The 118223-nt window shown below is 37.7% G+C and overlaps 1 protein-coding gene across 1 annotated transcript; it reads left to right on the top strand.

The window, feature by feature from the left end:
* Positions 1-17683: 17683 nt before the first annotated feature.
* RPGR (retinitis pigmentosa GTPase regulator) lies at positions 17684-111238 on the top strand. The gene is made up of 18 exons (XM_036744550.1): positions 17684-17874; positions 30447-30572; positions 31016-31108; positions 33219-33281; positions 43459-43617; positions 44896-45045; positions 47885-48043; positions 51108-51263; positions 64884-65008; positions 66443-66625; positions 70106-70277; positions 80295-80398; positions 87137-87202; positions 90118-91185; positions 97134-97322; positions 99612-99672; positions 103382-103470; positions 110709-111238. Exons 1-18 carry the CDS (start codon positions 17760-17762, stop codon positions 110922-110924), a joined length of 3294 nt encoding a protein of 1097 aa, XP_036600445.1. The 5' UTR covers positions 17684-17759; the 3' UTR covers positions 110925-111238.
* Positions 111239-118223: the final 6985 nt, after the last annotated feature.

The raw sequence follows: 118223 nt of genomic DNA, 5'->3' as shown, positions 1-118223 counted from the left end.
ACGATTATCTTGTATAACCTTTGCAATAAGCCTGTAATCACTACTTTACAGATGAGGAAACTGAGGCTGAGAGAGGCTAAGCAAGGTCTAGTACATAGCTCTAGTAAGTGTCTGAGGTGGAATTTGAATTTGTCTTCCTTGAATCTAATTTCATTGTTCTATTAACTGCCACCGCCGCACTGGTCAAAAGACTCAGAAGTGAGGTCTATTTTCATTAACTTATAAATAAAGCTATTCATGCTTTGTGATTATTATAAGACTTAGGTATCACACAAGATCACACAACAATCTCTGATGCCCAACCAATGTAATTGGGAAATATCGAGAAATTGGGAAAAAAAATTGGGTAAATTTGGAAAAATAAATTAAAATACAATAAAATATAATGTTAATATGTAGTTTTCTAGGTCAATATGTGGCGTGAAGGGTTCCTTGTGTATGATTCAGTAGCCCTATTTCTACATGACATTGATACCACTGTTATAAGGGGACTATCCTCGGGGAGTGCCAAATATCGAAGTTCCTAGATCACCTTCATGGGAGCAACAAGTCAAAGAAGTGGGAGGTGCCCCCAGTGTAACTGAGGTCTTTCACATCACAATGGAGCCTCTGACATAAGGATTACATGTAAAACAAGTGGTTTACATAATAAAATGATGTTTAAGCCCCTTCCAGTTTCAAGTCTTGTGACTCTTTTGTTTGCAAAGGGCAATGTTTTTAATCTGTATTTGAAGACTGATTTTCTTCCTGGCCCACACAATAGCTAAATGGTAGAAACTTTTTGTTCCAATCCCCAGTACTGTGATTATCTTTACTTCACGATTACTTAATTTTTGAATGTTTCAGTTTGTCTAGGTTTTTTTCTCCTCCTGACCCTGGGATGATAACAGATCTACTCCCCCAGGGACGGTACAATTAATGATTGCTAAGTGCTTGGAAAACACAAAAGACCACTGTAAATGCTAACTGCCATCGCTGCAACCTTTGGGTATAGCCCTATAGTAATAAAAAGGGATCATAAAACTTATCTGCTACAATAGCCTGACTTTTTTTTTAACTAGATAAAAATTACAGCCTGTTTGTTCAAGGCAACAAGAGACATTTAAAAAATCCAACCAGTCATTTTCTAGAGTAGATTTTCCTGATCACTTGAACATAAAATGATTGTATGGATGTTGGAAATATCCCCAGTGAAATTATAACTTCAGGACCATTTTGGGTTCTAATGATTGGTCCCTGCTTCTGCTTCCTATAACAAACATACTATCAAAACCTCTTCTGTCTGTGCATGTTGGTGGTGAATTTTTATGTAGTACCATATGTTTGCTCCCCTGCCTCATAGCAGTGTTAACACAAGATTAAGTAGACATACTGACCGAGTGACCCTGGGTTACATAAAGGCAAAGGTTGAATTGGCTAATAATCTTCAGTAAAACTGTTTGGTCAACCTAAGGTGAAATCAATGGGCGGTTTCTAATATCATTGCTCTAAGAAGACAATACCTCCAATTCCCCAGAACTGAAACTGTGTAAGGTTACCAGAAGGCCTGGCCACGCTGGGAGGCCTGGTCACTTTGCAAGCCACTGAGTAAGCCTGGAGCCTTTAGGGCTATTTTAGGACATGTCAAATACTTAAGTTCAGGGAGTGATTAAAGAAATTGGTCTTTTTAATGCGCTCTAAGACTTATTGGGGGTTCAGTGTTTTAGATTTTCTAGTTGAAGAAACCAGAGGAATATTATAGATCCATACTGAAGAAAAGATGCACTTCATGCATTTAGGTTTCAGAATCTGGACATGCATCTTTCAAAATGTTCTGTATTCCTTCCTTGCCTCTCTGCCCCTCAATTTGCCCTATGATTTGATAAAGTGATCTTGGCACCAGACATTATCCCTTAACTTTATTAAGTGAGTGCAATTAAAAGTTATTTATGTTTAATTATTTGCTTATCTGTGTCTTTGACTGTGCTTTCTCTTTCCATCAATATCGGTTATGTCTCCTTTTAATCAAGGTGGCTAAATGGTAGGGAGATAAGAGATTTAAAGGGAAACTGACACATCCACCTTGCTAAGAGCCCAAACCACTTTTGAGACATCAAACTCTGTCCTCCTTGTTCTTCCTGATATTCCAGGATTTCTGTTCTAGCATTATAGCAGTTTGGGATGGGGAACATGCTAAATACATACTAGGTACGGTTTAAGTTACAAATCAATATCACAAGGTATAAATACTGATGATTTTCTCTAATCATATTACCAAAAAGAAAATTCCTTTATAAGTGCTTTCAAAATGTACTGATGCCTACAGTTTTTACATCACATTTATTTCCAAATATAATTCTCCCCATTTCCCTAATAAGCGAGTCTTTCCTAGTTTGGCAGAGCTTTTCTCATCTGCTGATATTCTACCCTGACAACCCATAAGGTTAGAAAACTCTTGACCCTTCTTACTCTCCTGGACCCCTGTGATACTAAATCCCTGGGTGCTTAAGAGTAATCCATCCCCCTCATGATGTCATGGATTGGATACTAAGCTCGGACTTGGGAGGACTAGGGGGTAGTCCTGCCTCTTGGATACTTAATAGCTGAATGGTGTGTTAGTGAACAAAATGGGCTCTTAGCACTCAGTTCAACCAAGTGCCCTTGAAGAGTTTGGCCTTTGTTTCCTTGATTAGATTGGGAGTCCTTGGTGCCCTCCTTGCCTCAGGGGAGGGCCTAGTTGACACATGAGTTTGAGTGACATATTTGGGACATCAGAGGCTCTTAGACCACGTGGGTGACGATTTTAGGTCACGTGGGTGAGTCACATGTGTGACTCACCCGTGACCCTGAAAAAGATATAAAACCAGAGGTTGTTGTTCTCTTTTCCGGAGCTCTTACCCACAGCCGTGGTGGTGCACATGACTCTGGGCCAGCCCTTGTTATGAGCTCCTGGGCTGAACCTAGATGTTGGTAACTATGAATTGTATTGGGTCTGTCTGTTGATGTTTGTAATTTGTTTATATTTGCTCTGAAGTTCAGGGTGCTGGCTTTTTCCCCTGAACTAAATGAACTGTATTTGTATGCTGAATTAAAGTAAGCTTGTCAACCCCTTAACGTTGCTTTCCTTACTAAAGCAGATCAAAAGAACCTGGGCTTTTGCAGTGTGCTGGTAGCGTTCTTGTTGTTGAGCTGGTGTTGGTCTTTCACCCCCACAACAGCTGCTAGACGGATTGGTGAAACAAATGGCCCCTGGGTAAGACACTTAACCTCTTTGGGCCTCAATTTCCTCATCCATAAAAGAGGGGATTGGGCTCCCAAAGGTCATCCCTAACTCTAAGTCTAAGAGCCTATGACCTCTTGCCTCCCATTCTTTGATTCTCCATCCACCTCTGCCCCACCCCTCCAATGTCCCATTTCACTGTGCCTTTAGGACATACCATTTCATAATTAGCAAAACACTCCAGCATTTTTGACTTCTTTCTAAACTCTCAGGCCATTTCCATCTTCTGGAGTTCACAAGACTTGCCTCTTCCCAGATGGCTCTATATCCCCAACCATTATTTCCAATACTAGTTATGCTTTCTCTCATACTCCCTGACACCTGGTCCAGGAACTGGAGTCATAACACTGTTTGCTTCTCTCTCAAGTACAAATTCTCTCCCTGCCATCATTACTCATTAACTTCTCCCTGTATTTCCTGGGAAAGTTTCTATTTTTTGAGCCATTGCATATAATATCATACACACATGCATATATATATACATTATACAGACATATATGCACAGCATATATATATTTGGTTATATATCTATACACATATGTATTTATATGTGCACATCTATGTATACATATGTATATGTGCACACATACCATATATGTATATACACAAACGCATAAATATGTATGCTTTTTCTCATTTTAATGTATATTATCATAGTAAAATGAATGGCTTTTCTGTGCCTCTACTTTGGAGGGCTTTTAGAAAAAAATAACATCATACTTTGTCAAAGGCTTTTCTTGCATCTGTTGATAAACCATGCCATTTCTTTCCTTTTGTTTTAATGTGATGAATTGTTTTAATTGTTTACCTAATAATTGACCCTCTTTACATCTCTGGAATAAATCTGATTTGGTCAAAGTAAATCATTTTTTGTATACAATGCTGTAGTATTTTTGCTAAGTTTTTGTTTGATATTTTTGTATCAGTATTTATCAGTGATATCACTCTACAATTGTCTTTCTTTGTTTCATCTCTCACTGATTTAGCATTTTGACCATACCCATCTCATGAGAAGAGTTTGGTAGAATTTATTCTTTCATAATTTGTTATGATAATTGGTGTGACGTAAGTATTAATTATTCTTTAAACATTGTATAGAATTCACCTGTAAATCCATCTGGACCAGAAAGTGTTTTCCATTATAGCTTGTTCAATTTCATTTTTTAGGATTGCTTATTTAAAATCTCTATTTGGTTTTTTTAATTGATATATTTGTGTCTTGTAAATAATCATCGATTTCCTTTAAATCCTATTTTGCTATCATATGTATAGAGGGCACTGATCATTTCTTTAACTCCTCTATGTTTTGTGATTTAATTTTATTCATTTTTTGCTTTCCCCTCTTATTTTTCTTAGATTACTTATGGTTAATTACTTTTATTAGTTTTCAAATAAATTGCTTTCAATTTTTGTTGTCAATTGTGTCCCATTTTATCCAATTCTTGTCTCACTTTCAAGATTTCCTTTTTTGTACTTATCTTGGTTTATTTGGTGGTTTTCGACTTTTTAAAAAATACTATATTATGTTCATGAATCCCACTTTCTCTTTTGCTAACACAAAATTTTTCCTCTCAGGACTTTGTTAATTGCATCCCCAAAATTTCTTTTGGTTGCCTCATTGCTATTATTTGGTGTTGTTGTTCGGTCTTGTCTGACTCTTCATGACCCCATGGTCTTTACTGTCCATGGGGTTCTCTTGGCAAAGATACCATAGTGGTTTGCCATTTCCTTCACCAGTGGATTAAGGCAAACAGGGTTAAACTCAGGCTCCCACAGCTAGGGAGTATCTGAGGCTGGATTTGAACTCTGGTCGTCCTGACTCCACGCATAGCACTCTATCCACTGAGCCACTTTTTACTTTATTTTTATTAAATTTATTTTTTCTCAAGTTAATGGATATCCAAAAATAAAAAGAAAATATTTCTATATACAAAGTAGAACAGAAAAATAGTATTATTCAACATGGCACTTTCAAAGCTGTCTTGGTTATCAGTGTCTCTTTCTCCACTTCCTTCTGTTTTCTTCAGGGCATTTTAAAAAAAATGCCTCAAAAGTTTCCTTTCCCTCCCTCCCCTTCCCTCCCCTCCCCCCATCCTTCCCTCCTTAGCTACTTCTTTCTCCACCCCATCCCCTCCCCTCCCCTCCCCTCCCCTCCACTCTCCTCCTCTTCCCTCCCCTTCCCTTCTCTCCCCTTCCCTTCCCTTTCCAACTTAACTTTCCTTTCCTCTAAAGTGCTATCTTCTATTTTCCTTTTGGCCTCCTTTCTAACTCTAAAATTCACTCCTAACTCCTTTCCCTATTAAAGAAAGAAAAGCCTAATCCTTACAGCAAATAAACATACTCAGGCAAAGCAAATTCACATTTTAAGCGTCAGTATTTTTTTATCAGAGATGTATAACTCAAATATTCCCCCATTTCCATATATTTTCTTTTGATTTTAATTGCAATGATTTTCTGTGAAAGTTTTTTTTTAATTTATAAAATTAAGATGGTTTCATTTATCTTTTATCATCTTTGCATGAGGGACAGAATAGCATGATGGGTAGAAAGCTGTCCTCAGAGTCAGAAGGACCTACATTCAAATCCCGTCTCTGACTCTTACTTGCTGCTTCAGCTCAGAGAAGGACTTCAAGGTCCTAGTATCCCAGGCAACTTTCAAAGACTATACATTGGAGAATAGTTGTTGATTTGTATTGGTAGAGAGAGTTTGTTTACCAGAAGCTCCGTATACCTGTGGTCTCCAAAGGGGTTGTGCCCTTTGCACACGAGATTATTGGTGAAGGTGGTGATAGCACTAAAAGTAGTACAAAACCAACCCTCCAGGAGATGGGTGCATCTCATCCTTGATGCAATAGCCAACTGGAGGCACCTAGGTCACACAGTAGCTAGAGTGCTGGACCTGGAGTCAGGAAGACCTGAAATCAAATCCAGCCTCAGACACTAGCTATGTGACTGTGGGCAAGTCCCGTGACCTCTTTCTTAGTTTCCTTATCTGTAAAATGGGGATAATGGTGGCACCTGTCTGCCGGGGTTGTTGTAAGGATAAAGTATGATAATATTGGTAAAGTGCTTTGCAAACCTTAAAGTGCTATATAAGTGCTGGGTATTAGTCGTAGTTTTAATATTACTGCTACAAATAATAATCATCACAACAATTGCAGGGCTTGTCTCAAATATAAACTCACCAATCCCTTCACCCAGTATTGCCCAGCCCTATTACATTCTAGGTAGCAAGGTGACACAGTGGATAGAGGTCCAGGCATGAAGTCAGGAAGACTCATATCCCTAAATTCAAATCCAGCCTCAGACACTTACTAGCTGTGTGACCCTGGGCAAGTCACTTAACGCTGTTTGCCTCAGTTTCCTCATCTATAAAATGATCTGGAGAAGGAAAAGGCAAACCACTCCAGTATCTCTGCCAAAAAAACCCCAGATGGGGTCACGAAGAGTTGACCACAACTGAAGAATTCTTCTCTGCCCTCTCTTGTCTCTGGCACAAACCCCTGCACAAGTTCCCAACATCTCCTTTTCTTTGGCATGTAGTGTGTTTGACACAATAATAATCGTGAACCTAGGCACCACTAGCAGCTAAGCAGGCACCATTAGGAAAATTCCTCCCTCTCAAAATGCCAACATTTCTATACCCTGCCCCCTCCTCCTCACCCTATATCATCTCCCTAGTGTACAATTGGTTATGGCAATGGGTACCATTTGGCTGAGTCTGCATGCTGAAGCTACTGGCCAATGAATGAGAACCTGTACCTCCTGCATTAGTAGCTGAACTTACTAAATCATAATTCTCATCTTTCAATAGCATCCACCAATTAAGCAAAAGTTTTTGCTGAAATTCAGCTCAGAGATTTGTCTTCCCTGACATCAATCAGTTCCATGTTCTTGCTATTAAGAAGGCATCGATTTTTGTATTTTAACAAATGAGTTCAAAAGTCACTGACATTCTTTTATTTGGACAGTGTTTAAACGGGTTAAAGATCCTGTTTTCAAGTTTTTAAAGTGTGCAGATGAGAATTTCTTTTATGACCATATGTTGAATACTTTAAAAGCACTGTATTAAACTAAGATTTTTTTTTAAAATAACTAAGTGCTTTCAATCACCTTGGTCTCACTAAAAATATTGTAATTAACAATAATGAGTGACACTATCAGTCATATTTTAGTAACAGGAGGAAGGATTTTATACCATTAAATATAATCCAAGTTATTTTAAAATACTGTTTATTTCACCTTTTTCTTCTCCTTTTTAATATCAATTCCTCCCCCCTCCCCCATCCTGGAAGAGAAGCAGGACACAAGAGTACATGAGAACTCTTGGTGCATAGCTCATTCGAGATCAACTAGATGATTCCAGAGAAAAAGAAGAGAAAAAGGAGTAAGAATTTGTACAAACTATGCGGTCTGTGGGAAAGAAGAGTGTGAAATTATTGAGAGGTCATGACTGGCTTGTGGCTACTGCCGGAGCTCTGTGTGCCTCAGACACCCAAGACAATGGGGCAAGGAGAGGGTGTCTGAGCCTCTGATCTTTGCAGAATTTCTATATGGGAGAATAGGTACTAGGTGGTGAAGTTCCTACCTCCTTCTGCTGCTGTACAAGACAATATAGGTTAAATTCAAAGTGCTTCATGTTCTTTAAGGTTTTTTCCATCTCAGTTTTAACTAGTACTAATGCTGTCTCAGATTAACATTTGATCATAACTGCCCTGCCTCGTATGCTTCATTATTTGTGACCAGGAAGATGAGAAACAGGGAAGAACAGTGGCTAGCACATTATGTGGATGGGGAGGGACATAAGAAGCACACACCTTCCCTGTCTGACTTTGTTGGTGGTGGGAGAAATTTTTTTTTTCTCCATAGTTGAGGGCTCCAGAAGAGAATCTTATTGAAGATTTTTGTACTTAAAATAAATTAAATTAAAAATAAGAAGAGAAGGGGAATGGTTGGACCAGACAGATGAAGCCTATATTTTTAGGGTGAAGGCTAGAGTAGAGGGAGTAGGAACCTCTCTCCTCTTGTAGTAGCCCAGTAGGTAAACCTTTCCACCTTAAACAAATAACCTTCTCAGACTATACTTAAGAGGCTATACTTTTCTCTGACATGAGGAGTCACAATCCCTGAAGTCATCACCTTCCTCAGGCGACTGTTTGTACATGAAGTTGCTGATGCTTCCTCTCATCCTTGGCTACTCTAGCGTCCTTCCCAAGTGCTGGAGAAAGGGGAACATGCCATTTCTGGCCATGGGGCATCTGATGGCACCTCAGGACTTCCTGATAGCGCAGGATTGCCTGGCCACTCCCACCTCAGAATACTCATTCACCTAAGATTAGAGAAGAATAAATACAAAGGAAAAGGAAGCACCAGATGTCCTTGGACAAATGGAATCCAGGTCGAGGAATGCAGCTTGGATGCTGTTCATAGCTTACAACCTGGAAGGAAAAGAGGCTGGGACGAGGGCAGGTCCCCCCTTTTGCAGGCATTCTCAGTTTTGACTCAGCACCTCCTGAGTCATCAGTTCTTCTCGGTCCAGAGCCAGTTAGGTTTTTGCCATAGCACGATACCAGCCCTTCAGTCACATGTGATGAGGCACAAACTTTCATAGTCCTTCATTTGGATTGGAACCAGGAAGGGAATGTCTATGCATGCTCTATATAACAATATTAATAGCTAGCATTTAGATAGTATTTACTATGTGTCAGGCACTATGCTAAGCTCTTCCCGATGATGATCTCCTTTGATTCTTACAACAATCTTTGGAGGTAGGTACTTTTATTATCCCCATTTTACAGACAAGGAAACTGAGGCAAGCAGAAGTTAAGTGACTTGCCCAGGGTCACACAGCTAGTAAATGTCTGAGGCCAGTTTGTACTCAGATCTTCCTGGCTCTAGGCCTCTTGCTCCATCCATTGCATCACTTCACTGCTTTTCTTGTTGTTCATCCTTTCTTTTCAAGGAGACTGATGATATCACAGGGTGATGTCTTGATTTTGGAGTGAATTAGATTTCAGTGAGGCAGAAAAGCACAAAGTCGGCAGCCTCACTGTCTCTTCCAGGGTCATTAAAGTCCGATAGCAAGACAAAAGTCGGGTGACTTGGTGATGGTCTGGGACGCAGTGGATGGATGACCTTGGTGTCTTCAATGTCTGACCAAGCTCCAAGCCTCCACAGCTCCTGCTTCAGCCACCTTCAAGGCTATTGGAATAAACTGTTCTCATCTTCCCACTTTGCCAGGGGTAGTCTTCACATGGTTGGGGTGCATATCCTCCTAACTCACCGATGGGTTTTAGGCCCATCAGTTTCCCTCAACTTGGTTTAGCTCGTCTGCTGAGACAGTTTTACCAGGATGTGGCCACTGCTGCTTAGTCTACAGCTTCTTGGAGAGACAGGTGAAAGGTGGGTGATAGGTGGATACCAGAGGTAGAGGAGCAGCCCTGAAAAGGGCTCGGCAAGCCCTCACACAGAGGTGCTAGTCCTCGCTTAACACTCCGTACACCCTTGGCTGCCCTACTCCACCAGGAAAGCCAAATCCAAGCATACTTTAAGCACTGGCCCTCATCAGCCAGTTCCCCTATGACATATAAACTTGGATCTTTGTAGGGTGAAATTTCCCTACCCTGACACAATAAGCATTGGGATAAGCACCCCATTTTGTTAGCCCATAAGTACCCACATATTTGAAAAGCACTACAGATGGACAATAAGCTGGATCCAGAATGGATCTAGAGAAGAGCATGTAGGAAACTGTTCAGTATTTTCAATGAATCCATGATACTTTTTGTTGCAAAGCTCCATTTTTAAGGCCAGAATTCTCCCAATGATGTCAGATGGCTATGATCAGTAGAACACTATACTACTTTAGAAGAATAAAAATTGCAGGTAGAGGTGTACATTGAGAGTGAGCTGGGATATGCTCATATATCCTGAAGAATCATTCCCCTTGGCCTTTCACTTCCAGTTTGGGGAATTAGCTACATTTCTCTCAGGGGAACAGCTAATAAAATTGAAGTATGATGGAACTATAAATTTTTCTATAATTTTCTAATCATTTTGAGCCATTATTTTATCATGCCCTAATCTAAAATTTGAATTGTCTGGCCATTAGGTTTTTTTTTAATTTGCTGAGCCATGTGTCTTGACCAGAAAGAAAGCTGAACTACCAATGTAGCAAAAGTGAGGGGTATCCAATAGACAACCCACCTGATCCAACTGTGAGAAGATGATGGGAGAAGATCCCATTTCCTTTTGGTAGAGGAGAGGATCTCTTTGTGTACAGGTCTGAGAGACTGAATCTAGACAACTGGGCTGATGGCTTGATGGCTTGATGGCTGATGGCAAATTATATATGATACTTCCTCTTTGGGTACTTGACACCTTACCCTCCTAGCTTAGGAATATGGTAGGAGGAATATCTGTTAGAGTTTTCTACCACATGGGTAGGGCTAGTTCTTTTCCTTAAAATGTATTGAGACCATCCTCATGAAAGAAAAAGCCAGAGGGAGCACCAGCTTCTTCCCAATGCTTCACTATTGGATCACCATGGGCAATTCAAAGCAGGGAAGCCACACTCCACTGAATATCTTTTCCCTTCCATGGCTAAGTTACCCAGAATTTGTTAGTTATTAAATAGAACTTTGCTGTTAGGTCAGGTTTTAGTCATGTCTGACTTTGTGAACCCATTTGGGGTTTTCTTGACAAAGACACTGGAGCGGTTTGTCTTTTCCTTCTCTGGTTCATTTTACAGTTGAGGAAACTGAGGCAAACAGGGTGAAGTGACTTGCTCCAGGTCACACAACTAGTAAGTGTCTGAGGCTGAATTTGCATTCAGGAAAAGGAGTCTTCCTGACCCTAGTCCTAGGACTTTATCCACCGCACCACCTTGCTACCCATTAAATGAAACAGCATATCTTATTTCATCACAACTTGGAACCTAAACTACCAGGGGACTGGCTTAATTAAGACCTGACCTCCAACAGTAGCACCTGAGTTCCAGTGGCTTATTATTGCTACCGCAGTATGCCAAGTGTGACATGCAGCTTACATATGTGTTATGCCAATGTTCTTTTTCTTTGAGGGGGGAAGTCAGGGCAATTGGGGTTAAGGGACTTGCCCAAGGTCACACAGCTAGTAAGTGTGTCAAGTGTCTGAGGCTGGATTTGAACTCAGGTCCTCCTGACTCCAGGGCCAGTGCTCTACTCACTGTACCACTTAGCTGCCCCTATGCCAATATTCTAATACTCTGATGTATCTATGATCTCATTGATATAAGTATTCTCTCCAACAATGTATCTCATAATCTACCCGTTCCTGCCCATCTCGTGCTGGTCTCATCCATGTTTTCCCATGAATCTGCCATAGAGCAATGTGTTGGGGTCTTTTCTCCCATCATCTTGTCATTTTGTGGAGTTGGATTAGATAGGTTGTCCATTGGATAACTCATATTTTTAGAGAGCTGCCTAGGGGTGATGCAGATTTAAGTGTCTTGTACAAATTCATACAGACAGGATGTGTCAGAGTTAGGATTTGAACCCACGATTTCTTGACTCTGAGCCTGGCTCGCTATCATGTTGTCTCTTTCATGTTGTCTTTCTTGTCCATTAATAATCAATAAACAGTATGAGACAGTAATCTAATGGAAGCCATTTGATTAAGTAGAAACTTGGAAATTTTATTTCTAATTTTTAAAAAATCTATTAGATTAGACTTGGAAATTTTGTTAAAATACTTTCAGCAAAGTAAATATTTTGAAGCAGTCTCTAAAGCAAGTATCTTGTCCCCAGATTCATTTTTAGTTGTCTCCAGAAATAAAAGATAAACAGAATTACAGCAAATTACTGAGAACTCTACATTTTATCAGAAGTTATGATTTCTGTATTTTAAAGATAATTACTTGTATTACCCCTAGCCTGGGCACTCTACGGGTCCTGTCTTCACACAGAATGGGTTCAATTCTGGAAACTTGAACCAAAGGAAGTAATTTCCTTTCTTTGATTTACCGCCACTCTTTGCCCTCCCCCTACCTTAGCCAGAGGGGAAATATCCAAAATAAAGCGTAGATGTAGCACATGTCTAGATTTACCTAAAAGTGAGTAATAAAGCCCCAACATCTGCTCAGGCACTCGACATGCTAACAACATATCAGGTATGGGAGTGCCTTTATTTTACCTGCATAGAAAATTATTAAGATACAAAGGACTCACAGAAGCCCATGACCACATAGAGAAACACAAACAACATTCAAATAGCCCACTAGACTTCCCCCATAAGGTGAGTATACTTTGAGGGGACTCTTGGTCCTTTCTAGTGGGTCTGCGTTGCCTGAGGGACTCATAGCAACAGTGGTATTGGAAAGTTTGAGATCTCTTCACAGAATCACAGAATTTCACCGATGAAGGGGGCTTCAGCAGTCATCTAGTCCTCTCCACGCATGAAAATCATCCTGCTAGGGACATACCTGAGAACCGGTGATCCAGCCTCTGCTCAATGACCTCCAGAAAGGAGGAAATCATCACCTCTTTAAAGGTATCACCTTCTGCCTCTCGACAGTTAATTGTCTGATGACATCTGGGCTACATTTTCTCATTGCAGCTTCCCCCCTTAGTCTTGCTTCTGCCCTTTCAAACTAAACAGAAAAAAAGTCTCTTTTCCATGTGCCAGTCCTTCCTGTATTTGAAGATAGCACCTACACTCCCTGAGTCTTCTCTTCTTAGATTCCTTTAACCAGTCCTCATATTACATGGACTCAAGACCCTTTACCACCCTGACTGCTCTCCTCTGGACATACTCCAGTTTACCAATGTCCTTTCTAATGAAGCACCCAGAACAGAATATGATAGTGCAGATGGCAGAATACAGTGGGATCATCACCTCTATATTCCTAGAAGCTATGCTTTTTTTTTTTTAACACAGCTCAAAATTATGAGTTGCTTTGGTGGCCGCATTACCCTACTGATTCAGATTGCGTTTGAATTCCATTTGATGCCTCACCCCCAATCTTTTTTCAGGATGGCTTGTGTCTAACCATGCCTCCCTGATCTTATATTTGCGAAGCTGATTTTTTTTTTTGTAGCTAAATGCAAATCATTACATTTTTTCCAAATTAAATTCCGTATTCTTACGTCAGCCTGGTAAGATCTCTGTGGATCCTGACTCTATCATCCTGTGCGTTAGCTGTCTCTTTTACCCGCCTATCACTGCTAACCTGAGGATTGTAGTTGGTTTTGGTTGGGCCCTGATGCCAATAGCACTAAGACCTGAATGCCGTACAAAGTTCTAGAATGAAGAAGTACCCCAAAGGCTTTAACTAGGTGAGAGAAGGAAAACAAAGCTAAAGTGGAGGGAGGGAAGAATGGTACAAAAAAATCAGGTTATAAACTAGATGAAGCAGCCTCGGCAAGCCTCACATTCCAGATGGGATTTACAATGAACATTCTCAGAATTTTGTTGTTGTTTAGTTATTTCAGTTGAGTCTAGGGTTTTCTTGGAAGAGATACTGGAGTGCTTTGCCATTTTCTTCTCCAGCTCATTTTACAGATGGGAAAACTGAGGGAAACAGGGTTAAGCGAATTGTCTGGGGTAACACAGCTAGTAAGTATCTGAGGTCAAATTTGATCTTAGGTCTTTCTGACTTCAGACCTCTATCCACTGTGCCATCTACCTGCCCTTGTCCTCAGAATACTGCAGTGGTAATCGAACTTTTACTGAAACTCATCAAAAGATACAAGAATCAAAGATAAGCAGTACAAAATCAGAACCCAGTAACAGCCAGCAGACAGACCATTCGTCCCTTTCACTCTTCCCCCTGCTTTTTCTACTTCCTTCCTTCTCTTCTCTCCCTTTCGCCTCACAGACTGGTATATTTTGCGTCCCAATAGCATCAGCTGGTGGAAGGTCAGGGACTTGCTGGGTCAGTGGAGCAAAGATACCTTCTCCCTGTGATTACTTTTTATCCCCCCCCAAAGCTCGGTGCCCCATCAGTCCAAGGGTTGTATAGGCAATTGTCAAAACAGGACCTATGTGCCTTGGGGCTGTATGTCTCTGGACATCTGGACATTCCTTCTCCCTACTACAGTGGGTTTTGTTCAGACCCTGCTGCAAACACCGGTAAGACCTGATTGCTCCATACAGAAGTAGAATGAGGAAATAGTCCCAAGGCAACTGAAAGAAATGCCCAGAAAAGCCCAGAAAAACAGGATTATAAACTAGGGAAAGGAGACAGCCTAGAGATGTCTAGCTCAAAGTCATGTGGACTTTTCTTGACAACTTCCCACGCTACTCCTAGAGCTGACTTGGGATCCAGATTTTGGGGATAAAAGCAGTTGAGTGGAGGAGAGTGTCTTCGCTCCTCTGATTTGGTGAGACTCTCACCTTGTGCAGGCTGCTGCTGTTGAGAGCTGGGATGAGCTTCTTTGTGAGGGTGGTGGAAAAGAGAGAGAGAGAGAGAGAGAGAGAGAGAGACAGACAGAGACAGAGAGACACACAGAGACATAGAGACAGAGACAGATACAGAGACAATCACAGAGACAGAGACACAGAGACAAAGAGAGACACAGAGACAGAGAGAGACACAGAGATGGAGAGAGAGAGAGAGAGAGAGAGAGAGAGAGAGAGAGAGAGAGAGAGAGAAGGAAGGAAGGAAAGAAGGAAGGAAGGAAGGAATAGACAGAGGGAGCCAGAGAATAACAAAAAGACAGACAAAGAGACAATGACAGACACACACACACAGATGGACAAACAGACAAACAGACAGAGAGACAGAAAGATATAGAGACAGAGACAGAGAGAGTTAGGCCATCCAATCAGTTCTGAATCCATTTAATGGCATTATCTTCTAATTCACTTCTCTCCATTTTCTACAGGTATGATAGGAGATACTTTATTGAATGCTTTACTAAAGTCTCTGTCAACTATACAGCATCCTTCTGATTGTTAGAAATCCTGTCCCTAAAAATAAATAGGTAAATAAATTAATGAATAGGTAGATAAATCAGTGAATAAGGTTAGTTGACATGACCTGTTCTCGAGGAAGCCATGTTTATTCTTTGCAATCACTACTTCCCTTTCTACATGTTCACAAATATTCTCCTTAACTCTAGAATTTTCCCAAAGTCAAGTTTATTTGACGATAGTTTACAGACTCCACTTTCTTTCCTTTTATGAAAATTGGAACATTTTCACTTCTCCAATCTTTTGGTCTAGCTCAAACAACGGCATCTGCCATTTCTTTCAGGACCTGGGCAAGGTGACTTAAACTGATTTCAGGCGACTAAGTACTCTCTAAGTCTAATCTATCTTGAGTATCAGCTCCCTCTTAGTCATTTTCTGTCCTTTCTATGCCAAGGTCACCCTCTTTGGCAGAGGAAACAAGGGGAATAAGAGCAGAGCCGTTCTGTCTTCTCTGCATTTTCAGTTCTTGCCATCCCATTCACCCCATGCAAAGATCCTCTGCTTTCTTGGATCCTCCTTTTTCTCCCACTACAGCTAAAAACCAGACAAATCGAACCTACCCTTTTTTAGTTTGCTGCCCAAGCCTCAGCTCATTCCCAGATTCAGCACCTCCGACACTATTTTTATAGGACTCTTTGTTGCAGCTTCTGTTAACTATCCTTGTTTCCATTTTCTGTATTTTTCTTTTAAAGACTTAGGCTAATTAGTGACTTTCCTGTGCATCTACATCCGTCTCTTCAGACAAAGCACATTTTCCTACTAATTTCTTATCTTTTTGCCCTTTCCCCATGTTATTAATATTTCTTCATCCTTTGGTTGACAATTTTTTTTTTCTCTAAGAAGCATGCTGCTGAAGAAATCTCACTCTAGGATACCAAATCCCGAATTCTCCAATACAGAGATGAATTGGCAAGAGCTGGTGTTGTTGCCCAGGAAATTGCCCTTCTCTGGCTAAAAGGCTAGATTCCGGTATCTCCCTGACTAGGGAATTCAATTCAAAAATCCCCTCTTCTTTACAGAGACTGATTCAGTCCTTGAACTCTATGGCCACATGCAAGTTCATTGTCTAGCACTGCAGAATCTGAGTCTTCGCTATCCATCACACGCTCCTGGGGAGGGACAGAGGAAGAGACTCTTTCCCTGAAGCCTAAAAGGAAGGTCATTTAAGTGCCCTCAGCTGCGGAAGCTTAAGGAAGAGGAAGGGAAATGCCATCAGCTCATTTTTAGAGGAAGGGTGGCTCTTCTGAGAACATCTCTGCCCTATCCACTCAGCCGCCAATCACCTGGGAGGCCAGTCACCGGAACCAAGAAGAGGAGTTTTCTGTGTCGTCTCCACAAGGTGTCAAGCTTATGTCTACATCCATTGGGGGTGCCCTTTGAATAAAGGAGAACACCCTTTAATATCAACAAATTGCTTGGGGCTGTCTAATTAGGGACTCGCTTGACCACCTCTCCTTACTGAAATCACCCAAACTACAGAATTTAACATTGATTCGGCTACTCAGCCATCAAGCTCCAAAGCACCTTTGGAGAGGAAGTGCATTCTGAGTCACATATGCCAGGGCCGTGTCTTTGAGACACTTTCCTCTATCACAGTGGGCCTCTACAGCTTAAGGATGCCAAGAGTTTGCAGGGAACACCACAAATTTAACTTCGCAGCCACTGAGTCCTTGTCTTGTAGTTGTCTGGACCCATTCCAATGACTGCAGTAATTGATGTACATTGGAGTCAGGCTGTGCTTTTTTTTTTTTTAATTGGAAATCATTCCTGTTCATTTCAGTTCAACAAGCATTTATTAAGCACCTGCTGGGTGCTCTATGGCCACAACCTTCTTGCATATGGCCACGGAGTTTAAGGGTGGGATTGCTGAATCACAACCTCCTCTGCAGAAAAGAGGAGATTTTTAATTGAATTCTCCAGAGCAGTCTGGATGCAAAGTGGTGATAGAGAGGCAAAAACTGAAACAGCCCCAGACCTCCATACCAAGGGAAGACGACATGTATACCTACAAGAAAATGCAAAACATTGCGTGTCTCTAGTTGTGTGGCCTCAGCAGACAATACCAGAAACGGAAAAATCAGTTAAGTCTACGGGTATTTATTAATTGCCTACTATGTGCCCTTGCTGAGGGCTGGAAGCGCTTTAAACGTAAAATTGCGTGCACTTTGCAATAGAAGTTGCTCCTCGGTGCACGGTCTAGCGCCTCTATGCCAACGCTGTGTAATAATGCACTGGGATATATACAGGCAGAAAGAAAAAGTCAAGGGAGGTAGCCGACACTAGTGGTGCGCAGTGCGCATGTGCCTCGGCGCCTCCTCACAGTCCCGCATCGCCGCTCAGCACTCCTCCGGGCCGCGAGGGGGCGCTCGGCCCAGCCCCGTCCCGGGCCGGGTCTCCCCTCCCACTCCTCCGAACCCCCGGGCCTTTCTCTGCCCTCCTCCTTCCCCTCCCCCGTCCCTCCGCTTTCCGTTCGCCGCCTGCCCCGCCCCCGTTGCCCCTGGCGGCTCTTTGTTGACTTCCGGGAGCTGGGGCGCGCGCTCTCCCGCGGATGCCCGGAGCCGCGCCATGGGGACCGTGGGGGCCGCCGACGAGGAGGACGGGGCGCAGCCTTAGACCGTGCAGAGCCGCCCCCGACATGGGGGAGCCCGAGGAGCTGGTGCCCGGTGAGCGTCGCCAGGGGGCCGTGGCCGCGCCCCCCACTCCAATGTGCCCTTCCCCTCCCCCGGCTCTCCGTTCCGCTTCGAGGAGGGCCCGGGGGTGACGGTTGGCTTGGGACGGACGCGGGGAGGAGGGTCTGGTGTCGGGGATGGGGTAAAGGCCCCGAGGCTGGAGATGTGGACGAGGCCTAAGGGGGCAAAAGTAATAAGCCCCAAGCCACTTCCGTCCACAGCAAGGTATAAGGTCCTTTTGGGGAGCCCCCCAGGCCCACCTGTGGGAAGCGTGACATCCTTTTCGATCAGCCCAGAGAGGGTCGGGTGATGCCCAGAGTCACACAGCTGCTTAGCTGCCCCAGGGGCTCCTCTTTACCAGCCTCCCAGGGGTCCTTGAAGGATGGGTCCCTCGTGGTTTGGCCTCCAGTAGTAATAAGTGAGCGCTTAATGTTCTGGGTTGGAGTCAGGCTGTGCCTTTGTTGGTAAGCATCAGTTCTACCAGCATCTATTCGGCACCTGCTGGATGCAACGTGGGGATACAGACACAAAATACTGAAACCGCCTCCGACCTCGAGAAGTTTGTAGTCTGTCCTGGGGGAAGACAACACGAACACCGATGAGTCAGTCCTAAACACAGGTTAAAGAAATATCCTCTAATGTTGAGAATGGGAATTGGGGAGCGAGAACAGCCGGGGGAATCATTTATTTAGGATCTTATCCAAAGCCCTGCCAGTTTTTTGTGAATGTTATAAGCTATGTTTTTGTTTTGTCTTTATACATACACCATATATATATATATATATACGCACACACACGATATATATATATATATATACACGCCCATACACACTCATATGGTCCCAGTAATTGGGATTGTTTGGGCCAAACAGGTTTAAAAAGTATTTGTTAAGAGGGTGTAATATTCAGTCAGTGTTATAATTGATAATTTGTTCAATGGATTCTATCAGATGAAATATTGGGGTTTGGGTGGTAATGATAGCGAAGGCAGGGTTATGTGGATGAGAGAACCTGATCGTCACTGGCAAGAACCCGGGGTCACCTACTAAAGAAGGTATGTGTCTTCTGGAAGGGATCTTGGAGATCTATTCCAAATGCCCTCAGTTTACAGCTAGGACTCCGAAGTCCAGAAGGGTGAGTAGGGGGATCAAGGCTATAAGGCCTTAGTCACTTTCTTCTACACCATCTGCCTGCTCAGATTTTGGAACAGTAGTTGGGTTAGTAGATTGTCAAAACAGGAGTCTGTAATTCTGCATTTCTCTCTTTAAGACTCTCTGAATTTTCTTTTTTTTTTTTAATTTAGAAGAGTATTTTTTACATTTTATTTATTTAATATTTTAGTTTTCCACATGGATTTCCACAAGATTTTGAGTTACAAATTTTCTTCCTATTTCTCTCTGAACTTTCTGAGCCTCTTCAACCCCTCCTGTATCTTGAGCTTCCTATCTGTAAAGAGGACCTTACTGTTCTCACTGATCTCAAGACGATGGTAAATAAAACGATTTTTTGGCAAGCAAATTATTGAAAAATAGAGTATGACTTTCTAATCACAGTAGAGACACAGGGCAGCTAGGTGGCCAGATTGCCAGTCGAGGAGTAAGGAGGACTCATCTTCTTGAGTTCAAATCTGGCTTCAGATACTTACCAGTAGTGTGACTATGGGCAGTCACTTAACCCTGTTTGACTCAGTTTCCTCATCTGTAAAATGAGCTGGAGAAGGAAACGACAGACTACTCTATTATCTTTGCCAAGAAAACCCCAAGTGGAGTTATGAGGAGTCATACATGACTGAAACAACTAAAGATCAACAGAGAGGAATAAAAATTGAAACTGGAAGTCTGTGTTTGAAATTCCTGTTAAGTTATTGAAAATTCTTTAACTTCATGCAACAGCTTGTATGCTGTTCTGTCTTCACATTGATCTTTGCCCATTATCTTTGAAATGGAGAAATCTCTGACTTCCCTAATCTACTTTCCCTTCTATTTTTATTTCTTGTCTCCTGTGTATTGGTGTCTCTTTTCTCTCCTCAGCCTTGCACATGATTGGAAGGGTCCAGTCTTTTTATTCTGTTTAATTTTTGGCTTAAATAGTAATTCACAATTTTATATGTACTTAACACAAATGAACTGAAGATTTAAAAATAGGGTAATATAAGTTCAGATAGTGAAGAGGATTAGGGGAAAAACATATATAACCATCTATTTTATTATTTAGCCAACAAGCATTTATTAATTGTGTACTTACTTTGCATTTATTAAGTGCTTACTGTGGACATAAGGAAAGGTAAAACAAGTTCTTGCCCTTAAGCTCACATTCTAATTGGGGTTGGGGAGACAACTTGTGAAAAACTAGGTCAGTACAGCACAGAATATAGGGAAGATAATCTCAGAGGGAAGGCACTAGGACTTGGGGGGACTGAGAGAGTCTTCCTTGAAGCCTAAGGTAGGAGTTGAACTGTTAGTCAATAAGCATTTATTAAGTGCTTATTATATGCCAGACAATATGCTGAGTACTGAGGACACAAAGGCAAAAGACAGTCTGTTTTCAAGGAATTCAGAGTATAATAGGGAAGACAACAGGAAAACAACTCTGCACAAATAAGATTACACAGGATGAACTGGAGATAATCAGTAAAGGGAAGGTGCCGATATTAAAGGGTATCAGGAAAGGCTTCTCATAAGAGGTAGGATTTTAGCTTAGACTTGAAGAAAGCCAGAGAAGCCAGGAGGAGAGATGTGGAAGTGTCTGGTGCAAGGAACAGCAAAAACGCCAAAGTCATGTGATCGAAGGTGGTGGGGAGTAAGGTATAATAAGATTGGACAGGTTTGAGGAGGCCAGGTTGTGAAGAGCTTTGCATGTGAAACAGAGAATATTTTATTTGATCCTAGAGGGAGTAGGGAGCTACTGGAGTTTATTGATTAGTAGGTGACATGGTCAGACCTGTAACTTGGGAAGATCACTTTGACAGCTGAGTGGAGGATGGACTGGAGCAGGTAGAGACTTGTGGCAGCTCGACCAACCAGCAGGCTCTTGTAATAGTCCAGGCATGAGGATGTCAAGACCTGCGTGAGTTGGAGTTGGGGTGAAAGTCTCAGAGGAGAGAAGGGGGCATAAACAAGAAATGTTCTGAAAGTAAAATCTCCAGGCATTGGCAATAGATTATAATATGGTAGGTGAGAGGCAGCAGTGAGTCAAGGATGACATCTGTGTTGAGAGTCTGGACAATGGGGAGGATAGTGTTACCATTGACAATATTAGGGAAATCCAGAAGGGAGGAGTTTTTTTGGGAAACATTTTTGGACATGTTGAGTTTAATGTCAAAGGGACATCCAGTTGGAGATGTCTAATAGATTATTTTATACAAGTCTGGAGGTTAGGAGAGAGGTTAGGGCAGGATAAGCAGATCTGAGAATCATCAGCATAGAGGGAACCGAATCTGAGGGAGCTGTTGAGATAACCAAATAAAATAGTGTAGAGGGAGAAGGGAAGAAGAACCAGAACAGAGCCCTGGGAGACAGAAACCTGTCGTCAGTGGGCATGACAACAGATGAAGATCCAGCAAAGGAGACAGAAAAGAATCAAGTGGGAGGAGAACCAGGAGAGATCAGAGTGACAAAGACCCAGGGAAATGAGAACATCCAGAAGAGGATGATCAAATGTTCATTTGTCCAAGGTCAAGATCCTTCTTGACCTTTGAGGATTTGGGAAAAAAATTAGATTTAGCAATTAAGAGATCATTAGTAACTTTGGAGAGAGTAGTTTCAGTTGAGTGATAAGGTTAGAAGCCAGACTGTAGATAGTTAAGAGAGTGAGAGGAAAAAGAGTGGTGGAATTGATTATAGACTTCTCAAAGAGTTTAGCTACAAAAGGGAGAAGAGATCTTCGTCAATAATGAGTGCAGATTGACAGAACAAGTGAGCATTTTTTTTGAAATGGGGGAGACATGGACATTTTTGTAGTCAGTAGGGAAAGCAGCCATTAGACAAGGAAAAAAGGAAGATCAATGGGAAGGTGAGGTTGATGGAAGGGGCAATCTGCTGAAGAAGATGGGATGGAATGGGGTCATTTGCGCACAGGAAAGAATTTGCCTTGTCAAGAAGGGCCACCTCTTCGTATGAGACAGGGTAAACGGAGGTAGTCACAGAAGGTATCTGGGTGATGTGAGATGAGGAGAGGAAAAGAAGGAGTTCTTGGCAAATGACCTCAGTTTTTTTCTCAGCAAAATCTGAGGCAAGGTTTTTGGTGCTGGGAGTAGGGTAGGGAGAGGTAGATATGGGAAGTTTGAGGAGGGATGTCAAGGTTTGGAAGAGATGCTTTGGTTGTTGAGGGTGGAATGAAGTCCAGGAACCACAAGATTGGAGTTTCTAGACAGGGTCATTGAGGGAGAGGTACCTCTCAAGGACCAGAGTACTAGAGAGGGTTGAGCCATCTGGAATGAATTCATGGACTCAAGCATTCTTTAAGTCAAGGTGACAGGTCCAGAGGCAGAGCCAAGATGGTGGCTGGAAAGCAGGGACTAGCATGAGTTCCCCACCGAGTCCCTCCAAAAACCTATAAAAAATGGCTCTGAACCAATTCTAGAACTGCAGAACCCACAAAATAGCAGAGGGAAGCAGGGCTCCAGCCCAGGACAGCCTGGATGGTCTCTGGGTGAGGTCTATCCCGCACAGAGCGCGGAGCGCAGCAGAGCAGAGCCCAGCTTGGGCGGCTCGGACCAACCAGACCAAGAGCCAGGCGGAGCAGGCCCTAGTGCCCTGAATCAGTGAGCTGTGGCAGTTGCCAGACTTCTCAACCCACAAACACCAAAGACAACAGAGAAGGTTAGTGGGAAAAGCTGTGGGAGTGTAAGGAGTTTGAGGTCCAGCCACCGCCCCGGGGGCAGCAGAGGTGGGGCAGCTATAGAACTAGAGCTGCAGTTGCTTCTGGCCCCAGGCCCACCTGGTGGGAGGAATTAAGTGGCGGATCAGAGCAGGAGTGAAGAGCCTGTTGAAGATCTAAGTCTAGTCCAGGTTGGGAATTCTTGGGGAAGGAGGAGTGCTGGTGTGGCAGAGCTGGCGCATCCCCCCAAGCTTGGAACATAGTTCTCTTAACTCTACAAGCAGTCATACCCCGCTAAAAAAACTCAAGGGTCAAGTTAGTTGGCTGGGAATATGGCCAGGCAGCGAAAACACACCCAGATTCAGTCTCAGACTTTGGAAGCTTTCTTTGGTGACAAAGAAGACCAAAACATACAGCCAGAAGAAGTCAACAAAGTCAAAGAGCCTACAACAAAAGCCTCCAAGAAAAACATGAACTGGTCTCAGGCCATGGAAGAGCTCAAAAAGGATTTGGAAAAGCAAGTTAGAGAAGTAGAGGAAAAATTGGGAAAAGAAATGAGAAGGATGCAAGAAAACCATGAAAAACAAAAGGATACCCAAAAAAATACTAAAAAATATACTGAAGAAAACAACACCTTAAAAAATAGACTAACTCAAATGGCAAAAGAGCTCCAAAAAGCCAATGAGGAGAAGAATGCCTTGAAAGGTGGAACTAGCCAAATGGAAGAGGAGGGCCAAAAGACCACTTTAGAAAGTATCACCTTAAAAATTAGATTGGAGCAAGTGGAAGCTAGTGACTTGATGAGAAATCAAGATGTTCTAAAACAGAACGAAAGGAATGAAAAAATGGAAGACAGTGTGAAATGTCTCATTGGAAAAACCACTGACCTGGAAAATAGATCCAGGAGAGATAATTTAAAATTATTGGACTACCTGAAAGCCATGATCAAAAAAAGAGCCTAGATATCATCTTTCAAGAAATTATCAAGGAGAACTGCCCTGATATTCTAGAGCCAGAGGGTAAAATAGAAATTGAAAGAATCCACAGATCGCCTCCTCAAATAGATCCCAAAAAGAAAACTCCTAGGAATGTTGTCGCCAAATTACAGAGCTCTGAGATCAAGGAGAAAATATTGCAAGCATCCAGAAAGAAACAATTTGAGTATTGTGGAAACATAATCAGGATAATCCAAGATCTGGCAGCTTCTACATTAAGAGATTGAAGGACTTGGAATACGATATTCCGGAGGTCAATGGAGCTAGGATTAAAACCAAGAATCACCTACCCAGCAAAACTGAGTATCATGCTCCAAGGCAAAATATGGACTTTAAATAAAATAGAGGACTTTCAAGCTTTCTCAGTGAAAAGACCAGAGCTGAGTAGAAAATCTGACTTTCAAACACAAGAATAAAGAGAAGCATGAAAAGGTAAACAAGAAAGAGGAATCATAAGGGACTTACTAAAGTTGAACTGTTTTGTTTACATTCCTACATGGAAAGATGATGTGTATGATTCATGAGACCTCAATATTAGGGTAGCTGAAGGGAATATGCATATATATATATATATATGTTTATGTATACATATACGTATATGTGAGTGTGTATGTATGTATATATGTATGTGTGTATATATATATGTATAAAGAGAGAGAGAGAGAGAGAGAGAGAGAGAGAGAAAGCGCGAGAGCGAGAGAGAGAGCGTGCACAGGGTGAGTTGAAGATGAAGGGAAGATATCTAAAAGAAATAAAATCAAATTAAGGGATGAGAGAGGAATATATTGAGAGAGGGAGATAGGGAGAGATAGAATGGGGTAAATTATCTCGCATAAAAGTGGCAAGAAAAAGCAGAAGAGAAGAGAAGGCAGGTGAGGGGGAATGAGTGAATCTTGCTCTCATTAGATTTGACCTGAGGAGGGAATACCATACATACTGAATTGGGTATTTTACCCCACAAGAAAAAAGGAGGAAGAAGATAAAAAAGGGAGAGCAGAGGTGAGGGAGGAGGTAGTCAAAAACAATCACTTTCGGAAGGGGACAGGGTCAAGGGAGAAAATTCAATAAAGGGGGATAGGTTAGGAAGGAGCAAAATATAGTGAGTCTTTCACAACATGAGTATTGTGGAAGGGTTATACATAATGATACGAATGTGGCCTATGTTGAATTGCTTGACTTCTTAGGGAGGGTAGGTGGGAAGGGAAGAGGGGAGAGAATTTGGAACTCAAAGTTTTAAAAACAGATGTTCAGAAACAAAAACAAAAAGTTTTTGCATGCAACTAGAAAATAAGATACACAGGCAATGGGGCGTAGAAATTTATCTTGCTCTACAAGAAAGGAAGGGAAAACGGGATGGGAGGGGAATGGGGTGACAGATGGGAGGGCTGACTGGGGAAGAGGGCAACCAGAATATACACCATCTTGGAGTGGGGGGGTGGGTAGAAATGGGGAGAAAATTTGTAATTCAAACTCTTGTGAAAATGCTGAAAACTAAATATATTAAATTAAAAAAAATTCAAAAAAAAGTCAAGGTGACAAAGATTTATTATGCTTTTCAGTGGGCAAGAGATCTTAGGGAACCTGCAACCTTAGAGGGCTACAGTTAATTAGGTGATTCAGTGGGGAATTAGGGAGTGGTCAGTTCTTAAAGGAACATGCACTTTTTGTATCTATTGTGCAGATATTTTACCCAGAGCTCACTGGGAAATAGCCCAAAGCGGGGCTACATGAAGGTGTGGTTTTGGGCCTGAAAAGTCACTAAGTCAGCTGTCAGGGCTGACTGGGAAAGACCCGGACTGCTTCCATCAATGTCTTGTTAGACAAGATAAATTTAAGGGAGGATACATACGTCTAGGTCTAGCATGCATATGATAGGTCAGTGAGTAGTAAATATCTCTATGACCCAGTACACAGCCAGTTCAGCCAGTACACAGCTGGTTCAAACTAATAAATTCTATAGGTACAGCTGGCCACTGTATCAAGATGAGAGATAACCTTTTTCCAGGGCATGCTATCCTGTTTTGCTAGAGAGAAACTGCTAGGGACAGTGTTTTGAGGCTAGGGAGAGATGTGATTTTGGATCTGGAGTCCAAGCACAGGCACCCAAGCACCCCATCATGGTGAGTGGATAATGAGCTAATTAAAGAGGTATAAAAGGATTGCCTTGCCATAGCGAGGTCCCAGTTAAGTTTATGTAACAAAAAGTTGTAGTGGACCCAGTCAGAACAGTTCGATGTTTTTCTCCATCTTTGTTAGTAGCATGTATGTAGGAGTGAGGGCAGTGGATGGTAGGAGCCATCCAAGGTGGAGGATTTCAGGGAGAGATTGTTGACACTTTAAGGGGCAAGGGCAAAAGAAGAGAAAAACGTGGAGTTCAACTGGTTCACCAAAGTGCCATAGCTGGTGCAAGGATGATAGCTTTGGAAAGGACTGAGAGGTGAAGGCATTGGAGTTTGGAGTTGCAAGGCTTAGGGAAAGGTCAAATGACAATTTGTGATAGATAAGGGAATTACAGAGTTGATGAATATTGAAATGAGTGATGGGTGATGACAAAATCAAGAGTATGGCCATATTTGCATGTGGGTAAGGTGGAATGGAGGAGTGGATCATAGGAAATATAGTAAAGGTGAGGAATTGTAAAGTTGTGGTGTTTGAGGGAGCATCTGCATGTATGTTGAAGTCTCCTAGTATTAGGTAAAGAGTTGAGGAGGAGACAAAGACTGAAGGCACTGAACGAGTTGAGGAAAGAAGGAGAGCATCCTAGAGGTTGGTAGACAACAACTACCAGAATTTTCACTAGGTGGTAGATATGGACAGAGTGAATCTCAGAGGATGAGAGTTTACTGAGTGGTGATAGTAGGAGAAGAACCTGGAAGTGGTAATGGGGAGCAAGGACTATTCCAACTCCCCCATCTCAGCCAGTGAGTGGGCAGGTGGGAGCGAGGGAAAGTACAGTCAGTGAACAGGGATACTTATCAGGAGGGATGTTCGCTGTTGTTAGTGAGATGGAAGAAGTGGGAAAGGAAAAGATTAAAGGTGAAAGCAAGTTTGTTACCTATGGAGCATTCCAGAGAGTACAGTGGAAGGCATAAGTAGCTTTAGAGTGGGACATTGGAGGGAAGGGTTGTTTTATGACACTCTGAATGTTAACAATCAGGTCAGTGGTTACATTTACCAAAGAATCTTGTATGATCTTAATGTTTGCACAAGAGACTCCTTGTTGAAGAGGGAGCCTTTATGACCATTTTGTTCTACTGAAACAAATGCTTTCTTACTTATATGAAGAAAGATGTATGTTGTGCAGAATCCTTTGTGAAAGCTTGACTGTTTTCTTTTCATATTTTGATCAATGATACTTTCAGAATGCATGAATCATTCTCATAAAGATTCTATAAAGAGAGAAAGGCCTGTTGGTCAGTAGTTACTGACGTTTTCTAGAAAGCTTATCTTTTTTTGGATTTTAATATTATCCATATTTTCCTCCATTTTCTTGTTGTCTTTCCTCTCATTAGTGTCCTGTAAAGGAATCCTTTAGTGCTGTCAAGCCAAATGGAAAGATAGTATAACCACCAGCACAGATTTCTTCAGTGTATGCTTGGTTTAGTCCAGCTGTTTTTCTCAATTTTACTGTATTTAGAGCTTTCTTCTTAGTATAGTGTATCGGGTACTAAATTGTTAAAGTCTAGAATTATGCTGCTTCTATCACCAATGATGAAAATGGATCATTATAGAAATGTTGACAAACTTGTTCCATATTACTTCTATTTTGTTTCCTACTGCTAGCATCATCCGTGTATGCTTTTTGTTAATATGGCTGAATAGATCCTTACATCAAAGCTTTCTCTAGACCTGTTTTTCCTTTTGCTCCTTAGGATGATGTGTGGTGCAGGGTTCATATGGAAATAGGATTCCCCCTATAGATGATGAGTTTCTTGACATGCTCCATTCATGGATGATAATGTGCTGTCTTCATGAAGCCTAGAATATCACAGGGCTTCCAGGGGGTTGGCTTAGTAGCCCAAAGCTATTGGCTTAACAATCCGTGCAGAAAAAACTAAGTGGATGCATAATGCCTATTGTCCGGATTGCAACATGTAGTTGGATGGCCAGTCCTTTGAATTAGTACATGAATACATACATTTGGTCTAGGCATTACAGATGGACAGTGAGTTGGACCCAGAAATGAATATGAAGGAAAGAATGGAAGATTACATTTCAGGAATTATGTAATACTTTTATCTATTTCAAGCTGATCCTTAGTGCAAAAGTGCATCTTTTCAGCACCTACATCCTCCCTGCAACTCTATAGCTGAAGATCTCAGAACACACCAATTTCTGAGGAATGAAATTTTTGGTGACTCAAAGAGCAATAGAGAGATTCACGGTGGGTTCAAGCAGGCTAATAGTATGTTTCAAGTATTGAGACTATGGTCAGGAAATACAGTAATGGATATCACTGAAGAAATAAATGTACAGTCAGGAAAAGAGGCAGGCTGGTCATACGGCTAAGGGGAAAGCATGTAGCAGTTCTACTGTGAGAGCGCTCCACTTTCAACCATAAAATGTAAACAAACAAATAAAAAACTACAGAGGAAAGCTTCTAGCATTATTGGAAGGCCCGTAGAACACATAAAAATTGTATAAGAGAGAAGAAAGCATGGAGTTGATCTATATTGTGGAGGGAATACTCACTGATCCATTAAAGCACTGAAAAGCTGGAGTATTTTAGAGGAAGCAAACTATGTCTAGTATTGACATTTTCTTCTAGCCCTTTTGTTCATGTTATGCAGAACCAGGGTTTTGTGGAACATAGTTTGGGAAATGCTGGAATAGAAAACAGGTTACTCTTGCCTTTTGCAGGCTTTTTTTTTCTTTTTCGTGGTGGTTGTACTTTCTTTCCTGAAATGTGCAATCACATTGTGATCACTGCAAGGCTAGAGCCATTAAAGCTATATGGTTCCTTTACTTTTCATGTTCCTGACCTTTCCAGGTTCTCTATGTTAGAAAGTCTGTGGACATTTGTAAAATGTTACCTTGTCAGCTATTGATACCAGCTTTGGAAATTATGTCATCTCTGCTAATTAGGGTGTAAGGACAAGGCTTCCTCTGTCAAAGGGCTCCTGTTCCATGACCAAATCTTCAGGATTGAGGCTTCACTGGTACCATAGGATTAAAAATATGAGGCAATGGATATAAGAAAATATCAAGTAATAACTATTAAGTATCTTTTATATTCAGGCTCCTGTGTATTTGCTGGGAGTGGAGGTGGGGGAGAGATATAAAGATAGTAAGACATAATCCCATTTCTTGAGTTCTACAGTCTAGTTGCAGGGCTTGAAATGTATAAGTAACAAAATATTTTACGAGTTTGAAACAGTAATAGAAAGGGTGTCTTAGGGTAGCACATGCCTGTCAAAAGAATGACACAGATTATCATTGAAGCTCATGAAAGAGGGGTATCATTTCTGGCCAGAGAATTCAGGAGATGAAATGGGATGTGATTGTGGTGGAGAAGTCTTGGGTTAGTGATTTTGAAATCGTAGCTCAACAGAGACCCTTACTCTGTTAATAGGAAAATCAAACAAAATGACCCATTAGTGGGGATAAGTTCTAGAGCAGAGGTTCCTAATCTTTTCTTGTATGTCATGGAATCCTTTGACAGTGTGGTAAAACCTATGAACCCTTTCACAGAATGATATTTTTAAAGGCATAAAATAAAATACATGGAATTATAAATGAAACCAATTATATTGAAATAATTGACAAAAGTTATCTCTGTATGTATTTATACACACACATATAACAAGTACACACACACACATATATATGTATTTGTGTATGTGTATATACGTGCAGGCTAAGAATCCCTTACTGCTCACACATTGCATATTTATGGTAGATGGAGAAAACCCCACAATTGGTGCCTAAAAAACAATGTACTAATAAAAGATTGGTTTTTGTAGGTTACTGGCTCCCTTGGATTAGTATATTTCTTACATCCTCCCTGATTCAATAATAATGCGGTTCTAGGCTTTGTTTAGAGTTGTGGTTCTGAGGATTGTAGAGGTCGTGCTATTAAGTGTTGACATGGTTAGATCATACTAGAGTATTGTGCTGAGTGCTTGACACCACATTTTAGCAACAACTTTGATAAGCTGGAGAGAATAATCTGAAGAGTGCAACCAAGATGGTGAAGGACTGCCTCGTCCTATGAGGATCTTCTGAAAGCATGCTTATCCAGCAGAAGAGTCTGGTGTGGAGTCAAACATTTGAAGATTGTCTCACAAAAGATGGGATAGGCTTGTTCTGTTTGGCCTCATATGGTAGAATTAAGAGTATGGAGTGGAAGTTTCCAGGAGATAAACTTAAGCTGGTTTTTAGAAAGAGTTTCCTTAACCGTGGCAACCAGCTTCATGGGATAGTAGGATCTTTTGTGCTTGGAAGTCTTCAAGAAATCTGGATTAAACACTTAATATAGAAGGGATTCTTTTTGGGGGCCACTTTGGAGTAGATGGCCTCTAAGATCCCTTCCAGCTCTGAAATTCCCTGATTCTGTCAATATCAATAGATTTGTTCAAGAAAATAAATTTAAGTCATTATTAGAAGAATGAAGATATAAATAATATCTGAGCAGAAGAAACTAGGTGAGATAAAACCTGTGTGTGAGTGATTATTGAAGTATTTTTTGTTTGTTTTGATTTTGTTGAACAATGTAGTATAAATTCTAAAATAGAAATGTATACATATTTAAAGATTCAGGTGCTGTTTTCACTTTTGGCAAAAGCAAGTTTGCAGAAAATATTCCCAGCAGGTTCTGGTTAAGAAATGACATACCTGCATATCTGTCATGTGGAGATGAACATACTGCTCTTGTAACAGGTAAGTAAAACTTTGTATGGTGAGAATCAAATTTGGGAAACCTATTTTATTGTATTTATACTGTTGTAACCTGCTTTTAGCAATATGATGTATAAAAACCTAGAAAGAATAAGAGTGATGATTCACTTGACTGAAAGACTCCCCAAAGATTTACTTTAATCGTAAGTTCTGTTACTAAATTTAAAGTATGATTAATCTTACATACAGTTTTATAAGAGTAGATTTATTGGATTAGTAAGGTCATCTCTATAACATTAAAAAATGTTATTGTGTAGGAGTAGAAATTCTGTTGTGCCCCACGTAATTTAAACATAAGTAGGTATACAAAATAGCTTAAATACAGTGCTGTTTTTCCAAGTATGGCTTACTTAAAGGTAGGTGATCTTGTCTAACATTTTATGTTTAGGATGATCAGTTTTATTAATTTCCTCTTCTTTTTTCAGGAAATAATAAACTTTACATGTTTGGCAGCAACAACTGGGGTCAGTTAGGATTAGGATCAAAGACAACAATCAGCAAGCCAACTTGTGTTAAAGGTTTGTTTGCTTTTTTATTCTTTGCCCATTTAACAAGTAACTTACTAATAAACCATTAAAGTCCTGTTAGAGTCACTGTATTAGATGTTTACTTTTATTTTTTAAGTCTTATAAAATTATTACAAAATTAGTTTTTACTTTTTTCTTTAGTTGTGCAATATAACAAAAGTTTTAAGATCAACTTGAAAAAAAAAATTTTTTCCCTTTGTTGGGCCCTATGATTTCATCAGTGTGGGGAACACCTGGTGAGGAAACTTTTGAGCACCTTACAGCCTAGGAAAGTTGATTGAGGCACGGAGGTGTTTAATAACTTGAAATGGTTCCGAGGTCAAAATTGAGCCCACTTTTTCCTGTCTGTCCACTATACCATGTTGCCTCTCATGATTTTAATGTTAATTAATATTTAGAATTTTAATGTGTGTGACTTCAAGAAGTTATTATGTTTTAGTGCCTCAAATTCGGATTGACCTTGATGAGGCAGCTAGGTGGCATAGTGAGTGATGCTAGGACTGGAATCAGGAAGACCTGAGTTCAAATCCTGCATCAGACATTTCCTAGCAATGTGACCGTGGGCAAGTTACTCTGTCTACCTCAGTTGGGACTATTAATAGCACCTACCTCCCAGGATTGCTGTGAAGATTAAATGAGATATTTGTAACGTGCTTAGCACAGCACCCGGCATGTGATAGATGCTGTATCGATGCCATCATTATTATTCATTGTTGTCATCACCATCATCCTGACAATCACAGGAGCTGTACAGGTTTTTTTCCTTGTAGGATTCACTCCTTTTAAAAATTACTTATTTTGTAGAACTCCTTTCATCTGTTGCCTTACTCTAGAGCTTCAGCTCTTTCTTGCTAAAGGTTTGACATCAGATTCTATATAATTTTTAGTTATGCATATATATTATATAATTATATTACATGTTGCATATTATATATCGTATTATATATTGTATATTATATACTGTATATTATAAATTGATCTGACATGGTAAGACTTTAGTTAGATATCTGTCAACCAACAAGCGTTTATTAAGCACTTACTATGTTCTAGGCACTGTAATATATGGTCAGATATGTTAAACTAAGACAGCTTAAAAGACTAATGGTGATAGGGCTAGAAACAGGATTTTTTTAACGTGGAATTTCTTGTTTCAAATTGTAATTTTAATGTAAATTGTTTTTATGTCAATCCAAATTGAATTTTATATATTAGTCAAAAAAAGTAAACTCTTGAAAATACATAGTCAATAATAGACATTGTCTTTGTTATCGTATCTCTTATGGTGTGATAGGGGAGAAAATAGGCCAACATGAAATCAACTTAAGTAGTTATAGATTATAAAAGAATTAAAACAATCTAATGATTAGACAAAGGGAAACTGTTAATTGAGGAGAAAAGTAGATGATGGGTGGAAAATAGTCAGAAAAACAAACTTCGTTGAAGGATAAGGACTTCAGATTGAGGTTGAAAAGGGCAGTGAACTGATACACACACATATGTATAATGAGCCTTGGAAAAGGTCTTGGAAACAGAAGAGAGAAATATGAAGGACAGTTGTGTAGACTGACTTTTGGAACAAAGGCTACATATGTATAAACATACATACATATACACAAATATATATACACTCATACATATATGTGTGTGTATGTATATATTCTTGGCAATAATATGAAAAATAGGAGGATGATGGAAAGCTTTGAATGAATGAGAAGAAGAATGAAAACACATTCATTGGGGATCTGCTCTGTACTAAGCACTGGGCTAAATGCTAAAGCAACAAACAGAAAAAAGGTCAAACAGCCCTTGTTTTCAAAGAGCTTATTCTTGAATTTGAGGAGACAGTGCCTAAAAGCAAAGTAAGCTACAGGGGCAGAGAAAGTCCAGGAAGTCAGTTCTGAGGGTTTAACAGTGGGGTCAATGGTTAAGTTTTTTAGGCAGTTGAAGACAGTTCCCAGAAGTTTGTATTAGTGTAGAAGGTACTGAATTCATTGATAGACTATGAGTAGTATAATGACATTATTAAAGGAAAGTTATTTTTCTGTAAGCAAAAATGAATTTTCATTTGTCATAATCTGAATATTTTCATCATTTTTCTTAGCTTTAAAACCCGAAAAAGTAAAGTATGCTGCATGTGGAAGGAACCATACCTTGATATACACAGGTACAGTTATGTATATTATGCATAATTTCTTTTTTCTTTTTTCCTTATTTTTAAAATTTTATTTTAGACTCAAACACCAGAACACAAATACAGAATAGAGAAAAGAAACAAAAACAGATCGTAAACTTAAATATTAGAACTTTAATACAAAGTAAGAAAGGAAAAAAAAACATGTCATATACATAGCAGAACATGAGAGGATTCAAAATATGTAACAATAAATTTTCATTTCAAGAAAGTCTGCATGATAACTACTACATCGTGTGTTGAGAGTCATCCATCTTTTCTTTGCTTCCTTGTAAGTTTTCTTTTGTTCTCCTTTGCACACTGTTTTACTTTGTTCTTTTTTTTCCCTCCCCCCCCCCCCCCCGCCAGAAGCTACAATTAAGTGCGGATATATTTCTCTATAGATATATACATACACCTATACATGTATACATGCATATATAGACATATACTTTCCCAAACAAATTCTACTCCTGATCTTTGTTTTTATGTTTGTGCATATCTCGTTTCCTATCCCTGCTGCCACCCTTACTTTACTTTTACCTGGTACCTTGCCCTTCTATTATTTGCCTACCCCACTCCAAAGATCCCATAAATCTAAACACCCTTCTGTAGCCCCTCTATTCCCTCCCTCTCCCCCTAGAGATCCCACCCTTATCCTCCCATTCCCATTGATCTAAGTAAGCACTGTTCTATGCCCCCCTTTTATCTATTCCCTTACCCTCCCCTCTAAAGATCCCTCCCTTGTTCTCTCCTCCTCCCTATTCACTTACTGTTTTATTTCTTCTGAATTTAGAAGACTTTTATACTCTTCTAAATATATATGTATTGTTCCTTATTAAAACTCATTCCCAATGAAAGTAGTCACCAGAACTACCAGCCCTCCTCCCCCATCTAATTTTTCTGTATTGATTTTTCCCTTTGAACCTCATTTATATAAAATAATTATTTTTAGCTATTATTAAATTCATATCATACTCAGGTTTACCCCAATCTTTATTATGAGCTACCCAATTATTAATAAGAATCTTAGACATACATTTCGCATTTTACATATATGAAAAGTAAATGGTCTGTCCTTATTGAATCCCTTGTAATCAGTCTTTGGTATGTACCGTATGTTTCTCTTGGCTCTTGTATGTCAAATCTTTTATTAAGTTGAGGTGTTTTTTTGTAGCAAGGTCTTGAAAGTCTGACAGTTGATCAGATATGCTTTTTTTTTGTTCAGTTTTATGCTTAACTTTGCTGGGCATGATATTTTCAACCAGAGCCCCAATTCTTTTGCTCTTTGATATATGGTGTTCCAAGACCTGCGGTTCTTTAATGTCTCCACTGCTAGGTCTTGTGTGATTCTAAATGTGGCACCATCATATTTAAATTGTTTCATTTTTGTTGCTTTTAATATTTTATCCTTGAGCTGAGGGTTTAAGAGTTTGACTGTGATGTTCCTAGGAGTTTTCCTATAGGATCTCTTTTAAGTGGCAATCGTATTTTTTCTATTTCTACTCCCCCTACCTCCCCTCCCCCCGTTCTAATTCTTCAGGGCAATTTTCTTTAATTATTTCTTGTATTATTGTATCAAGATTCTTTTTTCATCATAGCTTTCACTTAGTTTGATTATTTTTATGTTTTTTCTCTTTGATCTCTTCTCCAGATCCTATTGTTTTTCTTTTAAGATGTTTCACTTTCTCTTCTGTTTTTTCATTATTCATGTTTTGTTTAATTTTTCTTGATCCCTTATAATTTCACTGGCTTTGCCTTGCCCAATTCTAATTTTCAAAGTGTCATTTTCTTTCTTAAGATTCTGGATTTCCCTTTCTAATTGCTTGGCTTTCCTTTCGTAATCTTCTTGTTTTTCTTAGATTATTCTTATTTTTTTTAAATTTTTCCTCCATCTCTGTCATTTGATTTTTAAAGTCTATTTTTAGATCTTCTGTGAATTCTTCTTGGGCCAGTGACTATTTGAAGTTACTCTTTGAGGTAAAGGGGGGTTTCTTTACTTCAGTATCCTCTGAGGATGAACCCTGGTTTTCTCTATTCCCATAATAGCTTTCTATGGTTGGGTTTTTTCTCCTTTGCCTCTGCATTTTTTTGTGATAATAGCTTAATTTCTATAATAATTTCTAGCCCTGGATCTGGGGGATGCTGGCTCTTGCCCCAGATCTTCAGTTCTCCACTCTAGCCTGGAACCAAATCCAAACCTTCAAACTCCTTTAAGTGCCCACATCCAGGAGCATCTGGCCCCACTGCTTCTGCACTTCCTGGGTGTGTGTGCTTTCCTTCTCACCCCGAAGCTCTTCACAGCACAGCTGGGTCTGGTGCTTCTTGTTAGCAGACGTTCACCTCCATCTTCCCAGGCTCTGACACTCAACTCCTCTGACTATCTGGGGGGCAAAAGTTCCTGTGGCTGGGGCTGAGACAGCCTCCCAACCCAGCTAACCCCAGGGCTTACTGCTTGTTGTTAAAAGGGGCCCTAGGCTTGAGGTATCTACTCTTCACTGGGACCAAACCTCATCCTGGGATTTTTCTTCTGATTTTCGCAAATTGTCCCTGGACGACCCTTGTCGTGACCTTATTCTTATTTATTTTTGCCCCCCCACACACTTTGTTTGCCCTAAGGTGCTATTTTATCTCTTTTGTTGGGGAAAATCTTGAAAGTTTGAAATTTTCTGACCTACTCCACCATTTTCCCAGAATCCTCTTATGCATAATTTCTTGGCACAATCTGAGAACTGAAAGTCCGTGTTTTTGTGGCTTTGTAAAGTTTATGGATTTTGCGTACTACCATAAGTTGGCATTATTTACTTCAGAAAATGTTTGACTGAACATTTATTCAACATTGGTTCTGTACAAGTCACTGCTTAAAAGTTTCTAAGTGAAAATGTTTGGTAGACTTGTCCTTTGGAAAAATTGGCAAAATGAATGTTTAGTAGCAGAGTTCAAATAATTTCTAGAATTATTATTTATAAAACATCCATTTAAAGAAATTCACTGGACTTGTTTGACACCTGGCTGCATACACTGGGGGCAGTCACTGCTGTGACATCTTCTTTCATGGTCCTGAGAACTGCCCAGGAATTGATCATCAACAGAAGCTCGACTGTCCCTGCCTTAGAAATCCGGGCTTGCCTCTGGAAGTGAAATACCATCTTCAGGAGGAATGAGATGGGTGGAAAGGGGAGTGAGACAGCACTGTGTATTAAAAAGACATTCTTAGGAAGTAATGCAGGAACCGTTGGGGGAAGGATGATGGAAAGCAAGTGTGTGAAGGTCAGCAAAAATGCAAGTAACTTTGTCATGAGCAGAGAGGACAGACTAGCTGGGCAAGAGAGGAAGAGATGTATGATACAGTAGTGATGAGGGACTTCACCTATCCATCCATTTGCTGGAGTCTTCTGCCAAAAACAGAGCTGATAATATTTTTTTTTACTTGGTGTAATGTTTATTTCATTCTTCAAAATGTGAAAGAACCAAGAAGGGGAAATTCTATTCTAGATCTGATTTTCACCAGCAAAGAACTAGTTGCGGGAGCATAAATGATGGGAACCTTGGGAGGAAGTACTGCTCCATTTTAGAATTTTGTAGAGAAAGAGGAAATCTGGGAATAGTCCAACATTCACTCTGTATTTTGATAAAGGAACTTTAAAGGGGTTTAGAGGAGTCCACTGGCTCCTACAGGAAAAGTCAGTTGAGGTGGGATAGTAAGTAATTGAGAATGAATTCTGGAGACCCAAAGAAAATGAAATCCAGTGAAGAGCCAAAGTATTCCATAGAGACTTGTATGAATGCATAGGTAATTCACCACAAACTTAGACATGTGCAGACAATTGAAGCAAGTGAAGATAATGGAAAATAAATACAAAAGCAAGATAGAGTCTTGCAAAAAACGTCAATAATACTGAAGCTCAAAATGATCTGGGGATGAAAAAAAAAAGAAGCTTAACTTGGATATCAACTTCCTCTTTATCATTTTTGTCCTATCCTTTCTAGTCCAAGGATCATTCTCCTTAGCAAAAAAAAGAAAAGATAAAAGCTTAGCATGTCTGCCTTCTTTTTGTCCATAGTTGTCATTATCCCATCTATTTAAGCAGTAGTCCTTTACTCCAGCTATATCATTTTTTACCATTACCACATCTTTTGCATATGTCTTTCTTTTCCACTCAGACAACAACCATCCTAGTTCCTGACCTCATTACTTCTCATTTGGACTATTGCAATGAGCTCCCATTAGGACTGCTAATTCAAGCTCTCCTCCCCACCTAATCAATCCTCCTCACAGCTACCAGTGTGATTTTACTAAAAGCACAGGTCTTATCACATCAATACACACACACACACACACACACACACACACACACACACACACACACACACACGACTGCCCTGTTAACCTTTAAAAACAAATCCGAATGCCTTTGTTAACATTTTAATCTTTTCACACCTTAGCTTCTTCCTGTCTTTCCAGTCTTCTTACACATTACCTCCCTTCTCACACTCTGATACATCCATACTGACCAGTTGCTCTTCTGTACACATTAACATTGCAATTCTGATCTTCAGAGAAGGTCATAATCAAGACCAGATCATGAGAGAAGCGCATTTCCATTTTTGACAGTTACTAAAGTGGTAGATATTTACCTAGAATTTAATAAAGCCTCTTGTTAAAGCCTCTTGTGTTCTCTTTTAAAATAGTATTTCATTTTTTCCCCAATTACATATCAAGGCAATTTTTAGCATTCATTTTTATAAGATTTTGAGTTCCAAATTTTTTTCCCTAACTCCCTTCCCTCGCCTCTTGTGAAAATGGTAGATAATTTGATGTAGGTTATACATGTGCTATCATGTAAAACACATTTCCATATTAGTCACAGTTGTGAAAGAAGATACAGATCAAAATGAAAAGAAAACATGAAAAAGAATAAAGCAAGTGAAAAAAATGTTTTGATGTGCACTTAGAGTCCGTCAGTTCTTTATCTGGGTGTGGATAGCGTTTTCCTTTCTGAGCCCTCTGTACTTGTCTTGGATTATTATTTTTGCTGAGAAGAGCTGAGTCATTCATAGCTGACCATCGCACAGTGTTGCTGATATTGTGTACAGTGTTTTCCTAGTTTATTCGTTTCACTTTGCATCATTTCATACAAGTCTTTCCAGGTTTTTTTGAAATCTGCCTGTTCATTATTTCTTATGGAACAATAGTATTCCATTACATTCATAAACCACAGCTTGTTTAGCCATTCCCCAATTGATAGGCATCTTCTCAGTTTCCAATATTTTACCACCACAAAAAGGGCTGCTATAAATATTTTTGCACATGTAGGTCCTTTCCCTTTTTTGTGATCTCTTTGGGATACAGACCTAGTGTTGGTATTGCTGGATCAAAGGGTATGCTCAGTTTGGTTGTTTTTTGAGCATAGTTCCAAATTGCTCTCCAGAATGGTTGGATCAGTTCACAACTCCACCAACAGTGCGTTAATGTGCCAGTTTTCCCACATTCTCTCCAGCAATTATCGTTTTCTTTTTCTGTCGTATTAGCCAATCTGATAGGTACAAGGTAGTACCTTGGAGTTGTTTTAATTTGCATTTCTCTAATCAAAAGTGATTTAGAACACTTTTTTATATACCTGTAGATAGCTTTGATTTCTTCATCTGAAAACTGCTTGTTTGTATCCTTGGGCTATTTATCAATTGGGAAATGTTTTATATTCTTACAAATTTGACTTAGTTATCTATATATTTGAGAAATGGGGCCTTTATCAGAGACACTTGCTATAAATATTGTTTCCTTGCTTTCTGCTTTCCTTCTAATCCTAGTTGCAATGGTTTTGTTTGTAAAAAAGCTTTTTATTTTAATATAATCAAAATTATCTATTTTACATTTTGTAACACTCTCTATCTCTTGTTTGGTCATGAATTTTTCCCTCCCCCATAGATCTGACAGATAAACTATTCCTTGCTCTTCTAGTTTGCTTATGGTGTCAACCTTTGTGTCTAAATCGTGCACCTATTTTGACCTTATCTTGGTATATGATGTGAGATGTTGGTCTCTACCTAGTTTGTGTTCTGTTGTTTTCCAATTTTCCCAGAAGTTTTTGTCATATAATGAGTTCTTATCCCAAAGGCTGGGTTTTTTTTGGTTTATCAAATACTAGGTTACTGTGGTCATTGACTACTGTGTCTTGTATATCTAATCCATCCCACTGATCCACCACTCTTTTTCTTAGCCAGTACCAGATAGTTTTGTTGATTACTGCTTTATAATATAATTTGGGATCTGGCATTGTTAGGGCACCTTCCTTTGTATTTTTTTCATTAATTACCTTGATATTCTTCACTTTTTGCCCTTTCAGATGAAATGTGTTATTGTTTCTAGCTCTATCAAATAATTTTTGGTAGTTTGATTGGTAAGGCACTAAGTAAGTAAATTAGTTTAGGCAGAATTGTAATTTTTATTATATTGGCTCACCTTCCCCATGAGTAATTAATGTTTTTCCAGTTATTTAGATTTGACTTTATTTGCGTAAAAAGTGTTTTCAAGTTGTGTTCTTATAGTTCCTGGGTTTGTTTTTGTTTTGGCAAGTAGACTCTCTCAACTGTTTCATATTCTTTACAGTTGTTTTGAATATAATTTCTCTTTCTGTCTCTTGTTGCTGGGCTTTGTTGGCCATATAAAGAAATGCTGATGATTTATTTGGGTTTATCTTATATCCTGCAAGTCTGCTAAAATTGTTAATTATTCCAAGTAGTTTTTTAGTTGATTCTCTAGGGTTCTCTAAGTATACCATCATATCATCTGCAAAGAGTGATAATTTTGTTTCTTCATTGCTTATTCTAATTCCTTTGGTTTCTTTTTCTTCTCTTATTGCTGTAGCTAACATTTCTAGTACTATATTGAATAATAGTGGTGATAATGGGCATCCTTGCTTTACCCGTGATCTTATTGGGGAGGCTTCTGCTTTATCCCCATTACAGATAATGCTTGCTGATGGTTTTAGATAGATACTGCTTATTATTTTAGGAACACTGCCTTTATTCTATGCTCTCTTGTTTTCTTCTTGTGGGAAAGCTGGATAGATGTGGGTCAGATGTATAACTGAGTAGATTCTGAAACTGCTCGATGTCATGAATGGTTCTATGTCAGGGTTGTGACCCAGGGAGTTGTGCAGGGCCCTGTGCTGTTTAGCATTTTTATCAGTTACTTAGATAAAGACATAAATGATAGGCTTATGAACTTTGTAGATGACTCAAAGCTGAGATGAGATAGCTAAACACTCTTTATGTTGTCTTCTGGATTCAAAAAGTTTTGGACTGTCTGCATTAGGCTCATTCTAATAAGATAAAATTTAGTAGACAAATGTAAAATCTTAGAATTACACTTTTGTACATCTTAAACTAGATGTCCAATAGTCATCTCAACCTCAACATATCCAAAACATATCCTTCCCACGCTCCAAAATTCCCACTTAACATTGGAATAATCTTTATCCTGCTTGTCGCTCAGGTTCATATCTAACCTGTTGCCAAGTCTTGTCATTTGTACTCCACAACGTCTCTTATGTACATCTCTTCCTCTCTATACACAAAGCCACCACCCTGGTTCAGGTCATCCCTCTCGCCTGACCTATTGCAATACTTTGGTCTCTCTAACTTATGACTGTCCCTACTGTAGTCCCTGAGGACAATAAGAGGCAATTCTCTTAAAGTACAGCTCTGATCATGTTGATCATGTCTCTTTAACAAACTTTACTAATTCGCTGTTACCTCGTGGATTAAATATAAACTCTTTTTGATATTTAAAGTTCTTCATAATTTGATCTTGTTTTTACTTTTTGAGTCTTCCTACATTATTTTCCTCCATGTACCCTGTGGTCCAGCCATGTTGACCTGCTTGCTATTCTGCACCAGGATACTCCTGTCTTCCATCTCAGCGTATTGCTCAGGCAGCTCCTTATATCTGGAAGTCCCTCCTCACCTCTGCTTACCTCAAGTGCCATCTTGTGCATGAAGCCTTTCCTAGGTCCCTAACTATCTCTCCTGCTCCATGAACCACCCCCCTCTTTTTCTCCCCCAGCAAGTTTACCTTTTGTCAGTTTTGTAAGTATAGTATATCTATATGTGCATGCATTTCTTCCGCCATTGACATGTAAGCTTCTTGAGGGCAAGGGTTTCACTTTGGCTTTTGTATTGCCAGCACCCAGGATAGCGCCGGGCCCATGAGACGTGTTCAACAAATGTTGTATGATGGATTGGTTCCCAGATATCTGTTTTACAAGTATAAGGTGGGCCAGGTTTGGTTAGACAGCAGTTTATATAAAAGAAGTTTGGGACTTTTAATGGATTATAGACTCAAGAGAAATTCACATTTGATATCACAACCAAGAAAGCAGGTATCTCAGGGTACATTGAGAGAGGCATAGTGTGAAGTGAGAGTGGTGAGAGCTTTGCTGTACTTTGCCCTGGTGAGATCACTTCTGGAGTATTGTGTTCATACATCTTAGGAAGGGCATTGATAAGCTGAGAAGTATCCAGAGGAGACCTACTAGGATGGTGAAGTTCGTGCTTATGAAGATCATTGGTAGAAGTAGGATTATTGAACTTACATAGACTTCCAGGGTACTTATGGCTTTCCATTGTTTGAAGGCCTGTCATGTGTAAGAGGGATTAGACTTACTCCAGTCAGTCCCAGAGAGTGGAAGTAGGAGTGTTAGATTTAGATAGAAGTTGCAAGCCTGCAGATTTTGTCTTGATGTCAGGAAATATTTCCAAAAAATTAGTTAACCAAGAGTAGAATGGTCCTGCTTTAGGAGCATTTGTGGTTTCTTCCTAACAAGAGGTTATCCCTTTCATACAGAATTATTTGGGGAATGGGTTGGCCCCTGAGGTTTCTAATCAGACTTTTTGAAACTCTAAGTTATCCAGTGACCAGTTCTTGCTTAGTACTCCTTGGATTCCCCCATGGGAAGTCAGCAACTGGCCACCAGTGGGTACACTAACGTGCCAAATGGGAAGGATACATAATATGTTCCTTTAAAAAGAATGACAAACCATTCCTATATGTGAAAGTGCTACAGTGAAAACTGAGATTTTGAATGGCTTTTTATTTGTATGTAATAGCTAATGAAATCTTGCAGGTAGGGATTGTTAGTTTTGTCTTTTGTTTCCTCAGTGCAGTGGCTCCTATATAGTTGATGCTTTATAAATGTTTGTTGAGTTGAATTAATTTTTTTCACTTAAGATTTCTGAACATACATCAAGGTAAACATATTCTCTTCATTCTTAGTGTTTTGTAGCATTTTGTTTGTATATTTCCTCATTACTTTTTGTCTATTATTTGGTACAAATTTGCATTCCCAAGTGTTACTGGATATACAGAGTAAAATAAAGCCCCATTAAGTTAGATGAAACTGCATTGGGATTTATTTGATAATTGGAACGTAACTGGGGTGACATTTGTGTATCATTATAAAAGAGGTTTTTAAGCAAAATAATAATGAACACACATAATAAAGGAATTGTAGCAGATTTTCCCAAAATTGTTTGCAGCATTCTAAAAAAACATAGATTTGTAGTACAAAGAACTAAATGATTTTTATTAACAATACAACACTTGGTTTCAAATTGACCCTATACAAACATATGAACATGAAACAATTTGTACATTTAAGACAATAGAATCATATCACCTTTAAATATTGAAGAATTAAATGACATCAGACTTTTTTGTGATTCACAATTTTTTCATGCCATTTATCTTATCTTTATTAACATTAATTTTTATTTCAGTTAAAATGTATATGGAACTAGAAAACAATAAAAATATATTTAAAATAGTCTACAGTTTGGACTTTTAATTCAGGCAGTATTTTTCATCCTTTGAATTCAAAATGCATGGAGTTCAGTTTTACTAAGAAAATACATGCCGTTCAAGTTACACATTCCAGCTGCTAGTTAACATAAGAATTTAAAAAATTAATCTCAGGTAAACATAACATTCCCTCAGTTGTATTTTGTTATTTCTATTATCAAAACAAATTGTTGAATAAATAAGTGTTTGTTTTTAACCTTGTTAGCTAAAGAAATTGCAGTTATAAGCCAAACTTTTTGTATCTTTTGATTTATTATTGCCATATTAAGGATGCACATACAGTACTTATATGTTCTTTTCTCTGTGCAGAAGAAGGGAAGGTATATGCAGCTGGAGGTAATAGTGAAGGGCAGTTGGGACTTGGTGACACTGAAGAAAGAACTACTTTTCACCTAGTCAGCTTTTTTACCTCCCAGTACAAGATTAAACAGCTCTCTGCTGGATCCAACACTTCAGCTGCACTAACTGGTAAGACTCATGGACCACTAAAGATAGGAAGCCTCACTGTCCCAGTGAAGCTCCTCAACATCTCTAGAAACAAATCCAAAACTCTTGTGGAGTTGTTTTCTGTTTCCTCAAAGGAAACACCCTATATATTTTTTTTAAATTATGGAAGACAATTTTATTACCTAGTATAACAGAATGGTGGCCTAATTTTTTTTAAACATTCCAGAAGGATTTGCAAAACAATGCACGAAACATCCCATATTTTGATTATAGCTTGAGTAGATCTTCTAAGATTTTTTTATTTTGCCATTTTGAAATCTTAGGATTTCTTTCTTTTTCTTTCAGCTAAGGCTCTCAAATACTAAATTGAAGAAATCGTTTCTATTCCCTTTATTTCATAGGCCACTTGTATTTTCCAAGTAGTCGAAAATACAGATTGTAGTGATAAAATTTGTTAGACTAACTCCATAGATAACTGTTTTGGAATTAGAAGAAGACATCATGCATTTAGATGTTGCTATTTAATTGTCTTTTGTTTGAAAAAAAATTTAAACTTTTAACATTTTCTGAAATATAGAAACTTCTTTTAAGGCTATAACTTAATCTTCTCTTCTAGGGAGCAACATTTTAACCATATGGCTTATGCAGATGTAATTGAATAGTCTTCTTTGAAACATACGTCTTTTGTTCAAAGTATCATATTTACCAGTACTTCTGTTTTTGTGTATATTTAGAATATGTATACCACTGAATGTGAATAATAAGTGATGTAATCAGATATACAGTAATTTCTTTTTTCCTTTCTTTAGGATGCACTTGTTTTGAAGGTTAAGAATATCACTTCCATAATGTACTTAAAGAGCAAGAATACCATAAACCCCTTTCAGCAGGGAACCCCTCCTGAAAGTATGTAGTTTTAGCTATTAGTTCAGTTGCAGGTATAATTTTATGAAGAGAAGAAAACATATTCTGCTTAAAGTCATTCATATAAGGAAAAGGCAGCTGTAAGGGCAAGAGCATCCATTCATCTTGTTACTAGGTTGAAAAATATGAATGTGACTGATGTCATGTATAGAAAAATTTTCTGTCATTAATCATTATGTAAGCACTTATTTATAGAAATTTAACTCCTAAATAACTTCTAAATATTAAGCTTAACTGTGTCCCAGTGACATTTTTTTCCTCTGGAAATTATTGATTATGCAGAGCACATAAATACAGTGTTAAAAATCTTCTGGAAATTTCTTAGTTGCTTATTGGCACACCGTTTTAAGCCTTTTTCTTGTCTTTGCATTTTAGAGGATGGGGACCTTTTTATGTGGGGTGACAATTCTGAAGGGCAAATTGGTCTAGCAGATGAATCTAACGTGTGTGTCCCTTGTCAAGTGGTCGTTGGAAAACCTATCTCCTGGATCTCTTGTGGATATTACCATTCAGCCTTTGTAACTAGTAAGATCGCTATTTTCCATTTTACTGATGTAAACCAACTAATTATAACTTGGGAAGATTTGTATATAGCATGGTAATAATGCTTGTAATGAAATATTTTAAAAAGCTTTCTGTTATTACATTTAGTTTGTAAATGAATGTGGCATGTATTTAGAAAATTAACACATTGTTATGGAGTAAACTTTTTATAACAGTCATTCTTTAACTTTGTGCACCATTTTAGACCAAAAAAAATACCTACAAACCTTACATCTTTCTCCATTTGTCATTCATTGTTATCTTTCATCCCTTTCCTCCCAAAAGAAACAATTTCAATCAACCCAGAGAACATTAATTACCCTTATCTCTTGTCTGCCTAACTTTTATCACCCAATTTGTTGTGAAAAGAAGTATATTATAATGAAAGAGGACAACAAACAACGAAACGTAGGTTTCATTGATGCTGGCCTGGAACACAGAAGAGGAAGATCCCTCTACCAATGCAGGCTGGTACCTTCTCTTTAAATAAGAGTCTTAGGGCATTACCTACAACATGGAAGCTAAATGACTTGCCCAGAGTCCCACGGCTATGATTTATTAGAGACAGGACCCAAGGATGCCTCACTTCAAGGTGAGCTCTTCAACAAAGCACAGCAGAAAATATTGTTAGCAGTATTTAGTTAGCAGAAATTTTATCTTTGTTTTTGATAAAATGGAAAATGCATGCTTGCGTGCATGTGTACATGCATATTTAATACACATGTGTTTACGAATCATATATATGTATTTAGCAGAAATAAGTGCTTTAATTTAGATTTTGAAAATTAATTTGCTCCTGTGAGTAATTAATTTATTTCTGTGAGTATTAGGTGGGAGTCAACTACTTATTGGAAATATTTGTTCTGGGCTAGAACCCATACAAACTTTGGCTACTCTGATATACAACCCCATTCAGCTTTCTGGACCACATACACAGGTAGTCTCCCTTGTTATTTTGTTTGATTCATTAATTTCTGAGTGGAGTAGGGCCCTTAAGAATAAGAATACTGGGTTTGCACATACAAAAATAGATTAGCAAGAGAAAGCAGCATAATCATCAATAAAAGGAAAGGGCAGCAGGATGAAGTAGAAAGAGCCCTGGATTTGGAGTCAAACAACGACCTGGGTACAGATTCTCCCTTTGTCAGCCTCAGGGTGTGTGACTTTGGGCAAGTCACTTCATCTCTCTGGGCCTGAGTATCTACAAAATAAGGAAGTTGGACTTGACATCTAAGGTCCAGTGACATTGTTCTTCTTGGGGAGGTTTCCACTTAACATTTTGAGTTCCTCTTTCATATGTCAAGGCTCACTAGCTTGGGTTATAATCTACACAAAGAAAGTGGTAAAAAACCTGATAATACTTAAAATACTAATTTTTTCAGGTTTTCTGCTCATGTTTTAATCTATGAAATTTTGTTCTAAATAACTATTATGCAATATAGCACCTACAAGTTTGTTTTTTTAACCTGTGTAAGAAAAAAATGTTAGAAAGATGATTTCAAAAAAGTATAAATTTGAGCTGAATCAAAAGTTTCCCAAATGTGGATCAGGATGCCACTAATATATGTTGTTACAATGAAAGGTGGGGAGGAAAATTTTTAAAAAGGTATCCCAGGTCCTGTATTACATCCAACTGAGTAACATGAACTTAACTTTCAACCTTGTAATGGACTTCTAAATAGTAACGTTGATCTTTGGCAGAAAGTTCTAAACTTTTAACTGTTTCCATTTTAAGTGCTCTTAGTCAAATAAGGAAAAACAGGGCAGTAAAAATTTGAGCTGCTATCTAGAGTATACAGTGTGTTTGATGTAAATCATGTTTTTGCTCGAAGCCCTCCATTGAACGTGCCCACAATCTCCTGAGACGACCTGTTCCAGTTAGGAATAGCTCTCATTGTTAGGAATGTTTTCCTTACATCAAGCCTAAATTTCCCTTTATAGTAGTTTCCCCTAGTTCTGCCCCCTGGGGTCAAGCAGAATAATTCTGTTCTTTCTGCCCTTGAGATACTTGAAGATGGCCACCATACCTGGCCCTCTCTTTTGCCCCTCACCATCCTTTAAGTCTTTGTTTCTCAAGGTTCTACAACCCTTATTCTAATTCATCGTCATCTGGCATGTTCTTGAGACCTTGGGGAAGCGCTCCAGTTTTTCATTGTTCTTCCTAACATGTGATATGCCTGAACTGAGGGCAAGACTCCAGATTTGAGCAGAATAAGCCAAAGCAGGATGAGACTGTTACCTCCTTGAACCTCGACACCCTCTTGATGAAGCCTAAGGTGGCATCATGCCACAATATGCTAGAGCTTTTTTTGTGTTTTTTGGTTTAAATCATCTGCCTTCATAGCCTTCCTGAAATTCTACTTCCAAAAAAGTTACAAGTGAATGAAATTTGAGGACTATATTCACCTAGAACAACCAAAAAACTATTTCCTCTAAACATCAGTAAGTTTTTAAAAAGAAATATACACAACAAGGAATGTTTGTTGTCTTTTTCTATTAAAGCTTCTTGAGAACAAATAGCATGTCATTTTTACTTGGTAAGTCACCTAATGTGACATATATTACATGTCTACTTAGGTGTATGTATACTCACATAGGAGGTAATGATTTTGTGGGTTATTGAAATAAAAATGTGTCAAGGAAAAATTAATTTCTTAATGCCTTCTAATTGCTCAATTATATTAAAAAAGTTCATATTTTGAGAATCATTGTTTAGCATATGAATATAGACCTAGTTTAGGACCCATACGTGAAAGAAAATGGTCCGATATATTAACTTTTTGATGAAGTATGATTAATTATTCTCCTTCATCTTCCACAGCAGAAGGTGAACTCTATACATTTGGAGAACCAGAGAATGGAAAGTTAGGTCTGTCACCTGAGCAACTGAAAAATCATAGAATTCCCCAGTTGGTTCTTGGAATTCCTGGGAAGGTGAATCAAGTGGCTTGTGGTGGAGGGCATACAGTAGCATTAACAGGTTGGTACCCAAAAGAATTTTGGATTGATTTCGCCTTTTTTTCTGTTTTGGTAAACAAGAAATTTGTACTATTGATAGGCTACAATAACTTTAGAGTTTCAGGTAATCTCTAATATGTGTTCTAGTCTGTTGTAATAAAAATCCTTTTGTATTATCTCTGGTTAAAATGGCTTTTGTTGCTTGTGTAAAATGACTAAAAGATAGAGGAACAAAGTAAAATACTGCCACTTTGAGTATCATTGTAACCATAACTGTATTTTAATGACTATAAATTTAATGTGGGCTGCTTTGTGGCCTAGTTTTTCAGACAAAATTGTTTAAAATGCTTTTTAAAAGATTCAGTGTGTCTCTATGCGTATCCGTATCTATGGATAGACCCAGATCTTTATTTTTTATCCCCACTTAATATATAATGATTATTATTTTTCTTTCTATAATTTCTTTCTTTGGAGAAGCTCTATGTCTGTACTGAAGTAATCTTAGATCTACTTAATATTTGACCTTGTTAAACTGCTTTGTAGTCTTCAGATGAAGGATGCTTTGGAACTAAGTAGTATCTTTCCTCTTATATTTAACATATAGGAAACATTCATTTAATCATTTTATGGAGCTTACACAAAAACATTTGAAGAAGGATCATGTCATGGCTGTATGTTTGGTTTTAAAAACATCAAAATGTTTAAAAAATTTCTTTGTGTTATCTGTTTCGATTTAGGAATTTACTTAGTAAGATTTTGTCACCTTTTTTTTTTTTTGCTTTATAATCAATACACCTTTTTTTTGTCTACCTTCTTACCCTTTGACAAAGGAATAGAATTCTTGAACCCTTTCAGAATTGGATTTGTTAATCCAAATTTTACTGGATGAAGTAAAATATTCCACTTTTTGAAGCTCATTAACTTTTAGTTGGTAGATTCATGTAATAAAGGTTACTTACATGTGTAGTAAGAGTTAATGCAACTTCTGAACTAAATTCTTACTCTTCTTGGGTTATTTACCAAACTGCATGTAGCCTATTATTTTAATTGGACTTAAAATTGAGCAGGAGAGGGGGTTGAATTTTGGAAAATTATAAAATTCTTTTCATGATACCACGCTTCTTTCTGAAATCAAAGCCCATTAAGAATTTTTTTTTTAAAAGTATCAATATCCTGGTTATGGAATAGTGTAACACCTTTAAAGAATTAAGGTGAGAATTACCTAGAAGGCGATGGAGAAGCACATGATGGACATGAACAGGCTACAGTACATTATAAGTGAAGAATTATGTGAGAGAAGCAATGTAAAGGTTGTCTTCCGAGAAATTTATGATCAAAAGTAAAAGAAAAGTTGTTCATTGCTGTCTATGCAGTGTTTCAAGAAGTCAAGAGCCCTTCCTAGCCTGGACAGCCCTCCTTTGAAGGATTTATAGAATGGTGTGCACAAGAGCAGCACAGGATGAGCAGACAAGGGTGGGTTGCTTTTTAAAGGAACATGAACAGGAAAGGAAATAATTGGGGTAAAGGGTGATTTTCCTTGCTTCTTGATATATCACATTCTAGTTTATTCTTTCATTTTTTTTGCCCTTGTTGAATAAGTGATTTGAATTGGTAGTACATTTTTAAAAAATAATTTTAAAAATTGAAATAAATTTTTTAAAAGTAGATTATCTCTTGTTTTAGTGTCACCTCCATTTCCCAGTACTGACCTCTGACCTCCTTTGTCTCTCTACCAGAAAGCCAACCCTTAGAACAAAAAAATAAAAGGGGGAAGAAAGGAAGCCAGAGAGGTGTCCTCTCATATTTCTTCTTTTGTGCTAACATTGGTCATTATAATTTCACAACATTTCAGTTTCAGTTGCTTTTTTTTTTTTTAGTTTATTCTTTCCTTTTTTGTTGTAGTTATTATGTATATGTTTTCTCGGTTCTGCTTACTTCACTTTGAATCTATTCAAAACTTCCCATGCTCCTCTGTATATATCATATTCATTGTATTGATCACAAAGCACGGTATTGTTACCTTTCATGTACCACAGTTTGTTTAGCCATCCTCCATTTGATGAGCATCTGTCTGCTTTGGTTGGTTGCAGTTCCTTACCGCTACCTATATTTATATGTATTGTCTCCCTCAATAAAAGGTAAGTCCCTAGGGGCTTAAATGTTAAATATATGTCACCTTTCAAATGAAAGTGACCACTTGAAAATAGGAATTACAGTCCTGAAAATGAAGTCCCTTGTGAGTCTTAGAGATTTTATGAAAAGAAGCTGTTTTTTTTTTCTGAATAGCTAGCCGAAAAGAAAGAGCCTGGACCCAGTGATCTTGGAGATCCTTCCTTGATTTTTTTCTGTATTTTTTTAAATTCCATAGTAACATTATTTTAAAATGTGCTTGTGTTTTTTATTAAGATAATTTAATATGTTAGGAGCAGCATGGTAGAGTGGAAGTCCTAGCTTTCTTGCTTCTGACATGTATTGACTGTGTGACCCTGGGAATGCCACTAGGTGCCAGCCTGTGTTGATAGAGGGAGTTTAATTAACTTGGAAGTTCCTGTGCTAGTGAAATTACAGGTCCAGTCCCTATCTGAATCCCATATTGTAATAATAATACTAAAACAACTATGGAGGTAGTTTTTATTTAAAATAAATATGATATATACATATGTGTGTGTATATGTATGTATATGTATATGAATATATATGAGAATGACATATCAGAGAAAAGTAGGCCTATAATAAAGGACTACATTTACAAGAATTTGTATCTTTATAGCTCCTCTTATTCTCAGATAAATACAAATTATTGTAGATATCCTGCTAAAATGTTAGACAAGGTCAGGCCCATGCCCTTGGTATCAAAAAACTTGGTACTTTTACTTGTTTTTTGCAGACTCCTTTGTCATTGAAAATTTTAGCTTGGGTATTAGGTAGTCTTTTGAATGCATTTCTAAAGAATAGTACTTAATATGTTTTACAAAATATTAAATGTTTATAATGGCCCATTTTTAAATTATAATATTGGTTATATTATTGTTCTTATTTAAAGCAATTTAAACTTTAAAAATTTCTTTCCTCCTTTCCACTTTCAGAGGAAGAAGTATATACGTTTGGCCTTGGACAGTTTGGTCAATTAGGTCTTGGCACTTTTATATTTGAAACCTCAGAACCAAAGGCTATTAAACATCTTCAGAATCAGAAAATACAGTATATTGCATGTGGGGAAAACCATACAGCTTTAATATCAGGTAAGAATTCAGTGTAACAATATATTTTTTACCTTAACACTGTAATAATAAACTGAAAAATACTGAAAAGTTTTAGTATAATTGTTCATAGGAATCGTGATTGAGACAAATATAATTTTCAGGAAACACTTTTATAGTATCTTGCTATTTAAATATTTTAGTTATAAGAGCAATTAACCTTTTTTCCTATTTTATTTAAAATAGGAATACATAAAGGGTTAGGATTAGGGTTATGTACTCTAAAAAAATCCAGATACATAGCATATACAAGAGGGAGGATGGTATACTAGAAATACAATTGGGCTTAGGAGTCAGAAGATCTGTGATCTAGGCTTGCCTCCAAGTGCTGCTTCCTTCATAAAGCTTTGTGTGTTCCTCTCTATTACTAATAACCTTTTGGTTCAAACCCCCAAACAGTACTTTATTTTGTATCTTTCTAATGTACCTATACCACATTGTATGTTGTAGTAATGTTTCTTGGTATCTTTCCCCCTTACTAGATTGTTGGCTTCATGAAGTCAGGGCTCATATCTTATCTAAACTCTGGATCTTTCACAGTTCCTATTGTGTGCTTGTTAAATTGAAATTCATTGAACTCCAAACAAACAATTAAAAAATCAATACACATGCACCATTTTGCAACTTCTGCTAAGACCTACTTTGATGACTCATCATGGTGCGACCCTGGGTTGTCAGTCTATACACTCTTAACCAACATTTTTTTTAATTTAAGATTTTTTATTTTTAGTTTACAACACTCAGTTCTGTATATTTTTGAGTTCTAGATTTTCTTCCCCTCCTTTCCCTCCCCTGTTCCCCCAAGACGGCGTGGAATCTGATATATATACCTTCGCATTAAACTTATTTACACGAGAGTCAAGTTGTAAAGAAGAATTATGACCTGTGGAATGAATCACGAGAAAGAAGAAACGAAACCAAAAAAAAGAGAACAAATAGTGTGCCTCAATCAGCATTCAGACTCCATAGTTCTTCCTATGGATGTAGATAGCTCTCTCCATCATGAGTCCTTTGGAGCTGTCTTTGAACCTTGTATTGCTGAGAAGAGCCAAGTCTATCAAAGTTAGTCATCACAGAATCAGTGTATCTGTGGTTGTGTACAACGTTCTCGTGGTTCTGCTCCTCTCAGCATCATATCATGTAGGTCTTTCCAGGTTATTATGAAGTCCATATCTTCCCCATTTCTTATAGCACAATAGTATTCCATTACATTTTGATATGCCACAACTTGTTCAGCCATTCCCCAATTGACGGGCTTAACCAATATTTTTTAAGCACCTTCTATGTGCATGGCAGTGTTCTAAGCTCTGGGATTCAAAGAACAGTCCCTACTCTCAAGCAGTTCACAAACTAAGATTGGAGACAGCATCCAGACAAGCTCTGTATAGGGTAAATTGGTGGTAATCTCAAAGGGAAAGCAGTACAATTAAGGAGAACTGGGAAAAGCTTCATGTAGAAGGTGAGTCTTTAGCTGAGACTTGAGCAAAGCGAGGAAGCAGACGTGAGGAGAGAGTTCCAGGTATGAGGAACTGTCAGCGAAAATGCTCAGTCAGGAGCTAGTCATGTGCAAGGAACTGCAAAGGGGCCAGTGTCACTGGATCACAAGGTATATGTTGGGGGGAAGAGGAGGGTATAAGGTGTAAAGAAGACTGGAAAGGTAAGAAGAAGACAGGTTATGGAAGACTTTAAAAACAGGATTTTATATTTGATCCTTGTGGCAATAGAGAGCCATTAATGGTCAATAGGAGGTCACATGATTAGATCTGTACATTAGGAAAATAGATTTGATAGCTGAGTGGACAATGTATGGGGTGGGGAGGGGATGGGGAGAGTCAGAATTTCAAGAAATGAAAAGAGAGGGAGAGGGAAGGAAGTAAACTCATGCATATGTTTGTTCATGAGTCATGAGTTCTGGTAGGTTCTACCAAGTGGAAAGGCTGGAAATAGAAGCTGGGAAGGTGGGATACTATATGTCTTGTTTAGGGACCAGCTTTACTAAGTTTGGAGAGGTTCATCACCAGGCTGGCCACAGAGATGGATATGTTGGCCGGAACAATTCTTTTTAAAAAATTTTACAATTTTGTTGATGACTTTTTTTCCACCTCGAATTGTTGCCATTCCTAATTTACTCCTCCTCCCAAAAGAACTCACCTTTTACACAAAGTACAGTTAAGCAAAACAAGCCAACACATCGGTGATGTCTGGGAGCCTATGTCTCATTCCACACCTTCAGTCCACTACCTTTGCTGAGTGGAAGCAGATGCATATATATGCTATCATCCTTCCTCTGGGGTCAAGATTGGTCAATATGCTGATATCAATTTAATGTCTTCCATTATTGTTTTCTTGTTTATTATTGTGGTCATCGTGTATTTTGTTCTTTTGGTTTTGCTTTCTTTGCTTTGCATCAGTTCATATACATTTATCCATATTTCTCTAAATGCTTCATTTGTGTTATCTCTTATGGCTCTTGCTGAGACTTAGCATGGTATCATGGATTGAGAACCGGCCTTGAGTCAGGAAGATGTGTGTGGGTTTAAGTCCTGCACATAAATTAACTATGTGACCTTGGCTATAAATTGATTCCTCTATTCTGGAAAACAGTTTGGATTCAGGCAGTAAAAGTCACTAAATTGTTCACATAGTTTTCCTAGATGCAGTGATATCACAACTGGGCATTATACTCCAGGGAATTTAATGACAAAAAAAACCCAACACATTCTGTTTAGACCAAGATATTCATAGCTGTGTTCTGTGTGGTAGCAGAAAACTGGAAACAACTTGGGTACCCATAGCTTAGGGAACCGCAAAACAGATTGTGACATATGAAGGTAATGGAATATTAACAAGAACTGTTTTGGGGAACAGACCTAGGATTTTACTAGTGTAGGGAGCTCCCAGCAAAGAACTCTTTCTCTAATTCAGATCAGCATCTACTTTTCAATAAATAATCTTAGATAGTTGAATCTGATTGTTGGATTAGGTGTGAAATGCTGGTCTAAACCTAATTTTTGCCAAACTACTTTCCAGTAGACTCAGAAGTTCTTATGTCCTCCAGAGCAACTCGGTCATCTGTGAGTTATAGAGAGGCTGTAATCTTCATTAGTGGAAGGAGTACTTATGCAAAGTATTTGAGTTTTATAATATGCAAAGTAATATGTTGCAGAACTCCTCTGGAATTTTTTCCATCATGCCCCCATCACTCTTCCTCCCTCCCCTCACCTCTTTTCAACATCCTTTTGTGTGTTATTAAATTCATTGAGGTCAAGGACTTTTTTTTTTTTTTTTTGTATTTGTATTCCCTACTTAGCACCATGTCTGGTGCTTCTTGTTGTTCAGTCATTTCAATCATGTTCCTATTTGTGACCCTATTTGGAATTTTCTTGGCAGAGATACTGGAGTAGTTTGCCATTTCCTTCTCCAGCTCATTTTATAGATGAGGAAACTGAAGCAGACAGGGTTAAGCAACTTGCTCATGATCACACAGCTAGTAAATGTCTGACGTAAGATTTGAACTCTGGTCTTTCTGACTCACACCCAGCGTTCTTATCTGCTGCAACACCTAGCTGCCTCCGGCACATAGTAGGTACTTAGTAAATGTTTATTGACTAAGGAGGGAGAGATATAAAGATAAATAGGACCATTCCTTCTGTCAGGGGTCTCAAAATTGAGTAACTTCAGTTTCTTCATCTACAGAAAAGATAACTCTAGTTGCCTTGCAAGGTCATAGAGAAGATTAAATAAAATGATATCTGTAAATGTGTTGTTACATGGAAAAAGAAATTATATTTATTCTTTGTTGCCCCAGAGAACAGAACTGGACCTGAGGGGTAGAAGTAACTATGAGGCATATTTTGGCTCAGTCTATAAGAAGTAGTTTTTAATAATTATAGCCAGAAAATGTGATGACCTGCTTGTAAATTGTTGACTTCTCTTTTACTACGAGTGTTTGAGAACTACAAAAATCATCTGTTAGAGGATATTATAGAAGGATTTTCTGCATTTGGTGTGAAGTGGTAGTAAATGACCTTCCAACTCAAGATTTTATCGTTCTGTGAATGTCAAAGGTATCATTGTTAAGACTTTATTCTGAAGCTTTGACAGAACTCTAGGTTTTTTTTTTAAATCAGTATCAGTTTTATAGGGTTTCCCCGCTGTGGCTAGGAAAAAAAACCCAAGTGCAAATAGAATCAGATCATTTTGGAATGTTAGAGATGGAACGGCTTTAGAAATAATCTAGTTCAGCTGTCTTATCAGATAGAGCCAGAGGGACAACTGGGTGCATGCTATCAATTGGAGAATTTCCCAGTCAGAACTGGTGCTAAATTATTTCAGTTCCTCCACTTACTCAGTTATTTATCTGGTAAGGACAGTTTACATTAGGAGAAGAGAGTGTTTCATCCAAAGATCAGGGTAGGCTCTTACCAGAGAAATTTTAGGATGTCGATGTGCTAGCAGCTGAGATCAGGTGACTGGAAGAGTGAGAGGGAAGTTGCTTATTAGAATTCAAAGCTAGGGGAATCTGTTGGGTTAGGGAATCAAATTAACCCTTTGACCAAAATCATACTGTTTCCTGGAAGCTTAGGTGGCCTTATTCAGAAGGAATATCAGTCTGGCTTTGGTTTACTTTTTCTGTGGTCTCAGGAAGGGGCTGCCAACCCAGTCTCCATCTCTGGGTTTCTGACTTATGTATCTCACAGGATAGATAAACAGAAGCACCAAAAGGTAAAGTAAATTGCCCACAATTATTCAAAAAAATAAGCATTATCCTATTATGTTCCAGGCATTATGCTAGGTGCTGTGGATATAAAGAAAAAATGAAATAGTGTTCAAGGAGCTTATTAGGGAAGATCGTCACATACACCCCTTATGTATGTATGTGTATTGTATTAGTACATAAATACAAAATAATTGGTGGGGGGAGTCATTGGCAGCTGAGGGCTGTGGTAATAGGGGAAGGGAATTTCAAGAAGGGCCTCATGTAGTTGATGGTGCTAATTAAGTTGTTGCTTTCTTGAGGTGAGGTAGAGGTGAGGACGAGGCCTGTGGGACAGCCTGAACAAAGGCATGATGATCAGAGATGGAGTGTTGTTATGTGTTATGAACAGCGAGAAAGTCCCATTGCCTGGACTGTGGTATTTTTGAAGAGGACCACCATATGATAAGCCTGGAAAGGTAGACTGAAGCCAATGCTTAAATGCAAAATGGAAGAGTTAGTATTTCAGCCACGCTGTTGAATGACAAGATTAGAAATAAAATCCTAAGGGCTCATCTTCATCCCTCATACTTGTAACCTTGGTAAACTCATTTACTCCCAAAGCCTCAAAGGTACCCCTTCTGTTCATACGACTCCCAGATTGAAATCTAGTCTTGTCCTTCCTGAGCTCTGGACCTGCATTTCCAGCTGCCAGTGAGAGATCATGGCCCAGATGTCCCTCCGATACCTCCAAATACATATGTTTATAGCTGAGCTCATGACGTTTTCCCTTCAAGTTGATCCTTCTTTGGACTCTACTCATGCTGTTTCTGGCACAACCGCTTCTCTTGTTCACCATATTCATGTAACTGGAATTTTCTTTGGCTCTCCCCTCTCCCTCACCTCTGAGGTGAGGTTTCGTCTCCTCAACATCTTTTCTATGACTCCCTTCTTCTTTATTCCAGCTTCTCCCACCCCATTTCAGCTTTACATTATCTCTTACCTAGGCTGCAGCAACACCTTTTGACAGGTCTTCTAGTCTCTACCTTCTCCCCAGTCCAGTCCATTTTCATCTACTGCCAGAATATTTTTTCTTACGCATAGATCCGGTTGTGCCACTCCTTTATTCACAGTTCTGTCTTGACTCTCTTTTGCCTCACAAGTCAAATTCAGACTTCCTTCCTTGCATTCAAGGCCACCTGTAACTTGGCATGACTTAATTTTTCTAGCCTAATCTTATATAATTCCTCGCTGCATGCTCAATGCTCATGCCAAATTTGGACAACTCTGCCCCTCAGATACCCATTGCTTTCTTGCTCATGCTGTATTCCCCTTATTGGGATGCTGTCTGTTCCCATCATCTCAAAGCACACTTCATCTAAGAAGACTTCGTTACCCCCCAGATCGCAATGACTTTTCCTCCCAGACCTCATGTCACACTTTGTAACTCTCTAATGAAATCATTTGGAGCACATAGAGCTACAGTGGAGGACTGTAGAGGAGAAAGGAGACTTGAAGGATTGTGCTGTTTTAAGATACAAGAGGAAAGTATCTGGGAGATCCTGGCCTAACCTCTTGTGATCATCCCCTAAGTAAGCCTAAAGAATAAAAAGGCAGTCTCAGAGAGGAAGGTGGAGCCTAGAATAGTGGGACTGGAAAAAGTGGAGAACAAGTATAAGTACAGTGGCCTTTCAGAGTGCCCCAACCCATCACCTTTATCTCTTTTGGACCACGGATCTCATCCAACCCTGGTCTAACAGGGGAAGGGACAAAACAACACCGGACTGCCAGAAAAAATATACTGATGGCTAAAAGAGTGTTGACAGCAAGGATACCATAGAAGAATCTTCTAGGTGACTAATAAATATAGATAATAGCAGATTGAGTAAAAATCTTTTTTAAAAAAGAGACATCTCAATGGATAAGTATAAAGTAAATTGAATAAGACTCTCTTAAAGGGGTGAAGATAACACAATACATTTGACAAGGTCCCCTCAAACAACATAGTAACTCAGCCCCAAGAACGGTATAGAAAAGAAATCAAAGAAATGATAAGGGCAGAAATTAGAAATTTTAAAGAGACTTCAGTATTCTGGTATCTAATCAGTCAAGCATTTATTAAGTATTTACTGTGTGGCAAGTCCTGGGGAATACAAAGAGATAAATGAAACAGTTGCTGCCCTCAAAGAACTTACTTACATTCATTGTTGGTGAAATTGTGAACTTATCCAACCATTTTGGAGAGCAATCTTGAATTATGTTCAAAGAGCTATTAAACTACCTGTACCCTTTGACCCACAAGTACCATTACTAAATCTATTTCTTTTTTTCTTTTTTAAAAATATTTATTTATTTTTAGTTTTCAACATTCACTTCTGTAAGTGTTCTCCCCCACCTAAAGACAGTGTGCAGTCTGATATAGGCTCTATATATACATTCATATTAAACATATTTTCACATTAGTCATGTTGTACAGAAGAATTAGAATAAATGGGAGTAACCATGAGAAAGAAAAACATAAAACAAAACCAAACAAAACAAAAAAAAAAAGAAAATAGTCTACTTCAATCTGCATTCAGACTCCATAGTTCTTTTTCTGTATGTGGGATAGCATTTTCCATCTATCACGAATCTTTTTGGAGTTGTCTTAGACCCCTGCATTGCTAAGAAGAGGTAGGTCTATCAAAGTTAGTCATTGCACAGTGTTACTGTTACTGTAAACAATGTTCTCCTTTCTCTGCTCACTTCACTCAGCATCAGTTCATGCAAGTCTTTCCAGGTTTTTCTGAAGTCTCCCTGCTCATCATTTCTTGTAGCACAATAGTATTCCATTACATTCACATACCACAACTTGTTCAGCCATTACCCAATTGTTGGGCATCCCCTCGATTTCCAGTTCTTGGCACCACAGAAAGAGCTGCTATAGATGTTTTTGTACGTGTGTCCTTTTCACATTTTTATGATCTCTTTGGAATACAGTACTTGGGCTTTTTCTAAAGATGATTAGGAAAAAAGGAAAAGAACCTATATGTTCTAAACTGTTTATAACAGCTTTCTTTGTGGTGGCAAAGAACTGGAAATTGCAGGGGTGCCCATCAATTGGAGAATGGCTGAACAAGTTGTAGTATGTGATTGTGATGGAATACTATTGTGATATAAGAAATGATGAGTTCAGTGATCTTTGAAAAACATGGGAAGACTTGCATGAAATTATGAAGAGCAAAATGAGCAGAACCAAGAGGTATATGGTAGTAACAGCAATATTGTTTTGAGAACGACTTGGAGTGAATAAGTTATTTTGACTATTATAAATACCTAAATTAACTGTAAAGGACATATGAAGAAAGATGCTATCTGCATCCAGAGAAAAAACTGATGAATAAAAGTATGCATAGAGTAATTTTACATATATACCCATAAATATACAAATGTCCCCCTATTTTGTGTCTAATGGTAGCCGTCTGTAGTGTGGGGTGGGAGGAGGGTTAAAAAAAAGAAATTTACATGATAATTTTGTTGTATATTTGAAAGGAATTGTGCATGATAGATTTGCAGTTTCATGCACATTCATCTTTTTATTGTACTATGTTATGGAAATGATGGTTTTATACCATAAAAGCATATTAATGTTATTTTAAAAAGGAAAAAAGGGGAAAGAAATGCAAAATATACAAAGTATTGGGAAGGTAATTTCTATCAGGAGGATGAGAGATGTGGAAACGATGTGGTGTTCGAGCCGGACTCTTAGGAATCTGGGATGTCTAGGAGATGTAGATGAGGAAAGAGTGGATTCCAAGTATAGAGGACATCTTGTACAAGACACAGAGATGGGAGATGGGATGTCATGTGCTAGGGAAAGCAGGAAGGCTAGTTTGGCTGGACAAAAGTTCCTGTTTGAGGAATAATATGTAATAAGGTAGGAGCTTGATTGTGAAGGGCTTTAAAAGCCAAACAGAAATGTTTTTATTTGATTCTAGAGGTTAAATAGGAACAACTGCAGTTTATTGAGTAGGGGAGTGACATGGTCTGGCTTATGCTTTAGGAATATCATTTTGACATCTGTCTGGGAGATGGATTAGAAAGGGGAGAGACTTGTAGGCCTCATGAATTGTCCAGGCAAGAGGCGATCAGGGCCTGTGTTAGAAGGGAGAGAAGACATGAGAAATATTGTGTAGTTAGAATCAGTAAGACTTGGAAGTTCATTAGATTTGTGAGGTGAGGGAGAATAAGGAGATACGGGTGATTCCTAAGTTACAAACCTGGGAGATTAGAAGGATAGTGATCCCATGGAAAGAAGGAAAGTGTTTGGGAGGAAAAGTTCTGTTAAGGACATGTGTTTGCAATGCCTGTAAAACATCCAGTTTTAAAAGTCTTTACATACACACATATGTGTGCATATGTACATATATGTATATGTGTGTATGTACATAGTCATAGCAGGGGTATTTGTGGAACAAAGATATGGAAACAGAAGGAAGTCCATCACTGAGGTAATGGATGAATATAAATGAATATAATACAGTGTTGTGCAGTAAGAAACAACAAAAATGAGGAATTCAGGGAAACTTGAGAAGAGTTTATGAACTAATGTAGATAAAAATAAATAGAACCTAAAGAATCATATTCACAGTAAATAAAAGATTATAAACGAAAGGATCACTAGCCAACTGAAAGATCAGTAAAGATCCTGAAAAGCAGATAATAACACATACTTCCTTCCTCATGGGAGAAAGGTTGAGGATTATTAGGATACAAATGGGGTCACTGTTTTGAGTATTTTTGTTTTAATTGTTTTTCTTTGTCACAAAGGAAGTTTTATTGAAGGAGGAGTTATTTTTACTAGAAACTTAACTATGATATAAAGACAAGAAACAAAGAAAATGTTTTTAAAAATAAGTAAAAATAACCATTCTAGCCTTCTAAACTCTAAGCATTTGTTGTTTTTCTTACTAGGAGTACTTCAAATACCTCTTTTAAAAAATCGAACATTCATCTTTTTTCGTTGATGATTAGGCTCAGGTTTGCAACGTATGTTACCTGGGTTACACCTGGAGCTCCTTTGCTCTTTGGAACACATTCCTTTCCTTCTTGCAGTTTGTAGTAGATGTAGAATAGTTTGTTACTTGAATTTCCTTTTCTTCATATTTAAAGGTCTTTATCCAGATTACGTGAAGAGTTGATTGTTTGTCAGTGGAATTGTTAAATTCAACTACTGTATGTCAGGAGTTGTAGCATAAGGTTTTTTGTTGTCGTTGTTGTGGGAGATGATCTGTGATCACTTTGGTCTTGGCACTTTGTTTTCCATGTTGAAAAGTTCTTGGTAGTTTTCTTCTGTTGTTTCTTGAGATTTTTTTGACTAGTGTTCTTCTAGGAGACCTGTAATCTTCAGTTATCTCTCTACGTATTCTGTCTTCTAAATCATTATGTGTTGCTTTTATGGAGATCATGCTTTCTTTTAACCTTGTCAATTTTTGCTTCTCTTCTTCCAAATTCTCTTTTATTTCTGTGTATTTGCTTTTCTGTTTTGTTTCTTTGTTGAGACTTGCCATGATGGATTCAAGGTTTTCTGTTTTGCCAATTATTTCTTCTGTGTGGGTCATAAATTCTGCTTTTACAAATCTCATTTCTCTTTTAAACCATTCAAAAACATACTGCTTCTTATTCTATGTTTTCTTGGGAATCCATTGGCTCTTCTACCTCATTAAGTGTTGATTCATTTTCATTTGATTTATAATATGTCTAGAATAATTTACCTGATTTGGAGGCCATAATCCCCTCTATTATTACTATCTTCTCTTTTGGTTTATCTGCTTATGTTCTGATTTGTTTACTAAGTTTTATTCCTCCTGAGTTCTTTGGCTGGTTCAGTCTCCCCCCACCCCTTATATTCCTCTTTTCTCTTTCTGATTCCTTCCCCCTTGATTGTGGCTTCCCTGAGGGCTGGACCTCAAAATTGGCTGGCTTATGTTCTTCCTACATGAGGCAATTCGTATTTCCCTGACCCCAGTCTATTCCTCAGGTGACTTCTGGAGGAACAGAAGCCACCCCAGGTGGATCCTGGGCCCATTGCTTTAGGCAGGCCTGATAGATCCTGGCATAGATACTCTGGTGTCCTGTCCCAATTACATATAGCACAGATTGCTGTTGTGCTGGGCTGTCAGCCAGAACAAGCTTTTGGTTTTCCACAGCAATAGGAGTGATAGGGGATAGAATTGATTTCAGTTGCAAGCTAGTGTACAGCCCTGCCAGAACATGGGTAGTGAGGGATGGGGTGCTAGGAAAGCCTTTCAAAGGCTAGGGATTAGCCTTTCTCTGAGGTTAGTTCATAGGTTCTTTGCCTTGTTGGGATTCTTGGTGTCCTGACCTACACCATGGAGATGGGAAGCATTGCTTTATCCTTTGCACATGACTCCTGTTTTGGAGACATTTGAGAGGTCACAGGGATTGGAGAAAATGTCTTTCCTTCATCTTGTTGGTCTCATGATCTAGAAGATCACAATGGTTGGGTTGGAGGGAACATGAAGGAATGAAATGAGGGAGAAAATGAGGAAGGAGGAAAGACATGCCAGGAAAACAAACATCATGTCAAGCAACAAGACAACAAAGGGTCATTTAAATATTTTCTTAGTAAACAAATCAGAGCATAACGATGCTGCTGCTGTTACTATAGGAATCCCAAGAAGAAGATTGTGTGGGGCCTTTTCCCAGTCTAATTAGACATACTGGTTTGTGTCCTTCCTGGTCTTCTACTCCCTTCTCTTCACCTCATTCCCTTATTCACATTTTGCCTGATGTTTTATTACTGAACTCATTGCCCCCTCTACCTTGTTAAAGCTTTATATTATTTTTTCGATGAGCTAAAATTTATTTTGCCCCTCCTGCCCCTTCATCATGGAAAATTGGGGAGAAAACGGGTGGTGATTGAATAAAACACTTGTAGCAAATATGTATAATCTTAAATCACATTCCCACATTGGCCATGGCTGAAAAATGTCTCAATTCTGCATCCTCAGTCCATCATCTTGCTATCAGAGGATGGCTAGAGTGCTCCATCATTTGTCCCCTGAAATCATGATCAAGCAGTTGCATTGATCAGAATTTTAAGTTTTTCAAAGTTGATTGTCTCAGTCATTTTTCTCTTGGTTCTGCTCACTGTATTCTTATCTGTTCATACAAATCTTCAAAACCCCATTTCTTTACCTCACATTCCTACAACCAAAATAATTTTTCTTAACTACATCAAACTCTCCATAAATCATCTAATGACTTCACTCATGTATTAATTCCTTAAAAGTGATAGATGTGCAATAACTATTAATTGTTTGAGCCTCACACATAACTTCAAGGCCTTCATCCTTGAATACAAACTAGCCTATCTGTCTGCTCATTAATCTTCTTTTGTCTATCTTTTCCCCTAAAGTAAAGCTTTTTTTTTAATGCTTCTGTGTCTAGATCTCCTGCTCACAGCCTTTGATAACTTTTCCTATTGCTAGAACAATGCACCTTCTTTAACACATTACCATTTTTTGGAAAGTAACTTTTCCATATGAATGATTGCTGTTGATAAAACTAATACATTTGAAATAAAGTTTTATCTCTTTGCTGTAGCAGTCTATGATTATTTTCATGGTAAACTGTTAAGTTCAGATTATTAGAGGAGTTAAAAACATATTCTGTTAAAATTAAGAAGGGAAGATTTTTTAAATCTTGAGAAAAAATACGAAAAAGTTCATCACACATAGGTTGGAAACTTAGTAATGAGTTCTTTGGCAAAAACAACCCATAAAGTAAAAATAAACTTAAAGCATGTTCCACAGTTTCTCTGTAACCCCCTTTTCATTTCAGCAGTGATGGTAGCACATGTGAGAAAAGGACGTGGGTGAAGCTAAGTGTCAGTGTTTAGATCGTTCAGAAACATCAGCGTACTTAGCTTTCGGTGCTCCTTTTTCAATGACCATTGAGTTGACATACTACAGGAGGGGAATTGATCATATCATTGACAGAAGATATAAGGAAATCTCAATTAAATGTAAGAATGGCTTGCATGTTCTTGGAGAAGCAAATAAAGTAATTAACAGAGTTGCTTTTATTCTTCCAGAGGCAACAAGAGATATAATTTCATGGTACACTTGGGCATCTTGCACTGCATGGCATAGGATCAGCATAAACAAACCACCACCACTATGTTAGTTATGAATTTGTGTAAGGAGAATGCAAGAAAATTTTTTGAAGAATTTGCTAAGACCCTCTATATTAAATCAACATATACGTTAATACATGATGATTTGATTGCAGAGTAGGCATAGGAGAGAACAGTAAAAACAATCTTGGAAAATATTGTTCAGGATCAACAAATGAAAGAAACCAGATTTTGTAGATTATGTATTGGTGTGGTAACACTGGAAAGTGTACCAGATTTGGAATGAAAGGATTTGAGTTCAAATCTCAGCTCCGCCACTTGTTATCTCTGTGACCTTGGGCAGAACACTTTATTGTTTTTACCCTTAGTTTCCTCAGCTTCAAAATGAGAAGGTTTTCTATCTCTAGATCTCTGATACTATATGTGTATACATAATCTCATAGATATATTGATATAATTATAAAGTATCTGTATGGAGTGTGTGCTATATGTACCTCATTGCTGCTAGTCCAAGTAATATATACAATATATACAATGTAACTGTACTTTGCTTTTATATACTTTTTGAATGCAATTTTCTATTCATCCATTTATTTCCTAAATAGAAGATCAATATTTAGTAACCATGTTTGTGTAAATTAAGTACTATATTTGGGGAACAAAAAACGATAATTGCAATATTCATTGGTACGTTGTAGTGGGTGTGGCTGTCCTAGAAACAGCATTTACATACGAGAAAATATTCTGACACTTGTTAATATTTCAGATACAGGCCATATGTATACTTTTGGAGATGGTCGACATGGAAAATTAGGACTTGGACAGGAAAATTTTACTAATCAATTTGTACCCACGTTGTGCTCTAATTTTTTGAAATTTATAGTCCGTCTGGTAAGGATATAACATTTCCTTGTTTGGATTTTCATATTATATTTTGCCTGCTAGAAATTCATGGAAAATATCTCATTTTTAAGATGAAACAATCTTGAACTTTTATATTAATTACATTTTCAGGTTTTCTAAAAGCCATTTTTTTCAGTCATCTCTGCCCTGAAAAATTATCTCCTCCAATTTCCTTCTATAGCTTTTCTTCTGCTTCCTTCTTTATTTGTCTTTATGCCAGTCTTTTATTTCAAGTCTGATATTAATGAGATTCTTAAATAATATAAGGTAGTAATTCCTGAAAATAAGTCCTCATCATAGTCATTCAACTAGTGTTTATTAAGTACCTATTCTGTACAAGGCACTGTGCATGGTGCTGGGAAAATTTATTGTTTTGGAAGTATCTTATAGGAAAAATTATAGCAGGTATTTTTCACTCTTCCAACTTCTGTTTATCTAATGAGGTTCATAATAATAATAATCTGATGATATAATAAGGATTCTTTTATACTTTAAGGTTTACAAATCACTTCCCTCATAATGTCCTATGAGATAGTTGAAGTATTATTATCTCTATTTTATAGATCAGGAAACTGAGGATGATAGGTGTTAAGTGGATTGCCCAAGGCTACACAGCTAGTAAAGCCTAAGAGCTAGGACTCAAGCCTGGGTCTTTAGAGACCTTTACGCACTACACTTATGTAGTGTCTTATGTAGTCTTACTATTTTAATAGACTCAGTGGCACTCCAAAACACTGTGTTCACCTATTTAGACCAAATAGAAACAGGGCCACTAATCCATACATGAGGTTACCTGTGGACCACACGTTGAGTTAGCTTTGAGTTGGGGGTGGGTGGGAGGGAAGCTGTTTGACATCTCTGGTGCAGAGCACTTAAAACTTCTAAAAAATCTGTGTTGCCAGGAACATTCTCTCTCCTTCTCTCTCTCTCTCTCTCTCTCACACACGTGCGCGCTCGCGCGTGCACACACACACACACACACACACACCCCCCAGTAGTAATCAGTCCAAAGAATAAGGTCTTAATATGAAATTTTTGCTAAGGACGAAACCTAATTGCCAAGAGATGGTTATTTCTTCCTGTCATTTTTTCCCTCGATTTGTCTTCTGCCAGTATTTAAGAAATTAGTTTTCCATATTTTCTTAGTTGAAATTACTGAAACTATTTTAAAATTACTTTTTTTTCCTTATTTCTTAAGTAGTATTTGCCAAGTAGTTTGCCATTTTTGTTTTCCATGCTATATTTATACTAGTCAAAATAAAATAATGGGGTTAGTGCTGTCCTCTGCTTTAAATTACAGTGATTAAAGTATTTTTTGACAAGAGAGACTCTCATTAAGTGACATTTTAACTGAAAGCTACTTTAAAATTCATTTCCATTTGAAGATGGCATAAGTTAATTTAATCTGTATTTTTGCTCCAGGTTGCTTGTGGTGGATGCCACATGTTAGTTTTTGCTACCCCAAGGCTCAACAAATCCGAAGAAATTACGGAAGAAAAAGTAAACGATAGTGGCTTGACTGTAGTTTCTTCTCTTGGTGATGATCCGCCTTCAGGAAATACCTTGCAGAGAACATTATCTGCAAGGTCACGGAGAAGAGAAAGGGTAGCTATTGTGCCTTCTGTTTCTACTGGCTACTTAGTAATGTAAAGAAAACTTACGAAAAATACTTTTAAAAGATCATTAAAATACTGTCAGAGCTCTCAATTTAAACTTGTTAGCTTAGAATGTTTGTTATTTATGTTGTCAAAATTAGTTTTTAAAATCTTAAATATTTAGTTTGCTTGTGAGATAGAAAAGGCAGCATATTCTCAATGATCTTTGGGGAAACTTTTACTAGTGACATAATTATGATGTAAAAAGTATATTTATGAAAGCCAGCTTGTTACCCTGAGAGCCAAGCAATCACTTTCAGAAATAATATTCAACATAGGACTATAAATTTTGTGGTTCTCTTACTTTTAATCATACTTTTCATGTGATTTCTTTTGGTTATGTTTCATAAGCAACATAATATTTTATGTGATGTACATTTTGGGAGAAGAAAGCTTACTTTGCCAATGCAGGCAGCTAGATAGCACAGTGGACAGAGTGCTGGACTTGGAGTCAGGAAGATCTGAGTTCTAATCTCATAGACATTTACTAGCCATGTGATCCTGGGCCAGTCATTTCACTCTGCCTCAGTTTTCTCAACTGTAAAATGAGACCAATAGCTTCACCTGTCTCTCAGGGTAGTTGTAAGGATCCAATGAAATACTCCACATAAAGTGCTTAAGTACAGTGCCTCACTCTAAGAATGTTTGTCCCTTTCCCTTCCTTTCCCTTTCCAGAACAAGTCAGCTCTGACTCTGCAACTTGTACATTTCCAGAGTTGTCTGAGGCCCTGAAAGATTCAGTGACTAGTCCAACATTACAAAGCCAGGATCCAGTCACCCAGGACTGGAACACAGGTGTTCCTGACTTGAGGCCAGTTCCCTATCTACTATACCGCACTGCCTCTTATGATATTAACTCAAATTATAAACAACAAAAGAACTATGGAATTTTTTGTGAGTTAGGGGGATCTCTTAAATTGCTCACCTAAGTCACAACACTAATGATCCTCTAGTCATGTCAGAAGGCATTTTTTAAATGCCTGCTATGTGCCAGGCTTTCTGCTAAGTAAGTGCTTAGGATTCAAAGAATGGTAAAAACAGGCCCACCCTTCAAGGAGCTCACATTTTTTTTTTGAGATCAATCAATCAAGAAACATTTATTAAGCACTTGCTATGTGCCAAGCAAGGTGCTAAACACTGGGGATATAAAAAAAGGCAAAAGTCTCAAGTGCTTATAATCTAATGGGGGAGACAATATGTAAACTAATATATACAAACAAGCTACATACAGGATAAATGGGAAATAATTAACAGAGGGGAGGCACTGGAATTAAGAGGGGTTGGGAAAGCTCATAAAGCCATTGGGGTATTAGAATATTATCAGTTAGTTTTCCTTAGATCTAATTTGCATCCCAGCTTTAGGCTCATTTCCTTTTGTTTTCTGGATAGAAAAGGATAGCTAGGCAACATAATCTTTAGGCTGACAACCTAAATTCATGAAAAGAATGTATTACCCAAACATTTCCTCTTCTCTCTATTCTTTTCCTCTCTAGTCCTAACCCCCTCTCTTTACTTTCTTCACCTCCCTCTCTTCTTCTTCCCTTTCCAGTCTGCCCCTCCTTAACTCTCTTCTCTTTTAACTTTTACTTCCTTTAATCTTTTCTCAAAGGTTTTGCCATCCAACCCTTCAGTCATCTTTTCAGTTCTTAATTCTTTTTTTAAAAGTTAATTAATTTTTTTTAAATTTACAACACTCAGTTCCACAAGTTTTTGAGTTCCAAATTTTCCCCTTCCCTTCCCCTCCCCCCAGATGGCATGTGATCTGATACAGGTTCTACATATACCTTTACATTAAACTTATTTTCCAAATAATCAAGTTGTAAAGAAGAATTGTAACCAATGAAATGAACTATGAGAAAGATGAAACAAAACCAAGAATCAAATCAAATAAAATAAAATAAAAGAGAGAGCAAATAGTCTGCTTCACTCTACATTCAGACTCCATAATTCTTTCTCTGGATGTGGACAGCCTTTTCCATCATGAGTCCTTTGGAGCTGTTCTTAGAACCTTGCATTGTTGGGCAGAAGCCAAGTCTGTCAAAGTTAGTCATCACAGAAGCAGTGTGTCTGTGATTGTGTGCAATGTTCTCCTGGTTCTGCTCCTTTCAGCATGAGCTCATATAAGTTTCTCAGGTTATTGTGAAGTCCATATCATCCCCATTTGTTATAGCACAGTAGTATTCCATTACATTCATATACCACAACTTGTTCAGCCATTCCCCAATTGATGGGCATCCCCTTGATTTCCAATTCTTTGCCACCACAAAAAGAGCTGCTGTAAATATTTTTGTACATACGGGTCCCCTTCCCCTTTGTATGATCTCTTTGGGATATAGCCCTAGAAGTGGTATTGCTGGTTCAAAGAGTAAGCACATTTTTTATAGGCCTTTGGGCATAGTTCCAAATTGCTCTCCAGAATGGTTGGATTAGTTCACAACTCCACCAACAATGCAGTAGTGTTCCAAGTTTCCCACATCTTCTCTAGCATTTATCCTTTTCTTGCTTTGATATGTTAGCCAATCTGACAGGAGAGATGTGGTAACTAAGAGTTGTTTTGATTTGCACTTCTCTAATCAATAGAGATTTAGAGCATTTTTTCATATAACTATAGATATATTTCATTTCTTACTCTGAAAACTACCTGTTCATATTCTTTGACCATTGATCAGTTGGGGAATGGCTTGTGTTCTTACAAATTTGATTCAGTTCCCTGTATATTTTAGAGATAAGGCCTTTTTCAGAGGGAGCTCACATTCTAATGGGGAAGACAACATTCATGTATATAGAAATACATCCAGGGCAAATTGGAGATTATCTTAGAGGGAACAAACAGTAAGAACTGCAAAAGATTCTTTTGGCCCCATTTTAGTTCCCTGATTGGAAGGAAGTTCTTAAGTCAGTAAACTATTCTTATGTGCTAGGCACTGTGCTAAGCCCTGAGAATACAAACACATCAGAAAAAAAAGCAACCCTAACCCTAAACATTTTAAGATGGGGGAAGATAACACATAGAAAGGAGCTGAAAAGTGTTTGGGTGGGGGTAGAATAATTAAAGGATATGGTAGAGAATGTGTGGAGTGCAGCCTAGAGAGGAATGATGCTCTAAATGCTCTTTGGTAAAGGTGATATTTGGTTTTCCTCCCAAGAAAAAAAAAGTAGTGTGGAAAATTGGAAATAACTTTTTTGCAGAAGTAAAAACCTACATTTGGCCACTTATCAAAGTCTCCCATTTTGAAATTTAAATCTATTAAGATTGAAAAGAACAGCTCAAGAAATTTTTTACATTCTCAGGGACCGTTGAAATGTGAACATTATGGAATAGTGACAGCTTTTTTCTTACATATGTTTAGCAAATACAATAAATTAATATTAAATAAGTCAGTGCCTGATCAGTCTCATTAACAGTCTCATTTTCATTTTTATTTCAAAGGAAAATTCACCAGAACAGCATGGTCGAATGATAAGAACTCTCCCCCCACTGGAAGTTCCTTTTAAACCACCAGTGCATGCCTCCAGTACAGTCTCTCTCAAGTTCCCAGGAAACAGTTGTCCCGATGCAAATACAAGTAATGAAAATGACACCCTACAATTAGCTGAAGAAGGTAATATTTAGTGTTATGCCTTCTCATAAAAAAATTGTTGTTTTCCCTTAAAACTCTTCACATTATGTTTTGATTTGCTAAATGATTGAATTGTTCATTTCCTAACCCATCATAGACTCAACAACCAGAAGAGCCACCAGGAGCCACAATAGTACCAGTTACCTTGGATGTATGGTCTTAAGATGTTATCCTCCATCCTTAATTACCATAGACCTACTGTAAATAATTTAATTTGTAGACTTGTAAAAGTCTATGCATGCATATCTCACACTGGGGCCTGGATATTAGGTAAGGAACCAGCAGTGGGAGAGTCAAGAAGACACTTGATGGACCAGACAGCTATTGATGGTTAGAGCAGGCAAGAAGACTAGTCCAGAGACCATCTGGGGTGAGAACCAGGAACCCAGCGAGGAAATGGTGCAGCAGATGTAGGGCATCAGCTCTGAGATCTTGTCACTGAGCCTTCTTGCCGTCTGAAGGTTGGAGCTTCTAATATAGGCTCATTGAAGTATAAATCAGACCGCAAGTGGTTTATCCTTCAGTTGGAGAATAATGATGATAATGATGATGATGATTAACATTTATGTAGCACCTATACGTACCTCCTAGCTACCTAATAATGTATAATTGGGAACATCTGGCTTGAGTAAAAGGTATAGTGGGAAACAGCAGGTTCTGGTAGGCAAACCGTGTAACTTTATGGCAGGGAATTCCCAGTGTAAAAACTCCTTCCATTGATGCACATTGACAGCTACTCTAGCTTTTCATTTTAGAGATTTGCCTGGGGACCTAGGGATTTACCCATGATCAAAGGGCTATTAAACGTTAAGGATCGGACTTAAACTAGTCTTCCTGGGTTCATTCTAAGGCCAACCCTTAGTATACTTCTCAGTATTTATTTATATTATAAATATAATAAAGAGTAAAAGAAGCTTATGGCTTTCAAGGAAGGTGTTTACTCTGTCTCTCCTGTCTTCAATTCTGTATAGATATTGGAACATATGAGGTTCTCTGTAACTTTATTGCTTCTTTGATAATTTTAAAACACAAATCTGACCGTATTACCCCCATGTTCAAGAAGTTCCAGTGGTTCCCAGTTGTTTCTGTGATAAGATACAAATTCTTCCACAGACAATTCTTGCTTTATGTAAGCAAACCATTCCTCAGACCTTTATACTAAGCAGTTTTTACATAATGTGAATTTGCTCTTACCCACCTACTTCACTTAATCTTTATAACAAAGGGCATACACAAAATAATACCCTTTACAGGTCATAAACTGAAATTTACATTACTGAAATGCAGACATATTGCTGTACCATGAAATAAACAAAATTGTGAAATGAAAGATAAAGTTAATGATAAAATAGGCTTAGTATTATACAGTAAAATTAGCATAGTAGTTATGTTGCCCCTTCCCCATCCACTGCATCTGGTCTTTATCACTGGTCATTGACTGTGCAACTTTTTTCTAAAGCTATCAAAAAATGTTTGGACAGTGGCTCTCTTTTATTCCTGGTATATCTGATGAGATGGCAAGCAATATCATCCCCAAATATTCTTCAAACTTTTAAAAATCTGGAAGTATTTGGATCCATCTTTACAATACGAGAAAAAAATTCACTCAAATGATGAAATGCATCTACCCATTGTTTCATTGTGAACCTTTTTTGTTCACCCGTGGGTTCCAAAGCTTCCCCTTTCTTTTTCTGCAATATTTGCAGCTAGCAGCTCAACCATGGGCACACTTTTTTTCCCAAACTCTCTTCATGTATGTTGCTGTTACATCTTCCCATGCCTTAGCAATATTTGGAATTGCATGGTAAAATATTATAGGTCTTTCAGAAATCTCTTAATGTCAAATCCTTATCTGCATCCAAAGCTGCAATTTCCTGGGCAAATAGAGTGTGTAAATAATACACCTTGAAATTCCCTATCACTCCCTGATCCATAGGTTGTAATAATGTGGTAGTGTTAGGAGGAATGTAGACCACTTTTATATTTTCATTAAAATCATCCAGATGGGAAAGATGACTTGGGGCGTTATTGAAATAAGTAGAATCTTGAAGGGAATGCCTATTATTACAAAATTTTACAATTTTAGCAGTGTAGCTGTACATAAACCGTTGTTCTGAGACATAAGGGTTATCTGTGCCTTAGGGTTAGTGAAATAATGCACAAGTAGTGTTGCCTTGTGAATTCCTTTCTGTGCTCTGGAATATTCTCAGTTGTGCCCAAGAACCGATTTTAATTTGCAAGTGCCGGATGCATTCCTTTCAAGCAGAAGAGTAACTGTTTTTCAAAGCTTAATGCTCTGACATAGTTTTTACCTCCACCAAGATGTAGATTCAAAATGGCATTCTTTGACAAAGCAAGCTGGTTTCGTCTGCATTAAAGATTTGCTCTGGCAAGTAGGAACCGTTATTATTTTTTACAGGAACTCTGGGAACTTCTTTGCTGCTTTAATATCTATCCTAGCAGCCTCTCCTGACACTTGCACATTATGCAATCCTACATCATTTGCAAATCATGCAAACCAGCTAGTGCTTGCTATAAATACCTGTGTTCGTTCCAGATACTTTACCTTTAAATCTTCAAAGAGGCTTCCAGCCTTGGCTTGAATTGTCTTCAAGCTTAAAGGAATAGTCTGAGCTTATTCTTCTATCCACAAAATTAATAGTTGATCCATCTCTAGACTAGTACCTTCTCTTTGTTTTGACAGATAAGTTGACTTCATGCAAATGTTGCCTTTTGTGTGCTCCTTTATCCAGGCACCATCTTTTACTACAGTGTTTACATTCAAAATGGCAAGACTAAGTTCATGTGCTATCAATGACAATTGTTGTCTTCCTTCATGTTTTCTAATTATTTTCGTTTTCAAGTCTATTGGCTTATGCTTACAAGATGATTCACTCTTCCCCTTGACCACATTTGCAGGTGAAAATATAAGGATCACTGTTAAACATAGGGAGAAGCACAGTAACATTCACTGTCTGCAGTCATGTGGGAAATGACCTAGAGATGCTTTTCTGCTTCCCACCACCATTTATGATTTCTGAATCTTACAATGTCTTATTGTATAGCATCTGCTTTATGTAAGAAATTTTTGTAAAGTTTTTTGGAATGTGAATTTCTTTCAGAATTCTTTATGTAAAATTGAATTTGTGTGATGTGAATTTATGTAAAGTGAGAACTGTCTGTATTTGGCATAATTTTCCTACATGTACTCATATTCCCACCAAATTGAGCTACTTGTACCCTGGAAGTGCTGTTTTATCTCCCATCAATCTCCAGGCCCCTTTGCATCATCTAAAGACCTTGCCTGTGAATTGACTGAAAAAATTAAATAGCTTCTTCTCCCATTCTGTTCATCTGAAAACGCTTTGACATAATTTCCTACTCTTTTCTCCTTTCTCCCTGTTTTTGACAGAGATATCCCTTCTGGCCTAAGCCCTCTACGTGCACACTTGATATTCCATCTCCTCTGTCTTATCCACCATATTGCATCCTCAGTCATGCCCCACCCTCCATCTTCAACTTTTTCCATATCAGCTGGTTCCTTCCCCATGTCCTTCAAACAGGGCCAAGTCTCCTCCATCCTTAAAAATCCTTCTCTAGACGACTCTCTTCTCATACTGTCAACTTATATTGCTCCTCCCATCCTTAGCAAAATTCTTTGAAAAGTTTTCAAAGCTGGCTTTTACTTCATTTCCTCACACTCCTTAGCTCTTTGAAATCTGATTTTCAGACTCATCAGTCAGCTGAAACTGTTGTCTCTAAAGTTACCAGTGTTCTCTTAATCACCTCATAAAATAGTCTTTTCTCAGTCCAAACTCCCTGCAGCATTTGGTGCTCTTCCCTACCCTCTCCTCCTGGATATTCCTTCTTTTTAGACTTTTCATAATATTTTCTCCTTGTTCCCCTCTTGTTTAACCATTCCTGCTTGGTCTCTTTTGTTGACTCATCTTCCGTAGCACATCCCCTGACTTTGGATGTTCCTGAGGCTTTGTCCTAGATTCTCTTCTCTTCCCTTTATGTGTTCTTAGTGACTTCATCTACTCTCCTGAGTAAATATCATGTCTATTGCCAAAGATTGAAACGTTCTCCTTCCTCAGCTTTGCCTCTCAGAGGCACTCAGTGGAGTGAAAGAATCGTATATAAAAGATGTTGTGAAGATGAAAATTACAGAATTTGGTAACGGATGAAATCTGTGGGGTGAAGCTGCTTTCCGAGATCCCTGGCGATGTCCTCATAGCCTTTTTTCAGTCCTCATCCTCTGCTTCTGTCGTATTTGATGCTGTATACACGCTTTTTGCTTCTCTCTCGACAGACCCCACCTACCCACCCTTACCTTGTAACAAAGATTTTTTTAAAAAGGTAATCGAAACTCAAACAATGCCACATCTGACAGCATATCATTATTCCACATCCACAGTGCTGCACTTCTGAGAGAAGTGGATATTCTCAAGCTTTCTCTCAGACCAAACTTGGTCATAATAATAAGAATCTAGTTTGGTGATTTTGTTCTTTTCATATATTGTCACAGTCATATTTATTGTTTTCTGCATTTGAGTTGCTTCACACATCAACAGTCTACATGAGTTTTCCCACATTTCTCTGAATTTTTCATATTGGTCTTTTTTATGGTGAAGTAATATTCTATTGCATTTATATACAACAATGAATTTAACAATTCCCTAGTCAATGGAGACTCTTTTTTCCCCCTTCTTTGTTGCACAAAAGTGCTTTAATGTATATGGGTTTTTTTTTTTTTGAGGAATACGCCTGTAAGTGGAGATCTCTAAGGCAAAGGGTATACACATTTTAATCAGTTTTTTAAAGTATAATTGCAAATTATTTTCCAAAATAGTTGAACCAAGTCACAGACCCACCAGTAGTATCTTAATGAAACTTTCTTCTTGTAGCCCTTCCAACATTTTAATCTTTAGTCAGCTTTATCACCTTGTTGATATGATGAAACCACAAAGTTGTGATGATTTGGATTTCTCCTATTTGATGTATGGAAAAATCTTCTATGTGATCATCAGTAGTTTACAGTTCTTTTGAGAACCCTTCATTCCTGTCCTTTGACTACTTGTCTATTGGAAATGGCTTTCGGTCTTGTATATATTGTGTTAATCTCCTCTATATATCTTGGATTTCAGATGCTTATTAGAGATATTTGTTAAAAAGACTTTTTCCTCAGGTGACAGTTTCCCTTCTTATCCTAGCTGTTTCTATTTTCTTCTTGCAAAAGCTCTTCACTTTAATGTAATTGAAAGTATCAAAGGTTAACATTTTGTTTGGGGTTCTCACTCACTAGAAGAGTGTTGATGTGGAGACTCTGGGTAGCTGCTGGAGCCCTCAGGCTTTGAAGAGAACCCAGATGTTGGTGCTTCTCTGGTAACTATGTATTATGATTTGGTCTGTTTATATTGTCTCTTTTTGTAATTTCTGTTTGTATTTGCTCTGAAGTTCAGGGTGCTGGCTTTTCCTCCCAAACTAAGTGAATGATATATGTATGTAAGATACTCTATCTTTTGTGTATCGCTTGTATTCTTTGTTTGGTTAGAAGTGGTGAAAAAGCACTTCTTTTTGAAAATATTGTTTTTTTTTTTAATTTTTTTATTCTGAATTTAACAAACATCAAATATACTGAGCATATCTACACATGTTGTAGAATAGAAGATTTCAAGTGGAACTGTAATTTTTCTATCATGTAGAGCCTGCTTTCCTCTTCCATTTTTCTCTAATTTTTTGCCTTTGATTCTTGTGGCTTCAGCTGTAGTTATTACCTGGAGTCTGATTTTTCTTTTGGAACTTTTTAGATTTGAATGGTATGTTGAAGGTAACTGCTCTGACTTCATGACAATTATATAGGTTCTTCCTTCTGGTCTCTTTTGATTCTGCTCCTTATTTTTAATAATCTCACCTTTTTCTTCCATAATTCCTCCTCTTTCTTCTGACCATGAGGGCTTTCCCCTAAATTTAGATCCACCACAGCTCTTCTCTTGCCTCTCTGATCTCTTTCTGCACAAACTGCTTTAGTTATCTTGGTCACTCCCATATCAGTCACTACTTCCTTGATAGTCTTAAAAATACTATATAGATAACCCCCAAGATATTTCCCTATATCTGCCCTTTTCCCTGAGACCCAGCCACATATTTCTAACTGCCTGCTGAATATTTCTATGTTAGTGTCTTGCCAACAAAACCTAAAGATTCACTGTTATAGGATCTTCTTATATATATAAAGATGTATATTTTCTTATAATACTTTAACTGCAACTGTTCCCTTTCAGAAATGCAAATGAATTGGTATTACTTGCATGAAAACTGATATTTATACATACCTATTTAAATAATTGAGTCTACACACACACACACACACACACATATATATATATATATATATATATATATATATATATATATAAACAAGCTTTTTTCATCCTCCCCTAAAGAATGTTTTGTTAGCTTTCATGTATAGAATCCTAAGGGGAAATGTCAGAAGCCCCTTCCTCATGGGGTCTTTGATCCTCATTGGAGAGCATCACCCACACCCATCCTTCTGGCAATGGGAAATTAAGAGGCATCTCTCTATAGGAAGGCTGGTGTCCCTAGTAATTGTTTACTATCCTGTGCAAATATATAGATTTATGTTCTTCTCATTTCAGTTTGTTTTCACTCCTAAGACTAATTTAGAAAGTCTCAGTTTCCCTAATTAAAACTTCATAAGTAAGTGCTCACTTGCCCAAATAGGCCTGTAGGGATCCTGGGATCATAAGTAAGATGATGCTCTACAGCCACTTTCTTTGTAGACTTCAAGTAGATTAAAGTGGTGGCTGGAGGTAGGGAAGAAATATTCTAATCCTTTGCTTCTCATCTTCCTCAACCAATTACAGCATGCCAAGATCCTGAAGTATAAATCTGGAAGGGTAAGATAGCAGATATCACCAGTCATTATCCTGGGAATCTCTCCCACCCCTACCCCAACCCCACCCCCTCAAAAAAGGGAGGGAGCGCCTATACAAAATAGAAAAAGCTAGGAAGCCAGCCCCCTTTGGGGCTGCCATGCTACCATTCTAATTTTGCATTCATTTTTGGAGGATGGCAATACTCATAACCCATTTGTAGCCCTTCTGATGCTTTGGTTGTCTATATAGAATATCTTTTAATAAATATCATTTGGACCTGTAAATCTTGTACATGAGTTTTCTAGCTCTGCTACTCAGTTAACACATAATCACCTTTTTGGATAGGCTTTTGCCATTTCATGTAGCAAGTAAAGTAGGTAGGAGAAACTAATCAAGTCTTTTCATTTTAAAACTGGACCTCACAAAGAAGGGCCCTCATTCAAATTGCTGTAATGAGCGGATCTACTTTGTCATTGTTTTATCATCCCAAACTAGACTCATCTTTCCCTGCAAATTTGCCCCTTCTGCATTCCCTTTATCTACTGACGTTGCTGCCGTATTCCCAGTTAGGCGCAAACCCTCAAATTCTACCTTTCTGGCTACCCTCTACTTTCAGTCATCTGCCGAGTCGTATCCATTCTACCTCTGTAATAACTCCCCATTCAAAAACTTTCAGTGACTTTGATTGCCTACCAAATAAGATGTGAACTCATTCTGACATTTAAAGTTCTTCTCAGTGTTCTTCCCTTTAGCCCAAATCATAATCTTTCTTTGACAACATATGTTCTGGTAAAACTGGGATCCTTGTTTCACCCATACCTGGTCTCCGTTCTCCTTACATTTTTCTTTTTTGAAGTTCTTCCTTTTCTTCAGAGCCCATCTCAGACGGTGCCTTTTCGATGAAACTTCCCCTCTATCCTCAAATCTTTCTTGCTGCTTTGACTTCTCTCCTGTGTGTGCGTTTGTGTTATAGTAATTGTGTATATGTCTTATTTACTCCATTATACTCACTCAGATCTCTGATGTAATCAATTTGGATGATCCCCTCCAACGCTGTAGATCATAATTCATTTATTCTTGACCATCCCTTGTGACCCTCATACGTGCCTTCCCATAAGTTCATTGAACTAGCCGGAAGCTTTCTTCATCCTACAATTCAAGGGTACCTTTACCTGTTATCCCTTACCCCCAGCCTCTTCTCTTCCTACCACACATTTTTAATGACACTTTTTGCTCCTGTTTTTCATTGCATCTTTTGTTATATTTTGCAACCTGGCCACTCCACCATGTGCCTCTCCATCTCCTTTTGTATGATAGTCTTTCAGTTTTTTGGGGCTGGTGGTATTCCATACCTTAGTGTCATATAGCATTGTTGGCAGAATATTGGTGTGGAAGATAAGACTTTTTTCTTAGAGAAGTATGGAGTCATAAAAATAACTTTGTAATTTCTTTAAGTCATTCTAGCCCACTCTCTTGATTTATTCTGGGTCGAACTCATTGTGCATTTGTATCCTCTGTGCCAGATGTATGTGCCATTCATTTTTGTGTCATAATCTAGGCAATAGACAGTCTTTATCCATTTGTTCTTTCCTGTGTGGATGGTCAAACCAAACTCTTTCAAGTAGTTACAAATTTCTTTCAAGAGGCTCTGCAGTATTCTGGAGCTTGACACAAATATAATGCCATCCACTGACAAGAGCGTATGAAATATCTCACTGTAGAGAATCCCTCTTGAACTTGGACTCTGCACTGGATCTCCTCCATCACAGTACTGAAATCTTTTGCAAGCATATGGTCTCCCTATTTTATGCCTTTCTTCATGGCTATGATCAGAGAGTCATCATGCAGAGTTATTTTGGCTATCAATATCTTTCAAAAGATCTTGAATGATTTTGATGCATGAATGAGAGAAACTTTATTGGAAGAGAGTCTTTAAGACAGCATTGGGCTCTATTGAATCAAATGCTTTTTCATAATCAGACAAACAATAAACCCAGGAGAATGTTCTGTCCTCTATATTTTTCAGTCAGTTACAAAATAGTAAAGTCTCATATACTTGCACTTAAAATATATCGCTTGCAAAAAACTGCATATTCCTATTAATGCGCTCATAGAAGATGTCCTTCATTTGTGTGTAAAAGATTGTATGGGCAGTAAAACAGACATACAGATTGGTAGTTACTTATGTTCTCTATGACTTTTCTTGTATTAATAAGGTTGGAGATTTTTTTACATGTTTAATATCTTCCCCTCCTTTAAGCCTTGTAATGTGCCCCTTTAGAAATCTTAAAACTGTGTCATTTCCTGCACCAATCATGTCTGTATACTAGGTGTAATCTGGTTGTTTTTCTTGCCTCTATTCTCTTTCATTCTATTTCTAGCCTCTTCACAAGGGCATCAGGGAATGTGCCATTAGAATCAGTATGTGATGGTTCTTGATCAGAAAAACAACTTGTTATAAATCTTTTTAAAGATTTTTAAAATTTTTCTTGTTTTTCTTCCATTTTTATCTTTAAATGCCCTTGGAATGACCTTTCTTAACTGGATATTTTTGGGCAATCTTTTAAAAAAAACTATATAGATACAGTAATAATTACTGTCATTTATGTAGTTCCGTAAGACTTACAAAATATGTACTCCACAACAACTCTGTGAGGTACATACATAATAATAAATACTATTATCCTCAATTTGTGCTAAAGGGACAGAGACTAAGAGAAGGTAATATTTGCCCAGGGTCACCAGTAAGCATGCAGGTAAAGATTCAAGTTCAGGTCTTCCTGACTCCAAGTCTCATGCTGTTGCCGATTATACTCAAAGTTCAGGAACTGTTTTGTTTTTCATTTTTATATCTATAGCACTTATGCATAGTGAACACTTAATAAATGTGTGTCTAGTTAAATTGAAAATAGACTTGAAAAAAATTTATCTTTGAGTGGCTTATGTTCAATTTCTTTAGCATCTGTCGTAAAGCTCCTTTGAAATAAAGTTCCGTTAAAAAAAAGTCTAACACATTCGGAAAAATAAATCCAATTAAAGATGCATGTTTTCTTTTATATTTTGCAAATTTCACTTTCAATCATTTTATTTTATTTTCAAGATGAACCAGTTGAAGAGAAAGAAAAAATTAGTTCTTCAGCAGAAGAGTCAGAACCTGAAGACGATCAGACAAGTCTTGGAGACACTACTGATGTTCTAAATATGGTAATAATTCTATTTGGGCATAATAAGCATTGAGGTGCACATGAAATTCAGTTTAATTTCAACTAGCATTTATTGAGAACTTACTATGCTTCTAACTTTTCTAGATGTTTTTTGTTCTGTCTGATTAGAAGTTGATTGTCTTTATTGATAAACGTAGGTGGTAGAGCAGAGAGAGTGCAGGGCTCGAATTCAGGAAAATTTGAATTTGAATCCTGTCTCAGACATTAATATGTGATCATGGGCAAGACATTTAGCCTCTCCCATCTTCAGTTTCCTTATCTGTAAAATGGGGCTAATAATAGTATTGCTGTTAACTGATCATTTACAGGATTGTTGTGAAACTCAAATGAGATAATATGTACAATGCTTTGCAAACCTTAAAGTGATAAATAAATCCTAGCCATTGTGAACATCAGCATGCCCTGGAGGATATAGTGGTGTTCTTGTGAATCCAGAATTGGGTTCAGAAGCTCAAAATTGTTTGTTAGTATTGAGTTAATTTTCATTTATGTCCTTCAACAAAGAAGAATGTCAACAGTTTCTGAGCCTCATTTTCACCTGTAAAATGAGAGCATTGGATTTGGGAGCAGTTCAAAGGCTCTGCCTATTGTCCTAGGGAATTTTGGGAATGATCCTGTGATTTCGTTGATATAGGAAGGGGAGGAAAGTTCTTCTTTCAAAGTAGATAAGCAACTATTCCAGAACTTACGTCTGAGAGAGAGTTACCTGGAGTACTGAGGGCTGGAGTGACTTGCCCAGAGTATGTGTCAGAGGCAGGACTTCACAGCCAGGACTTCCTGACTCCAGGACTATTTGCCGAGCCTCAACACCATATGTCCTCTCCCATGAACAGTGTTATTAAATTGTAAACTGTGTGACAAGAAGTATAATCTCCTGGACTGAGAAATGAGGCGTCCTTATTATGGTCCTTTCTTTTCTATCAATCCTGAGTCCCTTAAAGTTGGAAAAATATGTATGATTAGCAAGAAATGGAGTCACATAAATAATTTTAATTCCTGGCCTCATTTATAAGATAAAGATTAAAACTGCTACTTTTGATCAACTTAATTAGGAAATTATTTGATTGTGAGAACTGAATGATATCCCTTGGCATTGTCTTTACTGTAGACAAAATAGAATAGTGTAGTTCTACCCCTTCTACTACTCCGTCAGCCTGCATGCACGTTCATAGGTCAGGGGCAGCTACTACTCTCAGCGTTCTAAGTTCTAACTGAAGGGCTGGCCTTCTAATGCTTTCACTCATTTGATCCCATCTCTGCACTTCTAATTAATAATTGGCCACCAGACTCTCTCACAAATATACAGAGATCCACAGAAAGAGTAGCTCCAATTTTAGAGTAGAATGGTGGTTAGGCCACACGTATGGGATACCCGGATGGCAGAAGGGTAACCCAGAGCTTCTCGTGCCTTAGGCTTAGATGTCCTTTGAGTTGATAGTTGGCATTCTTCTTTGGTTTAAGGGATGGAAGCTAACTTCTTCAGGTGTCTGCCTTTCCATATCAATGTATCTTCAGCATATTACACTGCTTCTGCTGTGGTCACTTGAGAGAACAGAGACTGGCTCTCTCTCCTTCCTCTAAGAGCACTTCTTGCTCAGAAACCTGGCTCCAACTGTGGAATCTTCAGCTCCAACTCTTGAAGTTGAAGTACTTCATCCACCATTGACTGGTCAACTTGACTGGCTTGTTTTTATACAAAGAAGTATATCTGATACTTCTGTTCAGAAATAACATCTTCGTTGTGTGGCATCGGCTGGCTTAATCCAACAGCAGAATCCCTATGATCCTTTCAAATTGATTAAAGACTTTTTTACACGTTACACATGGAAGTTGTAGGAAAATTCCTTAATCCTTAGTTCACTGGATTGATTGATTGATTCAGTTGAGGTATATGGAGCTTTCTTTTATTAGATTAGTTAAGGTAGTAGTGGAACTCCCACCCTGAAAATAAGATAAAGATTATAATTTTATTACAAAGTGAAAATGTACATCACTGCCATACTCAAGGTATCTAGCTTCAAGAGATAGGTAAATAATAATTGCTCAAGGAATAACTTAAAAGCAGTCTTAGAAGCTTCAGGGTCCAGATGTGGGGATTTCTATCAGATCCCTCCAGATCATTAATTCAGTTAGAAATCCCCTCGGTCCACAAGAAGTGGTGGACACTGATTCTGCTTAACTGTCTAAAGGAAAAAGAGAGTGACTGGAGTATCTTCCCTAAGAATAGAAGATCAGAGCAAGTGTGGAGTGAAGCACACCGGGCAGGATGGAGCTGGCCAGAAGGGAAAGGATTTTCCTATCTAAGAGAAAATGGGCTAGGAAACCTGGCTAGGGTATCGCGCTCTGCCTTTGCCCTGGGAAGAGGATACTAGCTGGGTTCTTGCACTCCCCAGTTTGAGAAGGCAGAAGACACCTAGGTTTGGGGGCACCCAAAGGTGAAGGAAAAACAGACAAGTAACGGAAACACAAGAGAAAGACTAAAAACCAAATGTCAAGAGAGAAAGCAGAGATGAACCCAGTTCCCATTCAGACAAAGAGAGGTTGAGTAAGGACAGTTTTGTTGTTGTTCATTTGTCTCAGTCGTGTCTGACTTTTGTGACCCTGTTCGTGGTTTTCTTATTAAAGATGCTGGAGTGTTTGCCACTTCGTTGTTCAGTTCATTTTATAGCTGAGGAACTGAGGCACGCAGGGTTAAGTGACTGTCCCTGGGTGGCTGAGGTCAGATTTGCGCTCAGGAAGACTTCAGCTCTGCCATGCTATCCACTGCTCCACCAATATGCTCAAAGACACAGTACAAATGAACAAAATTATTCAAAGAGCCTACACTGTTATGACCATATATATTGTGAAAAAAAATGAACCAAAATTCCCTAGTTATAAAGGAAGTTCTTCAAACTAGTCTGAGGTTTGTAGCCAAGAACTGTAGCCAAAAAAAAAAATCCAGAGTAGTTCCAAAGGGAAATGAAACTTTTAAAGAAGATATTAGGGATGCAGTTAAATCAGAAATCAGAATTCTCAGTGCAGAACTGAAATAAGTATATAAATTACATAATTTAGAAGTCACAATGGGGAATATGTTCAAAGGAGTAGAGGCACTGTGAGAAATTAACAGATCTATAACACATAGAGAAGGGGAAGAAAATTTGTCAAAAGAGAAGCAAAAGGAAACAACTTCAAAACAATGTATGAATTTTATGCAAGCCAAAGTGGCTGATTTTGAAAACAGAATATACAGAAATAACTTAAAGATTATAGATCTCCCAGAAGAAAATTTTTAGATGTTCTAAAATAATATATAAATATGCATGTATATATATATAAAATAAAAGAAAACTGCCTATAACTTTTAAAGATAGTACAACACAAAGCAAAAGATTACTCAGAACCATAAGTGGTCATCTTGAAACTCTAAATCATATAGTGGTTAAATTTCACAATTTCAGTAATAAAGAAAATTTTTAAGCTTGCAGACAAAGTAAAATTTACAATTTCAGGATTGATCAACTTGGAAACTACCATTTGCTTAAAGGTATAACCAACAATGAAACAGTACCTACACGTGCCAAATGACATGGCATCTAAATTCATAAAGGCAAACTGAATTCCAAATAGACATAGATAACTATAGAACACAATAATTAATAGGAGAATTTTATGTTCTCAGATCTGAATACTAAAAATATAAAATAAAAAGATAATAAGATAAAAATGAAAATAAAAAACATTATAGAAACAAATAGAAACTTTAGTTGAAAAACTTAATGGCATCTTCTAAATGGGAACATTAAAGAGTTCATGACTCTTAGCACCATGGAGTACTTTTAAAAAATAGACTATGTGCTAGGGTATAAAGAAATTATAAAATAACATTAAAGAGAAGAAATGTAATAGTGTATAAATTACTTGGGGCAAGCAATAATTTTAATATGGTTTCACTTTGTGACAGTAATAGGCTGCATGTGTGTGTGCTTCCATTGACACCAGTGATGACTCAAAACATCTGACCTTGACAAGGTGAAACTGATTAAGTAGGTTTTAGTTCTCTATAAGTTCAGTGCTAGATTTCATGCCATAAAAACGTTTAATTGATCTCTTTTGTTAAGTTTTAATTCTAGGTTTTTTAAAGAATAAATATTGCGCCAAGGAAATGTGTAAAAGTCATAGCTCTTTAAGAGCACACTTCAGTGACTGAAAATATTGCAGCAGCTATTGGTGTGTAGAAGTTAAGCATTTCAAAGATCGTTCAAACCCATAATGAAATAGTAACAGTTCCACTGAAGAGCAAAGGAAAGTATAGTCAAAAATGGTAAATAGTGTCAAGAATTTACAGAGGATTGCATTACAATGGCCTAATTAAATCCTCAGAAAACAAGCAAAAACCATCAGCAGTGCCTGACAGCTAAAAGAATTGTTATTGATACCTCTACCCGTGTGGAGTGGGATTCTTGAAGTTGAAAGAACATGAAGGAAAACAGTTAAACATAAAAGAGCGATTAACTGGCTATGAAGAAAAAAAACACTTGTCATAAGGAAGACAATACAAAGTCTTAAATATTAAGAAGTATAATTTTTACTGATGAAATGAACATTTTCATTCAAGGGCGTACCAGAACCATTTTCAAAAGTCTAGGTGAGCTAGTAAGATCTATGCATCTTGATCAGACTGCAAAACATCCACCCCTGAAAATATTTGACAGTCTTTATTTCTGATGGACCTGAAAGTCTGGGTCCTGTTTAAGGAATGATAAATAAACTCTGCTAAATATATTAATATGCAGAGAAGCAGAATTATTCTGAATTTAGGGAAATTCCCAAATGGAAATGGAATACTGTGACATAACCTTACATTGTATTAGACATCACAAAAAGTAAAGAAATTCTTCCAAAAGATGTAGATAAACATGCTTCAGTCCTCTGAGAACTCGTCTAATTTAAACCCCATTGAAAACCCATGGGCTATAATCAAGGCTAGTCTTAGAAAAATGGACTGATGATCATATGCTTAATATCCAGTGTGATAATTCAAGACTATGTATCCAAGTCCTGTGAGCTCAGATCATGTGGAATAAGTAATTTTTTTTACAAAAGCATAATACATTAAAACTTTTTAAAAATGTAAAATTTTTTAGTTGTTTCCCTTTCCTCCAGTTAATTTGTACACCATTGTTACCAAACACATCCTTTACAGATCAAAACATGATAAAAATAGTAATAAAAAGAGGGAAAACAATCAAAATATACATACTTAGATCAAGAAAATAATGACAACTTGAATTATGAGAGAGTAAGAAAACAAATCAGAGAAGCATTAACTGTGAAAGAAAAAAATGAATGAGGCATTATACCAAAATTTCTGAGATCTGACTAAAGCAATCCTCAGAGAAAAATTCAAACTTTCTTCCCTTCCAATGCCTCATATGGTATAAAAATTACCCTGGGATTTTGAAGGATATGACAATAGAAGGTAATCTCTGCTTCTAGCCATGCTGGCTTTGAGTATATCCTCAGTAACAGACTGTTTTCTGAGAACCAATCAAGCTAAGCATGGAAAGATACATCACTGGTAGGCTGGCCACATAGTGATGACTTTTTTTGGTTCACAGCAACTAAGGAGATGAAAATATAAGATGATCCTCATTCTTCTATAGATCCTTTCCATTTTTGTAGTGCTAGTGGTTAGAGTGGTGGGGTAGGAGGCAGAGGGTGCTAAGGATCACAAAGTTTTTAGACTACCAACAAAAGTAATTTGACTCTTAGTACTCTAAACATACCCTAGTTCAAAACCTCCAAAACATATATTAACAAAATGGAAAAAAAATAGTATTAGTGACTATAGTATACAATTTAAAAAAGAAAACTAGAAAATAAATAAGCATACCCCAGATAAGCTAATATTAAATTAAGCTTCATCAGGAATAGCAGTGTTTGTGTTGGATAAGACCTCAAAGTCCACATAGTTCAATTGTGAGTCCATTTTCTAACATATCCAAATTTGTAGTCATGCTGCAACTTTTGCTTTAAGAATTTTAGTATGGGAGAACCCAAGGAAGCCCATCCTATGTTTGGACAGCTTTAATTATTAGGAATTTTTTCCTTATATTCCACTCTTACCTTAACCTAGGGAAACAAAGTCTAAGCCTTGACTCAATTTAATTTAAGAGGGAATATGATAAAAGCCCAGAAAATCTGGATAAGGAGAGCACCAAATCATGAAATACTTGAACTGAGAAGCACCTTTTAAAGTTTCATACGTAGTACTTTTATTTCTCTTTTACTTTTTAGAGCATTTACATGTGAGTCATAGGCAGTTGTGAAAGCACTTAAGCAACAGGATGAAAATCTTAAGTCAGTAAATTCTCAGGCTTGTATGTTAAGAGTAGCAGTCTTAAATCTCTGGCTCCTTTAAAGTCCCACATAACCCTCAAGTTGCCATCCTCAACTACTCAGAAAAATACCAATTAGTTTTAATATTGACCTAAATAAATATAAAAGTAAGCTTGTTGTGTAAAATGAGATAACATACCAAAGCAAAGAACAAATAACCTTGGGTTTATCTGATTGATATATTAAGTTATCTAAGCTATCTCTTTCTTTATTGATGTGGTTGATTGAGAGTTAATTATATTTGTTACACTAGTTTATGTCATTTTTATCAATGCAACTTATTTGTAGTATATGGCATCACAATCTTTATAGCAGATATTTTTATTCATTTCAGACACATATGATGAGCCTGAATCCCAGTGATCAGTCTTTAAGATTGTCACCAATTCAAAAACAAAAGGTAAAGTACTAAAAGCTATTTAATGATGATACTTGTCAACGTCTATTTAGAAAATGGCCTTTTTTTTTTTACTCATTTCTTGGAAGATTTCAACAAAGGTAAGTATTTACCTATGTTTCAGAACATAGGGAAAGAGTTTGCTCCAACACATATTATTCAACATAGGATATGTTTATGTTTTAAAATTATATTGGCTACTTAGTACCTTTCCTAGTTAGGATTATTGTCTTGTTCATTCTTTTCTTTTTAGCCATGACAACATGACCATAACGCAGTAAGATGACATTGTGGCATTTGATGGCACAGTTGCTCTGTGACCATGGGAAAAATTTAGTTAACTCTTCTAAGACATCTTTATAAAATGGGTATAACACCTGCACAGTGTTATTGTGAGGAAAACTCTTTGTAAATTTTAAAGCTCTTTATGTAAATGTGAATTTTTTGTTGCTATATTGACCTGAGTGACTTTGGAGATTATTTTACCCCTCTATATCCTCATTTTCTCATCTATCTGTATGATAGAATTGGGCTAGATCAGATGTTTCTTAATTGTTAGTCAATGGTCTAGTACTGTTTCTCAGCAAATTTTTATGAGTTCATAAACTTTTTTTAATATCAAAGTTCTTAATTCTTAAAACCTACATACTTAAAAAAGGTGATCCTCACTCTCTCTCTTTCTTGCTTTTCTCACCTCTGGTCCCTTGTGAGAGTTTGTATTATGACTATGAAGGCCCTTGCTAGAGAATTTTAATATTTTACCAATCCACAGAATGGTTTGGACTGAGAAGTACTAACTAGAAAATCTTGTAAAACCCAGATGCCATGATAATACTTGATTACTTCATTGACAGAATTCAATTTGAGCTATGACTATGGGAATATCTTTGATAATATGATTTTTTAAAAGACATAAATCTTTAAAGTTTACAAAGAGAAAGGATATGGGTTACCAAATTAGTGAATTAATGAGAAAGATTAAATGAGCACACAAAAATGTTATAAACGATGAGGAAAGATATTGTATGACTGAAGGATGTTTTTCCAATAATCTTTATTGTAGAAATTTAAGAATTAGAGGGGAAATTGAGAGCTTAGATATAGAAAACATTTTCACTAACAAATAATTGAAAAAATTATAAACTTTTGTTATTAAAAGAAAGTAAGATCTTGCTAATTTGGAATAAAATATATACAAATAACATCTTTGTTATTCATTATGGATGTTTTTCTGAGGATCACATAAATGAAAAATTTATGAATAGTAGAAAAGGAAGATTTCTTGAGTTGTCCACACCTTGTTAGGTGTGATAGTACTGAAAGTAAGATGGGTCCCAAGTAGACCTCTGGTGTCTTTGTCACTGTGTCTGTTCTCAGACTCTAGGACTCTCCGTGTGTGTGTGTGTGTGCGCGCGTGCACACGTGCGCGTGTGCGTGTGTTGTGTATCGGAGAGAAATAAGGAGAGGAAAATTTCTTTCCCAGTTTGGATCATTTAAAAAATTATGAATTAATGGATTATGAATTAGTAACGTTAATATTATGGTATGAGCCTGTGATTTCATTGATATAGAAAGACTTCCTGGGGAAAAAAAAAACTGCCTCTTCCATTGCAGATCAGCACCTGTTCTGCTCTTTATAGTAGTTTCCAGAAGTTGCCTGGATCATTTGCAGGTTAAGTGACTTGCCCAGGGTCACAAGGCCAATGTGTGTCAGAGGCAAGACTTCTATTTCGGTTACACCATGTCCAAGACCAGTTCTCTCTACTCCTTAATTCTGCCTGTTGTGTAAGATGGTTTAATTAAATAACTTAATCTATTATAGGATCATAGTTCTAGAGTGGGAAGAAATGTCAAAGGTCATTTGTATCTTATCTGACCTCCTCATTTTACAGTTCAGGAAATTGAGATCCAGGGAGATTAAGCAACCTGCACCAGGTCACGTGGGCAGTAAATGTCAGATCGAGATGGTATTTGAACCTGTGTCCTCTGACTCCAAAATCAGTGCTCTTTCCATTGAACATTAGAAGTGGCTTCTTGTAATAGATTATGAGACAGCTTTTGCATCAGAAATACCTGGGTTTAATTTGTTTTTTCTGACACATAATAGCTACATGACCATGAATGAGCAGGTCACCCCTCAGTGATCCAGGAATAACGTGAAGATTATGTTACAGATGAGTTGCATTTATGGAGGAGGTTTCCACACTGGGAATTCTCTAAACTGACAAAATCATAAGTCTGATCCAAAAAAGAAATTCCCCACAATAAAACTGGTAAAGAGGGCCAGCCAAAACTTTTTAAGTGAGTAGAAAATTGTGCTCTGATAGATAATTCATTTTTGTCTGATATAATTTGAAAAAAAATACTCTATTTGAAACCTCCTTTGCCCTATGATATTTTCTTTCCATCAAGTCATTATTCTTTTTAAAAATTTCATTTCTATTTTCATGCTTTTATTCATTCTTTTTAATTTTGTGCTTCCCATAGAATTGAAGAAAAATAAAAATGTGAACCTGAAAAATGAGGAAGATGGAAAGATAAAAATGCATCTCTTATGTAGCATTATATATTTTCTAGTTCTTTATTTTTAAAAAAAAGTCTATAGATTTAGAGTCTAAAAGAATAGATTCAGATTTAGAAGAGCATCATTAATGAGAAAATCAAAACAGTAAGAATGTAAAAATTGTTAAACAAGGATACAGGTACTTTATAGCATATTAAAATGTGGTAAATTAGATCTACCACAAACTTAATGAGCACAGATTATGAAAATGGAGAAAAGAACTGTCTAGCGAAATTTGAGATTTTTGTTTTACTAGTAAAAAGTCTAAAAATGTAAAACCTAAGCATAACCTTAGAGTAGATAAGCCATTTTTATCAACCAGAGTTGTATGATAACTAATTCATCAAATTTACAGAATCTTGAAACGACCGAGGAACAGAAGAAACTTGAATCTTATTCTGAAAGCAATTCAGAGACCAAATGTGAAAAAGTTAGTGGAGTTGAAGAGATGTCAGAAACAAGCAAAGAGAGGCAGACACAGGATGAGTCTTTGGAGGAGGAGGTGTTTGTGAAGGAAGCAACAGTAGCTATGTCTCTTTCAGCTGAGCTTATAAATAGTGATCCAGACCAGTTTGTACCAGAAGCAAATCCTGTTGAAGAAATTTCAGAGAAAGAGACACTTAAAAGTGAAGATGAGTTAATAAATACTGATGAGAGCTGTTATTACAAAGGAGTTGAGGAGGAAAGTGATGAAGTAAATATTCCGAAGAATTTAGAAACAATAGAAATAGCTTCTGACAATGAAATAGAGCAAGACACAAGTCAGCAACTCGAAATAGAAATTCTGAAGGATGAAGGAAAGGGAGGAGAGAACTTAGAAAGTAATGATAATGAATCCTCTGATGGTCCACAGGAGCAAGACAAAAAGGAAGAACTTCCCCAGACTGAACCTAGTGAGACAAGTGAAGTTAAGATTAAAGATGAAGAAAATGAAGGCTTTGTTGAAGAACTTTCAAATGAGAAACAAGATAAAACCTCTGACAATGAAAAAGAATCTTTAGAAGAGTCAGAAAGTAACAAGGAGGGTGAAAATAATAGTGAACAGGATGTAGTTGAGAATTTTAAGCAATCTCAGTCAAATGAGGAATGTTATGATGAAGAAAAAGAAGATAGTGAAAAGTTAGATGACCAGCTGTGTAACCTAGAAGGTGGTGAACAAGAGAATGAGGAACAGGCTGAGGAGGAAAAAATAGAGGTAAATGCTGAAGATGATGGTGGAGATGGCCAAGTGATAGAGACGCAGGAAGGAGAAAAGATGTTGGAGGGAGGGGAGGAAGAGCAGGAAGAGGCAGAGGTAGAGGCAGAAGAGGAAGAGGAACACAAAGAAGCTTTGGTTTCCTTAGCTGAGGAAAATATGGCAATAAATGAAACAGAAGAGGAAGAAGCAGAGCAAGAGACAGGTGAAGGAGAGGAAAATGCAGAGGTGAGTGAAGTAGAGGGAGATCAGTGGGAAATGGAAGAGGAAGATGAGCTGGAAACTACTGAGAGCAGAGATGAAAAAGTATTTGAGGAAGAGGACCCTGAAATCAACAAAGGACCACAGTGGGGGAAGAAGGAGGAAGAGGGGGAGGAAGAAGAGGGGGAGGAAGAAGAAGAGGAGGAAGAGATAGATAAGAGAAAGATAGGGAGACTGGATGAGGAAGAAGAGGAAGAGGGTTGGTGGGGGGAGGAAGAGCACTGGGACAAAAGAGGAGTAGAAGACAAATTTAAGGAAAATGAAGAAGTGGGGGAAGAGGAGGAGGAAGAGGCAGAGAAAGGAGGGGAGGAGGAGGTGGGGAGAGAGGAGGAAGAGGAGGAAGTAGGGGAAGAGGAGGAGGAAGTGGGGGGAGAGGAGGAGGAGGATGTGAGGGGAGAGAAGGAGGAGGAAGTGGGGGGAGAGGAAGAGGAGGTGGGGGAAGAGGAGGAAAAAGAGGTGGATAAAGAGGAGGAGGTGGTAGAGGAAGCTGAGGAGGAGGAGGTAGAGGAAGAAGAGGAAGGGGAAGAAGAAGAGGAAGATAAAAGGGGGGGTGAAAAAGAAGACCATGAAGAGGAGGGAAAGGGTGAAAGTGAGGAAGAGAAAAAGGTGAGTCAAATAAAAGGAAATATAAAATATGACAAAGATAAAATATACCAAAGAAAATCTAGCACCAAGTCAGAGATGAAAGAAAGTAATATCCAGAGGTCTAAAATGAAATCACAGTCAAAGCAACATTTAGTGAATGGGTTATCAGATTCAAAAAAATTTTGGAATAATGTACTCCCTCATTACCTGACATTGAGGTAATGGATTTGAAATTCTGATTTAATATTATACTATTCTGCCAAACAATTTTAGAATTTCAGGTTTTATTAGCCAAATCCTTAATCCAGTGGTAATTAAATGGATTACATTATTATTGTGTGTGCCAACTTGGGACACTAGTAGATTTCATAAATTAATTATATAATTTATAATATTATTTAATCTTTTATGTAAACTTGTAACATAATATAAAGGCAACTATCCTTAGTGAGGAGAAATTTAGAAAATAATTTCTAAAATTGCTACATATTTGCATATATAAATTATAATAATTTAAAAGAGTATACCTTAAGGATTCAAAAAATTTTATAAATGTCTGTGAAAATCTTTAACAAATTTAATATCCTAGATTTCAATTTTAGGCTCGCCAGCTTTGTTGCTTGAAAATATGAATTATGACTATAACTAATATACATATATATAAATTAAAACTATAACTGGTAAGGCAGGTTATAAACAGTGCTATCATTTTATTTTTACACATCTACATGTTTCCATTTTATAAAATCCTTTAATTTTTTCTTTTTTAAAAGTCATAGTTGTTTCATTCCTTAATACTAATCAATAAATCATCTTTAGAGTATTCTTTTTCCAATGAAATGTAGATTAATTAAGATTGTGTTCCTTCTCTTAGGGAAATAATACTTTGCACCAAGAAAATAAAAATAATCTTCATTTTATTAATTTTAATACATGAAATTAATTTAAGAAATGAATTTATTTGAATTGATTATTTTCTGAAAAGTAGTCATCAGACTGGTTTGAATCCATACCTGATTTTAAAGAAATAATTTCTCTAAATGGTTAACATTTTAAAATAATGTTAATTTTCCATAAATTATTGTTATTTTTAATGGGGCAGAGTAAAGACCTTTTGCTCTCTTATCTTCTCTAACTTTCCAAACATCTGTACTGTACGTCATTCTCTGTTTATTGTGTGTTCTCAATATATTCTTTATTGACTCTCCTGTATTCTTCATTTTTATCTGTTTTTCTTTGGAATGTTTCAAATAAAATACTTGATTAAATTTGCATAATTAGTACTTTTTGGGGGAAAAAGTTAATTCATATATTCACTTTGAGGTACGTACCATTTATACTAGTTATTTTCATTTTTCATTAGATCAACCCAGTATATATAACACAACTCAGGTTATTTAATCTTCATTTACTCCTACTCCTTTTTAACATCACTTTTCCTATTTCTTCCATATTTTTATCTGAAAGGAATTCTTGCTGTTTAATTAATAGGAATTATTTTGGAGATTGGGCTTCCTATAAACTTTGTGTAGTACTTTCTGTGCGTGAATCTTTAAAAATTAGGATAGAAGGAATATGTGAGTAATAAAATGGGAGAAAGACTAAGGGAAAAGCAAAGTGATGTCCCCAGAAGCAAAATTATAAATTTTGACTGTTACATGTGTAAGAATCACTTCCATCTTATCTAAGTTGAATTGAAACAACCTATAGAATAAATTCTATAACTATAGACCAGTTTATGTTTATCTGTACTTTGAATATGACAACACGTCGAACATTGAGTAAGGAGATGATGTAGTAGTTTTTTAAAATAGGGTTGCATGCCATAATTATTGAATAAGATGAATGACAAATTTGAGCTCTACGAAAGTAAACACACTAGTTGGGTCTGTAACTGAACAGAGTTCATCCTCAGTTGAAAGAAGTGAATCTACACCAGCTTCTCTTTGGTTCATTCCCACCAAAATGGCTACAGACTAAATAACGAGAGTTTACATGAGCAGAATTATTGTGGGAAGATCACTGAGTCTGGAATATAGTCTCAGCTTTGACTCTTAACTAATGCAGATCACTTACTATGTCTCAGCTTCGGTTTTCTCATTTGTATAATGAAATTGGACAAGATTATTTCTAATGCCTCTTCTAGCTCTAATATATTATGATTCTTTAGGAAAAGTAGTGTTTCATTTATCATTTGGTAAAGTGATTTTTAAAAAGTAGCATTTATTATTCCCTTGATACTAATCTTCAGTTTATTAACATTTCCCCATCAGCCTCCCTTCTGCACCATCCCTAACCCTCTTTTATCTTTTCCTCCCTCAAGTTGCCAGGTAAAAACAGTCAGTTTGCTTTTATTAAGCTCCTACTGTGTTTCGAGCACTGTGCTACGTTCTAGGTATACATAGTGAAGTAAAGGACATTCTCTGCTCTCAGGGAGCTCACTACCTCAAAGGGGAGACAAAAACAACTATGTACAAGTAAACTATGTGCAGGATAAATTAGAGGTAATATCAGAGGGAAAGTAGTAGCATTAAGAGAGATTGAGAAAGGCTCCTTGCAGAGGGTGGGATTTTACCTTGGATTTGAATGAAATGGGGACCCCAGGAGGCAGAGATGAGAAGGGAAGATAGCACTCCCTGTCCAGGCATGGGAGACAGATGGTGAAAATGTGCAGTCTCTGTATCACAGAATGCATGGGGTTGGATGAGATGTAAGAAGACTGGAGAAGCAGGAGGGGATCAGGTTGTGAAAGACTTTGAACGCAAAACAAAGGATTTTATCTTTGATTACAGAGGTAAGAGAGCCACTAGAGTTTATTGAATGAGGAATAGAGGTGGCACGGTCAGATCTTTGCTTTAGGAAGATCACTTTGACAGTTGAGTGGAGGATGGACTAGAGGAACGGAGACCGGCCAAAAGACTATTGCAGTGTTCCAGGTGTGAAGTTTTGGGGGCATGAACCAAAGTGGTGGCCTTGTTGGAGGAGAAAAGATGTAGGTGAGAGATGTTACAAAAATCAATAGGAAGCTAACACCTAAGAGCTGTGCGCCTGGTCACTGGGAGGATGCTGGTGCCCTTAACAGTAATGGAAAAGTTCAGAAGGGAAGAGTCTTGAGAGGGAAAAGATAATGAATTCAGTTTTGGAAATGTTGAATTCAAGACGTGTCTCAGCCTGTTTGAGATGTCCAATGGGAAATTAAAGACAAGAGTCTGGAGGTTAGAAGAGAGGATAAGTATATGTGAGGGTCATCAGCATAGTAACGGTAATTGAATCCATGGTAGCTGATAATACCACTAAGTGAAATAGTATAGAGGTAGAAAACAGGACCCAGAACAGAAGCCTGGAATAATCTACTGTTAATCAGAAGTGAGCCAGACAAAAGAGACAATGGAGACTGAGCAGAATTTAGGAAAACTAGGATCAAATAATATCATGGAAATACTCTCTTTTTCTAGACAAGAGTATGTTAAAGAGAAGAGAATGGCTGGCAGTGTCAGAGGCAGTAAAGAAGTCAAAAAGGATGTTATGGAGAAAAGGCCATTAGATTTGGCAGTTAAGAAATCATTGACACTACCTGTTGATTTCCTAAAGTAATCTTAGTTAACTAAATGTGAATAATAGATTTTCTGGTTACTCGAGCCTATTAAGTTTTTACTGTATTTGGTCAATAATGAGTTTCATGGGAACTAGTAGTAATGTGCCAGTAAATAGCAAGTATTGAGTTACAGCTTCACCCTGAGAACTGTGCGACCAAGGATTTCAGGATAGGCCATGAAGAGGGGCTACAGAAGGCATGTACTCCTCAGCAGCAGGATTAGAAGTGAGTAAGGCTGGAAATATTTTAGATCCATAATACATTGGTTTTCAGAACTACATCTATAGAATCAAAGTTCTCATTATATACACAACTTAAGCTTTGATTTTATAGGTATGGTTATGAAAAAACCGTTTTCCAGAAGGAAGGTTTATGGATATTCCTGACACATAATAAGGAAATAGGTATCTTAAAGAATTAATACAAAGCTTGGGTAATGAGCCAGTTTTATAGGTCACAATTCTGGCATATTGAGAGAAATGTAAAAATCTGGAGAATTTGGGAGAAAATTCTAAATTTTGAAGGATATAGCTTATTATACAGATACATACACATATACACACTGTTGTTTAAGTAGGAGGAAATGCTTCTAAAGAATTCTGTTATATAGACATTTAATGTACCTATGAAATATATGCTATATCATGAGAAAAACTTTATACTTGTTTTATTATTTATTATTCTAAGTAATCTTGTAAAAGATAAAAAATAATAATAGCTAACATTAATATAGTGCTTTACCATGTTCTAGGCACTGTGCCTAAAACGTTTTACAAATGTCTTATTTGATCCTCATAACAACCCTGGGAGGTAGGTGCTATCATTATGAGGAAACTGTTGCAAATGGAGGTTAAGTAACTTGCCCAGGGTCACATAGCTAGTGACACATAGGACACATAAGTGTCTGAAGCCAGATTTGAACTCAGGTTTTTCTGTCCAAAAAGTTCTTATCAATGGATACATGCTAATGCAGTGTGTTTTCCTTTTTATAAACCAGTTTCTCCCTTGCCACTGAGAAAACCTATTGTTCTAATACCACCAGTTTCCTGAGAAATTACTGAACAATGGTAGTGTGTTAGACAAGCTCTCTGTAGCTCAGCACCTTTTCCCTCGAGGGCAGAGAACTCAGCCAGCGCTGGAATGGCCATTTCTGGGTTCCCCTCTCGCCTCATATTTGTAGAAAGAAGTACCAGAAGCAGGTGGTGACGAAGAATCTGCTTTATGGTGGTACAGAAAAGTTCCATATGTGGTTCACATGGCATTCGTAGATCTGAAAGCATTGAAAACAATGAGGAATCCCTTGGAAAAGAACAGTGGTAAAGGTTAAATATATTGGATTTGGAGTCAGAGAACCTAAGTTACAATTTCTGGCTCTGCTGCTTACTTCTGTGTGCCCTAGGGGCAAAGCTCTTAACCTTTATAATCTTTAAATATTATTTTAAAAGAATTTGACACATTTAAGTGCTTTATTGATTTCTTTCATTTTGCCTAAATGGACACAAATCTCAAGAATCATAGGGAAAATTTTTAAACATAGCAGTTTGCTTTCATACATGAGGTAAGTTAATATCTTGTGAGAATTGTGTGACATTTTATTTTCTATTACTTTAGTGCTAGAATAAATGTAATAGGAAATACTGATAGACAGTAGAAATCATGTAGGATAGATAACGTAAAATTTTCTTTTTTAAAAGGCAAGAATGAAAACTTCCTCTGAGTATTCATTTTGTCGCAGGATCAAGAAGAGTTAAATGAAGAAAGAGTGACACCAGAAACAGAAGACAGAGTCATAGAAGATAATAATGAACCTCCATATGAAGAGAATAAAGAAATGCAAAAGGAGGAAGAGGATATCAAACCAGAGAGCCACGACACAGCAGAAATAGAAGGAACCAGTGATACCATGGCTGAAACCACTGAAAAGGTATTTTGTAAGAACAGGTTACAAATCCCTTGGTAGTATCTTGACTATCAGAGAATTTTATTTGGGTTTAGCTTTTAGGTAATCTTGATGTAACTCTAATAGCAGAATTTGTTCTTAAGTGGCTACTATTCTAGCAAAGGAAAATAATCTTTCTCTATAAAATGTTGTTTAAACTATCAGCTTTTAAAAAAATGCAGAGATTAGTATCATCCCAGATAATTCAGATTTGCCTCTGTGAACCTTCTAGCTCTTGGCCCTAGCTCTCTCCTGTGGTGCCAAGCAGAATAAGTTAATTCTTCTTCTATGTGACGGTGATTCAAATATTTGAAGACAGATATTGTTTCTCTCTGAGCCTTTATCTTTGGTTAACTTCAGTTGATCCTCATTTGTTAATTTGTTACTGGCCCAAACCCTCACATTTTAATATCAATATTTAAGTTACCATTTATAGACATTCCAAAAACTATGTAATTATTTTTGCCCTCACGCATCACCAGATCACATCAGAGGCAGGAGGGAGCTGTACAGGACTGGGGACCTGCATTTTTCTTTGTTTCATGGGGTTGGTTTCATGGCCAAAGAAACCATCAGCAGTTGTTTACTATTGGTGATGAGCCTTTCTTTGTAGCTAGATCCGTTCGTGCACCATGATTATCACCAGAGGTAAGAGCTAGACTCACTGTTGTGAGCTGGACAAAACATGGGCTTTATGTCTCTCCTTGTAAGCTCTTTTTCAGCCTCATGGGGAGAAATGTGGTTCTTCCTAAAGGTAAATGTCTATTCATGTCTAGTAGCAGGACTAACTTTACATTTCCAGCAGCTATCAGTGTGATGTTTTCAAGGATACTGACAGATATCCCTGATCCCCCAAACACTTCCCTTAATCACTTGCTGAAGCCTGAAATTGCAAAATTGGAGGTAGATCCCTGTAAAATAAAAATGTTCCTAAGAGAGACTTTGATCATATCCCTACTTGAACAACTGTATTAGGTTCTCTTCTAAAAATAAATGTTGATAGATGAGTATAGAACGTTCCTCAGAAGAGTTGAGCAAAAGAGGTCAGGGGAGAAAAAGACCCAAAGGTAGAGATCTGGACCAAGAAAACAACCACCATCACTACCACTACCACTGCCTCATAGGCAGCATGGGTGAGGGGGAAGAATAATTGGATTTGGGAACATGAGGCCTTAATTCTAATGCCAATCCTGCTATTTCCTATTTCTCTCATGTCAAGTTTATGTCATCTTTTTAAGCTTCACTTACTTGTCGGATGGTGATCATACTATTTAAAGTAGTTGTCTCAAAGGGATGTTGGGAGGAAAATGCTTTGTAAATTTAAGGCCTCAGCGTCAACGACACACACTGTTTTCTCTGGGGTTAGTCCTGACCAGGGTTTTATGCTATTTTTGAACTTCACAGTACAGAATCGAAGAGCCTAAACTTGACACCTTTTTGTTTGTTTCTCCTGCAACTAAAAAACCCACATAAATTAGCTAATAAATAATTGTAACACTGTTTTGCTTGATAAATTGTGTCTTTATATCCAGCATGGTATAGTGGAACTGTGCTTAATATCAGAAGACGTAGAATCGAGTCCCAGCTTTAATGCTTATCAGCTGTGTGACATTTGGGATGTTACTTGTCTTTCTGGGCCTTAGGTTCTTGATTGGTAAAATTAGCAGATTGAATTAATCTTCGCTTACCTAATTATCTTCAGTTCAGTCTTCTAACTATAACATTCTCTGATTCTGAAATCATTAAATTCAGAGTAATTATTTTTTTGTTATGATGGAAAATTCTATTTATTAGAACTTGTAATACCACCTCATGCTAAAAGATAGGTTTTCGTAGAACTCATAAATGAGTCTTTAATTTCTTCTAATTCACTCAGTCACAAGATGTATTAAAATTGTGAAATGTCAGCAGTTGTTGATACCATTTGACATAGTAATATGATAAAGATACATTATTTGTGGCACAGTGAGAACGGTGCATTTGAATTCAAAGTACATGTTTCTGAATCTCATTCGTCCCTATTACTGCACTTCTCCTCAGTTGAGGGGCATGGACTAGATGTCCTCTGACCTCCCTTCCAGTTCTAAATCTATGATCCTGCAGACCAGTATACCTCAGTCATGTTTAAGCTTCTCTGCCAAGAAGGATAGTCGCACAAAACAAGAAACAGGTTCTGAACATGAAATACGATAATAGTACAGTAATAACAAATGATAAATGTGTTTGTTGAAACACAGCAGATATTCGATGTGATGATTTACTCCTCATTTATAGGAAGAAGATAAAGTTGAGCAAGGCGAACAAGCCGTTCAGGAGTGCAATGAAAACCAGAAAGGTAGACGTTTTTGCTTTTAAAAATTAAGCTGAAAAAGTTAGACTTTTAAAAGAAAGTGCGTGGTAGCGTGTTTGGCAGTCGTACCTGGGTTTTACACTTTTCACAGTTACCTGCTCACTCAATCCTCACAACAGGAAGGTAAGACGAGTCAATTTCACAAATGGAAAAAACTAAGGCTCGGTGGGACTCAGTGATGTGCCCAAACTCAGAGATAGAATCCAGGTCTCTTAGCTCCTCATCAACTGGACTTTCCAATTGCCATAACTCAGAGACCACATAATGTAATAGAGAAAACATTGGTCTTAAGGATTAAGGAGACCTGAGTTCAAATCCAGGTTCTAACTTTCCCTGCCTGCGTTATCCTGAGTGAGTCCCTTAAACCTTGGTCATACGTTTCATCATCTATAAAATGGCAGTCATACTTTGCACCGTCTATGTCCACTTTGAATCAATCTGTTTGCTGAGAAGATTAATATTAAGTCTAAATCTGCCTCTTTCAACTCATACCAGTTGCCCTTAGTTCTGCCCTCTGGAGCCAATCAGAACATGTCAGTAACAGCTTTCAGGTCCCCCCTCATCTTCTCCCAATCCATCCTGTCTGCACTCTTCTGCTGGCCTCCCTGACAGATGATGCTCTCTCTCAGCTGGTCCTGGTAGTCCACTTATGGCCTGGACAAGGCAGGGAATGGTGAGACTGTAACCTACCTAGTCCTGAAGTCCTAGTGGCAGCTTAAATCACATTAGGGTTTGTTTAGCTACCATTTCGTACAGTTTATTAATTAATCAATCAGCATTTATTTATTAAGCTCTTACTACGTGCCTGTCACTCTGCCAAGCACTAGGGATGCAAAAAGAGGCAAAAGACAACCTCTGACGTGAGGGAGCTTAGAATCTAATGAGGGAGACAACATTTAAAGAATTATAGAATTATTACAGAATAAATAGCAAATAATTAATGGAGAGTAGGCACTAGAATTAAGAGGAGGGGTTAGGGAAAGCTTCCTGTAGAAGGTGGGGTTTTAGTTGGGGCTACCAAAGGAGGAGAAGTTCTGCATCCCATAGTTCTCTGTACCAGTGAAATTACATGACTAATTTCAATCTCTGGCCTAGATAGATAAGCAGATGTGTTGTCATACCATACAGAAATGAAAGCTCTGGGAGATGGGGCCTGTTTCATTTTCTCTTCCTATCCCTAGGCTCCTAGTATGATGCCTAACACATGGTAGGTATTTAATAAATACTTGCTGATTGCTTGATGAATTAGCCCATGATAAGAATTGAACTCATTAAGAAAATCTGCATGCTTTCTTGTTATCCCCCTTCCTATCTTGAGTCTCAGCTCTCAGGCTAACTGAGTTCTGCCTCTTCTACCAATTCCAAAGTTATTCTCCTTGGCAGAGAAAATAAGAATTCAGAATGTCTTTTTTTTGTCTCCTTCAACTCTTATTGTCCTCCTACCAAACCTCCCCGCTTCCCTCCCTAATAAATTGTATTATCCCTTCTTTGAGCCTATGTGCCTGTCACTCTGCCAAGCACTAGGGATGCAAAAAGAGGCAAAAAACAATCTCTGACCTGAGGGAGCTTAGAATCTAATGAGGGAGACAACAATTAAAAAATTATAGAATTATTACAGAATAAATAGCAAATAATTAATGGAGAGTAGGCACTAGAATTAAGAGGATAAAAATATCTCAGCTCTTTCTAAGCTTTGACATTCCTGGCACTATTCTTTCAGAACTGTGCATGCACCTTTATTACTTGTATTTGCTTCTTACTTAACTCATTTATTAATGTGGCAGTTTTTCTATTCTCAGCATGCATCTTAGAGAGTTGAAAAACCATTCAAAAATGCACTTTAAATTGTTTAATGTTTTGAATTAAAAGAAATTGAGGCAATGAGTCATAAGTGCAATTGAAATATCCATATAGGCTCCACCTGGGTGATGTTCACTATTAGTTTAGGTGTAAATCAGAACACCTGTAATCTGTTTCTCTTTGAAGTGCAAACAGTTTCATTCATCAAGGAGATATTTTCTGGTGTTTTGATTTATATTTAACATTAGCTTCTGAAGCAAATTTTGGACATTTGTCTGCTATCTGTATGTTCTTTCAGATTGGTATTCTGCCACTATTAAACATCAACCTATTTAAACAGACTTAATCATGAATCATAGAGTCTTAAATTTAGGAAAGAATTTAGCGGTCCAACTTTTTACACCACGCAGGAATCCCCTACAATTTCCTACCTTTCCTCTTGAACACTCAGAGTAACAGGGAGCTTACTCCCTCACAAGGCACCCAGTTTTGTTCTTAAGTCTAAATGTTAGAATGTTTTCTGTTAAACTGAGTCTCCCCACAACTTTTGCCCATTAGCTCTAGCTCTGTCCTTTGGAACTATGTAGAATTAATCTACTACCTTTTCCATATGTCAACTATTTGAAGGCAGATATAATGTCCCTAAATCAAAGAATACGTATTTTATTTTTGTTACCTCCCAGGCTCTGTGCTAGGCTCTGGGGATACAGCTTCAATGAATGAAACAATCACTACTTGCAAGGAACAAATCTAAAGGTGGAGGAGGTGGGGAGGGGAACACCAAGGATGTATATATAAGTGTATGGCAGTAAATATAAAGAGACTAAATGCAAAGTTTGATTGCTTTTTAGTTCTTTCAGTCATTCCAACTCTTTGTATGGCAAAGACACTGGAGTGGTTTGTCATATTCTTATCTAGCTCATTTTACAGATGAGGATCAACTGAGTCAAATAGGATTAGTGACTTGCCCAGGGTGGCACAGCTAGTAAGTGTCTGAGGCCTGATTTGAACTTAGGTCTTCCTGGGCCAGCCAGGCCCAGCGCTCTATCCACTGCACCACCTAGCTGCCCCAAACACAACATGGTTAGATTCAAAAGAGTCTGAGAAGAAGGATACCAACAGTAGAGGCAGTCTGAAGACTTCACATAGAAGGAGGTGCAAGAGAAGTAAAGCAACAGGACCTGAGTGCTCACATCTGGCCACTTTACAAAAACTGAAACCCAAGGAAGTTAAGTGAGTTGTTCAAGGTCACACAGGGATCATGGCACAGTAAGGATTCAGACCCAGATACTCAGCACATCTCAGTGTTCTCTCTGCTGTACCATTGTAATGCTTTCTCCAGCCTGAATTCCCCCAGCTCTTGCAAGTCATCCCCTAAGAGCATGATTTCATGTTGTCACTATTTTGCTGCAGTAATCCCCCCTGGGGCAGCTAGGGGGTGCAGAGCATCTGGCCTGGTGTCTGGAAGACCCCTCTTTGTGAGTTCAAATCTGGCCTCAGACAATCTGTGTGCGCCTAGGCAAGTCACTTAACTCTGTTTTCCTTAGTTTCCTTATTTGTAAAATGAGCTGGAGGAGGAAGTGGCAAACCACTCCAGCATCTTTGCCAAGAAAACCCCAAATGGGGTCACAAAGAATTGTACACAACTGAAACGACTGACCAGAAAGAAACCTTTCCCCAGGCATGCTCTAGTTTGTCAGCATCTCATTTATATGTGGTGCTCCAGAACTGAGCACAGTTTACCATCTGTGGGCTCGCCAGTGCCAAGTATTATTAGCAGTTTTTTGAATCATCATCTCAAAGTCAAATCTTGGTTGTTTTCAGTGGAAATATTAAGTTCTTGCTTCTTTTTAGTAATCAGAAATATATTTCTAAAGGTGTAATTCTGTTTTAGGAAACACGAATGAACGTATGCCACACAATCCAGATGTCCCGGAATATTTTATAGTAGTACCAAATAGATTTCTTAAAAAATCACGAATGGTAAGTGAAATTAATTTCTATCTTGTTGCAGATAAATGAGTATTGTTCAGGACTTCTTGTTTCTTTGCTCATGTGTTTTCATTCCTTTGATATATGTTTTATGGCCTGTAGAGATGCGAAGAAGTCAGACTATATGTTTTCCTATCTTTATATAGTATACAGGGCACTGGCCAATGCAAACCCAGCCCTATTCCATCCCCCCTGCAAACTGTGAAGTATTCACAGATATCCTCGGGCTGTTTCTGGTTTGCTTATTGTGCAGTATGGAAGGAGATTTTTCTCTTGGCTTCTGAGCTAGAACAAAGGACGTATACAAAAGGTTCCAGAGACTTACCTTTTTCAACCTTGTTGCATTTGAGTGAGGAGGCAAATAACTGCTCTAAGCCTCTTATTAGATTAATGTAACATTTTTTCTCCTTAGTATTTTGCCAAAATTGTCACAAAGTTTGTTTATTCTCCCATTCATGTTAGTATAGTTATTTAATACAAATATTGAAAACCAAAATTTAAAATAAGAAATGATTGCCTCTGGGTTAAAGCTGTAGTGGAAAGCCCTTAGTATAGTAACTAGAAAAGGAGGAGCCAGGAGGAACACAAAAGAAGAAGGAGATGCAAAGATAACTGTCCAGTAGAATGAGAGCACATCGAGTGCCTGCTACAGAAGCAGTAAAGCTAGAGGGGACAGGCTTCTTTTGCCTGCAGGTTGGTTGCAGTGCTCAAATGGACTAAGGCCATGTTTTCAAGGATTACATGAACATCTATAAGCATTTATGTAGGAATTACATTTCAGATTGTTTCCTGCAAAGAAAATGGTAGCATTTAGGAGAATGACCACCAGAATGAACAATTGTCATGTTTTATAGACTTTTTTTAACTAAATATACTGCTTTTCAGTTAGGTAACAGTATTTTGTGTTGTGGGATACTAAACACAGGAAGAGAAAACTGAACAGATTCCCCTGATATAGAATTGACATGGAGGTGTTTGAATTGTTATGGGGTGAGTGCTTGAGCAAATTAGAAATAATTACCAACATTAAAAATAGGAAGAATGCATAACAGAGAAAAATTGTGAGGCGGAAGATACTTGAAAAGTAAGGGAGTAAGAAAAAGGAAAAGACCTGGTAAAACCAGGATAACAAAATGCAGAAGAAATACTTGCATCTTAGCAGTGTGTTTTTGGTCATGGTTGGAGGTAGGTGGCTTATTTATCAAATAAGTAGCCAAATACACTTTTTAGAAGTGCCCCATGAATTTGCCATAGTTCATGGTGGACTAATTCCAAGGATAGCCAAACCACCCTCTTTTCCATCACACATTCGTATATGATGCTTTTGTACTTCCATGTTGCTGCTCATATGATCCCCTGTCTCTGGAATGAATGCTCTTTCCCTGTCTTCAAGGCCTAATTCAGTCAAATACCATTTCTGCCACTTAGCACCTGTAGAAACTTGGTCCTTATTTTTCTCATTTGTACAATGAAGGGGTTGAACTAATTGTCCTTCAAGCTACTTTCTAATTCTAAATCTAGGGCCCTATAATCTTAAGGCAGATTCTGATCTTGCCTCTTTTCTTAACTAGTTCTGTCATCTGAGACAAGTCACTTAATATCTCTGGGCTTCCGTTACCTCATCTATAAGACGAGAGGTTTGACGAGGTGATCCCAAAGGTTCCTTTCATCTCTGAGGTTCTTTGATTCACAGAACTAATATTGCTCTCTATTGTTAATATTTACACATGGCATTTTTTAATTTTACATATAGAACTTTGGATTCTTACCACCAAAATATATGACATTTGGGGCATATATTTTTCAATACTCTTATAGGGTGATGAATTTTTTGGCCTCAGCAGCTCTTGAAGGCGGAGTAAGCTATAGACGAGTTCTAATCTACATCAGTAGAAAGGGAGCTATAAGCAATGGAGCCATCTGAATTCGGAATGCAGATCGAAGTATACTTTTTTACTTTATTTTCCTCCTTTTTTGTCCATGTTTTCTTTTGCAACATGGCTGATATGGAAATATGTTTTGCATGACTTCACATATATAATTATTAACAAACTGCCTTCTCAGGCAAGGGAGAGGGGCAGAAGGGAGGAATGGAATTTGGAATTCAGTTTTTAAAAAATGAATGTTAAAAATTGTTTACGTGTAATTGGGAAATATTTACTAAAATTTTAAATGTATTGAAAAAAATGGAGCTAGAGTATGGGGACATCAGAGGCCATCTTGTCCTATTCCTTCTTTTACAGATGATGATGTTCAGAAAGGTCGTGACTTATCCAAGGTCATAAGACTACACACCCATAAAATCACAGATTTTAAAATATCAAAGTACTTAGTTCTTTAATCTGACAGAATGGAAATATTTTATAATCAAAATTTTTGACTAAGTTCTAGAAATGTCTCAGAATCTCTTTCCTTGATATTTCCTTATTTGTGTCCCTTAACTTTTTTCAGTGAAATCTGAGGCAGAAAGAAATTAAATAAATAATATCCTAAGGCCACCCATGTAATTAGTGCCAGCAAAAAAGGAAAAAAGTCTCCTGACTCCCAAGGTCTTTTACCATTTGGTTCCAGTACCAGATCAATCAGTCAAAAAATAGTGAGTGTCTGCTGTGTGCAAGGCGTGATATTAGGCATTCTGGGGAATACAGAGAATTGTAAGACATGATCTCCACCAAGAAGCTTAGAGTTTGCTTGGTGTTTCAACAATCCAGCTAGCAGCTTCTGTGGGGGTGTAAGATCCACCCACAGCCAGCACCCAGAAAGCTGCCGACAGCACAGGTTCTTTTGATCTGCTTAACTAAGGAAAGCAAAGTGAAGGGGTTGACAAGCTTACTTTTAATTCAGCATACAAATATCATTCACTTAGTTTAGGGGAAAAAGTCAGCACCCTGGAACTTCAGAACAAAATACAAAGTACAAACAACAACAGACAGACCCAATACAATTCATTGTTACCAACATCTAGGTTCAGCCCGGGAGCTCAGAACAAGGGCTGGCCCAGAGTCATACGTGCCACCACTGCTGTGGCAAAGAACTCCAAGAAAGAGGAGGCCAACACCTGGTTTTATATCTTTTTCAGCATCAGGGGTGAGTCGCACATGCCACTCACCCACGTGACCTAGAATTGTCACAAAGAGGCGACTTAAACCCCCATGGTCTAAAAGCCTCTGCTGTCCCAGACATGTAAACTGGGCCCTCCCTGGAGTTAGCTTCACCTTAGGCCCCACCTTAGTTGCCAATCCACACCCACTAAGGTTTTACACCTAATAGGGGTTTGGGCCTGGGGCTTAGCACCTAGTAAGGCTCAATGAAATACACTGAATTACTCAAAGGGAACAAAAGCCAAACTCTTCAAGGGCACTTGTTGAACTAAGTGCTAAGGAGCCCATTTTGCTTACCAACACACTTGGCAAAACAAAGTTAGTTACAATATAAAGTAGAAAGGGATAAGTTTCAACTTAGAGAGTAGATAAGAATGATTAGACTGAGAAAGGGATTACTTCCAAATGGAGTCTTCAGGGAAAACCATGGAGATGGTGGAAATTTACCAGGTCTTAAAGATTGGTTAGGATTTAATTCAGTAGAGGGGACAAGTAATGGCCTTCCAAGAGGTGGTAATAGCATTAGGTGGGGAAAGGAAAGCCACTTTCATGGGCCAGTATGCAAAACTGACTGGACAAGAGGTTCTGTGCCAGGAAGTAATGAGAGAGAAAACTGGAAAGGTAGATTGGGGTCTCGAATGCCAGGCTAAGGAGTTTGGACTTAAGCATTACCAGAGTTGGAGACTAACCCAATTTATTTATGTTCCACATGTTAATTGTTGGGGGGGGTGGATTTCTGTGATGCTAATGGCAGAGAAGAGCTCATACAAAGTGAGGAAAATATATGTAACATAAGGAAAATGAAATCAAAAGAGTTTGATGTTAATGGTGTTTATTTCTGGATTTAAGGAAGTACATAACTGGTTTGGTCAAGATATTTTGCATAGCTCCTGCATGACAACATTTTTACCTCTGTAGCCTCTGACCTACTCACATCCTGCTAGAGTCAAACAAAAGGGGCAAAAATAATGGAAAGAGGTTTTATATTGGCCTTGTGGTTTTGTAAGATCAAGAGTAAATGCCCTATGATATGCCTGGGGTTTTAGATTAGTAGTGTTATTTTAAATAGAAGCATTTTATATTTTAAGATGCTGTATTCAAAGTATTAAAATTCATCGATCATTTTGGGACCGTACAGCATGTGTACTTTGCTCTGACTCTGTCAGAACTCTGCCCCTTATCACAAATACTGCTGATGGCCAGGTTAGCACCTTGTTTTTTAATGAGCAGCAAAGGACATTTACTCTGTGACTGGAAATTATCTAGCAATCACCAGATATTTCACCTGCAGACTAGTCAGTGCAATTTATTTGGATCTGAAAGTTGTTAGCTCTTGAGAAAACACTATCAACTGGATGTTCTACTCTAGTGAGCTATTTCAATAAAGCAGAAAACTTCTTTTTTTAGGATTCATTCCTTCAACTCTAGAGCTTTATAACAAAACAGGGTACAGCAACGTCAGCTGATTCCTTGTTAACCTTTTAACTGTAATAGGGTATAAAGGAATGAAATTAATTCACTAAGAATCATGCCCCTTGCTTTTCTGACAGTCTCATTTTCTCTAGCAATATAGCTCCTTTTCCCATCTCGTCCATTGAAGTCCATCACAGACAGTTCAAGTATATAACCAGTTTCAGTTTACTCAATTTGGCGCAGGTTCAGAGTATTGAACATTCTCTTTCAGCTGTTCCCTATCATAACTTCCCATTTAGTTTTAGTAGATTGCCAGATCAGTATAATCAACATTGTGACAAACCAGCAAGAAGAAAAAGAGCTGACTTGGGCTTTGATTGCATTAATAGATTTTTCTCTTGGTCCTTACCCTTGGGATTACTATTGTTCATGTTAGTCAAGCAACCACTTTCTAATCCCAGCCTTAACTAATTACCATCAACCTCCATTTGACTGCTTGGGTCCCAGGGTCACCCAAATTTTGGCTTTTGGTTGAAATTTCTATCAGCTCTGATCAGTTACCATCCTTAGGTACAAAAACTGTCTCTTCCCAAGTATCCCCAACCACTGTTCCCTAGAAAGACTGTTTTATTCCCATATCCCATGCTTTGTGATCCTACTTATAGACTATTCTTCCCACTTACTAAACATCTCACTAAACATTATCCATATTTTAAAAAAAATTTCCCCTTCCGTGTCAAACCACCTTTTTCTGAAAGGCCATTTTATTTATTCTCAATTCTAATTGGCATCATCAGCACCCTGCCCCTAGCCTACGATGGAAGTGCCCCTTTTCCTCAAGTTCAGGTTGTTGGATCCCCTTTACAGTAACCAGTATACTTAAGAACTCACATCTAACTCACTGGGTTAACATTGTAACGCAGGAACCTTAACTTTGCCCTGAGAGTCAGCCTTCTGTTCACTATCGCTTTTTGGTTAGGGAGGCATTTGATTTGTTACTTTGGTTAAGGAGTAAGGTCATGATTGTTTATAAGCAATTATTTTATGATTATATATTATGTATCTGTTTAAATTTATATTCTTATTATTCATATATATACTTAACATACATTAATGTTTCCTATGCTTCTAAAACCAAAAACTACACAACAGTGGTTCCTTATGTTAATGTAAGCACTCAAAATATCTGCATGTTATTTGGAGAAAATGGAGACCCCAGGTGCTTTGGGGTAAATTCAGGCCTAGATGATGTGTTTATTACATTTAGAGGAGACATGAAGTTGAAGGGATGAAAAAAATTTAATTCAAAAGATGTTGATGGGCTAGGACAATGAATTAGAGCCAATATAAGGTGGAATATAATTGAGATGGATGTAAAATCCCATACCACTTTAAAACTTAGGATCAAAAAATAAGCCATGTGATTATGATATGGAGGAAGACATGGTTAGACAAGAGTTCAATTGAAAAAGACATTTTAATGGACTGTGAGTTCAGTATAACTGAACAGTGTGATGTGACAGCCAGAAAAGTTCATGGAAGCTTAGGAAACATCACTGGAAATACATTCTGTAGAATGAGGGGGACAGTTAACCCTCTGGATGCCACCTTGGTCAAAATATTTCTGGCACACTCTGTTGAGAAAGCAGTGTGTGAGAAAGGTTTTAGATTTCTGGTCCACAGCTTAAGATGCAGAAATATGATGGACTCTTGGTCAGGGAAGAAGGACATCCAACAGTGGTAAAATACATGCATATGTACACATGTACATACATATATGTGTGTGTCTATATATGTGTGAGTATGTATTTTCCTAGAATCTTACAGATCTAATCAAAAGAAAAGAAAGTGGGAAGGAGAAGACTTTCTATATTTATCTACCAAGTTAGATTACCATGGGGAATAGCTATACAGAGGAAGAGGAGCTGTAGAAAAGCCCAGAAATTCAAAATCCAAGAAAGAAGGAATTGATAAAACTTATAAACTCTGATATCTATTTATAAATGTACAAAATGTGAGTAATAAGTGAAGGCAACCAGCAATTCTAAACCAAGAAAAAATTTTATCAAGTATCACTGAGATTTTGTGGAATGGGCGTGCTATTGGCATATGGACTTGAAGTGTCATACGCAAGAACAGGATAGGTAAAAGAGGACAGGCGAGAGAAGAGCACTAATCAGGATGGGTGGATGAATGACAGTACTATTATGGAAAGAAGACAGAAATACCCAACTCTTAGTTTGTTTCTCTTTTCTTTCCCAAGAAAATGGCCTTTGAACTAAAAAGAAAAGAATGCAAATGCCCAGAAAATCCAGGATAGACCATCTGGCTATCCTAGCTGAGTTCTGGTCATCAGATCTAGACTAACACCATCCCAGGATATTATATTTAAGAAGTTAATTTTAAAATTGTATCTAACACTCCAGGTATTTCCAGAACAGGGTGAAGTGTGGGCTGTGTGAAAGTCATGCCCTGGGACTTGATTTTACGAGTTTTAGATGGAACTGAACATTATCTGATAATAATAAGAAACAAAGGAGTTTCGTGCTCTAGGAATGTTTCATTCTGGCGTTAAACACTCAGTCTTCATGCTCTAAGGATGTGCTATAATAGTTATAATACCTAATGGAAAGATGTTGGCGCATGAATGTCATTACGTATCAGTCTTTTGTTCTGTCAGTTCTTTCAAAGAATCTGTTAATTGCCTTTTTTTAGGTTTCTCTTTTTAAGAGGAAGTCATTATCAGGTCAAAAAAATGTGCAGAGTATTCTTGAAGCAAAGCCTGTTGCTGAACCACTCGTAGTTGTTGAAGCGAGACCAATAGGAGACCAAGCAAATGTTGGGAAAGAGAGAAAAGATGAAAACCAAAACCATATGGAACCTTCACCAGCTAATCAGGACAGAAAGTCTAAGTCATGTACAATTCTATAAATACATATTTATTGTTTGTGGTCTCCAAGCACATGTTGCAATTTATACTTGAAAATAATTATGACTTCTGAAAGAAAGTTGCTGATAATCAACTTTGTACTGTAAGTTAATTGTTTTCTTGGGGTTTGGACATTGTGACCATGGTATAATGGTATTTATTTCTACTGATAATATTAGTATAAGAAGTACATTCTGAAAATCTTTACTAAAGTGTTGTGGCCTTAATTGTTCAGTGTTGTAATAAAAATATATTTTTTTATGTGAAAACTGAATTCAGGCATATAATAATTTTTACTGAGCAATTTTCACTTTACAATTCTTTGAAACGATATTTCAAACTCATGACAGTGTATCTATTTGTAACTTTTTTGCGTTGTTTAAAAAACACAGGCAAAATTTTTTCAGTGAGTATATTTCAAAATAAATCATCTCTGCTGTGTTACACTCTTAGAAATGATAATAGGAATAAGAGTTGGAGGGGCTCTTGCAGCTATTAGTTGAAAAAATCAGGACAAATTTAAATTTGTTAACAACACTGTAATTTTATAAATTGTCACTTATAAGTGCTGATAGAAACAAAGTTTATTTACCAGGATAAATAAATCAATACACAGCTGCTGATGTAAATAGCCCAGTTTTATAGAAAAACATGTTTCATTATTTGCATTTCTTTTTTTTTTGAGCCATTGGTTTGAAATTTTTCCATTTGTTTAATACCAAGTAGCCCAACTTTGAATTTTTAGGCTTGCCCTTTTGTGATAGTCAAACAAGATAGTGACAAGGCTAGATCTGATCATTTTGATATTCTCTAAGATAGATAGTAGATACCATGACCAAATAAATGATGTGGCAATCTGCATCAATCTTTGATGTACAAAATGCTAAGAATATCTATAACGTAGGTACCTTCTTATAAGATGAGGTTCTACTTCTGTCATTGCCCTCCATGGAAAAGACTATGCAATAGGCTCTGTACATTAGGCATATACAGTATGCATAAAGACTATGCAATAGACTCTGTACATAATGATAGACTCTGTACTTAATGATAGAATTTTTTGTACTTATGTTGAAGTCACTGTCATAAAGCAGTGGAAAAGATAATCTATTTATTAAATTCTTGCTTAAGTCATATAGACAGTACCAGAGATCAGGTTAGGATTTGAGATGCAATGACTACCTCCCATTGTCCCAACTTCAGACTTACTTGAAGATAATCAAAGTTGCTAAAAGGTAGTTCTAAAGGCATTTGCCCTGGGCCAAAGCATTCCTCAGAGCCATAATTTCTGGGACTCATCAAAATAAAAGTCCCCTTTTCTTCCTCCATTTCCTGCCTTGGTTGGGGAGGGAAACATATTAGCACTTATTATACCTCTATACCATCCCTTCCAGGCTATGCGCAGGCCTCATACAGAGTGGCAGGGCACTTCTGTTTCCCTGTAGACAACGCCACCAGCACTGTCACACCACCTTCTTTGATAAGGAAACAAAGTTCAGGGTAATTTTTTTTTTATTTCTTTAGGATGAAAAAATTCTTGACAACAGGCCCTGTCTGCTGTCTTTTTTCCCCTCCATTCCAATTCAGGTGATAGTATCTTGAACATAAAGATATATAGCTCAGTGATTCCTCCAAGGAGATACTATTTGGACCCAGGCTGGTTCTTGTTTACTTCCCCACCATTGACCTTTGGTTATGTAACATGAAAATTTGTGATAGTCATTTGTTCCTTTGAGGAGATTTCCAATTTTATTAATGGCAAATCAATTGCAATTCTTGGTGACTTGGTTGTTGCAAATACAGCATTACTGTTACAGAAGTACGTATATGCTTTCTCTCTCTCATATATATATGTGTGTGTGTGTATATATATATATATATATACACACACACACACACACACACATATATATATATATATGTATGTATACCCACACAAACACAGAGTGAGAAGGTCAGAGTGCCAAGAAATGCCATTCATTTTGGTTGAAAAGCTTTTCCTTTTTTATGAAAAGGGATGGATAAGAGACCAGGGAAAGGGTTAAGTTAAAGATTTTGATAAAAGAGATCAGAAGACGTATGGTTATCAAGTAGATAAACAACATTGCTTTATCAGAGGAAGAGATACGTTTGTGCCTTGCTCAAGTGTGCTTTGTAGTAGAGTGTAACGAAAGCCAAGGTATACCTCCATTGTAGGAGTGCTAATGGACTATTTGGTAATGACAGCATGAAGAAGATTGTTTTTCCCTTTAGACTCTGAAATATGCTTGTACTATATTTGTCATTTAAATTTCGTTGAGTATCTGACCTCTGAAAGAAATTAACTTCAGGAAAATACAGGGCAATAAAAAATGGACTGTTATGCTAGACTGTTACCTAGAGTTAGAACCATTTTGAATAGAACTTAAACTTTTAATTGGATGAAAAGGGGACATTTGAGCACAAAACTTTTAGAGAAACCAGCTTGTGATTGCAATTTTTCTTTTTTTTTCAATGAATGAGGAAGATCATTGTTAGAATTAATCCAACAGAATTGTCTAATCCTACTGATTTCAATAATAAAAGGGCTTGCATTTATTAATTCTTTCCAAGTTTAAAGACTCATTTTGTGCCTAAAATTCCTGATCTTTACAGCATGTCCTCTGATTGGTCTTTCTTCTCTAAGTAACATTACTCTAAATGCTCCATGATTCAATATTTTGATGACATATGATCTCATTGGTGCAGATCTATAGCATATCTCCTTCAACTTGTGGTTCTCTTATTCACGTCATTCTGTAAAAGATTGCTGAAAAGAAATATACTACTTCTCTTTTTAAAGGTGATTAAAAGCATTAATACTCTCATGGATCACACTTTTGATATGTATTTAATATTAGGAAATGAATATTTTTGCATAGGGTATTTTGCAAATTTTCTAAGCATTCTTAGATCCACATAAAAGTATTCAATGAAAATGACAAAGGGAAAAAAATACTAATCAGCCCTAGAGGCTTTAACGTATGAAGGAAGGAAATGTGCACCCTTGAAAGAATACTTCAGTCTCAGAAGTGTAGGTTCATCAGCAAAGTAATTATAGTCATTTGCAATATTAGTCCTCTTGGACCAACACCAAAACATTCCAGTATTCTAAAGAAATTCTCATTGAATCTTGGATCTTTAAATGATATTTTATAAATGTCCCTGTAATGCTGAGATTATACTTGCCTTAAGACAAACCAGAAAACCCCAGTATTCACCCCATTGCTACAGTGTAAGAATGTTGATAGAACTATCGTCCTTAAGTTCTTTGTAACGTCCCAGAAACCATGAGTACTTCGTAAATGTTAAATGTGGAAATTGCTTCTCAGTTTATTATTTGAACAAATTATTTTTGTTGCCTTTTTTCTACCAAATTATTATAAACATTAAATTCAGAAGCCAGATCTCTTCTTTATTGAGTATTTTCATGCTATTAATAGCAGCCCAATTCTCTTGTCAGAGTTTGGGCTATTTAAGCCCACACATAAGTGGAGTACAGCTGATCTTCCTCACTAGACAAATAAAGCACATTCTCCTCCCAGCTTCTAAAGAGCTTCCTACAGCTTCTAAAACTTCTATGAAAGAGTTGAGATAATTGAGCTGCCTGGTTTTGGGGGACTTTGTTTGTTTTATTTAATCTTGAATAGGGTTGGCAGCAGACAGGTAAAACTATAACTACCAAGAAAGGCCCTAGGAACTGTTCCTAGTTAGAGATGTCCTTCTGGGTCTTCATATCATTTATTTTGAGGCAGAGCTTGGCTTACATGCCTTAGTTCATTCTTCGGTAAGATTTAAGTTTCCTATCCATTTTGAGTTGGTGATGCTACCAAAACTGAAAATGTTTTCAGTCCTGCAAATTTCTTTAAGTACAGGCATACAGCTTCAAAATGGTTGTACAGATCTATATGACAATATGTAATAAGGGTGTTTAGTGTAAATTCTTGAATACTTAGCATGGAAAAAAAATGGCATAGGTTTCTTTTTAACTCCCAGGTCTAGAGAATGGATTAATGAAAAGGAAGTTAAGACTCATCAGGACATTCAGGAGATCTAAACCATCAATAAGACTTTGAACAAGAAATTACTGACCTAGCAAAGCAATTTTAGATGAGATTATGGTAAATGAAAAGGTCTTGGACTTTATCTCAATTATGGAATTTGCTTTTATTTGATCTCAAATGTGAACAGTGATTATAGAGTTGAAAACTTTTCCAGAGAATTGATCATTTTGCTTAATGTAATTTGAGTATTAATATCACAGACAAGAATATACTGAGGTTGAAAGGTCAAAATGGGAGGAATGGACCCATATGAAAAAATAGGCCCAGTCTCTCAAAAAAGACCATTTATAAATGTGAGGGCTATGTGACAGCTGGCTCATGTCAAAGGATAAAGAGAAAAACACATTTCCAGCCCAGTAGGAACTTTAATACAAATTGCTCTATGATAGCTTAATTAAAATATACATTAGCGCAGAGAGCTATGGGGATCTTTTCTCAAACTCTAGATGCCCTTTATTTCTGAATAGTCTTCACTTTTTAGTGTGAAATTTATGTGATTCTATTACCATAGATTTCTAGTATTTTAAATAATATTAACAGTAAATGAAGTAGGTGAGCATAAGAGTTGTATACGGCATGATAATTTAGGAATAGTTTTTAATTTTTAAAAAGTTTAGCACCTTGCTTAATATTTATATCTGTTGTGAGTCCCCGGCCTTGCAACCAAATTGTGGGGGTCTGTTGTTAGCCCCCCACACCCAGGCCTTTGCTTAGCAAAGGGCCTGATCTCAAGGACAACGTATGGGGCGGGAGCTGAAAGATGATGAATGACTCCGATTTTTATTTCAGCAAGCAGCATTTTTATATCTTTAGTGACCAAGGTACGTTCTTTGGTTACGTGGGTGAAAGAACAGGTAAAATCAAGACACCTGGGTACTAGGACCGCCCCAACTCCGCCTACTCTCCTCCCCTTCTCTTCCTGAGCTAACCTGAAGCTCCCTGCGGTCAGGCAGTCCAGGCAAAGAACCGGAAGTTCCATGTGCTCTGGCAAGCCCAGACAGAGAGCTGGAAGTTCCATGTGCTCAAGCAGGTCCAGGCAAAGACCTGGAATTGCTAGGGAGGCAACAAAGGCAAGACCTCTCCTCCTGGCTCCACCCATATCTCAGAGCCCTGAGTTTATCTCAGCAGGCCCCTGGGCATGGAGTTCTGAGGAGGGCAGGGCTCGGCTCTAACTCGGCCGGTAACATATATCATTTAAGAAAAAAACGTTTCTATCTTCCAAAATGTATTTGGAATTTCTCACAAGCCTTCTGACCAACTCAGTTAGCCAACATTTTTTTTTTCTTTTTTTTTCTTTAGTATATTTAGTTTTCAGCATTGATTTTCCCAAGAGTTTGAATTACAAATTTTCTCCCCATTACTACCCTCCCCCCCAACTCCAAGATGGTGTATATTCTGGTTGCCCTGTTCCCCAGTCAGCCCTCCCTTCTGTCACCCCACTCCCCTCCCATCCCCTTTTCCTTTTCCCTTTCTTTCTTGTAGGGCAAGATAAATTTCTATGCCCCATTGCCTGTGTATCTTATTTTCTAGTTGCATGCAAAAACGTTTTTTTTTGTTTTTGAACATCTGTTTTTAAAACTTTGAGTTCCAAATTCTCTCCCCTTTTCCCTTCCCACCCACCCTCCCTAAGAAGTCAAGCAATTCAACATAGACCACATGTGTATCATCATGTATAACCCTTCCACAATACTCATGTTGTGAAAGACTAACTATATTTTGCTCCTTCCTAACCTATCCCCCTTTATTGAATTTTCTCCCTTGACCCTGTCCCCTTTCGAAAGTGTTTGTTTTTGATTACCTCCACCCCCATCTGCCCTCCTTTGTATCATCACCCCTTTTTTATCATCATCTTCCTCCTTTTTTCCTGTGGGGTAAGTTACCCAATTGAGTATGTATGGTATTCCCTCCTCAGGTCAAATCTGATGAAAGCAAGATTCACTCATTCCCCCTCACCTCACTTCCCTTCCTACAGAACTGCTTTTTTCTTGCCACTTTTATTCGAGATAATTTACCCCATTCTATCTCTCCCTATCTCCGTCTCTCAATATATTCCTCTTTCATCCCTTAATTTGATTTTATTTCTTTTAGATATCTTCCCTTCATCTTCAACTTACCCTGTGCCCGCTCTCTCTCTATATATATACACACCATATATACATACGTACACATTCACATATACAAATATATACATAAACATAGATATATGAATATCCCCTTCAGCTACCCTAATACTGAGGTCTCATGAATCATACACATCATCTTTCCATGTAGGAATGTAAACAAAACAGTTCAACTTTAGGAAATCCCTTGCAATTTCTTTTTCTTGATTACCTTTTCATGCTTCTCTTGATTGTTGTGTTTGAAAGTCAAATTTTCTATTCAGTTCTGGTCTTTTCACTGAGAAAGCTTGAAAGTCCTCTATTTTATTGAAAATCCATATTTTGCCTTGGAGCATGATACTCAGTTTTGCTGGGTAGGTGATTCTAGGTTTTAATCCTAGCTCCATTGACCTCTGAAATATCGTATTCCAAGCCCTTCGATCTCTTAATGTAGAAGCTGCTAGATCTTGGGTTATTCTGATTGTGTTTCCAGAATACTCAAATTGTTTCTTTCTGGCTGCCTGCGGTATTTTCTCCTTGATCTGGGAGCTCTGGAATTTGGTGACAATATTCCTAGGAGATTTCTTTTTGGGATCTATTTGAGGAGGTGATCAGTGGATTCTTTCAATTTCTATTTTACCCTGTGGCTCTAGAATATCAGGGCAGTTCTCCTTGATAATTTCTTGAAAGATGCTATCTAGGCTCTTTTTTTGATCATGGCTTTCAGGTAGTCCAATAATTTTTAAGTTCTCTCTCCTGGATCTATTTTCCAGGTCAGTGATTTTTCCAATGAGATATTTCACATTGTCTTCCATTTTTTCATTCCTTTGGTTCTGTTTTATAATATCTTGATTTCTCATCAAGTCATTAGCTTCCACTTGCTCCAATCTAATTTTTAAGGTAGTATTTTCTTCAGTGGTCTTTTGGACCTCCTTTTCCATTTGGCTAATTCTGCCTTTCAAGGCATTCTTTTCCTCATTGGGTTTTTGGAGCTCTTTTGCCATTTGAGTTAGTCTATTTTTTAAGGTGTTGTTTTCTTCAGTGTATTTTTCAGCTTTTTTTGGGTCTCCTTTAGCAAGTCATTGACTTGTTTTTCATGATTTTCTTGCATCCCTCTCAT

This window comes from Trichosurus vulpecula, chromosome 2, assembly GCF_011100635.1.
Source record: "Trichosurus vulpecula isolate mTriVul1 chromosome 2, mTriVul1.pri, whole genome shotgun sequence".
In the NCBI taxonomy this organism is placed as follows: domain Eukaryota; kingdom Metazoa; phylum Chordata; class Mammalia; order Diprotodontia; family Phalangeridae; genus Trichosurus; species Trichosurus vulpecula.
Note: the sequence above shows the minus strand (reverse complement) of the source record. Positions and strands in the feature narration are given on the sequence as shown.

Bases quoted from the DNA above. Each gene is read 5' to 3' on its own strand.
- RPGR (XM_036744550.1), top strand. From the start codon at position 17,760: ATGCCCGGAGCCGCGCCATGGGGACCGTGGGGGCCGCCGACGAGGAGG. The intron at 48,044-51,107 runs GTTGGTACCCAA...TTCCACTTTCAG, and splicing joins GCATACAGTAGCATTAACAG to AGGAAGAAGTATATACGTTT. The intron at 99,673-103,381 runs GTAGACGTTTTT...ATTCTGTTTTAG, and splicing joins GTGCAATGAAAACCAGAAAG to GAAACACGAATGAACGTATG.